Consider the following 125,906-nt stretch of genomic DNA (forward strand, 5'->3'; position numbering starts at 1 on the left):
CATGGGGAGCAGCCCGGGCCCCCGTTCCGGTGCCCCCCGCACGTGGGGCCGCAGCCGGGGCCCGGGGGATGCGGTGACAATGACCCGGCGGGGGGTGGCCGCGTCCCCGCGGGCCGTGACGCACGGCGGGGGCAGCGGTGACGGCCGCTCCGCGCGGTGGCCTTGGCGCCGCCGCTGCTGCCGGAGGGCCGTGTCCCCTGCGGAACCGCGCGGCCAGCGCGGGCGTCCCCATGTCCCCATGTGCCCCCTCGGGGTTCCTCGGTGTCCCCTGCGGTGGCAAGTGCAGCGCGGAGCAGCAGCACCGCGGGCCCGGGTGTCCCCCACCGCGTCCCCGCTGCCACCCGCGCGGGGACATCGCGTCCTCGGCCGCCTCATGCTGCTGCTGCAGCGCTCGAGATGCTGGCAGTGCTGACGCCCCGGGCACCCTGATGGCACCGCGACGCGGGAGGTGGCATCGCTGCTGTCCCCACGGCCCCCAGCGCGTTGGTGCAGCCGCTGGGCGCGGGACGGGGACACCGCGTCCCTGCTGCGCCTCTTGCAGCGCGTCCCGGGGGACGGGGACAGGGCCACATCCGCGCTGGGGACAGCGCGGGGCGCCCCGCCTGCGCGCGCTGCGGTAAAGCCGGGCGTTCCGGAGCGCGGCGGGACCCGGCCCCCCGGGTGTCCCCCCGGGTGTCCCCAAGGCCACCAGGCCGAGGCGCTCGTGCGGCGGCAGCGCTTTATTGCGGCGCCCGCTCGAGGGGCCGCAGCGTGAGCGGCGGCGCCCGCTCGGGCATGAGGATGAAGCCGAACACGGTGGGGATGTCCTCGGTGCAGGCCGTGCCGATCTCGAAGTTGCGCAGCATCTTTCGGGGCACGGGAGGGATGCGGGGGGTCAGGGCGACGCCGCGGGGTCCCCCGTGTCCCCCCCGTGTCCCCGCGGGCTCACGTGCATGAGGAAGAGGAGCATCTCGGCCTCGGCGAGGCGGCGCCCGATGCACTGGCGCGCGCCGAAGCCGAACGCGAGCGCCTTGAAGCCCTGCGCGCCCTGGCGCAGCCACCGCGCCGGCTCGTAGCGCTCGGGGGCGCGGAACACGGCCGGGCTGCGCCCCATGGCGTACAGGGCCACCTGGCACAGCGTCTGCGGGGAGCGCCCCGGCGTCACCGGGAGCCCCGGGGTCCCCCGCGGCCCCTCTGCGGGGGCGGGAGCGCCCCGGCGTCACCGGGAGCCCCGGGCCCCCCCCGCGGCCCCTCTGCGGGGGGACGGTGTCACTGGGACACCCCAGTGTCGCCGGGACCCCCCAGTATTCCCTCGCGTACCCTCTGTGGAGTAAAGTGTCACCTGCAGCGCCCAGCGTCACCGGGAACCGCCGGTATCACCAGTACCGCCCGGCGCCCCCCCCGATGACCCCCGATGTCCCCCCACGTCCCTTTTGCGGGGGAGGCGGCGTCACCGGGACCCGCCGGTGTCCCCCCGCATTCCCCTTGCAGGAGGCGGTGCCACGAGGACTCCCCGGTGTCCCCTCGCGTCCCCTCTGCGGGGAGCGGCGTCACCGGGACCCGCCACTGTCCCCCCCGCCCCGTCCCCTCTGCGGGGTCGCGGTGTCGCCCCGGTGTCCCCCGGCCCGTGTCCCCGCGCCCCCGCGCCGCTCACCCCCGCGGGCACGCGGTAGTCGTGCAGCACCACGTCCTTGGCGGGGTAGCGCTGCACCGTGATGCCCACCGGGTAGAGCCTGCGGGGGCACCGCCACGTGGGCCCCCCCCGGCCCCATCCTCACACAGACCCCCCCCCAGTGCCCCCAATGTCCCCGGACCCCCATAACCTCTGCCAAGCACCCCCCAAGGCCCCCCATATCCCCCAGCCCCCCCATATCCCACTGCCAAGCACCCCTAAGTCCCCATGTCCAGCAGAACCCCCCATCGTCCCCCAATGTCCCCAGCCTCCCATAATCCCCCAGCAAACAGCCCCCCAAGCCTCCTATTGCCCCATGTCCCCCTCACAATGTCCTCAGCATCTCTATGCCCCCATCCCCCCCCATAATGCCCTCCCAAACACTCCCCAAACCCCCAAACCTCCCCATGTCCCCCAGCAGCCCCCAACCCCCTGAGTGTCCTCCCATATCCCCCAACACCCCCAATGTTGCCCCATACCCCAGCACCCCCGAACCCCCAGTGTCCCCAGCCCTATATCCCCCAACACCCCCAAACCCCAGCACCCCCCAAACCTCCCCTATGCCCCAGCACCCTGCAAGGTCCCCCAAGGTCCCCACGTCCCCCGATGCCGCCCTCGCCGCGCGCCGGGGCGCACCTGAGGGTCTCCTTGAGCGCGGCGCGCAGCAGGGGCAGCTCGGCCAGCACGGCGGGCAGCTCGCGCGGGCCGCGCGCGTCGGCAGCGCGCACCTCCGCGCGCAGCGCGCCCTGCACCGCCGGGTTGCGCGCCAGCTCGAACAGCGTGAAGAGCAGCGGCATCGCCGTCTGCGGCGGAGGCAGCGCCGCTGCACCCGGGTGCCTGGGCCCCGACACCCCTCTCTGTCCCCCGCATGCCCTGCACCGCGCGGCAGCAGCATGGGGCTGCCCCGGGCCCCGTCCCCACGCACCGTGTCGACGCCGCCCGCCGTGAACTCGGTCAGGTTGGCCTTGATGGAGTCGAGGGGCAGCTCGGCGTGCAGCAGCAGCTCGGCCATGATGCCCGAGTAGCGGCGCGGCTGCCCGCGGCGGAACTCGCGGTAGATGCTCTGGATGCAGGAGTCGGCTGCGCGCCCGCCCGCCCCGCGTCACCCACTGCCCCCCGAGCCGCCCCCAGCCCCGTGTGGGGCACCGGGAGGCTGCGGGGGCCACCGCGCGCCCAGGACGGGCTCCCCCATGCACCCAGGCTGTGCCCCTTGGTGCACCCAGGCCATGCACATCATGCAGCCCCACTTGCACCCACATGGTGCCCGACAGTGCACGCAGGCTGTGCCCATGATGCAGCCCCGCTTGCACCCACACTGTGTCCCATGGTGCACCCAGGACATGTCCCCATGCACACAGGCTGTGCCCCAAGTTGCACCCAGGCCATGCACATAACGCAGCCCCGCTTGCACCCAGTCTGTGCCCCGCAGTGCACCCAGGTTGTGCCTCACGCTGCACTCAAGCCACGCACATAATGCAGCCCCCATGCACCCAGGCTGTGTCCCACAGTGCCTCCAGACTGTGCCCCCCAATGTAACCCTCCTTGTGGCCCATCATTCACCCCGGTTGTGCCCCCCATGCAGCCTGACCATGCCCCATGGGGCACCCAAACCATGCCCATAACACAGCCCTGCTTGCATCCAGGCTGTTCCCCCCATGCATCCACGCTGCGCCCCACGGTGCAGGCAGACCATGCCCCCATGCAGCCTCCCTGCCCCACAGCGCGCCCAAGCCGTGCCCACGCTGCCGCCCCGGCTGCGCGCCCGCACCGTGCTGGAAGATGACGTCCCAGGCGGCCACGTGCTCGCGCCAGAGGCGGTGGTTGAGGGCGCGCAGCAGGCGCGGCGGCACGAAGAGCAGCGGCAGCGTCGTGCGCAGCATGGTCTCCACGGCGCCGATGAAGCGCGCGGCGTCCGCGCCCGGCGCCTCCTCCAGCAGCCCCAGCCGCTGCCCGTACAGCGCGTAGGTGCTGGCTGCGGGCGCGCGGCGTCAGCACCCGCCGCGCCGCGGCCCCCCGCGGCCCCGCCGCCCCACGCACCCTCCAGGGTGAAGCAGAAGAGGTCGCGGCGCAGGTCGAGGGTGAGCGGGCGCCGCTGCAGCCGGCGGTGCATGGCGGCGGCGAAGTCGCGGGCGACGGCGTCGAGCAGCGGCAGGAACTTGCGGGCGCCCGCGGGGCTGATGACCTCCCGGTTGAGCGCCAGCCGGTCGGAGCGCCACTCCTCGCCGTTGCTGCCGGACGGGCACGGGGGCTCCGCACGGGGACCACGGAGCGCCCGGCTCAGCCCCGGTGCCCCATGGGGTGGGCGGCGTGGCCCCATGGTGCCCCCAGGATGTGCCCCCCCATGCAGCCCCACTTGCACCCAGCCTGTGGTCCCCTTGCAGCCCCACTTGCAGCCAGACTGTGCCCCATGCTGCACCCATGATGTTTCCCCCATGCACCCCTGCTTGCAGCCAGGCTGTGCCCCATGGTGCGCCCAGGCTGTGCGGGTGCTGCAGCCTTCCTTGTGACCCACAGCATGCCCATGCCGTGCCCACAATGCAGCCCTGCCTGCACCCAGGCTGTGCCCATAGCGCATGTCTATTTGCACCCCTGTTGGTGCCCCCCATGCAGCCCCGCTCACAGCCAGGCCCTGCCCCACAGCGCGTCCGGCCTGCGCCCCCCGAGCCCGCCGTGCTCACAGCAGGAAGACGCCGCACTTGTGGTTGCGGAGCTGCCGGTGGGCGCTCCAGGCCTCGATGCCCATGCGGCGCGGGAAGGCGCCCTCGGCCTGGAAGAGCCGCTCCGCGTCCTGCGGCAGCAGCACGTTCACGCAGTCGTAGGTGCCCAGCGTCTCCCTGCGCACAGGGCCGCGCCGTGAGCCGTGGGGCGCCCCACAGCCGTGGGGCAGCCCCCCGGGCGCCGTGGGGGGCACCTGTAGATGGGCCCCAGGCGCTGGAAGTTGCTCTGCATGAGCAGGTGGAAGCGGGGCAGGCCGCCCGCGCGCCACACGCGCAGCAGCTGCAGCCAGCGGTGGCGGCCGCCGCGCGGGATGGCCTCGTAGGGCCGCGCCGCCGCCGCCGCCGCCGCCCCGCTCAGCGCCCGCCGGCCCCACTGCGGCCCCATGCTGCGCCCGCCGCCCCCCGCGCGCCGCCCACGCTTATATCGGCGGCGCCAAGGCCGCGCGGCGTCACCCGCGGCGTCACCCGTGGCGGCGCCCATGGCATTGCCCCGTGGTCCCCCCCGGTGCTGCATGGCGGGGTGTGGAGAGGTGCCCCCCTCCTCCGTGCTGCATCCGTCCCTGCCAGGCTAAGAATAGCCGGGGCAGCCGGACAAGGTCCTGCTATTCCTGGCTACTCCCGGGGGGGCCGCGGATGGGCACAGCACAACCCCTTGCCTGCACCCATTGCATTGCCCCACAGCCTGCAAGCCAGCCCCATAGCGCAGCCCTGCACCCCATGGGGCTGGCCCCGCAGGTGAGGGGCCCCCAGTGAGTGTGAGTGTGCATGTGCATAGGGACCTCCTCTCCCCCATGGGTGCGCATGCATGCACATAGGTGTGCAGGTGTGCATGCACACATGTGTGCACGGGATATCCACACCCCATACGTGTGTGCATGCACACACGTGTGTGTGCAAGGGGCCCCCACCCCCGTCTGTGTGTGCATGCATGCACGTGTGTGTTTGTGGGGGGGATGGGCATGCACACGTGTGTGCATGGGGACCCCCAGGTCCCCATAAGTGTGTGCATGCACACGTGTGTGTGCGGGTGTGCACGCATATGCACGTGCACAGGACCTCCCTGCCCCACATGTGTGTGCATGCATGCACACGTGTGTGCAAGGGGCCGTCCACCCCCATATGTGTGTGCATGCACGCGCATGTGGGTTTGTGGGGAGGATGTGCATGCACGCGCATGTGCCCTGGGATCACCAGCCCTGAAGGACCCACGTGGCCGCGTGTCCTTGCACTCTCCGTCACTCCCCGTCCGTGTCCCCTCCTGTCCCTCTGCTCTCATCTCTCAGGTCCCCGTCCCCCGGTCCTGCTCCTGCACACTAACCCCTTGGTGCTCGTCCCCAGGCCTTGACCATGTCCTCTGCGCCTGGCCCTCGCACGCGTGTCCCCGCCTGTCCCCTCGGCTGCAGCTGGGACCTCCCAGTTGTCCTTGAAGGAGCAGGTGAAGGAGAGCGCCAAGGTCTGGATGATGCCACCCACGGGTTACAGTGTCTGCGGGTCCTGCTGCCCATGGGGACCTGCTCTCCATGGGTCCTGCTGTCCCTATGTCCTGCTGTCCCTGTGTCCTGCTGCCCATGGGAACCTGCTCTCCATGGGTCCTGCTGCCCATGGGGTTTCTCCAGCCCCACATCCCCCCCGCCCCAGCCTGTCCGGGTGCCTCTTTCCCACACTGCTGCCCCCGCCACCTCTGCCCCCCACCTGGCCTTGGAGGTCCCAGAGCACCCCCAGCACCCGCCCCACACCGACCATCCCCAGCCCCATAGCACCCACAGCCCCCAGCCTCACACCAACCGTGCCAGCCCCACAGCACCCATCCCCGCGCCCCTCTCTGCCCCACGCAGACCCCATGGCCGCCCCACGGCCCTGTCCACGCCGCGCGGCGGCGCAAGGAGGCGGCGAGGCTGTGCGCAGGTTTTCCTTTTTATTGTGAAGTGCGGAGCGGCCGGTGCCTTTGTGCTTTTACTGGAACATCGTTCAAATACTGGCTCAAAAAATTCCCAGGGAAAAGTCTCCGGAAACGCGGTAGATTCTTTACAGCTTGTAAAAATTCGTGTAAATCTCCAAACGTATTTACAAGGCTGCTCCAGCGCCGTTCCCGTGCGTGGGCAAGTACAAAACGGAGGTCTAGCTCTACAGTCCTGCTACCTGAATCGTGGGAGGGCGGGGGGCCGGGACCCGCGCGCGGCGCCGGCCGCGTGTCCTGCACGGGCTGCTGGCGGCGTGGGCGCTGCGCGGGCGCGTGCGGGCGTCCCCGCGCGGCGGCCTCCGCGCGTGTCCCCGCTCCTGCTGCGCGCGCGGGGCGGCCGCGGCGCCCGTGCATGCGGCTGCGCGGGGCTGCGCGCGTGCTTGCAGCGTGTGCAATGTGTGCAGCGTGTGCAATGTGTGCAGCGCGCGGCCGGGCTGCAGCGCCCGCAGGCGGCGGGTCCCGGCGGGGACGTCTCTAAGTGGCGGCGGGGCCCTAGCGAGGACAGTGAAGGCGGGCAGTGCATACACCGAGGGGGCTAGCGCTACTCTGGCATCATCCCTGATATTCGTTGCTATTAAGAATATTGGATTAAAATGTACCTGATTCCTCATTAATACTATTTGTCTTAAAAATACCATGCATTACGTTAATTATTGCTCTATAGGTTCAGTACCGGACTCCTACGGAGAAATATTGCCCTCAAATAGACTATCTAAAGTTTGGCAAATAAATAAATAAATCGGCTCCAAAAGCGTCATAAAATTGGCATAGATTTAAATACTTTTTTGCATGCAGAGTCCCCGGGGGCGGCTCGGGTCCTTCTTTCCTTCCTTCCTTTCCTTCCTTCCTTTCCTTCCTTCCTTTCCTTCCTTCCTTCGTTTCCTTCCTTCCTTCCCTTTTTTTTTTTTTTTTTTCTTTTTTTTCCCTTTTTTTCCCTTCTTTCGGTCAAGAAAGTGACAAGACTTTGGCATAGTAACGGGGGGGCCTGGCCGGGGCGGCGCGGCCGGTAAAGGCGCCGGGGCGGCTCGGGAGGCCGGAACCTCCTTGCGCCAGGCTGAGCCGGGCCGAGCCGAGCCGAACCGAGCCGAGCCGAGCCGAACCCGGCCGGACGGGGCCGAGCTGAGCCGAACCCGGCCGAGTCGAGCCGAACCCACCCGAGCCGAGCAGGGCCGAGCCGGGCCGAACGCGGCGGAGCCCCCGGCAGGAACCAGTCCAAAGTCCGTGCGAGGGGAGGGCAGGGCCCGAGCGGGCCGGGGCCGGGGACCGGGGCCGGGACCGGGGCCGGGCTGTGCTCTCTTCGGGGCTGGGGAAAGGCCCCGGCGGGGAGGGGGTGCCCCCGGGGAGGGGGGGGACCGGGCAGCCCTCCCGGGGGAAGGGGGGCTGGGGGGGGGACACCCGGCATGGGGGGAGGGGTGCGGCGCAGAGGGGCCCCACGGGGGGAAACACTCGGGACGGGGGTACCCCCGCATAGGGGTAACCCCAAGATGGGGTAGCCGGGACGGGGGCGGTACCCTGGCGGGGGATATCCCGTGGGGCGGGGGCTCGGGGATGGGGGTACACCCGAGATATGGGGTACCCGGGATGGGGGTACCCGGGATGGGGGTGCCCCGGGGATAGGGCTACCCGGGGTGGTGACACCGCTCAGGACAGGGGTCCCCCCAAGCCGAGGTACCCAGGCAAAGGCGAGGGGGCTGCCCGGGCTGGGGCTGGTGGGGGGACCCCCCTGGGCCAGGTCACCCATGCAGAGGAGCGGGGGGTCCCCGGGCGCAGCAGGGTGGGGGGCACCTGTGCAAGGGCCGGGTCGGGGGGTCCCTGTGCTGAGGAGGGGGGTGCCCGGGCGCAGGGAGCCGTGCGGGGCTTACCTGGGTGGGGGGCACCCGTGCGTGGGCTCCAGGGGGGACCCGGCGCCGAGGTACTGCATTGGCACGGGGGGGGGGCACCGCAGGGACCAGGGCACCGGGTGTCCCGGGTGTTTGGGGTTCAGGACGGGGGGGGTGGGCTGCTGCGTGCGTGTGAGCTGGGGAGGGGGCTGCGCAGGCCGGTCAGGTCTGGAGGGGGCTGAGCGGGGGCCCGGCGCCCTTGAAGCAGGCGGACTCGTAGTGCTTGTTGAGATAGGACTTGAGGGCGAAGGTCTTGTTGCAGCGCTTGCACTTGAAGTGCTTGAAGGCGGAGTGGGTCTGCATGTGGGCGCGCAGGTTGGAGCGGTCGGCGAAGGCCTTGCCGCAGTGCGCGCAGCCGAAGGGCTTCTCGCCCGTGTGCGAGCGCATGTGGCCCTGCAGCAGCCAGGGCCGGCTGAAGGCCTTGCCGCACACGTCGCACTTGTGCTTGAGGTCGTGCGTGAGCAGGTGCATGGCCATAGCGGGCATGGAGACGTAGACCTTGCCGCACGTGGGGCACTTCTTGGCCATCTTGCTGTCCAGGCTGCGGTGCGTCTGCTTGTGGCGGCTCAGGTTGGACGAGGTGGCGTAGGTCTTGCCGCACTCGCCGCACGTGTGCCGCTGCAGGCTGCGCGCGCCGCCCACCACCTTGCGCCGCGAGCGCCCGTCGGTGATGAAGAAGGCGTCCACGGCGTAGCCCTCGCTCACCGCCGCGTCGCCGTTGATGTAGCCCCCCGCCATGCCCGAGTGCGGGCTGTCCGGCGGGTCCGAGTCCGGCGCGCCATAGTCCCCGTGCGAGCCCGGGTAGATGGGGTCCGGAGACGGCACCTTGAGCGCGCCCTCGCCGTCACCCTCGTACGCCGCCGGTGCGATGTAGTCACTGATGTAGCCTGCTGTGGGGCAGGGGACATGGGGGGGACATGCTGTCAGCCACGCGTGGCCGTGGGGGACCCGCGACCCCCTCTCCATGGCCCTGTGTCCCAGCCCCCCGAACCACTTTGGGGCTTGTCCTGCCTGGGCGCTGCCTCCTTCCAGCCTGACTCTGCCCTGGCCATGGCACCGACACTGCCCCTGCCTCCCTGCCGCCCCATTGCCCTATTGCCCCTGCCTCCCCATTGCCCCACTGCCGCTGCTGCCCCATTGGCCCTGCTGCTCCTGCCTCAATGTCTCATTGCCCCTGCCTCCCCACTGCCACTTCTGCCCCATTATCCCTATCCTGCCCCATTGCCCCTGCCCTGCTCCATTGCTCCTATTGTCCCTGTTGTCTCTGCCCCATTGCCCCTGCCTTGGTGCTCCTGGTCCATTGCCCCTATCCTGGCCCATTGCCCCTACCCCAGCTCCCCTGCCCCATTGCTCCTGCTGCCCCATTGCTCCTGTCCTCTTGCCCCTGCTCCTACTGTCTTTACTCTGCTGCTCCTGCAGTTCTGCACCACTGCCCCTATCCTGCCACACTGCCTTTGTACTGATGACCCTGCCCCACTGTTCCTCCCCCATTACCTCCACCCTCCCCCATTGCGCCTACCGTTCCCCACTGCCCTTGTCCCATTGCCCTTACCTTGCCACTCCTGCCTCTTTACCCCTACCGTGCCCCATTGCCCCTACCCCATTGACTCTACCCTGCCACTGCTGCCCCATTGCCCCTACCCTGCCACTCTTGCCCCATTGACTCTACCCTGCCACTCTTGCCCTTGCCCCATTACCCCTACTCTGCCATTCCTGCCCCTTTGCCCTTGCCCCCTTGCCCCTACCCTGCCTCCCCTGCCCCATTACCCCTACCCTGCTCCATTGCCCTTGCCCCCATTGTCCTTTATTGCCACCCCTGCCCCATTGCCCCTACCATGCCCCATTGCCCTTGTCCTATCGCCCTTACCTTACCACTCCTGCCTTGTTACCCCTACCCTGCCTCATTGCCCCTTCCTGCCACTGCTGCCCCACTACCCCTACCCTGCCCTGTTGCCCTTGCCCCATTGTCCCTTCTTGCCACCCCTGCCCCATTACCCCTACCCTGCCCCATTGCCCCTTCCTACCACCCCTGCCCCATTACCCCTACCCTGCTCCTTTGCCCTTGCCCCATTGCCCCTTCCCCGCTCTGCTCCCACCCCTATCCTGCCGCACTCCTCTATCCTCGCCGCTGTCACTGTCCCCGTCACTGTCGCTGTCGCTGTCCCCGTCCCCCTGCCCTCGCCCCCCGCGCGGCCGCCGCAGCCCGGCCCGTTCCCGCAGCCGCCGCGGCCGCTCAAGGTCAGCGCGGCGGGGCCCGGGCGGCGGCCTCGGGCGGGGGACAGCGGCGGGGCCGCGGCCCTCTGCGGCGCTCCCGTTATGCAACCGCCGCAGCCGCAGCCGCACCGGCCGCGGCCGGGCCGCCCGCGGGGCCGCGCTCCGCACAAAGGCCGCGATGCTCCGCGCCGGGCCGGGCCGAACCGCGCTGCGGGGCCGAACGGGCTGCGAGGCCGAACGGCGCTGCGGGGCCGCGGGGGCTCCGCGCCGCTGCGCGCTCGTCCTTGAACTTGTCTCCGCAGACAAAAGGAGCGGCGCAGGAATGCGGGGGGGGCGGGGGGGGGAACCGGGGCGGCGGGGAGGGGGGGACCGGGGAATTGGGGGGGGGTCGCGGCGGCGGGAGGGATCGCGGCGGTTTTTACCCTTGTCGTGCAGCCGGGAGCCGAAGTCCGGCCGGGCTCTGCCGTAGGGCGCGTCGAGGCCGGCGGGGAAGTCATCGATTTTGACCTTCTTGACCAGGAAGGACCTGGGCATGATGCCGCGCGGCGCCCCCCGCCCGGCCCGGCCCGGCCCGGCCCGGCCCGCCCGGCCCGGCGCGGTGCCGCCGAGGGCCCCGGCGCCGCGCTAGGGCTTTGTGCGCCGGGCGCCGCCGCCCAGCGCCCGCCCGGGGCCGCCCGCAGCCGCCGCCGCCGCCGCCGCCGCCGCTGCCTCCGCGCCGCCGCGCCCGGCGGCTCCCGGCGCCCTGCGCAGCGGCGCAGCCCCGCCGCGCTGGGGCATGGACCGGAGCGGCGGCGGCGGCGGCCGCGGCGGCGGCGGCTTCAGCACCGGACAGCTCCGGCGGCGGCGCGGGGGCGGGGGCGCTGCCGCTGCGCAGGGTCCTCGCGCTCTGAGCGCTCCCGCATCAGCTGTTTGCGCTTATAACGGGCCGCCCGGCGGGGGGGGCCGCGCGGCGGCGCCCGACCGCGGGCAGCGGACGGAGCGGGGGGGGGGGCGGCGGGGAAGGGGAGGGGGAAGCGGACCCGGCCGCGGGGCTCAACCCGCCCCCCCTCCGCCCTCCCCCGGCGCGGGGGGAACCTGCCGCGGGGCCGCCCGGCACCGGGGGGGGCACCGGGACCCCCGCTTCGGGAGCCGGGGGGGCGGGGAAGGAGCCGCGGGGACGCGGGGGACACCCCGGCATGGGGGGGCGACACGGGGAGCCCGTGCCAGGGACGGCGGGGACTCCCGGAGATGGAGGTGGGCGGAACGGGGACCCCCACGGCAGGGATGCCGGGGATGGGGGGGGGGTGGCACGGGGAACGAGCCGCAGGGACACCGGGGACATCCGGGACGGCGGGGACACGGGGATCGCCCCCGCCGCAGGGACACCGGGGACACCCGGGCGTGCAGGAGGGGAAACGGGGACCTTCCCCCGGCCGCAGGGACATCGGGGACATGCGGGGACGGGGTGGGGGGGTAAATGTACCTTGTAGCAGTGACACCGGGGACACCTAGGGATGGAGGGGAGGACGGGGACCCCATATCAGGGACAGCGGGGACTCCTGCATATGGGGAGGACACGGGGACCCGCCGTGGCAGGGACACCCGGGCATGGGGGAGGGCACATGGGAACCCCTGCCGCGGGGACGCCGGGGACACTCGGGGACGGGGACACGGGGGGAGCAGCCAGGGGCTCTCCCATGACCTGAGGATGAGGGGGGAGGAAGGGAGGGCCCATCCCTGCGCTTCCTCAAGGGGGGGCAGCGCTGTCACCACCCCCGAATGTCCCCATGGCCGCAGCCGCGGGGGGGGGCACGGTGCCTGCCCCCCCCGGGTGTCCCTGCACCTCTGCCGCAGCGGGGGGGCTCTCATGACCGAGCCCCCCCCGCCACCCGGGGAGATGCCCAAGGCGGGGGGGTGTCTCCGCTGCCCCCCCCGGCCGTGCAGGCGGGGGCTCCCCGGGGACGCGCCCCCCCGGGCGGCGGCGGCTGCAGCTGCAGCGCGGCGCTAACAATGCACCGAGCGGCCTGCGGCGCGGCCCGCGCCCCTGCCGCCGCACATGTGTCCCCAAGTCCCCCCCCGCGCCCATTGTCTGCCGCCAGCGCCGCCACCCCGGCACCCAGCGAGCGCCCGCGGCCTGCGCTGCTGTGCGGAGAGCGCTGCAGGGCGCAGCGGCTGCGCGTGCGAGCGTGAGCGCGGGGAGCTTGCATGGGGGGTGAGAGGGCATGCGTGGTGGAGCAGGCGTGTGTGTGTGTGAGCATGCATGGTGGGGCAAGCACGTGTGTGTATGCATGGTGGTGCATTCATGTGCAAGCATGAAGTGCGTGTGAGCATGCATGGTGGTGCACGCATGTGCGAGCATGCAGTGAGCATGCATGGTGGTGCATGCTTGTGTGAGCATGCAGTGTGTGTGAGAGCATCCATAGTGACGCACATGTGTGCGAGCATGAAGTGTGTGTGCATGTGAGCATGCATGGCGGTGCACACGTGTGCAAGCATGCAGTGTCTCTGTACGTGTGTGAGCATGCATGGTGGTGCACATGTGTGGGAGCATGCAGTTTGTGTGTGTGTGAGCGTGCATGGCAGTGAACATGTGTGTGAACATGCTCTGTGCGTGTGAGCATGCATGGTGGTGCACGTGTGTGTGAGCATGCAGTGTGTGTGTGAGCATGCAGTGTGTGTGTGAGCATGAATGGGCTGTGTGAGCACGTATGGCACTGCACACATGTGTGAGCAGGCAGCATGTGTGAGCATGCATGGTGCTGCATATGTGTGTGCAAGCATGCGGGGTGTGTGCGAGCATGCATGGCAGCGCACATGCATGTGAGCGAGCCTGCATGGCGATGCTTGTGTGTGTGAGCATGCAGTGTGTGTGTACGAGAGAGCATGCATGACAGTGCACCTGTGTGAGAGCATACTGTGTGTGTGTGAATATGCATGGTAGTTCACACATATGCTGTCTGTGTGTGTGCGCACACATGGTAGTGCGTGTGCGTACATGTGTGAGCATGCATGGCAGTGTGTGCACATGTCGGCATGTACCATGTGCATGTGTGAGCATGCATGGTAGTGCACATGCATGAGCAAGCATGTGGTGTGAGCATGCACAGGTACATGAACTTGTGAGCGTGCGTGGGGATGCATGTGTGAGCATGCACAGGTGTGGGCGCATGTGAGAGCATGCATGGTAGCACACAATTGTGTACTAAAATGGGATGAGACCATGTGTAATGTGTGCACGCGTGAGCATGCACTGGGCACATGTTTAAGTGAGCATGCATGCAGGTGTGTGCATGCACAAGTGCGTGCACTTGCACTTTGTGAGTGCAGGCATGCACGAGGATGCATGTATGAGCATACATACAGGGACTGTCAGTGCCTGCAGGAGTGTGACCACGCAATCAGGAGGGGGTATGAGCATGCACGTGGTGCATGAGCAAACAGAGCATCTGTGTGTGTGAGTGTGCACAGGGGCATGAGTGTGCAAAGCCTTGCACACAAGCAAGCAAAGCGTGGGTGAACGTGCAAGGGGTGTGCAGGTGCGTGCGGCTGGGAGGCGAAGCCGAGCGTGACCTCGATACATGCGCGGGCAGCGCGTGGGCGCTGGGGGGGAGCAGCTTGCCGGCCCTTGCCGGGATCTGGCTTCAGACGGGGAATTAATTGAGGTCAGCGCGAACTCCCTGCTCGCTCCTGGCACCGGCACCTGTGCAGCCCCCGGCGCCGGCCTCGGTGCGATGGCAGGAGGAGGGATCTGCTGCCGGAGCATCACCCGGAGCGAGGGGGCAGGAAGCAGGTGCACGCACCTGCACGCACACTTGCAAGCTTGTGCAGCAGCGCATGGCTGCTGGGTGCAACGGGGATGCAGGGCCACCCGGCTGGGTGCCCAGCCGCATGTGCACTTGCCAGTTTGCAGGGCCTGCAGGGGTGTTGTGCACAAAGATGCGCGTGTGCACTTAAACAAGCATGCACATCTGCACTTAAACACATGTGCACAAGCATGCATGCACAAGCTGCTGGTGGTGGCCCTGCTGGGTCCTGAGGTTGCCCGCACCACGTGGCAAGGATGCCCGGTGGGTGCTGGGGTTGCCCTTTGGACGCAGAGGTTGCCCCACCAGATGCGTTGGTGGTCCCGCTGCATGGAGATGTTGCTGTAAGGGGCAGAGGTGGCCCTGCTGGGTGCTGAGGTTGCCCGTGGGACCCAAGCTGCTCTGCTGGGTGCTGAGGTGGCCCTGTCAAATGCTCAGGTGCCCCAGGGTGTGGAGGATAGGGGATAGACCCTGAGGTGGCCCAGTGGGTGCAGAGGTTGCCCCAGGCATCTCTGCCATGAGTGGGAGCTGTCCCACCTGCACAGGGGGAACCCTGGGGACCTTATCAGCAATGCAGGGACTCCAAGGGTGGGTGGCCAGGAGATGGGCCAGGCTCTTCCTGGTGATGGGACTAGAGGCAATGGCACCAACACAAACATGGGAAGTTTCTCCTGGACACGAGGACAAAGGTCCCTGCATTGAGGGTGACAGCACCTAGGAGCAGCGTCTGGAGGAGGGTGGTGTCCCTGTGCTGGAGATGCTCAACCCACCGGAACGTGGTCCTGGACAAGGTGCTCTGGGTAACACGAGGGTCCAGCTCCATCCCTGGGCCCAGCTGCTCTCCCCAGGCCCCAGCCACCCCAGGATGCTGCAATCAAACATGGACACAGAGCTGGGGACACATTTGGAGGTGGCCCATTGGGTGCTGAGTTGGTCCTGGCTACTGGCCCATTTAGAGGTTGCCCACTGGATGCTCAGGTTGCCCCATCAGATGTTGTGGTTCCTCACGAGTGGACTCCAATTGGGGGAAGCCCAGTCAGATGCCCAGGTTGCCCCACTGGATGCTTGGGTTGCCCCTGGGCACTGCTATAGCCCCCATTCAGGGTTGCCACCCAAGGTGGTCAGGTTGCCCAGTTGGATACTGCAGATGCCCCAGTGCCCCCACTTGGAGGTTGCCCTGTTGCGTGTTCAGGTTGACTCGTTGGATGCTGCAGTTGCCTACAGGAGATGCTATAGCCCCTGGTCTGATGTTGCCCTGCTGGATGCTCAGGTTGCCCCATCAGATGCTATTGGTTGCCACCCCCCGCGGTCACCCCAGTAGCCGCTGGGATGCAGCAGTGGCCCAATAGACAGTAAGGGTATAACCCGCCCCCCGCCAAGCCCACACATGCCCCCCGGCACCCATGGGTGCAGCCCGTGGTGGTGCCCAGGGCAGGGCGATGGGCGGAGGGGCCCCGGCGTCCGGGGCTGGCGGCGGGGGAGGCGGCGGGGGGGCTGTGTGCAGACACTGCAGCGCGACCCCCCCGCGTTCCCAGGCCTCTCTGCCCACCCTGCGGCGCCGCGATAAGGCCCGGGGCTCCCCCGGCGCCCCCGGGGACCGCGGGTGACAAACGAGATTAATGTCCCCGCCGCCACCGCCGCCCGGCACAAAGGCCCGGCCGGGGCTCCCGCATGCGGAGCGGGGGGGGCCCGCACTGCGTCGTCCCCCACGGCCCGCGCGGGGACCCCGACGTAGGGACCGGGGCATCGCCCAGGCCGGGGCCGCGGCAGGGGCTCGGGGACACGGGGGACACCCGGATGGGGACAGGGACGGCGCCGCATTAGCATTTTGATGAGCGCGGCGGCCGGGCGAGCGGGGCCGTTCCGGGAGGCTGCACCGCGCGGCGGCAGCATCTGCGCCGGGCCCTGCTCATTAAAACCCCTTAACGAGGCCGGGGCCGCCCGTGCGCGGAGGGGGGGACACGGGGACACTGTCACCCGCACCCAGGCCCTGCCCGGGATGCGGCCCTGCTGCGCGCGGGGCCCACGTGCCCGGACGCCGGGGCCCCTGGCCCGTTCGCGGGCGCCGTGACGGTGGCCGTGGGTGCCGGGCGGGCCGTGCTCGTCCCCGCCACCCCCGCGGCATCATTAGGAGCGGATAAAAATGTAAATCCCGCCCGGCGCTGACAGCGCTTGATAAATGGCCCCGGCGGCCGAGACGCCCCCTCCCCACGGCGCGACCCCCCCAGCACCTGGGCTCCATCGCGGCCCAGCTGCGCCGCGGCCCCGCGAACGGCACCGCCGGGGCTCGCACTGCTGCCACCGAGCCCCTCGATCCGCCACCGAGCCCCTCGATCTGCCACCAAGCCTCCCAAACTGCCACCGAGCCCCTCGATCCGCCACCGAGACCCTTGAACTGCCACCGAGCCCCTCGATCTGCCACGGAGCCCCCCTATGTGCCACTGAGCCCCGTGAAGAGCCCGAGCTACCGGCAATGCCCTTGAACCACTGCCGAGCTCCCCGAACTGTCGCTGAGCCCCCCCGAGTGCCCCCCTGAACTTCCCCCACACCACCGGGGTGTTCTGCACTGGGGGGTTCTGCACCCTCTCTGCGCCCTGTGATGGTGCCAGGCCCCCGCATCACCAAAACCCTGCACTGGGGGGGTCCTGCACCGCCGACAGGGCCCTCACACCGCTGCTGAGCCCCCTGCGTCACTGACACCCCTGCACCACCAAACACCTGCACCACCGACTCCTGCTCCATCACCCCCGTGTGCCACCGAACCCTGTGCACTGCCGAACCCCCTGAAACACCAATCCCTTTGCACCACTGAGTGCCCTGCATCACCACACCCCAAGCACCACCAAGCCTCGTGCACCACAAAATACCCGCACCGCTGCTCCCTGGGCACCACTGAACCTCTGCACCACTAACTCCTGCACCACCGACCTTCTGCACCACCGATCCCTGTGCAACAGCAAGCCCTGTGCACCATCAAACACCCTCATGCACCACGAATCCTTGTGCAACACCCAAGCTCAATCACCACTGACTCCCCTGCATCACCAAAGCCTGTGCACGACCGACCCCATGCACCACTGATCCCTGTGCAACACCCAATCACAATCACCACTGACGCCCTCTGCACCACTGACCCTCTGCACCACCAAAACCTGTGCACCACCGACTCCCTGCACCACCGAACCCCCTGCACCACCAACCCCCTGCACCACCTGCTCCCCACATCACCGAACCCCCTGCACTACTGAACCCCCTGCACCACCAACCCCCTGCACCCCCGAGCTCCGTGCACCACCGACTCCCCGCACCACTGACCCCCCTGCACCCCGCCCCGTGTCCCCCCGCCCCGCCGGGCCGCAGCGTCCCCGGTCCCGGCCAGGCGACAGCAGCGCCCTGAGCGCAGGGGGCTGCGCGGGGCCCCCCCGGGGCGGCTAATTGGGGCGCATGTGGCGGGGCCGCGATGCGGCCGCGCGGGCCGGGCGGGCCGGGCGGGCCGGGCGCCGCGGGCCGGGGCCGCGCGATCCATCACGGCGCGGGCGGCGGGCGCAGATGCGCGCGGTGACAGCCCATCAGGGCCCCGCGCCGGCCGCCGCGGCGCCCACATGCGCCCGCCCGCCTCTAATTAGCCCCCGGCCGCCCCCCGCCTCCCCGGGGGCCCCGGCTGCGCCCAGCTGCCGCCCCGGCCCCCGGCGCCGCCGCGCAGCCCCGCGCAGCCCCGCGGTGCGGGGACAGCCCCCGCGTGCGGCCACGCGCGCCCCGATGTGGCAGCATGTAACCCCGTGCAGCCACGTGCACCGCGTGCAGCCACGTGCACCCCGATGCGGTAACGTGCACCCCGGTGCGGGGACGTGCACCCCTGTGCAGCAACATGCCCCCCCCACACAGCAACATGCACCCCCGCACAACAACAGGCACCTCCATGCAGCAACATGCACCCCCCCGTGCAGCACGTGCACCCCGGTGCGGTGACACGCACCCCAATGTAGCAACATTCACCCCCGTGCAGCCACGTGCACCCCAATGTGGTGATGTGCAGCAACATGCATCGTAATACGGTGCTGTGCACCCCCTTGCAACTACATGTACCCCTGCCCAGCAATGTGCACCCCAATGCAGCTATGTGCACCCCCGTGCAATGCTGTGCACCCCAACGCGGTGACATTCACCACCGTGCGCCCCAACGCAGCACTGTGCAACCCCCCCTCGACAGCACCGTGCACCCCCGTGCAGCACCGTGCATCCCCCTGGGCCACCGCGTGACCCCCTGCAGCCCCATGCACCCCAACACGGCGCCGTGCACTGCCCTGCAGTGCCATGGACCCCAACACGGTGCCATGCACCCCTGTGCAATGCTGTGCACCCCCACGGGGCACTGTGCGACCTTCCCCGTGCAGCACCACGGACCGCAACACGGCACCGTGCACTACCATGCAGTGTTGTGCACCCCGTCCTGGCCCTATGTACCCCCCTTGCAGCGCCGTGCACCCCCACGGGACACGTGTGACCCCACGCAGCGCCGTGCACCCCGTGCAGTGCCATGCACCCCCCCGCAGCGCCGTGCACCCCCACGGGACACGTGTGACCCCCATGCAGCACCGTGCACCCCATGCAGTGCAGGGTGCTCCTGTGCAGCACCCTGTGCTCCCCCCGCAGCCCCGCGTGCCCCAGTGCAGTGCCAGGCAGCCCCCTGGCCATGGCGGGGGGGCTCAGGGACCCACTGCTCCCGCCCCACGTCGGAGTGCGGGGCCGAGGCTGCAGCTGCAGGTTGCTCCAGCCCCATGCGGCCCCATGGCCCCCCACACTGCTCCACGGTGCCTCACAGCCCTCCACAGTGCCCCACGCTGCCCCACGACCCGCGCTGCCCCCCACGGCCCCGCGTGGCCCCACGCTGCCCCACGGCGCGGGCAGCTCGGCCGGTCCCGCACGGCGCTCGCGGCACCTAGCGGGGGAAGGCGGCAGGGCCGGGGCTGCTCCCGCCCCACGGCTGCCCCACGGCGGGACCGGCCCCGTGCACGGCCCCACGGCGGGGGCAGCCAGCCCCATAGCAGCCCGGCCCCACGCAGGGCCAAAGGCAAAGGCCCAGACCCCCAGCAGGAACCCAGCCCCACAGCAGAGGTCCGGCCCCGTGTGGAGCCCCATGGCCGGACCCTGTGGCAAGATCTCATCCCCCTGGCAGGACCCAGCTCCATGGCAGAACCCAGTCCTTCAGGAGGACCCCAGTCCCATGGCAGGACCCCTGCCCCACAGCAGGACCTCAGCCCCATGGCAGGACCCCGTGACAGGATCTCACCCGCACGGCAGGACCCCAGCTCCACAGGGCAGGACCCTATCCCCATGGCAGGATCCCCATGGCAGGATCCCCATCCCTAGGGCAGGACCTCAGCCCCATGGCAGGATCCCCATGCCCATGGCAGGACCCCATCCCTAGGGCAGGACCTCAGCCCCATGGCAGGATCCCCATGCCCATGGCAGGACCCCCATCCCTAGGGCAGGACCCCTGCCCCACAGCAGGACCCTACCCCCATGGCAGGACCCCATGGCAGGATCCCCATGCCCGTGGCAGGACCCCATCCCTAGGGTAGGACCCCAGCCCCATGGCAGGATCCCCATGGCAGGATCCCCATGCCCGTGGCAGGACCCCATCCCTAGGGCAGGACCCCAGCCCCGCAGCACCCAGGCTGCCCCCGCAGGCGACACGGCGGCGGGGGGCACAGAGCAGCGCAGGTGCCACCAGGACAGGACGGGGCCAGCCCCCCTTTACTGGCTGAGGCCAGCGGCGGGCACGGGCAGCGCGAGGGGCGCGGGGTACCCGGCGGGCATGGCGGGCACGGCGGGCAGCGCGGGCGGCAGCGGCGGGGGCCAGTGCCGCACCGTGTGCCGCACCGACACGTCCCGCCAGTCGAAGTAGTTGAGCTCGAGCTGCTGCGCGAGCCGCTGCCCCAGCAGCTCCAGGCACTGCGGGGCCGGGGGCAGCGGGCAGCGGCGGGCCCGAGGCCGCGGGGACGGGCGCCGCCCGCCGCCCCCCGGCGCTCACCTGCCCGTTGCGGGACAGCGTGGCCAGCGGGATGGGCTCCAGGCCGAAGCCGCTGAGCACCAGGCTGTAGTAGGGGACGCCGGAGGCTGCGGGAGGCGGCGGTGGGCGCTGGGGGGGCTGCGGGGGCGCTTGGGGGGCCGGGGGGGGCCGCCTGGCGCTATGGGAGGTGGCTGGGGGGCTAGGGGGTCAGCTGAGGGCCCGGGGGACAGTTGTGGAGTCCGGGGGGCAGTTGGGGGTCCCGGTGCCAGTAGACGATCCCGTGGGGCTGTTGCAGGTCCTGGTGGCAGCTGTGGGTCCCAGGGGGCAGTTGGGGGTCCCGGGGGGCAGTAGGGGGTCCCAGGGAGCCGTTGGGGTCCCCGGGAAGTTGTGGGTCCCGGGGGGCAGCAGGGGGACAGTTGTGGGTCCCCGGGCAGTGGGTCCTGGGGGCAGTGGGGAGGCCCTGGGGGGCAGCTGTGGGTCCCGGGGGCAGTAGGGGATTCCAGGGGGCAGCTGGGGGTCCCAGGGGGCGGCAGTGTGTCGGGCCACATGCAGCGTGTGGCGCACGTAGAGCTGGTGCAGGGGCAGTAGGGGATACTGGGGGGCAGTAGGGGATCCCGGGGGGCTGTGGGGGATCCCCGGGGGCAGGGGGGCATCCCGGGGGGCAGTTGGGGTCCCAGTGGCAGCCGGGGGCCCCAGGCCGCACTGTTCTCCTGCAGCGTGAGGCGCACGTAGAGCTGGTGCAGCGGCTGCTGGCGCCACAGGGTGCCCCGCGCCAGCAGCTGGTAGTGGCCGCCTGGGTGGTCGAGGACCAGGCGCCACTTGTTGAGGGAGCTGAGCACGAACCAGAGCCCCACGACCAGCCCGTAGATGCAGAGCCACGTGAAGAACTGCGACTCCTGCGGGCACGGCGTGGGGCGCGGGGCAGGGTGTGGGGCACAGGGCACGGCGTGGGGCACAGGGTACGGTGTGGGGTATGGCATGGGGTACTGCACCATTGCAGCATGGTGTGGGACACGGTGTGGGGCACAGGGCACGGCGTGGGGCACAGAGCAGGATGCAGGGCATGACACAGGGCACAGAGCTGGCACTGGTGGGGCACCGCATGGGGCAGGGTGCAGGACACAGGACCCTGCATGGGGCATGGCCGGACTGCAGGGCACAGCTGATGTCAGCATGGGGCAGGGCGTGGGGCTGCAGGAGCCCATGGGGGTGCCCCATACCCAGAGCAATGTGTGGGGCTGCCCCATGCCCAAGGTGACGCATGGGGCAGCAGGAGCCCCTCGGGGGCCTGCCCCATGCCTGGCAGGTGCCCCATGCCCAAGGAGTGCTCCATACCCGGGGTGACATGTGGGGCCGCCCCCCACACATGGGGCACCGTGGGTCGCGCGGCCGCCCTACCCGCTCCAGCTCCTGCAGGAAGGTCCAGCTGACAGCGGAGACCACCAGCAGCAGCAGCCCCTTCCAGAGCGAGCGCTTGTAGTACTCGAACACGAAGACTGCGGCGGCAGCGGCGGCGGCGCATGGGCATCGCGCCGGGCCCCGCGCGCCGCCGCCGCCGCCCCCCGTCCCGCTCACCGCGCGGCTGCAGCGGCTGGAAGGGGTGGCAGGGGTTGGCCCGCATGCGGCGCGAGAGCTGCTCCTCGGCGTCGGGCAGCAGCACCCCGCGCAGCAGCGAGGGGCCGCGGCGCAGCGCGCGCCGCAGCGCGGCCAGGGGCTCCGCGCCCCGCGGCACGGCCGGCCCCGCGGGGGGCGCCGGGGAGCGGGGCCGCGGATCCGCCGCGGGGTCCCCCTGCGCCGGCCGGGACATGGGGACGGGTCGCAGTGGGGCAGTCCGGAGCGCGCGGCCACGGCGCAGCGAGCGGAGCACAGTGAGCGGAGCACAGCGCGCGGAACGGCCTTTATTGCAGCGCCGCGGGCTCCGGAAAACATTCCGGATTCTGTGGCTTGGGCGCTGGGGAACGCTCTGGATTCCGGGGCTATGGAAACGCAGCGGGTGCTGGGGAACACTCCGGAACCCAGGGCTACGGAAGCGCGGCAGGTTCCAGTGGATGCTCTGGATTCCAAGGCTCCGGAAACACAGGGGCCTCCAGAAAATTCTCTGGATTTGGGGGCTCCAGAAGTGCAGCAGGCTCTGGAAAACGCTCTGGATTCCGGGGCTCAGGGAGCACGGCGGGCGCCAGAGGACATTCCGCATTCCCGGGCTCGGGAATCGCGTCGGGCTCGGGCTGCAGCTCCTGCAGGCGCTGCAGGCAGCGCTGCACGGCGGCGCCGCCGCGGTGCGCCCGCTTGAGGCCGCGCGGCAGGTCCCGGCACGACGACAGGTTGAGGTAGGTGAGGGCTGGGCAGCCCTGCAGGACGGCGCTGGGGACGGTGCGGGGACAGTGTCAGCGTCCCCAGGGCCCTGCCAGCCCCGTGGGACCGGGGCGCGGGTGCATCCTGGGTGCATGGCGGGTGCACGGTGAATGCATCCCGGGGTGCATGGCGGGTGCATTGTGGCTGCATCCCAGGTGCATGGCGAGAGCATGGCGAATGCAAGGCAAGTGCATGGCAAATGCATTGCGGATGCATCCTGGGTGCACGGCAGGTGCATCTGGGTGCATGGCGGGTGCATCCCAGGTGTATGGCAGGTGTATTGTAGATGCATGGCAGATGCATCCCAGGTGCATGGTGAATGCATCCTGGGTCCATGGCGGGTGAATCCCGGGTGCATGGCGGGTGCATTGCGGATAAGTCCCGGGTGCAGTGCAGATGCAGGGCGGGTGCATGGTGGATGCAGTGCGGATGCACAGAGGGTGCATGGTGGATGCACGGTGGATGCAGTGCGGGTGCATGGTGGATGCAGTGCAGATGCAGGGTGGGTGCATGGTGGATGCACGGTGGATGCAGTGCGGGTGCATGGTGGATGCAGTGCGGATGCACAGAGGGTGCATGGTGGATGCACGGTGGATGCAGTGCGGGTGCATGGCGGATGCAGTGCGGATGCACAGAGGGTGCAGTGCGGGTGCACGGCGCAGCGCTCACCTGAGGGTGCTGGCGGTGACGGCGGTGGCGGCGAGGTTGAGCGCGCGCAGGGCGCCGCGCGCCGGGCCCTGCGCCAGGACGGCCAGCGCCTGCGCCAGGTCGCGCTGCCCGAAGCGCTGCCCGGCCACGTCGAGCTCGCGCAGGCTGTGCCGCCACTTGCGGGCGAGCAGCGCGCAGCCGCGCGCGGGGGGCAGCGCCGCCGCGCCGCAGCCGCCGGGCAGCCCCAGGTGCAGCTGCTCCACGTCTGCGGGAAGAGCCGCGCGGTCACCGCGGCGCAGGGCGGTCGCGGCCGTCATAGCGGCGGTGCCGCGTGCGGCGCTCACCGGGACACGGCAGCGCCTGCAGCCCCTGCGGCGTGACGCGGGCGCAGCCGCGCACGTCCAGCACGCGCAGGCGCGCGGCGCCGCGCAGCAGCCGCTGCAGCTCCGCGTCGCGCAGCGCCGAGCCGGCCGCCGACGCCAGGCAGAGCTCGCGCAGCTCCGCGAAGCCGCGCGGGGCCGCCCGGCCGCTGCCCTTGGCCGACCAGGGGACATTGAGCAGCCGCAGCACCTGGGGACACGCGGGCAGCGCGCTCGGCCCTGCCGCGCGTGTCCCCACTCCGTCCCCGTGTTCCCACCCTGTCCCCGTGTCCCCACATCCCTGTGCTGTCCCTGTGTCCCCACACTGACCCCATGTCCCTGCGCTGTCCCTGTGTCTCCGTGTCCCCACCCTGTGTCCCCTTGCTTTCCCTGCACTGACCCCGTGTCCCCACAGTGTCCCCATGTCCCCACACTGTCCCCATATCTCCGCGCCATCTCTGTGTCCCCATGTTCTCACACCGTCCCCGTGTCCCTTTGCTGTCCCGGTGCTGACCCTGTGTCCCCACTCCATCCCCACATCCCCGCACTGTCCCCATGTCTCCGTGTCCCCACACTGTCCCCACATCCCCGTGTCCCCACACTGTTCCCGTGTCCCCTTGCTTTCCCTGCACTGACCCCGTGTCCCCACAGTGTCCCCATTTCCCCAGTGTCCCTGTGTCTCTGTGTCTCCACACAGTCCCTGTGTCCCCGTGTTCCCACACTGTCCCTGTGTCTCCACACTGTCCCCACACTGTCCGTGTCCCCTTGCTTTTGCTGCACTGACCCCGTGTCCCCACACTGTCCCCATGTCCCCATGCTATCCGTGTCCCCACACTGTCCCCATGTCCCCGCGCTGTCCCTGTATCCCTGTGTCCCCGCACTGTCCCCATGTCCCCACACTGTCCCCGTGTCCCCTTGCTGTCCCCGCGCTGACCCCGTGTCCCCACACGGGGAGCTCGCGCTGGGGCCAAGCGCGTCCCCGTCACCCGCGGTGTCACCTGCAGCTGGGGACAGGCCACCTGCAGCTGCTCCACGGGCAGCGAGAGGTGCAGCGCGCTCTGCTCGATGGCCGCCGTCACCTCGAGGAGCTGCAGCTTGGGGCAGCGGCCGCTCTGCGGGACAAGGATTGGGGACAGTGTTGTGGTGTCCCCAGGTGTCACGCACGGTGTCCCCAAGCGTCACTTACGGCCAGCGCCGTCATGATGGCGCCCGTGCGGGGGCTCTGCGTGAGCCACAGGCGCCGCAGCCGCGCGCCGGCCACCTCCAGGAAGGTCCCCACGGCCGACGGCTCCACCTGGCGCGGGGACAGGGCCACTAGGATGTCACCTCCTTGCGGTGACATCCCCCCTGCTGTAGTGTCCCCTACCTGCGAGTGCTGCAGGTTCAGGCTGTCCAGGAGGGGACAGTGCGTGGCCAGGCCACCGAGGGCCTCCGTGGTGACACCGCTGCAGTGGGACAGCTCGAGGGATGCCAAGAGGGGACAGGAGTCCTGCAGCGCCTGTGAAGGGGACAGCGGGTGGCACAGGGCGCTCGGGGGTGGCACCTTGTCGCCAGTGCCACCCCCTGCGCCTTGGGGACCGCGTGTCACCTTGAGCACGATGGGGACGTGGCTCTTCCAGCCGCGCAGGGCGAAGTCACGGAGCAGCGAGAACCTGGGGGGACAGGGAGGCCAGTGGCATGCGGAGCCGCCACGCGGGGACACGGGGACACGGGGACACCCACCTGGTGGCCGCCAGCCAGCGCACGGCGGCCAGCGCCCGCCCCGGCGCCCGGCGGCCCCGCTCGCCCCAGCAGTGGCCCACGGAGACCTGGCGCCAGAGCAGGGGGCTGGCGGCCGCCCCGCGCCACAGGCGGCACACACGGGCGGCCCTGGGGACATGGGGACAGCGTGGGGACGGCACGTCAGCGGGGACAGTGTGGAGAGGCGGGGACAGTGTGGGGATATGGGGACAGCGTGGGGACAGCACGTCAGCGGGGACAGTGTGGGGATGTGGGGATAGAGGGACAGCATGAGGATGTGGGGACAGTGTGGGGACAGCACGGGGATGGCATGGGGACGAGGGGATAGTGTAGGGACAGCATGTCAGCGGGCACTGTGTGGGGACAGCGTGGGGACATGGGGACAGTGTGGGGATGCAAAGACGCGGGGACAGTGTGGGGACGCGGGGATAGTGTGGGGCATGGGGATGCGGGGATGTGGGGACGCGGGATGTGGGGACACGGGGATGTGGGGACACAGTGACATGGGGACGCGGGGACATGGGGACGTGGTGACAGGCACCTGCAGAGGAAGGGCACGGCGCCGTGGGCAGCCACCCCGTGCTGGAAGACCCGGACCAGCAGCTCCAGGGGCAGCCGCTGTCCCCATGCGCCCGGCACCGTGTCATCGTCCCGCGCCATGTCACCGCCTGGTGCCGTGTCACCGTCCCGTGCGGTGCCACCTCCCGGCGCCGTGTCACCTCCCGGCGCCGTGCCGCCGCCGTCCCCGGGCTCCTCCTTGCGCCGCCGCTTCCTCCCGGTGCCGGTGGCGGTGGCCCTGGCGCGGGGGGCCCGTGCGCGGCGCGGTGCCACGGGGGTGACGAGCAGGACGTCGTCGGGCGCCTCGTGCAGGACGTAGCCGGGCGCCACGCGCGGCCGCCGACGGGGACGGGGACGGGGGGGCGCACGGCCCCCCCCGGCCCCCGGTGCCACCAGGGCGGCTACGCGGGGGGGCCCCCGCGGGACCCTGGGGACGGGGTGAGCGCTGGGGGGGGGACCCTGCCGGGTGCCACCCCCGGGACGGGGTGTCCCCTCCCCGTGGGGACATGGGGCTATGAGGGCGCTGGGGGGGCGCCCAGGTACCGTAGGGGGGTCCCAGCCCCACGGGGTCCCTGTTCTGGGGGGTCCCAGCCCCATGGGGTGTCCCTAATCCCGGGGGGGTCCAAGGTCCGTGCGGGGTCCCATTCCCAAGAGAGGTCCCCATTTCCAGGGTGTTCCCGTTCCCAGGGAAGGATTCCCAGGTCCTCATTCCCAAGGGGATCCCCGTTCCCATGAGAAGTCCCGTTCCCAGTGGGGGGATCCCGTTCCCGGGACGGAGGAGTTCCATTCCCACAACAGGCGGGCTCTGTTCCTGAGGGGTTCCCTTTCCTGGTAGTTCCTGGTCCTGAGTGTGTCTCTGTCCCATGAGGGATCCCGTTCCCAGAGGAGGGTCCCATTCCTGGGGTTCCCGTTCCCGAGGGGGGCGGTTCCCATTCCCGGTGGATATGCCCATTCCCAGGGGGGTTTCCCATCCCCGGGGGTTCCCGTTCCCGAGGGGGGCGGTTCCCATTCCCGGTGGATATGCCCATTCCCAGGGGGGTTTCCCATTCCCGGGGATTCCCATTCTGGGGGAGGGGAGGGGGGTAGTTCCCGATCTCAGGAGGGTTCCCATTCCCAGGGGATCCCGTTCCCATTCCCAGGGGATCCCGTTCCCGGGGGTTTCCCGGTCCCGCGGGCGCAGGAGGTCCCGGGGCGGCCGCTGGGGGCAGGGCCGCGGCCGCGGGCACTTCCGGGCGGCGGCGCAGGGCAGGGGCCAGGGCGGCGGTGAGTGCCGGGACCGGGCCGAACCGAACCGGGCCGGGGGGAACCGGGCTGGAGGGGGCCGAACCGAACCGGGCCGGGCCGGGCCGGGCCGGGCGGGGGGAGGTGGCGCCGCTCACCTGCCGCCCGCGCGCGCGCCGCCATCTTGGACCGGGGCGGGGCGGGGGGCCGGGCCGAACCGGAACGAATCGGGCCGGAGCCGGCGGGAGCGAACCGGGCCGGAGCGAACCGGGCCGGAGCGGGGCGGAACCAATCGGCGCGGAACGGAGCCGACCGGGACGAACCGGAAGGGACCGGACCGGGCCGAGTGGGAACGGACCGGACCGGGCCGGACAACTGAGTGTCCAGAACCGGACTGGAATGAAACACACTGGACCGGACCAGAACGGACTGGACCAGAATGGACTGAACGGGAATGGACAGGACCAGAAGGCACCAGAACAGACCAAACTGGACCGAACCGAACCAGAATGGACCGGACTGGACCAGAACAGATTGTAATGGACTGGAACAGACTTCAACCGGAACGGACCTAATTGGACTGGAATGGACTGGGCTGAAAACAGGACAGAATGGGTCAAATTGGACTGAAATGGAACAGCCCAAAGAGAGCTGGATCGGAATGGACTGGGCTGGACCAGAACAGACTGGAATGGGCTGGAGAGGAACTGGAATGGAACGGAGCAAACTGGACTGAGCTGGACCAGGATGGACCAGAGCGGGTCAGAACAGACTGGAATGGACCGGACCAGACTGATATGGACCAGACTGGACCAGTTCAGAACTGGACCGGAATGAACCAGACCTGACCATAACAGACTGGTATGGACCGGACCGGACTGATAGGGACCAGACCAGAGCCAGAACAGACCGAACCAGACCTGACCATAACAGACTGGTGTGGACTGGACCGGACTGATATGGACCAGACTGGCCCGGAGCCAGAATAGAATACACCAAACTGGACCGGAACAGACTGAACTGGAGCGGAACAGACTGGCATGGACCAGATCAAACCAGAGCCAGAACAGAACAGACTGAACTGGAGCGGAACAGACTGGCATGGACCAGATCAAACCAGAGCCAGAACAGGACAGACTGAACCAGAGCAGAGCAGACTGATACGGAGTAGACTGGACTGGTATGGACCGGGCCAGACTGGAACCAGAACAGGATAGACTGAAGCGGGCCAGAACAGACCAAGTTAGTCCATAACAAACTGGTATGGCCTGGACTGGACCGGAACCAGAACAGGACAGACTGAACTGGTGCAGAACAGATTGGTGTGGACTGGACTGGACTGGAACCAGGAGTGAACAGCCTGAAATGGACCGTAACAGACTGAACTAGTCCGTAACACACTGGTAGAGACTGGACTGGAACCAGAACTGGACCAGAACAGACTGGACTGGCCCGTAACAAACTGCTCCGTCCCGGGGCCGGCGCAGGAGCGGAGCGGCCGGAGCGCGGGCGCGTGCCCGCCGGCCGTGCCCATCCGCGTGTCCCGCGTGTCCCAGGGCGCCGCTCCAGCCCCGCGTGCTGGGCCCGGTGCCGGCGGGGCGGCGCCGCGGCCGCTCCGGATGGGCGTCCCGGCCCGGCCCTCACCGCCGTCCCCGCAGCCCCCGGGGCCGCCCGGCGCCATGGAGGGACAGGGAGGTGACAGGCAGCTGCTGCGCCACGTCCTGGTGGCCGTCTTCGCCATGGGCTCCTGGGTGTCCGTCAACGCGCTCTGGGTCGAGCTGCCCGTCGTGGTCAAGGTGCTGCCCGAAGGTGAGTGCGCGGCGGCGGGGACACTGCAGGACGGGGGACGTGTCACCGCGGCGGACGTGTCCCCGCGGCCAAGGCGCCGTCCCCGCGCCACAAAGGCAGGAAGGACAGACCCTTCCTGCGCCGCGAGGCGCTGGCGCTGCCGGGTCCCCGCTGCCCGTCTCGGCGCCCCGGGGAGCCGAGCGTCCCCTGAGCGCGTCCCCTTGTCCCCAGGCTGGAGCCTGCCCGCCTACCTGACGGTGCTGGTGGCGCTGGGCAACGTGGGGCCGGCGGCGGTGGCGCTGGCGCAGCGGCTGCGCCCCGGCGCGCTGGGCGAGCGGCGCCTCATCGGCGCCATCCTGGCCGTGTCGGCGGTGGCCGCGCTGCTGCTGGCGCTGCTCTGGGACCGGGTGGCGCCGGTGGCCGGGCAGCCGCGCAGCGTGGCCTATCTGGCGCTGGCCTTCGTGCTGGCGGCCGCGTGCTGCACGTCCAACGTCACCTTCCTGCCCTTCCTGAGCCGCTTCCCGCCCGCCTTCGTGCGCACCTTCTTTGTGGGGCAGGGGCTGAGCGCGCTGGTGCCCTGCGCGCTGGCGCTGGCGCAGGGCGTGGGGCAGCCCGAGTGCCGCAACGGCACGCGGCCGCGCCAGCCGCGCGAGCGCTTCCCCGCCACCGCCTTCTTCTGGCTGCTGCTGGCCCTGCTCGCCGCCTCCGCGCTCGCCTTCGCCGCGCTGGCCGCGCCGCCGCCGCCGCCGCGCCGGGGACAGCGCGGGGACGCCAAGGAGGAGCCCGCCGAGGAGGCCTTCCCGCTGCAGGAGGTGGCGGCGGCGCCCACCGGGGACGTTCCCGCCGCGGCGGCGGCGGCGGCATCGCCGCGCTGGCGCACGCCGTACCTGCTGGCGCTGCTGGCGGCGGCGAGCGCGCTGGCCAACGGCGTGCTGCCCGCCGTGCAGAGCTACGCGTGCCTGCCCTACGGCGCGCGCGCCTTCCACCTCGCCGTGGTGCTGGGCAGCGTCGCCAACCCGCTCGCCTGCCTGGCCGCCTCGCTGCTGCTCTGCAGGTGGGCACGGCGCCCGCGCTCCCCGCGCGCTCCGTCCCCGCGCGCTCCGTCCCCACGTGCTCCCCGTGCGCTCCCTCCACGAACACCCTCCGTGCGCTCCCCACGCGCATTCCCCACGCGCTCCCACCACGCTCCCTCCGCGCACTCCTCACCACGCGCTCCCCACGCGGTACTCATCGCACGCTCCCTCCCCGCACTCCCTGCGTGCTCCTTCCCCGCACGCTCCCGCGCATTCCCCGCGTGCTCCCGCGTGCTCCCTCTGCTCCCTCCCTGCGTGTTCCCTGCATATTCCTGCCACACGCTCCCCACGTGCTCCCCACCACGCACTCCCTCCCCGCGTGCTCCCCACATGCTCCCTCTGCTCCCTCCCTGCGCGTTCCCTCCCTGCGTGCTGCCTGCGCGCTCCCCACGTGCTCCCTCCACGCGCTCCCCACGCGCTCCCCGCGTGCTCCCTTCCCGCATGTTCCCTCCCCATGCACTCCCTCCGTGTGCTCCCTCCCCACACGCTCCTCGTGCTCCCCACGCGCTCCCAACACGGGCTCCCTCCCCATGGGCTCCCTCTCCCCACGCTCCCTCCTCGTGCTCCCCACGCGCTCCCTCCCCACGCGCTCCCTCCCCATACACTACCTCCCCGCGTGCTCCCTCTCCGTGTGCTCACCCCTCACGGCCCCGTGCGCAGGTCGGCCGCGGCGCTGGGCGCCGTCGCGGCGCTGGGCGCTGCCCTCGGTGCCTACCTGCTGGTGCTGGCGGCGCTCAGCCCCTGCCCGCCGCTCGTGGGGAGCAGCCTGGGCACCGCGCTCGTGGTGAGACCGCGGGGACGGCGACGGGAGCGGGGACGGGGACGGCGACGGGAGCGGGGACGGGGACGGGGATGGGCTCCCCGGGGAGGGCGCTCGCACAGGGGCCACGGCCCAGGGGTGCTGCCACCGCTGGGTCTTTGGGGGGGCTCAGGGTGACGTCCCGGGGGTGCCACCACCAGTGCCACCATGGGGAGTCAGTCCCAGGGTCCTGTCCTGTGGGTGCCACCACCAGTGCCAGCATGGGGAGGGGTGTTGGGCTTCGGGTGCTGTCCCAGGGGTGCCACCACCGCCGGTGCCACTGGGGAGGTGGGGTTGGTCCTGGGGTGCCATCCCATGGGTGACATTGTTGGTGCTTCCACGGGGAGGGGGGCTGGTCCCAAGGTGCCATCCCGGGGGTGCCACCAGCAGCGCTTCCCTGGGGAGTCGTGGTTGGTGCCGGGGTGCCCGCGCGTGGCGGTGCCACCGCGGCCCCGCTGCCATGTGCCCGCCGCAGGTGCTGGCGTGGACGCTCGTGGCGGGGCTGTTCGGCTACCTGCGCGCGGCGGCGGGCTCGCTGCTGCACGCGGCGGGGCGCGCGGCGCTGCAGCGCTGCGGCGCGGCCATGCAGGCGGGCGCGCTGCTGGGCGCCCTCGCCATCTTCCCCCCGGTCAGCGTCTACCACCTCTTCCGCAGCGGCCGCGGCTGCGGCGACGACTGCGCGGCCTGAGCGGGGGGCGCCGCTGCCGCCCGCCCCCGGGGCCCCCTCCGTGGGGACGCGGCGCGCGCGGGGACGCTGCTGCCGCTGCCACTGCTGCTGCTGCTGCTGCTGCTGCTGCAATAAAGTTTTGTACCGCGTCTGGGCTGCAGTTTGGGGGGACACCCGTGTCACCAGGCTGGGGGCGTTGGGGACACTTGGGGGGGACACCTGTATGTCACCTCCGTGTCACTGGCCTGGGGGGGGTTGGGGACACCCCTGTGTCACCCTCCTGGGGGCAGCTGGGGACACCCATGTGTCACCCGCCTGCGGGAAGGGACAATTCCGTGTCACCAGCCTGGGGAGGGGAGGTTGGGGACACCCCCATGTCACTGACCTGGAGGCACTGGGGACACCCCTGTGTCACTGGCCTGGGGAGGGAAATATCCCTGTGTCACCGGCCTGGAGGTAATGGGGACACTCCTATGTCACCAGGCTGGGAGGGGGAGGGACACCCCTGTGTCACCGTCGGGGAGGCACTGGGGACACCCCATGTCCCCATCCTGGGGGGGGAACAACCCTGTGTCACCATCCTGGGGGCGCTGGGGACGCCCTCGTGTTACCAGGCTGGGAGGCAGGGGACACCCCCGTGTCACCGGCCTGGGAGGGTTGGGGACACCCCCGTGTCCCTGGGCTGGGGGACAGAGAAGGTGGGGGGCAGCTGGGGACACAGCGGGGAGGGGACAGCCCCGTCCCGGGATCCCCGGCCCCGCCCCCGAGCAAGCCCCGCCCCCGAGCCCCGCCCCCCACGTGTTCGCGCGCTCCCGCCCCTCGCTCCGCCCCTCCGCTCAGGGGGGCGTGTCCCTCATGCGCCACGCCCCCTCTGGCCATTCCCGCGAAAGGTCGGAGGCGGCCAACCGGGGCGCGAGGGGCGGGGCGACCCCGCCTCCCGCGCCCGCCCGGGCCAATGGGCGCCGCGCTCCCGGCGGCGGGGCGGCCCGCGCCCCGCCCCCTCCCCGTGGGGGGCGGCCAATGGGCGCGGTTGGCGCGCGCGGCGGGGCGGGGCGGGGCGGCGGGGCGGGCCAATGGGCGCGCGCGGCGGGGCGCGGGGGGGGCCGTCCCGGGCCGGGCCGGGCCGGTCGCGGCAGGTGACAGCGGCCATGGGGCTGCGGCGGACGGTGAGGGGGACTGCGGCGCCGGGACCCCCCCGGGGGCACCCCGGGACCCCCCGGGACCCCCCTGAGCGGCCCCCGGGACTCCCGGGACCCCCCCGACTCCCCCGGGACCCCCCGAGCCCCCTCCGGACCACCCCCGAGTCGAGTCCCTCCCTCGGGATGTCCCTCCCGGACCCTCCCCGGGCACCTTGGACCCCTCCCGGGATATCCCTGGGGAATCGCTCCCGCCGGAGTACCCCGTAACGACCCAGATATCCCGGATAGACCTCCGGGATATCCCTCGTCCCGCCCCCGCCCCGGGATTCCCGTCGGGAATATCCCCATGGATCCCTACGGCTCCCCCGGGATCCCCGCTCTCCCGGTCATGTTTGGGGATTCCCCCGTGCCCCCACCCGGGAATCCCCCGGGATGTCCCTCGGGACACCCCCATGCCCCCCCGCTCCGGGTCTCCCCTGCAGAACCGCCCCCACCCCCCCACAAGGATCCCCCTGTTCCCCGGGATCCCCCCCAGGAATCTCCCCGCACCCCCCCCCGGACCCCCCACCCCGGGAAACGCCCCCCCCACCAGCACATTCCCCCCCCCCCCCGCAATATCCCATGGGAAACCCCGAGGGATTCCCCTTGGGAACCCAAGCCCTGGAATTCCCTTGGGATTCCCTCGGGATCCCCATTTAGGGAACACCGCCCCCCCCCCCCCCCGCACTCCTTGAACACCCCCCCCAGAACCCGCATTTAGGGACACTCCCCCCCATCCCCCCCACCCCGTTGGGGACCCCCTTGGCGACCCCCACCTTGAGCCCCCCCCCCCGGGCCTCGCGCCCCCCCCCCCAGCGCCACCTCCCCCCCAAGGCCACCGGCGCCACCGCATCCTTGGCCACCCCCGCGCGGGGCCCCCCGGCCAAGGCCGTGGAGGGGACCCCCCCCCCGTGTCCCCCCCAGGTCCAGCTGTGCCGCTCCCCCCCGCTGCTGCCACCGCGGAGCCGCCCGCGCGCCGCCCCCGCCGCGGCCCCACGGTGAGTGTCACCCCTCGGGGACGGCGGCAGCGCGGGGGGTCGGTGTCACCCTGACGCCGTGTGTCCCCGCAGGGCGCGGGTGCGCCCGGCGCTGCTGGCGCTGGGGCTGGCGCTGCCCCTGGCCGGCGGCACCTGGTACCTGTGGGCCGAGCGGCAGCAGCGGCGCCGCCTGCGGCTGCTGCTGGACGGCGTGGGGCGCTTCGGCAGGTGGGGACACGGGGACAGCGCTGGGGACACGAGGACAGCGCTGGGGGTGGTGGGGGACCACGGGGCGCTTCGGCAGGTGGGGACACGGGGACAGCGCTGGGGACACGGGGACGGCGCTGGGGGTGGTGGGGGACCATGGGGCGCTTCGGCGGAGGGGACATGGGGACAGCGCTGGGGACACAGGGACAGCGCTGGGGACACGGGGACGGCGCTGGGGATGGGGGGGCACCACGGGGCGCTTCGGCAGGTGGGGACACGGGGACAGCGCTGGGGACACGGGGACGGCGCTGGGGATGGGGGGGCACCACGGGGCGCTTCGGCAGGTGGGGACACGGGGACAGCGCTGGGGACACGGGGACGGCGCTGGGGATGGGGGGGCACCACGGGGCGCTTCGGCAGGTGGGGACACGGGGACAGCGCTGGGGACACGGGGACGGCGCTGGGGATGGGGGGGCACCACGGGGCGCTTCGGCAGGTGGGGACACGGGGACAGCGCTGGGGACACGGGGACGGCGCTGGGGGTGGTAGGGGACCACAGGGCGCTTCGGCAGGTGGGGACAGGGGGACAGCGCTGGGGACACGGGGACAGCACTGGGGGTGGTGGGGGACCATGGGGTGCTTCGGCGGAGGGGACACGGGGACAGTGCTGGGGACATGGGGACAACGCTGGGGACGGGGGGCACCACGGGGCGCTTCGGCAGGTGGGGACACAGGGACAGCGCTGAGGACATGGGGACAACGCTGGGGACGGGGGGCACCACGGGGCGCTTTGGCAGGTGGGGACACAGGGACAGCGCTGAGGACATGGGGACAACGCTGGGGACGGGGGGCACCACGGGGCGCTTTGGCAGAGGGGACACGGGGACAGCACTGGGGACAGGAGGACAGCGCTGGGGATGGGGGGGCACCATGGGGCGCTTCGGCGGAGGGGACATGGGGACAGCGCTGGGGACAGTGCTGGGGACAGGAGGACAAGCGCTGGGGATGGCGAGGCACCACGGGGGCGCTTCGGTGGAGGGGGCACGGGGACAGGGGGGGCACCACGGGGCGCTTTGGCAGGTGGGGACATGGGGACAGCGCTGGGGACATGGGGACAGCGTTGGGGACGGGGGGGGGCCTATGGGACGTTTCAGCAGGTGGGGGCCATTGGTGACAACATTGGGTCTGGAGAGGGGGACACTTTGGCAGGCGGGGACTGCTGGGGACAATGTTGGGGCTGGGGGGTGCCCTGTGGGACACTTTGGCGGGCGGGGGCCACCTGGGGTGACAGTGTTGGGTCCGGGGGTCCCACGGGCCACGCGGGTGGGCGGGGGCCGCCGGGTGACGGTTCCGGTGCCGGGGGACACCGCGTCCCCGCGTCCCCCAGGTCGCTGGCCGTGGGCGTCCACATCTCCCTGGACTACTGGTGGACGGAGCACGTGGCCCTGCGCGGCCTGGACCAGGTGCGCCCGTGTCACCCGCGGCGGTGTCCCCTGTGCCACTGTTACCTGCCCTGCATGTCCCCTGCACCCACGTCACCCGCACTGGTGTCACTCACACTGGTGTCCCCCATGCCTCGTGTCCCCATGCCAGTGCCGCCCGCACTGCATGTCCCTTCCGCTGCATGTCTCCTGCGCCAGTGCCACCCGCGCCGGTGTTCCCGGGGCCAGTGTCCCCTGTGCCCGTGCCCCCGTGTCAGTGTCCCCTCTGCCGGTGTCCCTTGCACTGGTGCCACCCGCGCCACGTGTCCCCGGTGTCCCCTGCACTGTGTGTCCCCCGCGCCGCATGTCCCCTGCACCAGTGTCCCCCACGCCGGTGTCCCCTGCGTCCCCCACAGCCCGGGTGCTGAAAGGACCCCCGCAGCAGTGTCCCCTGCGCCGTGTGTCCCCTGCGCTGCGTGTCCCTCGTGCTGCTGTCCCCGTGTCCCCCGTTGGTGGGTACTGATGAGACACCCGCGTTGGTGTCCCCGCTGTTCCTGGTGTCCCCGCGTCCTTGTGTCCTTGTGGCAGGCGCTGACCCCCGCCTTCCCCCATGCTGGTGTCCCTGCTGTCCCCATGTCCCTGTGGCAGGCGCTGACAGGAGCCCCGTGCTGCTGTCCCCGCTGTCCCCACTGTTCCTGCGTCCCTGTAGATGGGTGCTGACCCCCCCCACCCCGTGCTGCTGTCCCTATGTCCCCACAGTGGGCGCTGACGAGACCCCTGCACCACTGTCCCCGTGTCCCCACTGTCCCCACATCCCCGTAGGTGGGTGCTGACCACCCCCCTCCCCCATGCTAGTGTCCCCATGTCCCTGTGGTGGGCACTGATGAGACCCCCGCGCCGCTGTCCCCGTGTCCCCGCTGCCCCCACGTCCCCGTGGGCGGGCGCTGAGGGGGCCTGTCCCTCCGTGTCCCCACACCCATCCCCGCGTGTCCCCGCATCCCCGCGGCGGGCGCTGACACCCCCCGCACCCCGCGCAGGCCGGCGCCGCGTTCCAGGCGGGAATGTCGCGGTGCCACCAGCGCGCGGCCGAGCGGCTGCTGCGCGGGGCCCTGCGCAACGGCGGCCTCTACATCAAGCTGGGCCAGGGGCTCTGCTCCTTCAACCACCTCCTGCCGCCCGAGTACGTGACCACCCTGCGCCTGCTGGAGGACCGCGCGCTGCAGCGCCGCCACCGCGAGGTGCGCGGGGACACGGGGACACCAGGGGGACACGGGGATGTGCGGGGACACGGGGATGCGCGTGAGGACACTGCAGGGATGGGTGCATAGACACTGGGGACACCAGGGACACACGGGGACATGCGGAGGTGGGTGTGGGGACACCGTGGGGACGGGCAGGGACATGCAGGGATGGGCACGGAGACACAGTGGGGATGGGCACAGGGACATGCAGGGGACAGGCTTGGGACACACAAGGGACGGGCATGGGGACACCATAGGGATGGGCGCAGGGACACTGCAGGGACGCAAGGAGACAGGCGTGAGGACACACAGGGACGGGTGTGAGGACACGCGGGGACGGGCACGGGGACAGCACCGTGCTGGGCATAGGGACAGCGCGATGATGGGCATGGGGACACCATAGCTCCAGTCGTGGGGACACCAACACCCTGAGCTTGGGGACAGCATCACGCTAGGCATGGGGACACCATGGCCCCAGGGACGCCACCACGGTGGGCATAGGGACAACGTGGCACAGGGACGCCACCATGATTGTGGGGACGCCATGGCCCCATGGACAACAGCAGCTTGGGATGGGGACACAACCCTCCTGCATATGGTGACACAATGGTCCCAGATATGGGGTGGGGACACCATCATCCTGGGCATGGGGACACCATGGTCCCAGATATGGGGACACCACCGTCATGGTCATGGGGACACAAGCCTCCCGCATATGGCGACACAATGGTCCCAGATATGGAGGCACTGCTATCCTAGTAATGGGGACACGACCATGCTGGATATGGTGACACCCTGGTCCCAGATATGGGGGTCACCATCCTGGGCATGGGGACACCATGATTCCAGGTACAGGGACACTGCTGTCATGGTCATGGGGACACCATGGTTCCAGATACGGGGACACCGTGGTCCCAGATATGAGATGAGAACACCATGACCCCAGATATGGGGACACTGCCATCCCAGGCACAGAAACACCTGGCCCTAGTCAAAGGCCACCATGACCCCACATACAGCAATGCCACCCCCCCTGGGGACATGGGGCCACAGCGTCCCCCAGCCTGCAGGCGCATGGGAGGACCAGGCCCCCCAATGTGTGCCAGGCCACCTCGTGTCCCTCGGTGTGGCCGGGCCACCTCGTGTCCCCTGTGTCCTGCAGGTGGACGAGCTCTTCCTCGAGGACTTCCAGACGACGGCGGCCGGGCTCTTCCAGGAGTTCGACTACGAGCCCGTGGCGGCCGCCAGCCTGGCGCAGGTGCACCGCGCCACGCTGCACGACGGCACCCCCGTGGCCGTCAAGGTGGGGACACGTGGGGACATGCACGGGGCCCGTGGCCATCAAGGTGGGGACACGTGGGGACACGTGGGGCCAGTGGTCGTGAAGGTGGCCGCCGCGTTGGGAACAGGGACACGCATGGTGCCAGCAGCCATGAAGGTGGGGATGTGCTGGGGACGGGGACACGCGTGGGGGACACGGTGGTGACGCACGGTGCCAGTGGCCATGAAGGTGGTGCCATGTCAGGAATGGAGATGTGTGTGCGGGACATGGCAGGGACACACACAGGGCCGGTGGCCATGAAGGTGGGGATGCGCTGGGGATGGGGACACACGAAGAGGACACAGCGGTGACATGCAGGGGGCTGGCGGCTGTGAAGGTGGGCACCGTGCTGAGGACATGCGCGGTGGCCGCGGCGGTGACGTGCGTGGTCTTGGTGGGTGCTGGGCCGGGATGGGGACGCGTGGTGGCCGCGGCGGTGACGTGCGCGGTGCCGGTGGGCACTGGGGCAGGATAGGGCCATGCGGTGGCCGCGGCGGTGACGCGCTGTCCCCAGGTGCAGTACATCGACCTGCGTGACCGCTTCGCCGGCGACATCCGCACGCTGGAGCTGCTGCTGCGCATCGTGGAGTTCATGCACCCCGGCTTCGCGCTCAGCTGGGTGCTCCAGGTGGCAGCGCCCCCCGGGGACAGCCCGGTGTCCCCCGCGCTGCCACCGTGTGACCCCGGCCCCGTCCCCAGGACCTCAAGGGCACCCTGGCGCAGGAGCTGGACTTCGAGAACGAGGGCCGCAACGCGGAGCGCTGCGCCCGCGACCTGCGCCACTTCCCCTACGTCGTGGTGCCCCGCGTGCACTGGGACAAGTGCAGCAAGGTGGGGACGGGAGGGGACAGAGGGCAGGGACCATAGGGACAGCAGGGACCTGGGCGGCAGGGACCAGCAGGGACACAGCGGGGACCATAGGGACAGCAGGGACTGGGCAGGGATGGCAGGGATGATGGGCACAGCAGGACCCAGGCAACAGGGACGACGGGCACAGTGGGGACCAGGGACGACGGGCAGAGCCAGGATGGCAGCACCACAGGGAGCGCAGGGGCAGGAACCAGGGTGGCAAGGAGTAAGGTAGGGGACAGGGAACGAGGACCTGGGCACAGTGGGATCAGGGTGACAGGGACGAGGAGACCGAGAGCTCAGGGACAGCAGGGGGAGGCGGCAGTGACAGCGGGGACCCTGGGGACAGCGCGAGCTCCCCAGGTCTGACCGTGCGCCCCTCAGCGGGTGCTGACGGCCGATTACTGCGAGGGCTGCAAGATCACCAACGTGGAGGCCATCCGGCAGCAGGGCCTGCGCGTGCAGGACGTGAGTGACAGTGGGGACACGCGGGGACGCGCAGGGGACGCACGGGGACATGCGCTGAGCCGCCCCGTCCCGCAGGCCGGCGACAAGCTGGTGCGCGTCTTCGCCGAGCAGATCTTCTACACGGGCTTTATCCACGCGGATCCGCATCCCGGGAACGGTACCAGTGCCCGGGCGGGCTCTGCGGCGGGCTGGGGCCATCGCGGTGTCCCCTGTGACCCGCGGTGTCCCCCGGCAGTGCTGGTGCGCAGGGGCCCCGACGGCAAGGCGCAGCTCGTGCTGCTCGACCACGGCCTCTACGAGGTCCTCAGCGAGCGGTGAGCGCCGCGGCGGGGGGACACGGCGCGTGGCACCGTCCCCGGGTCACCCCGTCCCCGCGGCGGGGGGACACGGCGGGTGGCACCGTCCCCGGGTCACCCCGTCCCCCTGACGTCCCCGCGGTGGCGCAGGGACCGCAGCGCCCTGTGCCAGCTCTGGAGGGCCATCGTCCTGCGCGATGACGCGGCCATGAAGAGCTGCTCGGCCAAGCTGGGTGTCGAGGGTGAGCGCAGGAGCCGCCAGCCCCTGTCCCCAACTGCGTCCCCAAGGGGCGGCCATGGAGCTCCTTGTCCCCAAGGGGTCCCCCCCAGCCCTCATCATTCAGGCACCCTCTCCCCTTGCAGCCTCCTCCCTTGCGTCCCTGGAGGTGCCGCAGCCCCAGGACCGTCCCCAAGCGTCGCCCTCCTGTGTCCCCGCGCCAGCCCCCTCCTGGCTCTGTGGGGCCCGTGTCCCCATGTCCCCAACAGGATCCCCCCCACTTTGCCCCTCATCATTCCAGGACCTTCTCCCCTTGCCACCCCCGGGGTGCTGCAGCCCTGGGACTGTCCCCAACGCGTCACCCCCCCGCAGCCCCCAGGCCAGCCCCCTCCTCGCTCCACAGGGCCTCATGTGGGTGTCCCCATGTCCCCGTGTGCAGGTGTCCCTGTGTCTGGGTGGCCCCATGTCCCTGTGTGCAGGTGTCGCCGTGTGTATGTGTCCCCATGTCTCCGTGTGTGGGTGTCCCCATATCCCCACATCTCTCTGCCTGGGTGTCCCTGTGCCCAGGTGTCCCCCTGTGTTCCTGCGTGCACATGTCCCCATGCGTGGGTGTTCCTGTGTCCAGGTGTCCCCAAGTCCCTGCATGCAGGTGTCCCCGTGTCTGGATGTCCCTGCGTAGGGGTGGCCCTGTGTGTGGATGTCCCTTTGTCCCTGCGTGTGGGTGTCCCAGCCGGGGGTCTGGGTCCCCCCGCACGCGGGTGTCCCCGTGTCCAGATGTCCCCATGTCTGTGTGTCCCTGCGTGCGGGTGTCCCCATGTCGGGGTGTCCCCGTGTCCAGACGTCCCCATGTCTGTGTCCCTGCATGCGGGTGTCCCCGTGTCCACCCGTCCCCATGTCTGTGTCCCCCCGCAGACTACCTGCTGTTCTGCGAGATGCTGCTGCAGCGGCCGCTGCGCGGGGGGCGGCTGGCGGCGGCGCTCACGCGGGCCGAGCGCGCCTACATGCAGCGCATGGCGGCGCGGCGCTTCGGGCACGTGGCGCAGGTGCTGCGCGCGCTGCCGCGGCCCATGCTGCTGGTGCTGCGCAACATCAACACGGTGCGCAGCACCGCCGCCGCGCTCGGCGCGCCCGTCGACCGCTACCGCCTCATGGCCCGCAGGTGAGCGGGGACGCAGCGGGGCGCCGCGGGGGCCGCGCGGTGCCGCATGTGTCCCCGTGTCGCGTCACACGCGTCCCTGTGTTGCCTGGCAGCGCCGTGCGCAGCCTCAGCCGCCTCCGCGGGGACCGGGCGGCCGGGCTGGGCGGCAGCCGCCTGGGCCGCTGGCTGCGCGTCGCCTGGGACAGCCTCAAGTTCGAGGTGGCCCTCAGGTAACGGCGGGGGGACCCGCGGGGGACGGGGGACACAGCGGGGGTCCCCACAGGGGACGTGGGGACACGGGAGGGTTCCCACAGGGGCCATGGGAATACAGGGGCGTTCTCAGAGGGGGACATGGCGACACGGGGTGGGTCCTCATAGGGGGACAGGAGGATACAGGGGGGGTCCCCACAGGGGACTTGGGGACATAGGGAGGGTCCCCATAGGGGCCAAGGGGGTTCCCACAGGGGACATAGGGACACAGGGGAGTCCCCACAGGGGACATAGGGGAAGGTCCCCACAGGGAGGTGCCCACATGGGCCATGGGGACACAGCGGGTCCCCCCAGGGGCCATGGGGACACAACGGGTGCCCCGTGTCCCCTAGGCTGGAGAGCGTCTCCACGAAGGTGACGGTGGCGGCGCTGCGGCTGCTGGTGGCCTGGGGGCTGCTGGCGCCAGGCGAGTGGCTCCGCGAGCAGCTGCAGGCCGAGGGCACCCAATAAACCGGTGCCAGCGCTGCCACCACGGCTGCTGTCATTGCTGTCACCCGGTGTCACCGCGGGAAGGGGCAGCTTTTTATTGCAACCGCAGCGGGAACAGAGCGACGCGCTCAGAAATGGGCCGTGACGCGGTCGATCTCCAGCAAGTCCTCGAGAATCTGTGGGGGAAAGCAACGTTGCGGGGTGGCGTGTGGGGCAGCGTGGGGTATGTGGGGCAGGGCCGGCCGGCGCATAAAGGTATGGGCACAGTGTGTGGGGCAGGGAGCCTAGGCACACACATCCATGGGGCACAATGCATGGGGCAGGGAGCCTTGGCACATGCATCCATGGGGCACAGGGTGTGGGGCAGGGAGCCCTGGCGTTTGTGTGCGTGGGGCAGGGAGCCAGGCACCCCCGTGCGCAGGACGGGCCCCGCCGTGCCCCCCGGCCGCCCCACTCACGATGTCGGGGGTGGTGCCGATCTTCTTGGCCAGCTCGGCGCGCTCCATGGCGCTCAGGTAGAGGTAGCGGTTGAGCAGCTCCCCGTCCAGGATGTTGCGCACGGCGTTCTGCAGCACGCGCCGCTCCGCGTGCAGCAGCCTGCGCCGGGGCACGTGAGCGCGCCCGGGGGGCTACGTGGGGTCTGGGGGGGCCCTGTGGGTCCTGGGGGGCTCAGTGTGCCCCTGGGGGGCCCTGAGGACTCTGTGGGTCCCAGGGGGCTACGTGGGGCCCGGGGGGCTCTGCTGGGCCAAGGGGGTCCCTGTGGTTCCTGGGGGACTCTCTGGGTCCTGGGGGAGCTCTCTGGGTCCCGGTGGTTCCCTGTGGGTCATGGTGGGGCTCTGTTGGTCCCTGTGGTTCCTGGGGGGCTCCGTGGGCCCCAGGGGGCTATATTGGTCCCTTTGGGTGCCTGTAGTTCCCCATGGTCCTGGTGGGGCTCTGTTGGTCCCCGCGGTTCCCCATGAGTCCCTGTGGTTCCCAGGGTGCTCCGTGGGCCCCAAGGGGTGGTCCTGGTGGGTCCCTGTGGTTCCCCATGGGTCCTGGTGGGGCTCTGTTGGTCCCTGTGGTTCTGTGGTGCCCGGGGGACTCTGTGGGCCCCAGGGGGCTATGTTGGTCCCCGTGTGTCCCGCGGGTACCGGAAGGCGCGGGGGTTGAGGCCGGCGTGCTGCGGCAGCGCGGTGCCCAGCGCGTTCTGCAGCATGAGCAGCCGCCGGTAGGTCTTCTCCTGCATGGGCAGCAGCAGCCCGAGGCCCCCGTCCAGCGTGGCTGCGCGGGGAGGGGGAGCAGCGGTCAGACGGCGCCGGGGGGCGCCCCACGGCGGCCCCATGGCCGCCCCACAGCTGCCCCACGGCCGCACGCACCGAACCAGGTGATGTGCTTGTTCTCCCACACGACGGCCTTCTTGGCGGCCCCGTCGGTGCCGCCGCGGCAGGGCGTGCGCCAGAACGTCTGCACGTGGGCGCCCGCGTGGAAGTCGGCGCGGCGCAGCAGCCGCAGCCCGCCCAGGCTCTCCTTGGCTGCGGGGACGCGGCGGCCTCAGCGCCCGGCGGCCCCGGGAGGGACACGGCAGCCGCAGCGCCCGGGGTGCCCATGGGGGACGCGGTGGCACCGTGCCCTTACCTTCGGGCAGGTACATGTACACCAGCAGGTTGCGGTCGCGGTCGGACACTGCGGGGACACGGGCGTCACCGCGGGCGGCTGACGGCACCCGGTGTCCCCAGGCTGTCCCCGAGCCCCATGGGGACACGGCGGGACGTACCCAGGAAGCCCAGCTGGGTGCTGTCCACCATGAAGTCCACGCTGTAGACCTCGAGCGGCTTCGCGTCCTGCGGAGGGACACGCGCTCGTCACACGCTCCAGGGACACCTGTCCCCACAGCAAAGGGACATTCCCAAAGTGCAGAGACGTCCCCAAGGCGCAGGGCTGTGCCCGAGGCTCAGGGCTGTCTCCAAGGCCCAGGGACATCCTTGCAGGTCCCAGGGCCATGCCGGGTCCCAGGGCCATCCCCACACATCACAGGGTCCCCACACATCCCAGGTCCCAGGGCCGTTCCCAGGTCCCAGGGCCATCCCCACACATCACAGGGCCGTTCCCAGGTCCCAGGGCCGTCCCCGCGTGCCCACCCGGCTGACGAGGGACAGCGTCTTGCTCTCCTCCTGGTAGCGCAGCAGCGAGATGCTCTTCATGACGTCGGCCGCCAGGATGAAGTTCTTGACGCTGATCATGCGGTGGATGTAGAGCTGCGTGTCGATGAAGGCCATGCCCGTCAGCTCGTGGTCCTTGAGGCTCCACAGGAAGATCTGCGGGATGCGGGGGGTGTCAGCGTGTCCCGGCGGGAAGAGCTGGCACTGGGGAGAGCCGGGATGACTCCGGGACCAACCCCGACTCCTCCAGCCCAGCCCGCTGCCCCCGGGGCTCCCCCCGTCCTCCCGTGCCCACCTTCTGGCCGATGGCCGACACGAGGTAGCCGTTGCAGTGGCACAGGGCGGTCACGGGGCCCTTCTGCTCCTTCTCATAGAGCACCTTGAACTTGTTCTTGGTGAGCGGCTGCCCCGGCTCCGGCACCACCTCGATGATGTCCATGATGAGGATCTGCAAGCGGCTCCATAAGCGCCGGCCCCAGGGCCACCCAGACTCGTCCCCCGTGCCTCCCTGTCCCCTGTGTGTCCCCGTCCCCGACTCACCCGGCCGCGGCAGGTCACCTCCTCGCCCTGCATGAGGCAGGTGCCGATGGCAATGTAGCCCTTGAGCCCCGACACCGTCTCCTCGCTCTTCAGCGACACCGTCTTCATGCAGGTGACGTGTTCCCACTCCTCCAGGTCGATCCTGCGGGAATGCCGGGAATGCCGAGGCCGCCTCGGGCAGCTCCTCGCCGTGCACGGGCCGCCCGTGCGGTGCCCACCTGGTGTTGGGGATGGTCTCCCAGCTCACGGGTGAGATGAGCTGGATGGAGAAGGCCTCCTGCTGCGGGTGGATGTAGCGCTCGTCTGCGGGGACATAACAGTGGCACTCGGGGACCCCGCAGCGGCACTCGGGGACCCCGCGGCGCTGGCCCCGCGCGCTCACCCCGCTCAATGCTCTCAAACTCCTTCTCTTCGCCCGTCATGCGCGGGATGCGCGTGCACGGGTTGATGACGCTGGTGGCCACGGCGTAGACCTGCGGGGACGCCGTGGCGGTGTCACGGGGGGGTGACGGCCAGGTGGGCCGTGTCCCCGCGCCGGGGACGCCGCGGTACCTTGGACTCCACGTGGTAGGCCACGTAGTGCGCGGTGCAGCGCAGCGGGATCTTGCGCACGGGCCAGGGCGCGTCGTACGACAGATAGGCGGGCAGCACGCTGATGCGCAGCTCCCCCTGCGGGCACGGGTGACAGTGTGGGGACAACGCGGGGACAACGCAGCCACCATGCGGGGACTATACAGGCACCATGTGGCACCCATGTGGGGGCCACACAGCATCCACACAGGGCCCATGCGGCAACCACAGGGTGCCCATGGTGCCCACACATCACCCACATGGTGACAATGGGATGACCACACGGTGACCATACAGTGACCACATGGCGCCCATGCAGCACCCACGCAGTGGCCACGCGGCGCTGCCCCCACCTGCCGGTTGAAGTAGAGGAAGCCCTTGGGGCAGTTGACGTTGTGGAAGGGCGCGAAGGACTCGACGCTGCCGTCGATGCTCATGGGGTGCAGGCGCAGCGCCCCGCGCGCCGTCACGAGCAGCCAGTGCGGCGACGGGCCGCAGATGAACACCTGGGGGCACCGGTGTCACGGGGGCGCCCGGCGGCACCGCGGAGCCGCCGCGGCCGCCGCGCTCACCCCCGAGTAGCCGTAGATGTCGTCGAAGGGGCGGAAGCGGGCGACGCGGCCGCGCGGGCCGCCCGGCTCCTCGGGCGCCGCGCTCTCGGCCTTCTTCTTGGACACTTTGGGCTTCTTCTCGCGGAAGTTGATGTTGTGGGGCACCTGCGGGCACCACGGCGGGGCTCAGGGGGGGCCCGGGTGGTACCGGGGGGCCCCGGGGGGCCAGCCCCACGCGCTCACCTTCTTGAAGCGCACTTTGAGGTTGCTCTGGCCCAGCTGCGAGTCGTGCCCGAAGGCCTCGTAGATGAGCAGCTCCTGGTCCACGTGCACCTGCGGGGCGGGCATGGAGGAGCCAGCGCTCCCACCCGCCCGCGAGCCCCCACGGACCCCCACGAGCCCCCCATGAGAGCCCCGGACTCCCTGTGAGTTCCATGGACCACCCCACAAGCCCCCTGGATCCTCCGTGAGCCCCATGGGCCCCTCATGAGCTCCACAGGCCCCACGCAGAACCCCCGGAGCCCCCTGTGCCCCCACGGACCCCCAGTGAGCTCTATGGACACTCCATGAGCCCATCGGACCCCCCGTGAGCCCCACGGACTCTCCCAGAACCCCCTGTGAGACCCACAGACCCCACGGCGGCCCCGTGCCCTCACCAGCAGGTAGGGGCGGCTGTGGCGGTTGCCCAGCGCCACCAGCAGCACCTCCTTGACGAGGGGCAGCTCGCCCTGGCGCGTCGCCTCCTCCTTCTTGGCGTCGCCCTGCGCCGCCGGCTGCCCGAAGGAGCTGTCCACCAGCACGCGCTGCCCCACCGGGAAGTTCTTCACCAGGAACACGAGGCGCCACTCGGGCAGCTGGTAGATCTGCGGGCACCGGGGGGTCCCGTGGGCGCCCAGGGGGTCTGGGCACTGCCGTGGGGCAGGGCGCCACGGAGAGGGACAAGGAGCCCCCGTGCGGAGGCGCGGGGCCGGGCCTGGGGGCAGCGGGCGGCCCTCGCCGCCGCCGTGGCGCCCCGCTCACCTCCATGGCGCCGTTGTCGCGCACCAGCAGGCACCAGTGCGTGGGCTCGGCGCGGCAGGGCTGCGGCTCGCGCTCGGCCGCGGGCACGCCGCCGCGCCGCGGCTCCTCCTTGCCGGGGCTGAGCAGCGCCGCCGAGTCCCCGTACAGCATCTCCTCCTCGTCATCCACCGAGTCGCTGTGGGCAGCGCTGCGTCAGGGCGCCGCGGCGCCACCGGCACGCGCTGCCGCCGGCTCGGCTCGGCGCGGCGCCCACCTGATGTCCTGGATGAGGGTCTCGGCCTCGGCGTGGCCGCGCGGCGCCGGCTCGTCGCGGGCGCCAGCGGCGCGGCTCTCCGTGGTGAACATGCCGCTCACGTCGCGGTACACGCACAGCGCCATCACCTTGGGTTGCTGCGGGGGCGCCGCCGCGATGGCACCGGGCGCCCGGCGCGCCGCGGGCATCCCGGCCTGCTGCAGGGATCCCGGCCCCACCACGGGGATCCCATTCCCGATGCAGGGCTCCTGTCCCCACCGTGGGGATCCCGTCCCCACCACGGGGAGATCCCATTTCCAGCATGGGGATGCCATTCCCAGCATGGGGCTCCTATTCCTGACACAAGGGTCCTGTTCCCAGCACGCCGATCCCACCCCTGGCATGGGGCTCCCCTTCCCAGCACGCGGATCCCATCCCCAGCACAGGGATCCCATTCCTAGTGCAGGACTCCCACTCCCAGTATGGGGATCCCCTCCCTGCCGTGGGCGGATCCCATTCCCAGCATCGGGCTCCCATTCCCAGCTCCCATTCCTGGTGCAGGGATCCCATTCCCGGCGCAGGGATCCTGTTCCCAGCTCCTGTTCCCAGCGCAGGGATCTCGTTCCCGGTTCCGTTCCCAAGGCAGAGCTCCCGTTCCCAGCGTGGTGTCGGCGGCCGCATTCCCATTCCCGTTCCCGCTCACGTGGTGCAGCTGCGGCTTGTGCAGCGCCAGGCGGTGCGTGCGGCCGCCGTACGTGTCGCTCTTGAGGACGAAGGTGGTGACGTGGCCCTCGGCGCTCAGGATCACCACGTAGGGGTCGGCCACGGCGCAGTGCACGATCGGCGAGCCCAGGTCCACGGGGATGAAGTGCAGCTGGTTCACTGCGGCGGACGCCACGCGTGTCCCCACGTGTCCCCACACGTGTCACCGCGCGCGTCCCCGCGGCACCCACCTCCTTCGAGCAGCCGGATGCCCAGTGGTGACACCTGCACGATGTAGCGGTCCTCGCCGATGTTGCCCGCGAACACCGTGGGGCCCTGCGTGGCGAAGCCGCTCGTGTCCAGCTCCATGATCTCCTGCCCGGTCTGCAGGATCTGCGGGGTGTCGCCTGTCACACGGCCGCCCCGTGGCCACCGCGGAGCGGGGGGACGGGGAGCGCGCGGCGCCGCGGGCCTCACCATGGTGGAGTCCTCGCGGCTCAGGATGAGGAAGCCGTGTCTCCTGCCGTCGGCCTCCGCCTCGGCCGGCGCCGCCTCCTTCTCCGCGTTGTCCCCCGGCGCCGCCTCCTCCGGCTGCGGGAGCGCCCGTGAGCGTCGCGGGGACACCTCGAGGCGGGGGGACAGGGACGGGGCCGCGGGCCACCCACCTCGTCCTTCTTGGGCGGCGACACCACGGTCCACATGTCGTAGCAGCCGGGCAGCTCGAAGGTCGTCACCACCTGCGGCCGGATGCTCCTCTGCGCGCGGGGGAGACGCAGGGCTGTTGGGGAGAGCCTCCGCGCGCAACAGGCGGCCACGACGGTGGCGTCTGGGTGTGTACAGGCGGCGCGCGCAACAGGCGGCCACAACAGTTGTGTCTACGTGTGTACAGGCAGCGCACATGCGCAACAGGCGGCCGTGCCACTTGTGTCTAGGTGTGCACAGGCAGGACACACAACAGGCGGCCATACTGCTTATGTCTAGGTGTGTACAGGCGGTGTGTGTGTGCAACAGGCGTGTGCCTAGGTGTGTACAGGCGGCGCCGACGGCCTGGCGCAGCCCTGGTTGGCCTAGGGGATGCTGTAGCACCGGTATCTGACCTGCGCCGGACGCTCCTCACCAGCGCAGGCCTTTCACGGTGCACCGGGAGCGCGCGGCTCGCGTCCCCGTCCCCGCGGCGCCCGGACACCCACCTGCAGCACCGAGAGCGCCCCGTTCTTGCCGTAGCCGGAGCAGAGCACGATCTCCAGGTCCGGCTCCGGGCTGTTCTGGAACTGCCGGGGGGACAAGGGCGCGGGTCACAGCCCGGCTGGCCCCGGGGGACACCAGGGGACACCAGGGGACACGGCGGGCACCACGCACCTCCTCGGAGAGGAAGGCCGGCTCCCCCATGGCAGCGTTGGCGCAGGGCCCGATGTTCAGGATGCTGTCGCACACCTGCAGGAGGGGACGGCAGCACTGGGGAGGCAGCACCGGGATGGGGGCAGCGCTGGGATGGGGGCGGCGCCGGGATGGGGGGTCCGCGTTGAGATGCAGGAGGGCAGCGCAGGGATGTGGGACGGCAGCACCGGGACGAGGACAGTGTCAGGATGTGGGAGGGCAGCACCGGGATGCAGGCGGTGTCAGGATGCAGGAAGGCAGCATTTGGATAAAGGAGGGCAGGGATGAGGGCAGCGCCGGGACGCGGGAGCTCCGGGACGGAGCCGAGCGCCGGGTACCTCGAAGGAGTAGGTGGCGAGCTGGGTGCCCGACTGCGCCTCGCTGCCGTACACCTCGATCTCGTCCACCTCGTCCTGCGGGGCCGACTTTCCCGCTGGGAAGAGACCAGGGCACCCGGTGAGAGCAGCGGCCACGTGTGGCCTCTGGCCTCTCACAAACACCCCTTTTCCCGCAGCTCCACAGGAGCATTTAATGTTCCCGGTGTCCCTGTGCCACCGCACTGGGCCCGGCGGTGCCACCTACCAGCCCAGTTTCCCGACGACTCGGAGCGCTTCTTCTTGAGCGGGGGCTCCTCCTGCAAGGACAAGGCACGAAGTCACCGCCGGTGCCCCAGGGACATTCCCCATGTGGAGGGGCTGGTTGGAGTGATTCCCCAAGGGAATCCCCTTTCCCAGGGATCATCCCGGAGCCGCCAGCCCCTTGGAAGGGCCCCACCTGCTTGTCGGCCGGGTCCTTGGCCACGTTCACAGGCGGCTCCTGCAGCTTCTCCGTGTACTTGAGGAGCAGGGAATTGCCCAGGCGGGAGCCCAGGAACAGGTATCCCGGCTCCATGGTGACCATCTGCGGAGGGCGCCGCGGCTTACCGGGGAGAAGCGGCTTCTCCCCCTCCTCTTCCTCGGCTGCGGCGCAACCGCCGGCCGCAGAGAACGGGCCGAGCAGAGACCCTTGTGGGAAGGAGCAGGCGCCGGGACACACGGGAACGCGGCACTGGGCCCTGCGCGCCCGGCACTAGCGGCAGAGCCACCGGCGCTCCCGGGAAAGCGGGATTCGGAATTCCAGGATTCCACGATTCTGTGATTGGGAAGCCTCTTTCCCAAGAAAACGCCGTGCCCGGCGCACCGGCAACTTACGCAGGTGGTGAGGACGCTGGCGGCCGCCTTGTCGAAGTGGAAGGAGCGCACGCTGCGCATGCCGTCCGTGATGAGCGTGAGCACGTAGCTGCGGGAGAGCGCACGGATGCAGGCGGAGCGCGCGCCGGGAGCGCACCGGGACGCGCGCGGCCGCGCGGCACTCACATCTCGCCGCCCTTCAGCGAGATCACCATCTTGTCGTAGGAGATGAAGGCGGCCTGGGCGCAGTCCAGCGTCACCTTGACGCTGTCCTGGAAGCCTGCGGGGAGGCAGGGGGAGGTGAGCGTGAGGGGAGCGCGAGCGCCGTGTGTTGAGCGTGAGCTGAGTGTGAGCACCCCGTGTTGAGTGTGAGCACTGCGAGCTGAGCGTGAGCTGAGCGTGAGCACCCCGTGTTGAGTGTGAGCACTGCGAGCTGAGCGTGAGCAGAGCACGAGCACCGAGTGTTGAGTATGAGCTCAGCACAAGTGCCGCAAGCTGAGTGTGAGCAGAGATGAGCATAAGTACCACAAGCTGAGTGTAAGCTGAGCGCGAGCTGAGCATGAGCTCCACGAGCTGAGTGTCAGTGGAGCTCGAGCAGAGCGCGAGCCCCACAGCGCGCATCCCTGTGCACATCCCGGGGAGCCCTGCAGCGTGCATCCCCGCATGCCTCCCCATGCACATCCCAGCGAGCCCCATGGCACACATCCCGGCGCACATCCCGGCGGCGCTCGGCTTACGCAGCGGGAAGACGGTGGTGCCGGCCGTGAGGCTGTTGAGGGACACGCCGTAGGGCGGCACGCTCTGGTTCAGGTAGAGCAGCGAGTTGACGGCGAAGATCACCACGCCGCCTGCGGCAGAGAGAGCCGGGGGGACAGTCACGGTCACGGCCCCAGAGGGGACCCGCCGCGGTGTCCCCGCGTCCCCCGCGCTCACCGATGGGCTTGGGCACGGCGAGCGCCTGCGTGCAGTCGAAGGGCAGGTTGCTGAGGGACCAGATGACGGGGTGCACCTTCTGCATGATGTTCAGCGAGATGGCCACGATGCTGCACGTGTCCTGGCGCACGGCCACGCGCCTGCGCCACACACAGTGTCACCGCGGGCTCCCCAGTGTCCCCGCGTCCCCCCCGCGCCGGCCCGTACCCCGGCCACGTCTGGTTGGGCTCGAAGAGGATGAGCAGGGTGGGCTCGTAGTAGCCGTAGAGGAACTGCATGTCGATGATGTTGAGCAGCTTCTCATCCAGCTCCCGCACATCGATGACGTAGCTGGGCAGGAAACTGGACTTCTGCCTGCACGGGGCGAGCGGGAGGGCTGGGACGGGCGCCGTGGGGCAGCCGTGCCACCGTTGGGGACGGGGACAGGGACAGGGACGGGGCCGCTCACCCCTCGCCCACGCCGCCCTCGTGCTCGTCGGCCAGCGAGTCGCGGCGGAAGGGCAGCACCACGAGGCGGGTGCCGTAGATGAGCATCACGGCGCAGCGCCCGTCGGGGTCCACGCGCACCTTGGGGATGTGCACGTTCTGCACGAAGCCGTCCTGGGGACACGGGGGGGACGCTCGCACGGGTGGCAGGGCCGGCACCCCGCGCGCCACCGCGTGTGTCACCGCGTGTCACCGCGCGCCCACCCGCAGCTCGGGCTCCTCGAAGTAGTGCAGCGAGAGCGTCTTGAGGTCGTGCGTGCCGGGGTCGTACTCCACCACCGAGAGCTGCAGGGAGGGCGTCAGCGGGGACGGAGGGGACAGCGTGGCCACCTCAGCCACCGCCAGGCACCCCGGCGCCCTCCAGGCACCCCCGATCCCCTCCGGAGCACCCCAGGAACCCCCGGCATCCTGGGCACTCCAGGGACCCCCTGGTCACCCCAGGCCCCCTGGCCATCCCCAGGCACCCCTGGGCACCCCCAGGCACCCCCGGCCAGCCCCTGGGCCACCCCGGTGCTCCTGGTCCCCTGTCACCTTGGCGTCCTTGAAGCTGAGCAGCAGCGCGTCGCGCTTGGCGCCCGCCAGCTGCACGCTGGCCATGGACATGACATTGCCGAAGAAGGAGAAGTTGGCCACGAGCTCCAGCTTCTCCTTGTGCCCTTTGCCTTCTGCGGGATACCAGGATAATGAGGGCAGCTCCGCACGCCGGGAAGAGCCCCCCATCCCGACACCTACCTGTGTTCCTGTCGCCTTTGGCTACCGTCTGCAAAGGGAGCGGAGAGGAGCATCAGCACCGGGAAAGGCTCCGGCTTCCCCACCTTCCCAAAGGGAAGGCCAGGGCAGCCATGCGCAGGGGATTTGGGATCTTTCTCCCACAGGGATGGGCAGCTGCTGCTCCGAGAACATCCCGGGCATCCCTGCCCGCAGCGCTCTTGGAGGCCGCGGGGAGGCCGGGAATAGGATCGGGGGTACCTCGGCGTCGCGGTTGAGCCGGTAGACGTGCAGCTGCGAGGTGCCGGCCACGACGAGGCTGCGCTCGGCGCCGCCGAAGAAGTTGCAGAACAGGGCGAACTCCAGCGCCGTGGGGGGATGCGCCTGCTTGTACACGGCGTACATGGCGGCGGCGGCGGGGGGACCTGCGGGACGGCGGCGTGGGGGGCTGCCCCTCGGCGGTGGGGGGCTGCCCCTCGGCGGTGGGGGGGCTGCCCCTCGGCGGTGCTGCATGCGCAGACAGGAGGGCAGGGGGATAACGTGTGGGGCAGGGGATGCTCCATATGGGACATGACCATGACGAGCAAAGGGGACACAATAATGGGGGGCAGGGGGATAATGTGTGGGGCAGTGGCTGCTCTATAGGCGACAGGGCCATGATGGGCAGAAGGGACGTGGCCATGGCGGGCAGGGGGATAATGTGTGGGGCAGAGGCTGCTCTATAGGCGACAGGGCCATGATGGGCAGAAGGGACGTGGCCATGGCGGGCAGAGGGATAATGTGTGGGGTAGGGGCTGCTCCATGGGGGATATGGCCATGGGGGGCAAAGCGGATCATGTGTGGGGCAGGGGCTGCCCCATGGAGCACGCAGCTGTGGGGGCACGGGGGGATACGCGGGGCAGGGACCCGCCACGTGGGGACATGGCTGGGGGTTGGGATAGGGGCACATGTGGGTCTGCCCCATAGGGGACACAGCTCGGGGTGAGGGGGTGGGGGGACAGGACTAAGGAAGGAGAGGGGGCACATGTGGGGCCGGGCCAGCCCCACGGCGGCCGGGACCGCGTCTAGTGCCTCCCGCAGCCCCACAGCAACCCCATAGGGACCCCCAAGACCCACAGAGACCCCCAGGACCCATAGGAAACTCCCCCCCGGCCCCATAGAGACCTGCAGGCCCCACAGAGATCCCACAGGGCCCCCCGGGCGCCCCCACTCACCCCCGCGCTCCCCACGCGGCCCGGAAGCGCCGCCGCTACCACCGAGACACCGGATATGGCAGGCTGGAGGAGCAGCGGCGGCGGGGACGCGCTGGCCGCCACCATAGAGACGGCGGTCCTCCACGCGGTGGCTCGGCCACGCCCTCCCGCGCTTGACCCCGCCCCCCGCGCGCCGTCGCCCTGACCCCGCCCCTCCCTGGTCTGGCCCCGCCCCTTGGCGCCAGGCCCCGCCCCCGGCGCCCCGGCCCCGCGGTGGGATCGAACCCGGGTCCCCGGCGCGGGCGGCCCCGCCCCCCCGCCCTGTGCCCTATAAGGGAACCTACATCGTATAGGGAGAGCCACATAGGGAAAACCTATACTTTGTAGAGGAACCCCTACCCCATAGCGGGACTCACATCCCCTAGGGGAACCCTCCCGCTATAGCAGGACCTGCATCCCATGGGGGAAGTCATGCCCCATACGGGGATCTATGCCCCATAGGGAAACTTATATCCCCTAGGGGCACCTGCACCCAATATGGGAGTCCTCACCCCATAGAGGGACCCACACCCCATAGCGCACTGGCATCCCCCAGCTTCCCTGCAGCAGCTCCCTGCACCCTATAGGGACCCCACACCTAAAAGTGCCCCCTAGTCCCATCCTGCCCCCACAGGGCCCCTACATTCTATAGGGCCCTACAAGCCCATGCCCCAATGGCATCCCAAGCCCTATAGGGACTACATAACCCTAGGTGTCCTACATATGCAGGCCTTATATGTATATGGAGGCTTTATACTGTATAGGGGCCCTGCACTCCCCAGCCAACACCAGATGGAGACCTACACCTCCCAGTCAGCCCCATATAGGTGTCCCACACTCCATAGGTGCCCTATATGCCTCGACTGCAGAGCCTATAGGGGCCTTAAACCCTATGAGGGCCCTACCCCACTAGGCTATGCCTGATGGAGCCCTATAGCACCCTGCAGCTCTGCACAGGGCCCTACGTCCCCCGGGAGCTGCCCAGCCCCACAGCAGCCATGGGGCTGCCCCCCAGGGGCGCGCGCAGGCGGAGGCTGCAGCGGGGCCGTCGCACTCCTTTATTCGGGCTGCTCTCGTCCCCCCGCCGCAAATAAATAAATAGGGGAGGAAGGGGCGGCCGGCACCGCTGCACGGGGCTGCATCGCAGTGCACGGTGCTGCGTCACGCTGCATGGTGCTGCACGGCAATGCACAGTGCTGCATTGTGGCGCATGGTGCTGTATCGCGCTGCATGGTGCTGCACAGTGCTGCATGATGCTGTATGGTGGTGCACGGTGTTGCACAGTGATGCAGGGCGATGCATGGGGCTGCACGATGCTGCATGGTGGTGCACTGTGATGCACAGCGGTACACCGCGGTGCATGGGGCTGCACAGCAATGCACAGTGGTGCATGGCCCTGCACAGCAATGCACAGCAATGCACGGTGCTGCACGGCTATATATGGCGATGCGCAGCGATGCACAGCAACGCACAGTGGTACACAGTGATGCACGGCAATGCGCGGCGCTGCACGCTGGTACATGGTGATGAACAGCGGTGCACGGCGGTGCACGGCGGTGCACAGCGACGCACGGCGGTGCAGGGTGATGCGCAGCGGTGCATGGCGGTGCATGGCGATGCACGGCGCTGCGCGGGCGCTCACAGCACGATGTTCTCCTCATAGAGCGAGAGCAGCAGCAGCACGGCCCAGCCCGTGAGCAGCCCCACGTTGTGCAGCGCAAAGAGCAGCCAGGGCCGCGGGTCCCGCACGCTCATCATCGCCGGCAGCTGCGGGACGGGCAGGTTGGCACCGCGGGCGCCGCCGGCACCGCGGGCGCCGCGGGCGCCGCACTCACCATGTCACACAGGGCCACGTAGAGGAAGAGGCCGGTGGCCACGGTGAAGATCCAGGCCTCGAACTCGGCGCTGGTGGCCACGGCCAGCGCGATGTAGAGCCCCAGGAAGGCGGTGAGGGCGCTGGCGAAGTTGAGCAGCAGCGCCCGGCGCACGCTCAGCCCCGCGTGCAGCAGCGCCGCGAAGTCCCCTGCAGCAGCAACAGTGTCACCGCGTGCCCTGCGCCTGCACCCTGCAACCCCTGCACCCCCCAGCACCCCGCACCTGCCCTGCACCCGCCCTGCACCCCATACCCTCTGCGCCCACCCTGCACCCTAAAACTCTCCTGCACCTCCCACCCTGCGCTCCCCTCCACGCACCCCAAACCATGCAGCGTGCACCCCCATGCACCCAGCACTGTCTGCGCCCAGGAGCCCCACACCCTGCACCCCACAGCTCTCCTACACCCCACAGCTCCTCTACACCCCACACCCTGCACCCATCCTGCACCCTGTACCCCCTGTACCCTACAACCCCCCAGCGCTCCATACCCTCCTGCACCCCACACCATGCACCCACCCTGCACTGCACACACTGCATGCACTTTGCACTCTGTATCCCCTGCATCCCCCTACACCCCACACCCCCCAAGTGCACCCCACATCCCCTGTGCACCTCCCATGCTGCATCCCATGCATGCAACACCTCCCCTGCTCCCTCTACCCCTGCCCACAGCGCTCACCAGGCACCCCATATCCCCCGCACCGTGCACCCACTGTGCACCCTGCACCCTTTGCACTGTGCACCCGCTGTGCACCCCACACTCCTGCGCCCATCGATGATCACCCCATACCCCCTGCACCCACTGTGCACCCCATAGCCCCTGCACCCACCGCACGCCCCACACCCCTGTCCCCCGGCCCCACGGCTGCCCCGCGCGCACCCAGCTCGTGGGGCAGCTCGTGGCACAGCACGGCCAGCGAGGTGGCCAGGCCCGTGCGCCACGAGGCGGCGAAGGCGGCGCCCATGGCCAGCCCGTCGGCGAAGTTGTGGATGCCGTCGCCGATGGTGATCATGTAGGGCAGGAGGCGCAGCTCTGCGCCGCGCGCGTCACCCGCTGCCCGGGACCCCCTGCCCTGGGACCCGGGCCCTGCACCCACCCTGTGCCCCCGTCCTGGGGGTCCCTGCTTGCCCCCCCACCCCTGGGGGACTCATTGGGGGTCCCCGCTGCCCCTGTCCCCTGGTGGCACTAGAGTGTGTGGGGGGAGTCCCTGCATGAGCCCCCCCACCTCCCTCCCGTCCCCAGCCCCCTGCAGGGGTCGGGGGGGGGTCCCTTCCCCCCGCCCCCCCCACTGCGCTCGGGGGGTCCCCGCCCCCCCCGCCGTTCCCGGGGGTTCCCCCCCCGCCGGTCCCGGTGGGTCCCCTCCCCCCCCGCCGTTCCCGGGGGTTCCCCCCCCCGCCGTTCCCGGGGGTCCCCTCCCCCCCCCGCCGTTCCCGGGGGTTCCCCCCCCGCCGGTCCCGGTGGGTCCCCTCCCCCCCCCGCCGTTCCCGGGGGTTCCCCCCCCCCGCCGGTCCCGGTGGGTCCCCTCGCTCCCCGCCCCCCGCCGCGCGGCTCGAGGGCGGCCGGGCGCAGAGGCGCGCACTGGCCCAGTGGCCTAATGGATAAGGCATCAGCCTCCGGAGCTGGGGATTGTGGGTTCGAGTCCCACCTGGGTCGCGCGGCCGCGGCACCGCCGCCCCGCTCGCTTTTTGCCCCTTCCTCCGCGCACACAAAAAGGGGCCGGGGGAGGGGCCCGGGGTTGCGTTGCGGGGGGGTTTCTTACCCCGGCTCTGCAGCTCCTGCTTGCTCTGGCTGAGGGGGGGGTCCTCTGCCCGCACCTGGGGGGCAGAGATGTGGGGCAATGGACCCCCCCGCAGGGTCCTCTGGGGCTCCCCTGGGCTCCCCCGAGCGCCCCCCAGCGTCCCCTCCCCACGGAGGGGCGGGGCCTACAGCATCCGTGTCCCCCAGTCCCAGGTGACACCCCTGTCCCCCCAGCACCGTCCCCGTGCCCCCCTCCGGTACCAGGTCGTCGCAGGAGGAGCCCTGCAGCTGCTTGCGGCGCCGCATCTCGTCCTCGCAGAGCTGCATGGCCCCCGCGTGGTCGCAGCGCGTGTTCCCCGCCGCCTGCGCAGCCACCATCGCGTCAGAGCCGCCACCGCTGTCACCGGGACCCCCCCCGCCAAAACCCGGCCCCACCTGGGGCTGCTCCTGCACCAGGAGGCCGAAGAGCCGCTCGAGCAGGAAGAAGCCATAGAGCCCCCCCAGCACGGCCAGCAGCTTCCAGGTGGCCGAGGTGGCCCCGGTGTCATCCTCGTAGTGGCTGTGGTCCCCGTCTGCATGCGAGTGCAGGCCCAGGAACTGCGGGGCAATGCAGCACATGTGTGTGCACGCACGTGCAAACACGCACACAGGCGTCCATGCAAACACTTGTATGCACGTGCATGCACGGTGCTGCATGCTGCAACACATGCAGGATGCACATGTGCGTGCACGCTTGCATGAATACCTGTGCACACACATGCGCACAGTCCTGTGCACACTCAGGCTCCTTTCTGCATGCACACGCGGCAACTCGCAGCCACACACGCGCTTGTGCACAAATGCATGCATGCACATATGTGTGCATGGCTACCCCCACAGCATGTTCAGGTGCACACGCGCCCTGCGCCCTTGCATGCAGCAAGGTGGTGCTGCAGCGAGCGCGCCAGGCCCGCAGCGAGCGCAGGAGCTGCAGCGCACGCAGCGGCCGCAGCTCCCACCTGGGGCACGAGGTGCAGCAGCGCGTCGCCGGTGAGCGAGCCCACGGCGAGGCTCACGAAGAGCTGGATGACGTAGCGGTGCGCGCGGGCGCAGGCGCTGCACAGCAGCAGCGTGATGCCGCACAGGGAGCAGAGGCACACGACGAGGGTGGCCAGCGAGCCATACACGTATCCTGGGGGCACACAGGGATTGTCACGTGCGGTGCGGCGCAGTGTGTGGTGCAATGCAACGCATGGTGCAATGTGGTGCATGGTGCACGGTGCTGCATGCTGCACTACAGTGCATGCTGTGATGAGGTGCACGGTGCAACCTGGTGCATGGTGCAACCCTGTGCATTGTGCAATGTGGCGCACGGTGCAGCACTGTGCCCGATGCATGGTGCAGCATGGTGCCCAGTGCACGACACAACACGGTGCATGGTGCATCACAGTGCGAAGTGCATGGTGCATGCTGCAATGTGATGCACAGCGCAATGTGCAACATGGTGCCCCATGCATGGAGCAGCATGGTGCAAGACAGTGCTGCCCTGCAGTGCCCGTCGCAGGGACTCACTCTCGGTGGTGCTGAGCTCGCCGGTGGGGCTCTCCGTGTCGTGCGTGTCGGCGCAGGCGCCGCTGAGCTGCTGCTGCAGCAGCGCGGGGCAGAGCTGGGTGAAGTCGGGCCGGGAGAGCGCGGCGGTGCCGTCCAGCCCGTGCAGCTCCAGCAGCGCCGTGGGGCCCAGGCACACCTGGGCACAAGGTGCTGAGCGTGGGCGCACACGGGGGCCCCGCGGCCGCGTCCCGCCCCAGGCGCCTGCTCACCGTGTCCCATGCAGAGCTGCTGCTGGTGGCCTCGCTGTCCCCGTGCGCGGCCTCGTCCTCGTGCCCGTGCGCGGCCTCGTCCTCGTGCTCGTGCGCGGCCTCGTCCTCGTGCTCGTGGGGCAGCAGCTGCAGCTGCTCCATCAGGGTGCTCAGCCCTGCCAGGCACCCGTCAGACGGGGCTGCAATTGTGCCCCACGGCCCCTTCCCTGCCCCACAGCCCCTGCCCCACTGCTGCCTCCAGTCCCTGGGGTGGGGGGAACCCTGTGCTCCCCATGTCCCAGCTCCTAATGGCTCCAACCTAGCCCGTGCGATGGCCCGGGGACCTCATGCATTCCCAGGCTGCACCCCGATCTGGCACCCTGCACCCTCACCCTGCACAATGCACCCCCAGCACTCTGCACCCCCCCATTCTGCACCCCCATCCTGTGCCCTGCACCTTGACCTTACACCCTGCATCCCCATCCTGCACCATGCACCCCCACTGCAACCCCAACCTGCACTCCCACCTTGCACCCCCCATCCTGCACCCTGCACCTCGACCTTGCACCCTGCACACCCAACCTGCATCCTACACCTTGCACCCTGCACCCCCACTTATCACCCTGCACCCCCATCCTGCACCCCGACCTTGCACCCTTAACCCACACCCTGTCCTGCACCCCGTGCCCACCATGCAGCGACAGGTTGTGGGAGTCGTTGCCGAAGTGCTCGAAGATGTAGTCGAGGAAGAAGGTGGGGGGCGGCAGGGACGTGGCCGCGCGAGGCTGTGCGGGGCACGTCAGTCCTGTGCCCCACAGTGCCCCACGGTGCCCGCCATGAACCCCCACCCACCCGCAGCCCGGTGCACCCAGTGCCCCCCGTAGCCATCGTGCACCCAACAGTGTCTGGTGCCCCACGACATGCGCCTGACACCCCCCATTGCACCCAGCACCCCCGTGCCCCACGGCGCCCACCATGCATCCACCCCCTCCTGTGTGCCCCCATGGGTGCCACCACCCTGTCCGTGCACCCAGCACCCCCATGTGCCCCAATCTGATTGTGCACCCAGCACCCCCCGTGCCCCACGTACCTGCTGTGCACCGAGTGCCCCCATTGCCCGCCGGTCGCCCACGGCGGTGGCAGCGGTGACAGCGGTGGTGACAGGCTCCTCCAGGGCCTTGCCCACTAGTGCGAACGCGTCCTCGGCCGACAGGCACTGCGGGCACAGCGGGCGCGTGGGGACACGAGGGCGCAGGGATGTGAGGGACATGGGGACATAGGGCACGGGGCAGGTGGCAGGGGGGTACGGTGCCATTGGGGGAACAGGGCATAGACGGCTTGGGACATAAGGACTTGAGGCATGGGGATATGGTGCCATGGGGGATATGGTGCCATGGGGGACATGGGGGACATGGCGGGGCACAGGGCATAAAGGACTCAGGACATGGGGACATGGGAATATGGTGGCAATGGGCACATGGGGACATGGTGCAGTAGGGGACATGGGACACAGGGACATGAGGGACATGGGGCATGTGGCAGGGGGATACAGTGCCATTGGGGGCACGGGGCATAGAGGACTTGGGACATAGGGACCTGGGGACACAGGGATATGGTGCCATGGGGGACACGGGGCATAGAGGACTCAGGACATGGGGATATGGTACCTTACGGGACATGGGGTACAGGGACATGGGGACACAAAGGACATGGAGGCATGGACACATGGGGCATGCGGTTCCAGGGGAACAAAGTACCGTGGTGGGGATGGTGCCATGGGGGACATGGGGACATGCAGACATGGTGCCCCTGGGGACATGGTGCAGAGGGGACTTGGGACATGAGACACGTGGCATGGGGTGATATTGTGCCCTTGGGGACATGGGGCACAGAGGACTTAGGACATGGGACACGTGGCACGGGGATACAGTGCCATGAGTGACATGGGGCACAGAGGACTTTGGACATGGGGACATGGGGCGTGGGGGCATGGGGGATATGGGCACAGGGACATAGGAACATGGTACCACAGGGGATATGGGGACACGGGGACACGAGGGATGCGGTTCACCAGGAACATGGTACCATGGTGGGGACGGTGCCATGGGGGGACACGGGGTATGGGGGACATGATGCACAGGGACATGGAACACGTGGCACGGGCATGTGGAGACACTGGAGACATGGAGCATAGAGTACTTGGGACATAGGGACATGGGGAACAGGGATATGGTGCCACTGGGGACATTGGGGATATGGTGCTGTGTGTGACATGGGGCAGAGGGACATGGGGGACATGAGGACACAGGGACATGGAGACATGACGGATGTAATTCTGGAGGAACAGGGTACCATGGTTGGGACAGTGCCATGAGGACATGCAGATATAGTGCCCTTGGGGACATGGGGCACTTGGGGATATAGTGCCATGGGGGACGTGGGACATAGAGGACTCAGGACATGGGGCATGGAGGGTGACATGGGGGACATAGTGCCACAGGGGACATGGGGCACAGGGCCACACGGGATGTGGTTCCACAGGAACATGGTACCATGGTGGGGATGGTGCCATGGGGGACATGGAGATACGGAACGTCTTGGGGACATGTGACACAGAGCACTTGAGACATAGGACACATGACATGGGGATATGGTGCCGTGGGGGACATGGGACATGGACACATGGGGGATATAGGGACATGGGGAACATGGTGTCTTAGGATCCCAGGGGGCCTTGGGCCATGGGGACCTGGGGGCTACAGGGCACGGGGACTACGGGGCCATGGTACCACGGTGGGGATGGTGCCATGAAGGACATGGGGATATGGTGGCATGGGGGGCATGGGGACACAGCACCACAGTGGGGAGGGTGCCATGAGGGACATGGGGACATGGGGCCACAGTGGCTCTGTCCCATGAGGACCATGGGGACATGGCGCATGGGGATATGGTGGCATGGGGGACATGGGGCCACGGCACCACGGTGGCTCTATCCCATGAGGGCCATGGGCCCTGGCAGGTCCGTCCCCAGGGCCCGCAGAGGGGACAGCAGCCGCAGGGCGCGTTGTGTCCCCCAGTCCCCATCCTGCCGCGCATGGGCCGGGTGCAGCGCTGGAGTTTGACCCCGCGGTGGCAGCGGCAGTGGTGGCGGCGGTGACACTTTCCACACGGCGCATGGCGGCCCGGGGGCCTCCTACCTCTCCGCACGGCGCGAGGGAGGCGACGGTGGCGCGCGACAACCCGCCCTCCACGGCCACCCGCGGCGTGTGCAGCGCCTCGGTGTCGCCCACGGTGCCGCCCACGGTGCCACCCGCAGTGTTGCCTGCGGTGTCACCCGCAGTGTCACCCGCGGTGTCACCCGCGGTGGCAGCGATGCGGCGGGGGGTCACGGCCAGGCACAGGGTCAGCAGGGCCAGCAGCAGGGCCATGGTGGTGCTGGTGCCGGTGGTGCCGGTGGCGGCGGTGGCGGCGGTGCCGGTGGCTCTAATCTGCGGCCCGCGGCAGTGATTGGCTTGGGCGGGTTAACCCGGGTTAACCATTCCTCAGGCTCCCGCCACCCGCCCCGGCGGCCCCCGGGGTGCCCGGTGCCCACGGCGCCCGGTGCAGCCGATCGGGTGCTGCCAGCACCGGGATCGCGCCCCGATGGGTGCCTGGTTCACCCTGGGGTGCTCAGCTCAAACATAGGTGCTCAGCTCCCCCCATGGGTGCCTGGCTCATCCCGGGGTGCTCAGCTCACCCCCCCATGGGTGCTCAGCTCAAACATAGGCACCCAGCTCACCCCATGGGTGCTTCACTCACCCCAGGGTGCCAGGTTCACACCTGGGTGCCCAGTTCACCCATGGGTGCTCAGCTCAAATGTAGGTGCTCAGCTCACCCCATAGGTGCCCAGCTCACTCCATGGGTGCCAGGTTCATGCCTGAGCACCAAGTTCATGCCTGGGTGCCCGGCTCGCCCCGGGGTGCTCAGCTCAAATGTAGGTGCCCGACTCATCCCATGGGTGCCCAGCTCATCCCATGGGTGCTGGGCTCACACCTGGGTGCTCGTCCTACCCCAGCTTCACTTCACGTCTGGCTGCTCGTCTTGCCCCTGGGCACTCGCCTCACCCGAGGCGTTGGGCTCTCACCCGGGTGCTCTGCATAGCTCCGCGGGCACTCCCTCACCCCTGGGTGCTGCTTTCACACCCGGGTGCTTTGCATTGCTCTATGGGCACTCCCTCACCCCTGGGTGCTGCTTTCACACCCAGGTGCTGGGGCCTGGGAGCACTGGGTGCTCGGCGCAAGCACCAGGGTGCCCAGCTCAGCCCTGAGCGCTCAGCTCGCCCATGGGTGCTCATGTCACCCCAGGGCGCCAGGCTCACGGGCTCAGCTCGCCCATGGGTGCTCATGTCGCCCCAGGGTGCCAGGTTCACACGTTCAGCTCGCCCATGGGTGCTCATGTGGCCCCAGGGTGCCAGGTTCACACGTTCAGCTCGCCCATGGGTGCTCGTGTCGCCCCAGGGTGCCAGGTTCACACGTTCAGCTCGCCCATGGGTGCTCATGTCGCCCATGGGTGCTCATGTCACCCCAGGGTGCCAACCTCACGGGCTCAGCTCGCCCATGGGTGCTCATGTCGCCCCAGGGTGCCAGGTTCACACGTTCAGCTCGCCCATGGGTGCTCATGTCACTCCAGGGTGCCGGGTTCACACGTTCAGCTCGCCCATGGGTGCTCGTGTCGCCCATGGGTGCTCATGTCGCCCCAGGGTGCCAGCCTCACGGGCTCAGCTCGCCCATGGGTGCTCATGTCGCCCATGGGTGCTCATGTCACCCCAGGGTGCCAACCTCACGGGCCCAGCTCGCCCATGGGTGCTCATGTCGCCCATGGGTGCTCATGTCGCCCCAGGGTGCCAGCCTCACGGGCCCAGCTCGCCCATGGGTGCTCGTGTCGCCCATGGGTGCTCCACTCGCGCCCGGGGTGCCCCGAGCACCCAGCGCTCCCCGGGCACCCCCCGCCCCGGGGTCCCGCGCTCTCCCGGGGCGCAGAGCCACCCCAGCCGCCGCCCGCGCCCCCGGGCGCCCCGTTCCCCCTCCGCGGGGCGCGGGCGCCGCTCACCCTGCACGCTCCGTCCGGGCGCTCCGGTGCCGGCTGCGGTTCCGTCCCGGCCCCCCGCGCTCCTCCCCACCCCGTCAGCGCGGCCCGCCGGGGAAGTGAGTCAGGGGCGGCGGCGCCCGCGGGGGACGCGGAGCCGGCCCGGCCGGTCCCGCTGCCAGGCGGCCCCTCGGGGCGCGGGGACATTGGGTGCCCCATAGGGGGCACGGAGCCGGCCCGGCCGGTCCCGCTGCCAGGCGGCCCCTCGGGGCGCGGGGACGTCGGGTGCCCGCGGGGGACGCGGGGACGTTGGGTGCCCGCGCGTGGCACGACGCGCCCGGGGGGCGCCCATCCCCGCGGCCTCTGGGCTGCCGGGGGGCCAAGGGGCGCGCCGAGGCCGGGCCGAGGGCACCCTTGGGTGCCCCCGCGGCGGGGCCCAGTGGCCTAATGGATAAGGCATCAGCCTCCGGAGCTGGGGACTGTGGGTTCGAGTCCCACCTGGGTCGGGCTGGGGGCTTTTGCCCGTCGCGCGGGGGGACAGCGCTGTCCCCTGCCACCTTGGAATGAGACACACAGAGCGGGAACAGGACAGGAAGGGGTAACAGGACATGAGAGCTGAGCTGGCCTGCGGCCCAGGAAGACTTGCGAGAGCTGGGAAAACCCCTGGTGGATTTTCGTGTTTTTCGCAGGCGGGAGGAGCCGGGCACGGAGCCAGCGATGGCCCCGGGGGCCGCTCGGTGACAGCGGCGGGAGGAGCCGGGCACGGAGCCAGCGCTGCCCCCACTCGGTGACAGGCGGCAGCGTCACTTTTTGACGCACAAAGCGCCACTTTTTGACTCATTTTTCCCCGCCGCGGCCGGGCTCGGCGCGGCGGCGCCACCGGGCGCCCTCGCGGCCGGGTCCCTTGGCAAAGGTCCCCCTCGCCCTTGTCGCGCGGCGGTTGCACAACCCCCGCCGTGACTCATCCTGGCGACACGTTTATGAGCGGCAAAGTCCCCCGCGCCGAGCTCGGGTTGCGGCCGCGCCGTCGTCGCGGGCACCGCGAACCTTCCCGCTTGGCAGCGGCCCCGCCGCAACCGGGGCCTTTCCAGGCAGCCCTTCGGCTCCCGGAGCCGCGCGGGGGGACAAGGAGGGACTTTGTGGCCACTGTCCCCAGTCGGTCTCCCCGGTGTTCCCTGTGCCTCTCTGTCCCCTGGCTCTGCCCAGGTGGCACCGCGAGGTCTGAGGAACACCGAGGTCACCGTCCCGCTCCCTTCCCGCGTCCCCTTTCCCGGCCCTTCCCGAGCGCGGCGGAGCGGAGGGCACCAGAGCTCGTGACCCCGCCGGGCGCCGCGGGGAGAGGGCGGGAACGCGCGGAACTGGAGCCGGGGGCCGCCCCTGCTGCTCCCGCGTCTCCTCCCAGGGGACAACTCGAAGAGCCCTTCCCGAGCCCCCATCCCGCTCCTTCCCTAGGGAACGGGGCCTCTCCGGGCGTTATCGCCGCTCTCGCCCGCGCTGACCCCGCGGCCGCTCCCTGTCGGGGCCGCTCCGGGACGCGGCGCCGCTTTACGGCCCTGTCCCGGCCCCGCCTCGCGCGGGACCTTCGCCCCGCGGAGCCGCCCCGACCTCGGGGGCCCCTCTGTGGCCGCGGGCGGCAGCCGGGGCCGCCTCCCCGCGCGGACCGGCCGCCCCGAGGCCCCTCCGCCGCCGCGTGAGCGGGGATGGCGGGAGCGGCGATGGCGGGAACCACCTCGCGCGCGGCCTGACGGCGCTTCCCGCCAAAATAGCCGCGCTTCCCGCCAAAGCCAGCGGCCGCCCCGGCCCCGCCCCGCGCGCAGGCGGTGCAGTCGAGCGCCCCGCCCCCGCCAGGCCTGGCCAGCCGAGCGCCGAGCGGCCGCCGTTTGGCGGAAGTGCGGCGGGGCCGCGCCGGTAGCGGCGCCGGGCCTGGGACGGAAGCGGAAGCTGCCTGTTGCCTTCCGGTGTTCGCCGGGGCGGCGAGCAGGATGTTCCACGGCATCGCCGGGCCGCCCGGCGGGGGGGGTGAGCGGGGGAGGGGAGGCGCGGGGACACCGGAGACAACGAGGGGGCTCCGGTGACACTGGGGACGGGGTGGGGGGCTCCGGCGACACCGGGGACAACAGGGGGACTCTGGTGACACTGGGGACAACAAGGGGGGGCTCCGGTGTCACCACGGCTGGTGGGGGGCTCTGGTGGCACTGGGGATGGGGGACTCCAGTGACACTGGGGACACCGGGGGGCTCCGGTGCCGCCGGGGAGGGGGCCGCGGTGCCCCCTGTCCCCAGGCCCCGCTGTCCCCGCCGCCGTCACGGCCGCTTCCCGCCCGCAGCGCCCGGGAACAGGCCGGAGCTCTACGAGGTGGGTCCCGACCGGGGCAGGACCCCGGCCCCGGTCCCCATCCCTGCATCCACCCTCCGCCCGTCCATCATCTCCCACCCGTCCATCCGTCCGTCCATCTGTCCGTCCGTGTTAGCCGTTCTGCTGTCCCCCATCCCTCGCTCCGTTCCCCTGACCCCCGATCCACCCGTCTGTCCGTCCCCTCATCCATCCATCCATCCATCCACCCGTTCCCCTGTCCCCCGTCCATCCCCCCGTCCATCCCTCCATCCGTCCCCCCGTCTATCCGCCCGTCCGTGTGTCCCCGCAGGAGGTGAAGCTCTACAAGACTGCGCGGGAGCGAGAGAAGTGAGTTCCCGTTCCCGTCCCCTCCCTGTCCCCCATGGATGCCACCCGCGTCCCCGCTGCCACCCTCGTCCCGCCGCAGGTTTGACAACATGGCCGAGCTCTTCGCGGTGGTGAAAACGCTGCAGGCGCTGGAGAAGGCCTACATCAAGGACTGCGTGTCCCCGAACGAGTGAGCGTGTCCCCATGTCCCCACGCCCCCGTGTCCCCGCGTGCGTCCCCGCGTGTCCCCTCACGTGCCGCCCGCGCAGGTACACGGCCGCCTGCTCCCGCCTGCTGGTGCAGTTCAAGGCGGCGTTCAAGCAGGTGCAGGGCGCCGACGTCACCTCCCTCGACGACTTCTGCCGCAAGTTCCGGGTGAGTGGGGACATGGGGACACACGGGGACGGCCACCGCGACAGCGGGACACGCGGGGACAGCCACTGCCTCGCCTCTGCAGCTCGACTGCCCGCTGGCCATGGAGCGCATCAAGGAGGACCGGCCCATCACCATCAAGGACGACAAGGGCAACCTCAACCGCTGCATCGCCGACATCGTCTCTGTATGTGGCCATGGGGACCCTCGGGGACACTGGGGACCCGTGGGGACCCTTGGGGACACGGCGCGGCGCTCACCGCGCGCCCTCTCCCCCTTGCAGCTCTTCATCACCGTCATGGACAAGCTGCGCCTGGAGATCCGCGCCATGGACGAGGTGGGCGCTGCGCGGGTGCCGCCGGCGCCAGCCCCTCGCCGTGTCCTCTGTGCGTGCCACCACCGCCAGCCCCTCACTGCCATCCGTGTCCCCAGATCCAGCCCGACCTGCGCGAGCTCATGGAGACCATGAACCGCATGAGCCACCTCCCCCCTGACTTCGAGGGCCGCCAGAAGGTGAACCAGTGGTGAGTGCGGCGGCGCCGCGGCGGTGCCGGTGCCGGTGCCGCGCGGCTCACGTCCCCGCGGCGCAGGCTGCAGACGCTCAGCGCCATGTCGGCCGCGGACGAGCTGGACGACGCGCAGGTGCGCCAGATGCTCTTCGACCTCGAGTCGGCCTACAACGCCTTCAACCGCTTCCTGCACGCGTGAGCGCGCCGGCGCCGCCGCGCGCCGCAATAAAGCTCCTCCCGCAGCCGCTGTCCGCTCCCGCGCGCACAAAGCACCAGCCGCTGCATAAATACCCTGTAATGTTCCCAGCGGATAAAACCCGGGCACGCGGAGCGCTCCGGAGCGCGCGGCGCCGGGGCGAGGTGGGCGCCGCGGCTCAGAGGCTGGCGCAGAAGAGCTTGTGCTGGCGCCGGAGGACGCGTGCGGCGGTGCCGGGGGGCGCGCGCCGCTCGCCCATGCGCCGGCTGCAGAGCCGCAGGTCGCGTACGGTGCCTGCGGCGCTCGCCCACGTCGCCGCGTCCAGGTCCTGCATGGCACAGCCTGTGGGAAGGTGCCGCTGTCACCCGTGGTGGTGTCACTGTCTCGGCGTCGTCGCGTTGGCGTCACCGCGCCGGCGCCGTCCCTACCTGCGAGGTTGAGGTGCCGCAGCCCCTCGCGGCGCGGCGCCAGCGCCGCCAGCAGCGCACGCAGCCCCACGGCGCCCACCCCGGGGTTGGCCGACAGGTCGAGCGAGAGCAGCGTGGGGCAGCCGGGCAGGCACCTGCAGTGGGGCAGCCGGTGAGGGAACTCCAGTGTCCCCCTGTGCCAGGGGACCCCGGCCTGTCCCCGCGTCCCCGCTCACCCAGCGAGCTCCCGCACGGCATCGTTGTCCAGGCCGTTCCCGGAGAGCGTCAGCTCGCTCAGCGCGCAGCCCTCCTGCATGGGACGGGTGTCAGTGGCCGCTGCCGATGCCACCCGTGCGTGTCCCCCCCGTCACCGCCGCTCACCTGGCGCAGGTAGGCGCAGACGGCCTCGGCGAGGGCCCGTGCGCCCTCGGCGCGCGTCACGGAGCCGAGCTCCAGGCGGGTGAGCGCCTGGCCGGGCAGGCGTCGCAGCAGCTGCGCCGGCGGCCCCAGCGCGTTGCAGGAGAGCGCGAGCACCTTGAGGTGTGCGGCGCCTGCGGGGGGGACACCTCGTGAGCCCCATGGGGACGCCAACGTCACCGGCGTCACCGCTGCGCCGCGCTCACCTGCGAGCGCCTCGGCGAGGCCGCCGTGCTGCGGGGCGCCCAGGCCGCATGCGCGCAGGCGCAGCACGCCCAGCGCGGGGCAGGCGCGCAGCAGCAGCGCCAGCGGCCCGCAGCCCCCCGGGCCCAGCGGGTTCAGGCTCAGGTCCAGCTCCTCCAGGCTCTGCGGGGGACGGGGCGCCGTGAGCGCGTGCTCGGCCCCTCTCCATGTCCCTTTTCTGTGTCCCCCCTCTCCATGTCCTCTATGTCTCCCCTCCGTGTCCTCCCTCAGTGTCACCGCTTTGTGTCCTCTCCCCGTGTCCCTTCTCTCCATGCCCCCTCCCCATGTCCCCTCTCTGTATCCCGTTTCCATGTCCCTCTCCATATCCCCTCCCCGTGCCCCCCGTCCCCGTGCCCCCGCACCTGGAAGGCGGCCGTCCCCGGCCGCGCGGGCGCCAGCTCCCGCAGCCCGCGGGCGCTCAGGCGGTTGCCCGCCAGGTCGAGCAGCGCGAGGCCGGGCAGGGTGGCGAGCGCGGCGCCCAGCTCCGCGGCGGCGCCGTCGCCCAGCCCCGCGCCCGGCAGCCGCAGCGCCCGCAGCGGCGCTTGCAGCTTCAGCGCCCGCAGCAGCGGCGGCAGCTGCGGCGCCCGCAGCGCCAGTCCCGGCGCGCTCAGCGCCGCGCTCTGCCCCTGCAGCGCCGTCACCTGCAGCAGCAGCCCGTGCGGCTCTGTGGGGACAGTGAGGACGGTGGTGGCTCCCGGCACCGCGTGGTGACGCGGAGGGGACGCAGCAGGGACGCTCCTTACCCACGCCCAGGCTCTCGCAGGCCTTGCGGTAGCGCTCGCCCAGGGGTGGCAGGTCCCAGGATTGCACCTCAGCCAGCACCTGTGTGCGGGGACAGGCATGGGGACGTGTCCTGTGGCGGTGACATGGGGGCCACCCACGGCGGTGACACAGGGACTGCGCATGGGGACAGGGATGGGGACACGTTGTGCGGTGGTGACACAGGGGTGGTGGCATGGGAGCCGCACACGGGGATGGGGATGTGTCCTGCCGTGGTGGTGACACAGGGGCCCCACCTGGGGAAGGGGACTGGTCCCGCAGCAGTGGCACAGGTGTGGTGACACAGGGCCGCATGTGGGGACAGTGATGGGGACGTGTTCCATGGCAGCGGCCCAGGGGTGGTGACACAGGCGCCACACACAGGGATGGAGATGAGTCCCACCGCAGTGGCACAGAGGTGGTGGCACAGGGCTGTGCGTGGGGACGGGGACGGGGATGCGCCCCGTGGCGGTGGCGCCGGGGTGGTGACACAGGGGCGGTGGCGCGGGGCCGCGCGGCTGCAGTCACCTCCTCGTTGCTGCGCAGGACGTCGGCCACCAGGTCCTCGGGGGCCAGCAGGGCGCCCTCCCTGCTCAGCGTGAGCCGCGGCAGCAGCCCCGTGGCCTCGTAGTGCCGCCGCGCCGCCTGCGCCGCCAGCCACGACACGGCGCGGCGCTCGCTGCGCGCAGCGCGTCAGTGCGCGGGGACACGCGGGGACATGTGAGGGACACACATGGGGACACTCAGGGACACACAGGACACATTGGGGGATACACGGGGAACACAGTGACACACGGGGGGCATGTGGGGTGACGTGGGGACAACCAGAAACGTGAGGACATGCAGGGACATGTGGGGGACACACAAGAACACAGGGGGACACACGGGGCACATGTCAGGGGACACGTGGAACACACGCGGGGACACAGGTGGGACGGCGCTCACCTCTGGGGCACTGGCACCAGGAACACGCGCTCCTGCACCCGCACGCGCACCCGCAGGGCGGCCGCCGCGGGCGCTGGCGCCGCTGCCTGCTGGGGGGACAACGGGAGCCTGAACGAGGTCCCGCTGGGTCCTGTCCCCGCTGCTGTCCCCATGGGCCCCCTCTCCCCCTCGGTGTCCCTGCCCTACGTCCTGCGTCCCCCTCGGTGTCCCCATGGGCCCCCTCTCCCCCTCGGTGTCCCCATCCTGCATCCCCCCACGTGTCCCTGTGGCCCCCACGGCCCTCCCACTGTCCCCATCCCATGGCCCACGTCCCCCTCGGTGTCCCCTGTGTGCCCACGTGTCTATCTGTGTCCCCGCGCCGCATCCCATGTCATCCTTGGTGTCCCCGTGTGCCCCCCCGGTGTCCCCTCACCTGCACAGGGCTGCGCGGGGGGCTCCCTGCCGCATCCCTCTGTCCCTCGGCCTCGGCGGGGCCGTCACTCTCGGGGCTGCCACCCTGGGGGCTGCAGCGCCGCTGCACGAAGCGGCCCATGCGGCTCTGGTGGCACCGGCGCCTCCGGGCAGCCCCGGTCCCGCTCCCGGCGCCCACCTCGGCGCCCGGCTCCCAGCGCGGGCGCTTGCGGGCGCCGCGCGCCGCCCCCACGTCGTCCTCCAGCCAGTCGTCCCCCACGTACTCGTGGGCCGGGATGAGGGCGGCGCGCGGCTCCGGCGCGCGCGGGGCCTCGGGAACGGCGCCCGGGAGGCTCCGCGCGCTGCCCAGGCCCCGCAGCGCCGCCTCGAGCTCGGCCTCCGCTCCCGGCAGCCTCGGCCGCTTCTTCAGCCTTGGCGGGGACGTTGAAGCCTCCTCCTCCTCCTCTTCCTCCTGCATCCCCGGAGGCTCCACGATGGCATCCCGAGGGGATGGGGCCATCGCAGGGGGCTCCGGGGACGGGCGCTGTGGGACGAGCGGCTCTGAGAGCTCCGCGTCGAAGAGCTGCGAGTTCGGACAGGGCGCTGACACCGCCGGGGCTGCAGGGGAAACAGCAGAATTCCCAGGTTTCCTTGGGGATTCCCGTCCCTGGAAGCTGGAGGGGGGACGCGCAGGGCCCCGTGGCCGCGTGTCACCTCGTGCCGCCGCCTCCGTGAGCATCCGCTCGGCATCGCGGCAGCGCCGCCGCGTCTCCTCGTCCAGCTCCTTGCCGTAGAGGCTCACCCACTCGGCCAGCGTCCCCAGCGGCGTCAGGCCCTGCGGGGGACACGCGCAGGAGCTGGCAGCCGCCTAGGGGACGCCGGGCGCCCCGTTGGTCCCCCCGGTGCCGCTCACCTTGGCGTTGCGCGCCGTCACCGACGCTCCGCGCTGCAGCAGCAGCTCGGCCACGTCGAAGTGGCCGCAGCTGAGCGCGTCGTGCAGCGGCGTGATGCCCTCGCAGCCCGGCCCGCCCGCGTCGTCGATGGCAGCGCCCCGCTCCAGCAGCAGCCGCACGAGCTCTGCGCGCGGCAGCACCGTCACCACCCGCGGGGGACCCCGGCCCTGTCCCCTGCTGTCCCCTGCGCTCACCCAGGTGCCCGTGGTTGCAGGCCTCGTGCAGCGGCGTCCAGCCACAGTAGTCGCGCGGGTTCAGGGGGTGGCCCTGCAGCACAGGGGCGACACGGAGCGTCAGTCACACCGCGGCGTCAGTCGCACTAGGCCGGCTGTTGTGTGTGCTGCAGAGCGCCCCAGAGACAGCGGTGGCACCTCGGTGGCACCGGCTCCTACCTGTTTCAGCAGCAGCTGCGCGCGCCGCAGGTCGCCCTCGATGCAGGCGCGGTGCAGCGGCGTCTCGCCCCGCTCGTTGCGCCGGTTCCACTGGCGACACAGGCGGAGGCCGTGGGGACCCGGCCCCCGTGCGCAGGGACACGGGGGCCGGGACATGCCGGTCACCGCTCCGCTCACCTTGGGGACACGCCGGCGGCCAGGGACGCTCTTGGGGTAGCCTTCAAGCTCGTCCTCCTCCCCCTCTGCCAGAAACCGCCGCGAGGGGTTGGGGACAGCAGAGTTGGGGACACCACAGGGAGCCGTGAGGGCCCCTTGGGAGTCCCTGTGTCCCCTCATCTCCATGGCCCTGCGTCCCATGGTCCCCTCGCCCCCGTGACCCATGTCCCCTGGTCACAGTGTCCCCATAGTCCCCTCGTGCTCGTGCCGTGCGTCTCGGTGTCCCCTCGTCCCCACTCACCGCTCTCCGACAGCTCCAGGTCGCTCTCGTCGAGGGCGTCGCTGCTCTCCCGTTCTTCCTCCTCCTCCTCCTCCTCCTCATCGCCGGCGCCCGCCAGGCCCTGCAGCCGGGCCATGGTGGCGGGCGCCTCGGCGCTGCCGTCGCGCTGCTGCAGCGCGTGCAGGCGCCGCAGCACCTGCCGCTGCATGGGAGGGGACAGCCAGCTCGCTGCGCGGGGACACGGGGACGCAGCGTCGCGCGCGGGGGCCCGCGGGCCGCGCTCACCTGCAGCCGCGGCTCGCCGGCCGCCTCGGCGCGCTCCAGCGCCGCGCGCAGGCAGCGCTGCAGCTCGCCGCAGGGCTCGCCCGCCTCCTCCTTGGCCAGCGCGATGCTCAGCCACGTCCGGCCCTCCTGCAAGCGGAGGCAGCGCTCGGCCTCGCTCCGGGGAGGCCGCCAGTCCCCGTGACCCCGTCCCAGCGGGGGCCGCCGCGGCGCTCACCTCCAGCGCGTCGCCGCCGTGCAGCGCCAGCTCCGCCTCGTAGTGGTGCAGGGCCCGCACGTAGTCCCGCAGGTCCCCAAAGGTGGTGGCCAGGGACACGTGGATGACGGCCAGCTCGCGCGCCGGCCGCCGCAGCGCCTCGGCGTAGCCCAGCTGCGCCCGCAGCCACCGTGAATGGGGCCGCTGCGTCCCTGTGACCCCACGTCCCCATGGGCCCTCATCCCCATATCCCCGTATCCCCTTGTCCCTGTGCCTCATGTCTCCCCTCATCCCCATGCCCCATGTCTCTGCATCCCTGTGTCCCCTCGTCCCTGTGTCCCCTTGTGCCCATTTCCCCATGCCCCTCATCCCCCTGTCCCCTCATGCCTGTGTCCCCCCGCCCATGTGTCCCCTCATCCCCATGTCCCCATGCCCTGCGTCCCCGTCCCTTCTCCCCCATATCCTCTCGTTCCCATGCCCCTGTGTCCCCTTGTCCCCGTGTCCCTGCATCCCTCTGCCCCACTTCCCCTCATCCCTGTATCCCCTTGTCCCCGTGCCCCCTCACGCCCGTGCTCTGTGTCCCACGTCCCCTCGTCCCTGTGCCCTACATACCTGTCTGCTCAACCTCGTGTCCCCGTGTCCCCATGCCCCATATCCTCTCATCCCTGTGTCCCCATGCCCCGCATCCCTGCGTCCCCGTGCTCCCCGTGTCCCCATGCCCCGCATCCTCATGCCCCATGTCCCATCCCTGTGTCCTTGTGCCTCCTCATCCCCATGTGCCATGTTCCGCATGCCCCTCGTCCCTGTGCCCTGCATCCCCATGTCAACTGCGTGTCCCCATGTCACCATGCCCCGTGTCCCCGCTCACCTGCCTCTCGTAGTAGCGCACGGCCCTGGCGAAGTCGCCCTGTTTGGAGCAGAGGTCTCCCAGCTGCTCGCAGAGCGCCAGGGCGCCCGCCGCGTCGCCGCCCGCCGCCGCCTCCTCCAGCACCTCCTGCAGCCGCGTCACCTTGGTGGCTGCGGCACACGGCGCCGTCAGCGCTCGGGGACGTCCCTGTGCCCATCCCGTCCCCGTCCCCCGCTCACCGTAGCGCAGGCTGCTGCGCACCAGCTGCCGCTGCCAGGGCTGCCGCGAGCCCAGCGCGTGGGCCGTCCGCAGCGCGCGCTTGGCGGCCGCGAAGTCGCCCAGGCTCAGCAGGACCTGCGGGACGTCACCGAACGGGGTGGCTGAGGCTGGCAGGGACCTCTAGGGTCACCCAGCCCAGTCCCCTGCTCCAGCAGGGACACCCAGAGCACGGGGCACAGGGTGGCATCCAGGTGGGTTTGAAGATCTCCAGAGAAGGAGACTCCACAGCCTCTCTGGGCAGCCTGTGCCAGGGCTCTGGCACCCTCACAGGAAAGAAGTTCTTCCTCACACGGAGATGGAACTGCCTGGGTTTCAGCTTGTACCTGTTACCCCTTGTCCTGTCACCAGCCACCACCGAGAAGCGCCTGGCCCCATCCTCCCTACACTCTCCCCTCAGGTACTTGAACATGTTGATCAGATCCCTCTCGGCCTGCTCTTCTCCAGGGTAAACAGGCCCCGCTCGCTCAGTCTCTCCTCACACGATAGATGCTCCAGTCCCTTCATCATCTTCGTGCCCCTACCCTGGACCCTCTCTAGCAGCTCCACGTCCCTCTGGTCCTGGGGAGCCCAGAACTGCCCCCAGTGCTCCAGGTGCCTCCCCAGAGCTGAGCAGAGGGGCAGGATCCCCTCCCTCGCCCTGCTGGCAACGCTCCTCCTGTTGCAGCCAGGAGCCCATTGGCCTTCTTGGCCACAAGGGCACATTGCTGCCTCACAGGTGACTTCTTGTCACGCACAGAGAGGGGACACGCAAGGGGACGGGGCCCCGCGCTCACCTGCGCGGCGCTGCTGCAGCACTCGCTCTCCAGCGGCCGGTCCTGCATGCGGCGGGCGCAGTCGCGGGCGCGCGCCAGGCACCGCAGCGCCTGCGAGTGCTCGCCCGCCCGCAGGTGGATGTTGCCCAGGTTGAAGTAGGCGCGATGCAGGTCCTCGCACAGCTGCGCCTGCCTGCGGGCAGCCAGGGACAGCGTGACGGCCCCGGGTCACCCCCCGGCGCGGTGGCACCCCGGCGCGGTGGCACCCCTTACTCAGCCAGGAAGATGCTCTTCTTGATGTAGTGGCTGCACTTGGCCGCATCCTTGAGGCTGTCGTAGACCAGCCCCAGGTTGAGGTAGAGGCGGCTCCGCATCTCCGTGAGCTCCCGCCGGGAGACGCTCCCTGCGGCACAGCGAGAGCCCGGCTCACGTCCACCGGGATCGTCCCCCTCCGCGGGGACCCCGGCACCCCCCTGACCTTCGAGCTTCTCCTCCACGATGGCCAGGCTGGTGCGGAAGGCGCCCTCGGCCTCGCGCAGCGCCGCCGCCGCCTCCGCGCCGCTCTCGGCCACGAACATGTAGGTGCGGCCGATGGTGGCCCAGGCCCGCTGCTGCTCCGTGTGGTCGCCCAGGGCCCGCGCCAGCTCCAGGTGCTGCCGCTGGTGCTGCGGGGGGACACGGCGGGTGAGCGGCGGCGGCGGGGACGTCCCCGTGTCCCCCCGCCCCGGCGGCACTGTCACCTTCAGGGCCGCCTCGTAGCGCTCGAGCTCGGCCAGGCGCTCGCCGATCTTGCGGTGGGCCACGGCGCGGCCCAGCCGGTCGCCTGCCGCCTCCAGCAGCTGCAGCTCCTGCCGGTGCTCCGCCAGCGCCTCCTCGTAGCGGCCTGCGGGGACACGGGGGATGACAGGGACGGGGGGTGATGGGGACATGGGGGCTGATGGGGACGCATGGCACTCACCATGGCTGGCCAGCGCCTCCCCCAGCTGGTTGCAGGCGGCCGCCTGGGCGCCCAGGTCCCCGCCGCGCTGCGCCTTCTCCTTGGCCTTCTGCAGCTCTGCGCAGGGACGGCGCCGTCGGGAGCGGGGACGGCGCCACCCTCAGCCCCCCTGCGCCCCCCAACCTGCAGGGACCTCCCGACCCCTTCGCGCCCCCCAGCTGCCCCTCGCCCAGCAAAACCCCCCCCATCCTCTGAGGGTCCCCCCAGCCCCATAGACCCGCTCAGGGCCCTCCCAGCCCCATAGCCTCCCACTAGGATTCCCCATAGTGCCTCAGAGTAACCCCCAGCCCCATAGCCCCCCTCTAGGATTCCCCTCCAGCCCCATGGCTGCCCCCCAGGGGCCCTCCAGCCCCTCAGGGTACCCCCCAGCCCCATGGCGCCCCCAGGACCCCCCAGCGCCCCTCCCCCCGCAGAGAGCCCCTCCCCCCACACCCCGCCCCATCGGGTGACGCCGGCATCGGGGGGACTGAGGAAGCGGGGGGAAACGGGAAGAGGAGGGAAACCAGGATCGCGAGGCGCGCGGGGGACCCCAATCCCGACGGGCCGGGCGGGGGAGCCGGGCCCGGTGGGCAGGAGGGGCCCGGCGCGGAGGGGGTCGGGGAGGAGGCCCCGGGGGAGGGGGGGTCCCGGTGGGGGGCGGTTCCCGTGAGGGGGGTCCCGGTGCGGGGGGGAGGGGGTTCCCGGTGGGGGCCCCGGCGCTCACGGCGGATCTCCCGCTCCGCGCTCATCCCCCGCCGCTGCCGCCGCGCCGCCCGCGCGCCGCGCCCATTGGCCAGGCGGCGGGACACGCCCCCCCGGCGCCGCACCAATCCACGCGAGCCGAGCCGCGGGCGGCTGCGCCCATTGGTCGCCCCGCGGGGCACCGCCCCTTTCCCCCGCACAGGGACTACGGCTCCCGGCGGGCCGCGCGGCCGCCGCGAGGGCCGCCGGGACCTACGGCGGCCGCGGGGGAGCAATAGAGGGGGCGGCACCCGCCAGGCCCGGGACCTCCCCGGGCTCGCAGTAACCGCGGGGCCCCCGGAGCACCCCGGGGTCCCGTAACCCCCCCCGAGGTCCCCGGAACCCCCCGGGCCCCCGTATCCCCCCCGCCTCACGTAACCCTCCCCAGGGGTTCCGTGTCCCCCCCCGGGATCTCGTAATTCCCCAGTTAGTCCCCGGAACCTCCTCCCCCGGGGTCTCGTTACCCTCGGGGGTCCCGTAACCCCTCCGGCTTCCGTAGCTACCACCCCCCCACACACACACACTCCCGTTAATCCCTTCCCAGGGATCCCATAACCCCCCGGGGTTCCCGGTTAACCCCCGTCCCGTTTCCATAACGCCCTCCTCCCCCCGCCCCCGCTTCCAATATCCCCGGTGCCCCCCGGCACCAGGGAAAGGTCGTTAGCAGCAGCTGCTCATTAGCATTTAATGAAGGGGGGGGGGGGACACATTAATGAACATCCCCCCACCACCACCTCGGGGCCTCTTTTTACCTCTTTTGGCTACAGGAAGGGGCCAAAACCTCCAGCATGGAATGACCCACCCCCCTGCCCCATCCCAGGACAAGCCACACCATGGGAATGGGGACAGAGGGACGCAGGGACATGGGGGACACGGTGCCACGCAGGGCTGGGGGCTCCGCGGGCACCGGGAGCCGCCCCCACTCCAGCTCCTTGTCCTGGCGAAGGGAATCCCCAGGGAAAGGGGGCTGCAGGGCAGTGAGACGGGTACAGTCATTACAAGTCCCCAGTGGACCCTGCACCAGAGCCCCGTGACAGCCAAGGTGACAGCACAGCCCCAAAATGCCGCAGATTCCCCCAGAACGGGGGTCCGGGTCACAACCCGGATCCCAACTCTGGGTTCCTGGGCACGTTCGAGACCCCCTCCTGCTGCCACAGGTGACAGAAAACACTCCAAATGCCCCAAAACAGTGCCTGGGGGTTATGGTCAACATGTAAAATGGTATCCCGCGCTCCAAGTGCCTCATTCCCAGACTTTCTTCTGCTTCCCAATAAACTGCCAAGCTGCTAAAACGAGAAAGCAGCAGGAGAGGCCCCTGTGTTCCCAGGAATCTGCAGGACTGGGGTCTCTGAGAGGTCCCTCTGGAGCAGGGGAGCCCTGCGGTGGCACCAGCGGTGCCAGGGCCACCTCCTGCCCGCACCGGGGGGGACGGGGACGCTCGGAGCCCGGATCCTTTGAAAATTCCCCCTTGGTTTTATTCCACTAGTAAAACAGCCAGGGACCTGCTGTACAGAACGCGGCGCCGCGTCCCCCTCGTGCCACCCGCCGGGGGACACGGAGAAGCCCCCGGAGCCTCCGTCCCCCTCGCGTCACCCGCGGGGGCCGCGGCGAAGCCCCCGGCTGCCCTCCCGCAGGCGGGGAGGAAGAGCACGGCGGGCGAGGAAGGCTCCGGCGGCCGCGCACACACATGCAGACTCAGTCCCATTCCCGGGGCTTTTTTTTTTGGGAATTCCGGGGCCTCCGGGCGGCCCCGGAGCGGCCGCGCGAGGTCAGTGCGGTGCGGCGGCCCCTTATTTCTGTATCTGAAATATAAAAAGCCGCAGGTTGATGTTCTTGGCCGCCAGCAGTTTGTTACACTCCACCGAGTCCACGATGGGCAGCGGCATGTAGTCGGTCTCGTTGTTCTCGTTGGTGAAGACGAAGTGGTAGATGACGGGGTTGATCTTGACGTCGTCGTAGGGCCCCTCGAGCAGCAGGAAGGAGCACTCCATGGGCGAGTTGATCTTGCTCTTGAGGATGAGCTGGAAGGAGAGCGTGCGCTTGCACGACAGGTTGGGGTTGCGCTCCGAGTCGTTGACGCGCGCCTTGAGCACCCACGTCTGGTTGAGCACCGTGAGCCGCGGCGTCTCGTAGTAGAGGCGCGTGATGAAGTCGTCCGTGCGGTACGGGCGGAACTGCACCTCTGCGGGGGCGACAAGAGGGACGGGGGGGACAAGCGGCGCTGAGCGGCGGCCGGGCTCCTCGGACGCCTCCCGGGATTCCGCCGCCGGCGCCGCCGTGTGGAGTTTCCGCCGGTCGCAGAGCGGGATGGGAAAGAGGGAAGAGAAACAGAGAGATGGTTAATGAAGGTGGCAACACCACGAGGACGCCCTGCACACACCCCAGCATTCCCAGGAAAAGCGGGAGCTCGTCCACGTGTGACAGAGCCTCCGGAATGGGCTCGGTCACTCTGCGCGTGTCTAGGTGTAAGCGGCGCTCCCGATAAAGCCAGGATTCCGGACACAGGGAGGCTCTGGCCCGCAGGCGCGGATCACGCGGCGCCGCAGAACACACACACAGGATACGGTTGGGATAGCATGGCTCACTTTATTGGGATGGCGCGTACAGCCGCGCGGCACCACCGCGCCGGGCAGCCTCCAGGGAGCACCGGCGCACGGAGCATCCCGCGTTCCGGGACAGAGGTGAGCGGGAACACTGGGCACAGAGACTTTTCCCAGGGCCATGTTGCCCAGGCGCCATCGGGATCCGCCGGCAGTGCTGGGGACGCCGCGGGGTCGCTACAGCCGGTGCCGGGTGTAGGCGGCGGCCGCTCCGAGCGCCGGCTACAGCTCCGCTCCTCTCCTTGGCGTCCGCAGCCCAAGATGGGATCAAAGGGGATCCCGGAGGGAGCGACGCAGCCACTGGCACCGCAGGGTACCGCTCCGCCAACACCCGCCATGGCGACCGTCACGCAACAGCCGGATGCCATTCCGAGACGCAGCTGCATGCGGAGCGGGCCAGGACACAACCCAAGCGCCGCGTCAACCAGCCAGACACACCAGGAGCGTCACCTGCGCACGAGTACCCCCAGATCAGCCTCCAGGTGCCCAACGCGGGGTCACCATGGCCACTGCTGTCCCCAGGAACCACCCAGCTCCGCGCTGCAACCGCCAGCCCCTTCCCGCTCGGATGCGGCCGCGGCTCATCCGGAGGCTCCGAGGGCGCCTCGGGAAGCCGGGACACAGCCCTGGGAGCGCAGCGTGATGGACACCAACACGGAGGGGATCTCAGCGTCCCCTCAGGAGGGCATCGGTAGCCGCGCACAGCGGCCACCCCAAATGGGGGTCACCTCCAGGTGACAACGGAGCGACAGTCGCGCGACAACAGCCGAGAGCACCGCGCGGCAGGCACCGCTGAGCCCCGGCCAACTCGTTACCTGTGTAGCCGATCTTCTCAAAGCTGAGCAGGCTGAAGATGCTGTTGTAGAGCTGCATCTCCTTCTTGCGCGTCTGGTCCATCTCGTCCAGGATGTCCATGAGCTCGTTGCCCGTCTTGGTGGGGTGGGTACACTCGGCCTCATGCACCGTCAGCTCATGGTAGGGGCCCTGCCACGGGCACCCGATCCGCTTGTACTTGCACTGCGTCACCCTGAGGGTGGGAAGGGCGGAGGGAGTTGGCGCGGGGATTGAGAATATCCCAGAGCGCTCCGGGCAACACTCAGACAAGCAGTGGCTGTTGCCTGGAGCGCTCCGGCTGTGCCAAAGACAACACCCGGACAACCAGCGGCTGTTGCCTGCGGGTCCCTTCCCGAGCGCTCCGGGCAACACCCGGACAAGCAGTAGCCATTGCCTGTGGCACAGCTGGAGAGTTCCAGGCAACAGCCAGACAACCAGTGGCTGTTGCCTGCAGCACAACCAGAGCACAGCCATCCTGGACAACCAGTGGCTGTTGCCTGTGGCACAACCAGAGCGCCCCAGGCAACACCCGGACAAACAGCGGCTGTTGCCCACAGCACAACCAGAGTACCCTGGGCAACACCTGGACAAGCAGCGGCTGTTGCCCGCAGCACAGTTGGAGCGCAACTCTCCTGGACAACCAGCGGCCATTGTGTGCGGGTCCCTTCCGGAGCGCTCCAGACAACACTCGGACAAGCAGTGGCCGCTGCCTGCAGGTCCCTTCTGGAGCGCTCCGAGCAACACCCAAACAACCAGCGGCCGCTGCCCACAGCGCAACCGGAGCGCAGCCATCCCGGACAACCAGCGGCCGTCGCCTGCAGCCCAGCCGGCTGCGCCAACCTCGGCACGCAGCGCCGCATCCCGGCGGGACGGCGCCGTTCCCGCACGCGGTGCCACCCACCTGTCCTGGCACTCGTCCTTCTGGTGGCGCTCGAGCAGCGAGCGGGGGAACTGGCGGGCGCAGAAGCCGCACTCGGCGGGCAGCTCGCTCACCGCCTTTTCCACGGCCAGGTTGCGGCAGCAGAGGCTCTTGCTGATCTCGCAGCGGCAGTTGGGACACGTCGCCTGCTCCTCCTTGAGCCGCGCGTCCGCCAGCAGGTGGATGAAGCAGCCGGCGCACATGAGGTGCCCGTTGGTGCACTGCGGGGACAGGGACACGCGGGTCACCTTCAAGGGCCGCTTCACGCTTGCAAGCACCCCCATTTGGATAAATAAATTGTGCAAAAAAACACTGCGGCACTGGGTTTCACGGCGCCTCACGGGAGGGATCGGCACAAAATGAGGCGGGTCCTTGGGTTTTACAGACGTCAGATCCATGGGAAGTTGGCCCTTTCCTCTGGGAAGGGGGCAGCTCCATGTGGCTGCGATGGGACAGAGCCTCTGGGAAGCTCCGCATGGAGCGGGATGAGGGTTTCCCGGCTCTGGGCTCTGCAGGGAGCAGAAGAGGCTCCCGCTTCTCCCGTGACCTCCCCACGGGATAACACTTAATCCCAGCCTGGCACTGGGATTAGCGCGGATGCTCCCACGGCAGAAGGGGGGCCGGAGGCTCCCTGCATGTTGGAGCGAGCGGCATCCACATGGGAAGGATGGACAGGGCGCTCTGAGCTGCTTCCTGCCGGAGAGAGCCCTGGGAAGCGGAAAAGTGGGAGACGCAGAGTGGGAAAAGCAGCCCTTGGCCTCCCAGCGCGTGGCCGATCCCAAATCTCTCTCTCTCACCCTGGTTGGGTTTCACCTCATATCCCGAGGCGGAGCCGCATGGAGACCCACTGCACCCACGCGGAAAAGCTCCAAAAAAGGCTGTCCAGCCTCAAATTGCACAGCGGGAGGTCAGGGAAGATGCAAGATCCATGAGGAAAATAACGGCGCTCCGGAAAAGGCCTCAAGTGAGCCCCAAAGGGAGGACATGGGGCAGCCCCCGGGGCACTTCCCAAAGGATCCTCCCCAGGCTCTCACCACGGAAGCAGGCTGGCACTCCGAGCTTCCCGGGAAGGCTTAATCTGGGAAAGGGCTGACCCTGCGGTGAGGATTAGGGATTTACCTGCTCACAAAGGACACGGATTGTTGCCGCTCTGCCGGCCTGGGATTTTCCTGCCGCTGGACGTGGGCCTGGAGGAGGGAGCGCCCGCGTCCCAGTGGGAAAAGTGGGAACCGGCCCGGGCCCCTTCCCGAGCTAAAAATAGCAGCACTCGGAGCAGCTGGAGTTGGGATGTGGTTCCAGAGGGTGGAATTACAGACGGCCGCGGAACCCTCCTCTGGAGCGCTCCGAAGGCACCTGTGGCTCCCACTTCCCTACGGAAGCGCCGGTGCCTGGATTGGTGCTGGGAGCTGCTGGGCAGGTTGTGCAGGCGCCGGAGCAGCGACGCGGCCGCGGGGCAGGGCAGGGCCGGGACGCGAGAGCCGGAGCGCCAGGAAGAGCCCGGGATGCAGCATCCCGAGAGCCGGAGCACCAGGAAGAGCCCGGGATGCAGCATCCTGAGAGCCGGAGCACCAGGAAGAGCCCGGGATGCAGCATCCCGACAGCTGGAGCGCAGGGAAGAGCCCGGGAATAACCTGGGACGTGGCATCCCGAGAGCCGCAGCGCTGGGAAGCTCCTGGGAATAACGCAGGATACGGCATCCCAAGAGCTGGAGCGCCAGGAAAAGCCCGGGAATAACCTGGGATATGGCATCCCGAGGGCCGGAGCGCCAGGAACAGCCTGGGAATAGCCTAGGATGCGGCATCCCCAGAGCGCTGGGAATATCCTGACATCTGGCATCCTGGGAGCTGGAATGCCGGGAATATCCTGAGATCCAGCATCCCCATACCGGAGCGCCGTGAATCTCCAGCTCCCTTCCCAGTGCATCTGGGAGGATCCCAAGAGCGGCACCTCCCGCTCCCGGCTCCGCTCCCACCATAGGCAGCTCTGAGGGAATTCCCGAGCCGCGGAAAAGCTGCAGACTGGTTGAAACCGGCCTTACTCCCCGCCAAAACAACAGCCCCCGGTGATTGGAACAGTGGGAAGCTCCTATGTTTCTCCGAGCAGCCGCCTCCGCTCCCCTTTCCAACGCATTCTGCCCCAAAAAGCCCAATTCCAAATTATTTTATGGAGGAAATTGCTGAGTGCCCGAGAGAAACAGGAGACCCCTGGGTGCCAGCTCGAATCCTGGAGCTTCCCAGGAAGTTTGTTTCCCTGGGAATGATTGTCCCCCTCCGTTGCCAGCTCTATATTAATGCAGACTCCCGCTCCGCTCCCGGATATCCCCGACATCCCCGGAGCGTTGCCGCGGCGACCATCTTTGCGGAGGGTCCCGGAGCCCCTCATCCCTTCCCGGGGCAATCCCAGGAATGCCCTGGGGGGGCGGGGGGGGCGGGATTTCTCCGGCCGCACAAGATAGACGCTGCGGGGCCGGGTGGCGGCGGTGGCAGGAGGGGACGCGGCCGCGCGCGGTTACGTAACCAGAGCGCCGGGACGGCGGCGCTCCCGGCGCCGGGAATGCCGGGGGCGGGGGGGGCTCCGGCTCCAGGGAATTTGCTGGATGGGGAGGGGGGACTGGGAGGAGGGGGAGGGCAGAGCCCCCCCCGGGGGTTGGGGCTGCCGGAGCTGCTGGGGGGCCCCAAGGCAGCAGCTGAAGGGGGGGTGTCAATTTGGGGGGGGGGGGGCAGGCTGGATGCCCCAGGGAGGGCCCGTGGGGGAGGGTGGCCCCAGGAGGCACCGGGGGAAAGGGACGTCCCCTGGGTGGGGGTTAATAGAGGAGACCCCCGGGCGGGGGGTGCAGCTGGGTCCATCCCAGCTTGGAGGGGGGAGACGGGGGGCAGTGACCCAGAGAGGTCCCATGGGAGGGAGGGGTTGTTAGTAACAGGGGTGACAACTCTGAGAAGGGGGTGACAGTGACCAGGGTGTCACAGAGGGGGGGCAAGGGAGGAGGGGCTGGATCCATTTGGGGTGAGAAGGGGGGGGCCTTGGTGGGGAGGGGGCACGTCAGGTAACCGGGGGAAAGGGAGGGACAGTTGGTGGGCACTGTGGGGGGGGGGGCAACTGCCACGGGCGGGGGGTGGCGGTGGCCACCAGGGGGCGGGTGGCAGCTCCCGGGGACCGGAGCAGCCCCGGCGGCGGTGGGAGGCCGCGGCGGTACCTGGTAGACCGAGGCCTTGGGCAGGTCGAGGCAGACGGTGCAGCAGAGCACGGAGTAGAGGCGCTCCTCGAGCTTCACGCTGCCCGCGGCGCCCTCGGGCGCGCCGGGGCCGGCGCCCGCCGCGCGCAGCCGCTTCTTGGGCGGCGCGTCGGGGTCGCCGCCCGCCTCGCCGAGCTGCCGCGCGCCGCCGAGCAGCGCGCCCGCCTCCTCGGCGCCGCCCGCCTCGCCCAGCCCGCCGGGGGACGCCGAGGAGCCCGGCGCGGCCGAGGAGGAGGCGGCGGCGCCGCCGCCATCGCGCTCCTCCGCGCCGGACATCGCGCCCGCCTCACCCCGCCACGGCCGCCGCCGCCGCCATCTTGGCCGGCCCGCCCCCCCCCCCCGCCGCCGCTGCCCTCCGTGCCGTCAGCGCCGCGGCCAATCGCCAAGCGCCGGGGGCGGTACCCGAGCCGCGCGGGCCAATGGGAGGCCGAGGCCCTTCGGCCACGCCCCATTACGGGGCTCCCTGGGCGACACCGCCCCCAGCGCCGCGGCCCCCCCCTGCCCCGCCCCTCCCGACGGCGCTGAGGGGGCGGGGCCGAGCGGAGCGGCGGGGCCGGGCGGGACCTGAGGGTGGCGCGGCCAATGGGCGCGGAGGTCACGTGAGGGGGCGGGGCCTAGGAGGGGGCGGGGAGAGTCACGGGACGGCCCCGCCCACGCCCCCTCCCCCCGAGCACCCCAATGTCACCCCAGGTACCCCCCAATGTCACCCCACGTACCCCCCAATGTCACCCCGAGCGCCCCAATGTCCCCCCAATCCAACCTGGGCTCCCCCCCCCGTGTCCCCAGGTGCCGCCCGCCCCCCCCCCCAACTCGTACCCCCGGGCCCCCTCCCGGGGCCCTGCCCCCCCCAGCCCCCTCGGACCCCCCCACGGCGCCCGCGCTCCCCCCGCCCCAGCCCCGGCGCTAGCGAAGGGGGGGCGAATGAGCACGACCCGCCCCGGGCACGGGGCGACACCAGGTGACACCGGGGCCACCTTTATTCCCCAAACAATCCGCAGCGACGCCGCTTCCATCGAGGGAGCGGAGCGGGGAGTGCTCTGCTCCACCCCCGCGGCGCACCCGGTACCGGAGCTCCTCCCGCCCACGCACCCGCCCCGTGCCCCGTTATACCCAACAGACCCTCCAGACCCGGTCTGTGACCCGCCCCCCGAGGCTCCCCCCTCCCGTGCCGGGTCCCCCCGGCCGCGGTGCCGCCGGCTCCTCCCGGTTGCCGGTACCGGCGCCGCGCGCAGGCCGCGCTTCCGGCAACAAGGCGCCGGCCACAGAGACGCGGGCTAGAGCGGCAGCGCAGGGCGGGCTCGGACCATAGAGGAGCGCGGGCCAGAGCGGAGCGCGCGGGGCGCTCCCTGGCGGCGCGGGGCGGCGCTGCGGGGAGCCGCGCGTGTCCCCTTCGCGCGGCGCGTGCCCCCGTGCGTGCGTGGGTGTGCACGGCCGCTGCACGCCCGCGGAGCGTGCACCCGCGTGTCCTTGTGCATGCATGCCCCTTGCACCCCACGGGGCATGCACCCGCGTGTCCTTGTGCATGCATGCGCCTTGCACCCCCATGGAGCGTGCATCCGTGTGTGCTTGTGCATGCATGCGCCTTGCACCCCACGGGGCATGCACCTGCGTGTCCTTGTGCATGCATGTCCCTTGCACACCCATGGAGCGTGCACCCGCGTGTCCTTGTGCATGCATGCGCCTTGCACCCCACGGGGCATGCAGCCGTGTGTCCTTGTGCATGCATGTCCCTTGCACAACCATGGAGCGTGCACCCGCGTGTCCTTGTGCATGCATGTCCCTTGCACGCCCACGAAGCTTGCATCCCTGTGTCCCATGTGTATGCATGTCCTTTGCACCCTCACAGAGCTTGCACGCCTGTGTCTCGTGTGTGTTAATGCCCCTTGCATCCCCACGGAGCTTGCAGTCCTGCATCCCATGTGCCTGCACGCCCCTTGCACCCCCCTGCCCCTTACACACCCATGGCCCCCTGCATCCCTTGCACACGTGTGCCTCCCCCCCACCCTGGGCAATGCCCCCCCGCACAAGTCCTGCCTGTCTGGCACCTAGGGGACTCCAGGGGACATGGTGGCACCGCTCATCTCTTTGGGGACCCCCTTCCGAGACGGATGGTCGTTGGGGCAGGGGGCAGGTTGCCGGGGACACGTCCCTGTGTCACCCTCCTTTATCAGCAGCTCCTGAGCATGTGCGAGCCCTGGGACATGGGGCACCTGCTGTCCCCAGGACACGGCAGCACCTGGCGTGGGTCCCTGTCCCCAGGGTGCAGCACCCACCTGTCCCCATCCCGGGATGTGACATCCCACCCGGGGTGCCCATCTCCAGGACTCCCAGCGTTGGTCCCCATGGCTGCAGTGTTGGTGACAACAAGTGCCATCCCATCCACAGTCCCCTCCCCAGGACACAGCACGCATCAGGGGTCCCAACCCGGGATGGGGCACTCGCCCATGGTCCCTGTCCCCACCGCGGTCCCTGTCCCTGTCCCTGGGAGAGGGGGGGCTGCAGCTCTCCAGGACATGTGGCCTCATGTGCCACATGTCACATGAGACAGGTGACCTCCCCCTTGGTGGCAGCCCTGGCACCCCAGAATAGGACACCCGGGAACCTGGAATGGGCCCTGGCCCCCAGTTGGAGCCCCCTGAGCTCTGTCCCCAGGAGCAGGAGCCCAACTTGGGAGTGGGACCCCCAGGTCCCTGAGCCCCTGGAGTGGGACTCCCGCCGCAGAGCAGGACCCCCGACACCCCCGATCGGGACCCCCTGCAATGGGTCCTGATCCCAGAGCGGGACTCCTGTCCTCCCCACCTTGGGACGGGACCCCGGCCCCACAGCAGGATCCCGACCCCCAGAGCGGAACCCCAGCCCCATGGCTCTGACCCTATGTGGACCCCCTGCTCCCATGGGACCCCCCCAAGATGGGACTCACAGGCTCTGCCCACCACAGACCAGCCCCCTGCCCCCCATGGCCCCCCATGTCCCCGCGGGCACCTTGGCGAAACAGGGGTTGCAGGAGAGGTTGGGCCCCCCGGTCCCCTCCCAGTGCCACCCAGGGCCGCGCAGTGTCCCCAGCTCTGCACCCGGAGCTCCCAGTGTCCCCTAGTGCCACCAGGGCCGTGTAGTGTCCCCAGCTCTGCAGCCCCGTAGCGGTACGTCTTGGCGCTGCCCCGACGGGGCGCACGCAGCTGCGGACGTGCTGGGGCTGGTGGCGCCCGTGGGGCCCCGTAGCGGTACCGGGGGGTCCCATAGCGGTCCCGGGGGGTCCCGTGCCAGCACAGGGAGGTCTCGGGGGTGCCGGTACCTGGGGAAGCCTGAGGCGACCGGGGCCGATGGGAAGGGCGATGGGCGCCAGGTAGGCGCAGGGGGGCATGGGGTGGCGCCGGTAGCGCTGCCCGCCCGCCCCCTCTCCGCCATGGGGCCCGGTTCGGTTCCGTTCGGCCCGGTTCTTGTCCCCTCCTCCCAGTTGGCTGCTGCCCGGTCCGGCTGCGCCCACCCCCCGCGCGGCGCGAGCGGGTCGGGTCGTTGTCGGCTCGTGCTCGGGTCCGGTCGGTCCGGTCCGGCCCGGCCCCGGCTCCCGCGGGCCGCGACTCGGCGGCGCCGGGAGGGGCGGGCGGCCCTTGGCGCGGGGCCCGGCGCCCCCCGGGGCGGGCGCGACAAGACGCGACGCGACGGGGCAGGCGGGGACAGCCCGGGGGGTCCTGGGGGAGACAGCGGGGGACAGAGCCCGGGGTGGGTCCTGGAGCCCCCAGGCTCGTGGGGGTCCCCGCGGGGAGGGCCAGGGCCAGGGGGGCCAGCGCGTCCCCACTATGGCCAGTGCAGACCCCCCCTCCACCAATGGGGCCAGTTGGGGACGATCTCTGCTGTGACACTGGGGACGGGGGGGGGCCTGGGGGCCAGAGCTCCCCGATGCTCTGCCCCATGGCGAGGGCAAGGGGGCGCCCCCAGCCCCATAGCGCCGGGGGTCGCGGCCCCCGCCCCCAGCCCCACAGCCGCCGCCGCCGCCGCCGCCTTTTGTTGTGCAAAGAGCCGCGGCCGCCAGCGCCGGGGGGCGGCGGGCGGGGGGCAGGGATGCGGTGGGGGCAGGGCGGGAAGGGCGCCAGGATGGGGATTGGGAAGGGACGGAGGGCGCTGCGGGGGGGCAGGGGCAGCAATGGGGCCACGCGGGACCCCCCCCAGCCAGCAGCCCCCATGGGTGTCCGTGATGCAGAGGGGGGGACACATCCCGCCGGCCCCCCGGGAGCGCCCCCGGCCCCAGGCCCTTTCCTGCAGCACCCCCCAAGTGGGTGTCGGAGTCGAGGTCCCCCCGCCCCGTGTCTCCCCCCAGCACCCAGCTCTGCCCCCCCCGCCCCACGGCGCACACACCACAAGCCGGCACTTACTGGGGTGGCCCCGTCACGGCACCGTTTATTGGGGTGGTCCCAGGGGGCACCGTGGGACAAGGGGGTGTCCCCCCCCCCCGAGCAGGCTCTAGAGTTCAAGGGGTGACAAGAACACGGGCACAAGGCGGGGACGGGGTCATGGTGCAAGAGGCCATGGGAACATCTACGTGGGTGCAAGGGGGTGATGGGGGTGTCTGTGCAGGCTGCGTGTGGGGGGCAGGGAAATCTCTGTGGGTGCAAGGGGGGACAGGGACATCTCTGTGGGTGCAGGGGACATTTGTGCAGGTGCAAGGGGTGCCAGGGATCTCCATGCAGGTGCAAGGGACATCCATAGGTGTGCAACGAGTGCAAGGGACATCCATGGGGTTGCAATGCCTGCAAGGGACATCGATAGGTGTGCAATGGGTGCAAGGGACGTTTGTGCAGGTGCAATCAATGCAAGAGATGTTTGTAGGTGCAAGAGATGCCAGGGACATCTGAGGGGGTGCAATGGGTGCAAGGGACATCCATCCATGTGGGTAAATGGGTGCAAGGGACATCCATGCAGGTGCAATGGGTGCAAGGAATGTTTGTGTGTGCAATGAGTGCCAGGGACATCTGTGTGGGTGCAATGGGTGCGAAGACATCTGTGTGGGTGCAATGGGTGCAAGGGACGTCTGTGCAGGAGCAATTGGTGCAAAGGATGTTTGTGGGTGCAAAGGGGGCCAGGGATGTCCATGGGGGGGTGTCACGGACATCTGTGGGGATGCAATGGGTGCCACGGACATCCATGGGGGTGCAATGGGTGCAAGGGATGTCTGTGGGTGCAATGGGTGCCAGGGACACCCGTGGGGCAGAGGGGGCCCTGGGGGACCCTACCCGTAGAGCGCGGGGTGCATGATGTCCCCGGGGTGGCTGAGCCACACGTCGTAGACGCTCTTGTTGGGCGGCATGTCGAGGTCGGCGGCGGCGCCGGGGGGCGGCGGGCGCACCGGGGGGGCGCCGGGGGGCCGCAGCGCCCAGCACGGGGGGGCGCAGGGCGGCCCGTAGGGGCAGCAGGGCAGGGAGAGCAGCGGGGCGGGCGCCCCGGCCGGCGCCACCGCGTTGGGGGCCACCGCGGTGCTGTAGGACGTGGGCAGCTGCCCCCAGCCCGCGGCGGGACGGGGGCTGCGGGGGGCGCCGGGGGGCGCCGCGTCACCGGGGGGACCCCACGTGCCGCCCGCGGGGGCGTCACCGGGCGCCGCAGCAGGGCCGGCGTCAGCGCCGTCGTGGAGCAGCGAGGCGATGGAGAAGGCGCCGGCGCGGCGGGGGGCGGCCGGCGGGGGGCTGGCGGTGCCGGCGCCGGTGCCGGTCCCGGTGCCGGTGCCGGTTCCGGTGCCGTAGGGGCGGCCGCGCAGCACGAAGGGCGCCAGGTCGCGGGCGAAGGCGGCCGCGGGGCCGCGCGCCACCGCCGTGTTCTGCAGCCGCAGGGCGCCCGCCGGGATGCGCCCCACGTCCACCGTCCAGTAGTTGCCCTTGGCCTTGGGCTTCGACGGGTCCTTCAGCACCTGCCGGCAGCCGCACGTGGCACCGGGGGGGACACCAGGGGGACACCCCGCCTGGGTGGCAGCGCCGGCGCCTCGGAATGGGACACCCGGGAACCCGGAATGGGCCCCCTGAGCTCTGTCCCCAGGAGCAGGAGCCCCACTCGGGAGTGGGATTCCCAGGTCCCTGCGCCCCTGGAATGGAACCCCCGCCCCAGAGCAGGACCCTCGACACCCCCAAAGGGGTCCCCCACAAAGTGGGACCCTCTGTTCTCCGCAGCCTCGGAATGGGACCCTGGCCCCATAGTGCGTCCCCTGACCCCAGGAATGGGAGCCCAACTCCAGAGCGGGACCCCCAGGTCCCTGCGCCCCTGGAATGGGACTCCTGCCCCGGAGCAGGACCCCTGACACCTTGGAATGGGACCCCAAGCACCCTGGAATGGGCCCTGATCCCAGAGCGGGACCCTCGTCCACCCCACCTTGGGAATGGGACCCCAGCCCCATAGAGCCCAAATCTGGAGTGGGACCCCCTGGTCCCTGCACTCCTGGAATGGGACCCCCGCCCCAGGGCAGGATCTCTGGCAGCCCCTGACTCCAGACAGGACCCCCCAAATCTCCCTACCCTGGGAATGGGATCCGAGCCCCATAGTGTGTCCCCCACCCCCAGGTCCAGGACCTCAGCCCCATAGCAGGTCTTCAGCTCCCAGCAACAGGACACCAGCCCCACAGCGACACCCCAGGTCCAGGACCCCAGTGCGGGCCCCCCAGCCCCACGGCCCTGACCCCACATGGGACCCCCTGCTCCCATGGGACCCTCCCCGCACGGCCGGGCCCAGCCGTGTCCCCCCACGTCCCCGCGGGCACCTTGGCGAAGCAGGGGTTGGAGGAGAGGTTGTGCCGCACCGAGTCCTTCCAGCCCTGGTAGCCCTCGGAGAAGAACGGGAAGAGGCTGCTCAGCTCCTGCAGGATCTGCGGGGGGGGGGGGGGGGTCAGCCCGGACGCCGGGGCCCCCGGCTGCCCCGCGGGGGGAGGGGAGGCCGGGCCGGACCCCGCGGCGGCCCCGCCGCCGCCCCCCGCGGGGACATTTGCATGAGCGGCCCCGGCGGGGCGGGCGCCGCCCCCACCCCCTCCCGGCCCCCCCGCTCACACCGGGCCCCCCCCGGGGCCCCCCCGCCGCCTCCCGGCCCCCCCGCTCACACCGGTGCCCCCCCCGCCGCCTCCCGGCCCCGCGGGCACCGCGCGCAGCCCCGGCCCCGACGGGGCGGACGGGACGCGGCGGCGCCGGGAGCGCGCGCGGGGCCCCGGGGCGGGACCGGGCGGTTCCGGAGCGGGACCGGGGGGGTGCGGAGCGGGACCGGGAGATCCCTATCGGCACCGGGGGGTCCCGCGGCGGTACCGGGTGGTTCCGGAGCAGTCCCGGGGATTCCCTATCGGTACCGAGGGGTTTCGGGGCTGTACCAGGGAGTCCCGTAGCGGCACCGGGAGGATCCCTATCGGTACCGGGAGTTCCGGAGCGGTACCGGCGGGTGCCGGGGGGGTACCGGGGGGTGCCGGTACCTGGGAGAGCTTGAGGCGGCGGCCGGGGGCGGCGCGGATGACCAGGGCGATGAGCGCCAGGTAGGAGTAGGGGGGCTTGGGGTGGCGCCGGTAGCGCTGCGGGCGGCCCCGCGAGCGGCCCCGCGGGCCCGGAGCCGGTTCCGTGGCCGGTGTCGGTTCCGGGGTCGGGGACGGTGCCGGTGTCGGTTCCGGTGCTGGCCCCGACGGCGGCGCCGCCCGCGCCATGGCCGAGCTGCGGGGCGGGAACCGGCGCGGGGGCTTAAGAGGGAGAGACCCCGGGGGCGGCGACAAGGGGAGGGGAGAGGGATGGGATGGGGTGGGATGGGGTGGGATGGGATGGGATGGGATGGGATGGGATGGGATGGGGTGGGATGGGGTGGGGATGGGGATGGGGATGGGATTGGGGATGGGGATGGGGATGGGGATGGGGATGGGGATGGGGATGGGGATGGGGATGGGGATGAGGATGAGGATGGGGATGGGGATGGAATGTGATGGGATTGGGATTGGGATGGGGATGGGATGCAGATGGGATAGGGATGGGATGGGAATGGGATGCAGATGGGATAGGGATGGGATGGGGATGGCAAGGGGCATGGTGATGGGGATAGAATGGGGATGGGATATGGGATGGGATGGAGATGTGATGAGGATGGGTTTGGGATCGGGGTCAGGATGGGATATGTGATGGGATGGGAGGGGATGGGATGGGGATGGGATGCAGATAGGGATGGGATGTGGATGGAGGTGCAGAAGGGGTGGGATGAGATGAGAATGGGATGGGGATGAGATATGGGAATGGGGATGTGATGAGAATGGGGATGAGATGCAAGAAGGATGGGGTTGGAGATGGGGTTGGGATGGACGTGGGATATGGGATGAGAATGGGATGGGGATGGGTTGGGGTGGGATGGGATGGAGATGGGGATGGGATATAGAATGGGAATGGAATGGTGTTGGGGATGGGGCTGGGTTGGGATGGGATAGGGTGGGTTGGGATGGGATGGAGATGGGGATGGGATAGGGGTGGGGATAGGATGTGGGTGGGAACAGGATAAGGATTGGTAAGGGATGGAGGAGGAGAACTGATAGGATTGAGAAGGCGAAAGGAATGGGCGAGGGGATAGGGAAGGGGACGAGGGGATGTGACTGGGGCCATCGTCTCCTCCCACTGTCCCCAGCCCCATCCCAATCCCTGGGACCGGACTGGGGGGATGGGGCGGTGGGGGAGGGGGGGACAGGAGGGACGGGGGAGGCATCTCCACCCCCACCCCGGTCCCTGGTCCCACTACCAAGGCCAAAGCTGGGACCCCCTGGGACCCATGGCCGGAGGTGGGACCCACTGGGACCCCCTGGGACCCATGGCCAGACCCGGGACCCACTGGGACCCCCTGGGACCCATGGCCGGAGGTGGGACCCACTGGGATCCCCTGGGACCCATGGCCAGACCCGGGACCCACTGTGACCCACAGCTGGAGCTGGGACCCGCTGGGAGGTGGTTCCGGAGGTGGCAGCGCCCGTGTGCCCCCTCCGGCTGCTCCTCCTCCTCCTGCTGCTGCTGAAGCTCCTCCTGTCCCCAGCAGGACAGGGCTCTTGTCCCTTGTCCCCCCCAGCCCTGGCAGCCTCAGGCACCGCCCCCTGCCCCCTGGGGCCACGAGGGACATTGGGGACCTTGGGGACACGGGGGCAGAGCCAGCACCCGGGGGACCCAAATGGCCCTGGGGACCCCTGGGGACACAGAGCCCTACGAGGCGCTGGCCTCAGTGACCCCACAGGTCAGGGGGTCGTGACCCCGGGAGGGGGGCAATGACCTCTCATGACCCCATGACCCCAGGGCAGGGGCCTGTGACCCCATGACCCCCGGCATGGCCGTGACCCCTGTGCAACCCCAGAGCAGGACCATGACCCCTGTGTGACCCCCATGACCCCAGGGCAGGACTGTGACCTCCGTGACCCGCGTGACCCCAGGGCGGGGGGTCGCGACCCCCGTGACCCCCCGCCCCCCTCCGCCCGCAGGGGGCGCGCGCGGCCGCGCTCGCTCCCGGCATGCCCCGGGGGGGGCCCTTCCGCCATGTTGGGTGTGTCGCGCCCGGCCACGCTCCGCATGGCGGCGCTGCCTCTCCCCCCGGCGCCAGCCCCGCCCCTTCCGGCGGCGGAGGCCGGAAGTGTGGCCGGTTGCCATGGCGAGCAGCGCGCGGGCCCCGCCCCGAGCAGGGCCCGATCCCGGGCGGGGAGGCGGCGGCGGCGGCGGCAGCGCAGGTAGCGCCGGGGGGCGGGAGGGCCCCGGTGGCAACGGCCCCTCTATGGGGACCCCCGTGGGTGTCTCCCCCCCGTGGGTGTTTGTTGTCCTCCCCGGTGTTGGGGTCCCTCCCCGTTGTGGGGTACCCCCCATCATAGCAGCCCCCGTGGGGCTCCGTCCTGTGCGAGGCCCCCCCGCCATGGGGCACTGCCCTCACCCCCACTCGTGCTGTGGGGAAGCGCCGTGGGGTGGGGGAGGCTTCACCCGCCTCCATGCGGAGTTTGGGACAGCGGGAATGAGCGGGGATCCCGCGGGACCCCAAACGGGGTCCATTGGGCTCCTGCGCCCGGGATGGGGGGTCCCATCGTGGGGGGTCCGCCCCTCCCCGCGGGTCATTCCCGCCGGGATATGGGGGGATTCCCGCCTCTCCCCCCCGCCCACGGCCTCCGGGGGGTGCCGCGGGTTTGGCCCCCCCGACCCCCGGAGCGGCTCCGGGCCCCGGGAACGCGGCTCCCGGGAGCGGCCGGGCCCGGGCAGAGCTCCCGGGAATCGACACCGCGGGTGAAACCCGAGCGGCTCCCCCGGCCGAGCCGCCGCCTCCGCCAGCGGGAGCGCCGCGTTGCTCCCGCCGGGAATCGCCGCCTCCTCGGCCGCCTCGGGCTTTGGAATTCTGCTTTCGGCGCTTTATTTTTATATATTTGGATATCCGGCGTTTCCGGAGCCTTCGAGCTCCTCGTTTCGTTCCCGCTGCCGCCTGGAAGGCGATTCCGGAGCCGGGAGGCGCGGGGTGAGCGCGGAGCGACTCCAGTGGGATCCGGGACCGGCCGCTCCGGGAATCCCGGCGCTCCCAGGACGGGGATCGGCCGCGGGAAGCGGCTCCGGGAAAGCTCCGGTCCGGCCGCAGGCGCCGCTGACCCCGCTCCCAAATTCCTCAGGGACTTTGCCGGGATTTAGCGCTCGAGCTGCCCCCGGCCTCGGCATTCCCGAGCAGCGGAGCTCGGCAGAGGTTTAGGCCGGGATTAATCCGCTGGAATTTTCGCCCTGGGACTTTGCCCCGCTGGAGCCGTCGCCTCCAGCGCCTGCGGGGCAGGAGCATCAGTGGGAATAGGGATGTCCGAGTGTTCCCTAAGGCTCTTCCTTTTCCACGTGGATCTCGGGCGCATTCGCTGCCTTCCCGGCGCTGCTTCCCAATATCCGTCTCTGCCGCGTCCCGGCTTTCCGCGTGCGGAAGGGACAGCAAGTTGTGAGGGTGGTTGTCGCTCCGGAGCCGGGATGAGCCCCCGGGCAGGCGACATTCCCGCACGGAATTCGCGCTCCCCGGGGAGCCGGCAAGGGGACGGCGCGTGACATTGTCCCCTGCCTTAAATCCTGGTTGTTTTTCCCCGGGGAGCCTCGGGAGCTGCTGGAGGCGGGACTGAGGATCGCGCCGGGAGCATCCCCCGCCGTTCCCGGCGCCCTTCCCTTATCTCCCCCTTATCTCTGCGCACTTCGGCTCCTCGGGAAGGAGGCGAAGGTTTCCCGGGAAGGACGGGGTGTCTCCGGCCCCGCTGCCGACGGATCTAGAGGCCCGAGCGAGGGGGAAGGTGACGTTTGGAGGGATATTTGGGAGATGATAAGGAATGGCGCGGGGCGCAGGGAGCGCGCGGAGCGCCCGGGAATTTGCTCCAACTTTCCTTGTAGGTTAATCCCGGATGAAGCGCTCGGCGCCGGCCCCCCCGCCACATTCCCCCTTGTGATTCCCTCCTCTCCCTCCCCCTTTTCCGCAGGGCTCCGCTCCAGGTGCCCGCGAGCGCGGGAAGCTCCGGAGCCGCCGGCGCCCGCGGGGGAGGAGCCGCCGGCGCCCGGGAGGCCGGAGCGGGCGCTCGCTCCGGAGCGGCGCCGCTTCCGCCCCGCTCCGCTCCGCTCCGCGCGCGGCATTCCCGCCGCCGGGAAGCGCGGCCCGTCGGATGGGCCGCGGGGAGCGGGAGGCGCGCGCGGATCCTGCGCGGCTGCCGGATATTTGATCCGCCCTCCCGCCGGGAATGGGCTCTGCCCGCTCCGGCCTCTCCCGCCCTCCCTGCGGGCAGCGCTAGGAATTCCGGAGCGGCCGCGGGCGCCGTTCGGAGCCGTTCGGAGCGGCCGGGCCCGGCATGGGGGCAGCCGCCGGGCGGGCGCGGGGAGGAAGAGGCTTCCCGGGATAACCGGGAGCGGCCCCGGCAGAACTTCCTCGGCGCCCTGGGAGAGGCGGAGGTGCCGCCCCGCAAACCTGTCCGGCCGCTTCCTGGGATCCGCTCCCGCCGCTTCCCGCTCCTCTCGGAGCCCGCCCCGTGCAGCCCGGCGTCCCCGCGGGAATGGGGCGGGATGCGGCGGGCGGCTGATGTCCCCGCGTCCCCGGGGCCATGGCGGAGCACGCGGAGCTGCTGGCGGAGCTGCCGGCGCTGGCCCGCGTGGGCCCCGCCGAGCGCCTCAAGCTCGCGCGGAGCCGCCGCGCGCAGCAGCTCAAGCGCTGGGCGCAGCGCGAGAAGGAGGCGCCGGCCGGCGGGGAGCGCCGGGAAAGACGCCGGGAACGCGGCGGGGACAAGAGGGTGACGTTCCCGGACAGCGTGCGGCTGCTGGAGGCGGCCGCGCGCAACGACGTCGAGGAAGGTACGAGCGGCACCGGGGCGCGGGGGCTTGGAGAGGGCGGGACGGCTCCCCCGGGCGTTCCCGCGGGATTCGGGCATCGCGGGGGTTGCGTTCGCGGCGTTTCTCTTGAAAACGGGTTTGCAAAAATTCGCGACTTTGCAGTTTGCAACTTTGCGCCCCAAAAGTCGCCGGAGGGGAAACAGGCAACTCGCGACTGGTGTTCGAGAGCACCCGTGCACTCGGGATGTTCCCAGTGCTTAATATCCGGGAATATCTCTGGAATATTTGGGAATATCCCCCGTTCCATGTGCTGTTTGCACGGCTCCTGCAAAAGCCCCTCAAATCCGCCCGCGTTTTCCCTGTTTTTCTGCACCGGGAGGCAGCGGGTGCCAACGAAGCTGAGCTGGTGGCTGCTCTGTCATTATCCCCATGGAAAATACGGATCCGGCTTAAAAATAGAGGTGATGTTCCCAAAAATCCCGAGGCGGCACCTGCGGCTCCGACGCTCCCTCCGGCGTCGTTCCGGGCGCAAAGTCCGGTCTGCGGCTCCTGAGGCGCCGGCCTTTGAGCCAGGCAAGGAAGACTCCGGTGTCACCTTCTCCTGGGAGCCCCTTCCCCACGCTGGGAGCCGCCTCTGGATCCAGGGAGCCACAGGGATCGGGCTCCGCGTTTTGGGGGCAGACTGGCCAAAATTGGGCTCTTAGCTGCGTTCTGGATCCACTTGTGGCTTTAACTCACGTTCAAGGACACAGCTAACGCTCCGGGCCGGAATATCCCGTCTCTCCGCTCCCTTCCCGGGATAGGAGGTTGTGCAGCTCCCTGTGGAGCTGCGGGTCCCGTGTGGAGCAGCTGGAGGCGAAAATTAAGAATCATTTTCTGCAATTTACTGTTTCCTTTCCTTATAGTATCGTGAATCCATCCCCAATAATCACCTTGTCCTAGTTACTTCCCCTGAACCGGACACGCTAGGACCAAAACATGGAAAAAAAAACTATGGAAGAATTTGTGGAATGGGAAAATAGATGGGAACCTTTTAACCAGACATGAAACGTGGAGACGAGAGATCTCTAAAGTCAGGATTTGCAAAGGCAGCAATTTTCTGCCACGCAAGAGCTGAAAAATACTAATTCTCTTTATTAGAGAGCAGAATTTTAGGACTTTCAAATTTTAGAATTTTCAAATTTTAGAATTTTTGAATTCTATAATTTTGGAATTTTAAGTTTTTATTTAGAATTTTGCTCTAAACCAAATGATATTTTTCCCCGCAGCAGAGAGCCAGCCGGGAAGCATTGCTACCCCATGTAAATGATATCCCCAAATTCCCAAAACCCAGTGACAATTAACACCCACTGAGGGGTGTTGCCAACAGGGCTCGACTTGGAGCCGGCGCGTTAGATGATCCGGTTATTTGTGGTTATCTGGTTACTAGATTATCCGGTTATTGATGGTAATCCAGTTATTGACAGTAATCCGGTTATTGATGGTAATCCGGTTACTGATGCTCCGATTATCGACGATCCGGGTGTTGATGATCCAGTTATTCCTGGTTATCCTGTTACTGATGCTCCGGTTTTTGCTCCTTCTCGCAGTTCGTCACTTCCTGCAGAGCGGAGTCAGCCCCGACCTCGCCAACGAGGACGGCCTCACGGCGCTGCACCAGGTAGGCGACCTCCGTGGGCACCTCCACGAGCTCCTCCGTGGGCACCTCCATGGGCGCCTCCACAGGCACTTCCATGGGCATGTCCATAAGCTCCTCCGTGGGCACCTCCATGGGCACCTCCATGGGCGTCTCCATGAGCTCCTCCATGGTCAACTCTGTGGGCTCCTCCTTGGGCTCCTCCACGGGCACCTCCACAAGCTCCTCTGTGGGCACCTCCACGGGCACCTCCACAAGCTCCTCCATGGGCACCTTCATGGGCTCCTCCATGGGCTCCTCCGTGGGCACTTCCATGGGCACCTCCATGGGCTCCTCCATGGGCACCTCCATGGGCTCCTCTGTGGGTTCCTCCATGGGCAACTCTGTGGGCACCTCCATGGGCACCTCCATGGGCTCCCCCACGGACGCCTCCCCCGGTGCCTCCGCGGAGGCCGCGGCAGCAGTGCGGGTGTCCCCGGGCGCTGCCGCAGCCTCCCGCCGTGCCCGCAGTGCTGCATCGATGACCACGACGCGGCGGTGACGCTGCTGCTGGCGGCGGGCGCCGACGTGGACGCGCGCGACACCGAGCTCTGGACGCCGCTGCACGCGGCCGCCACCTGCGGCCACCTGCGCCTCGTGGAGCTGCTCATCCAGCAGTGCGTGGGGACGGGGACGCCGTGGGGACGGGGACCGGGTGGCGGGGGGGGTCCTCACGTGTCCCCCGCAGCGGTGCCGACCTCCTGGCCGTCAACTCGGATGGCAACATGCCCTACGACCTGTGCGAGGACGAGGTGACGCTGGAGCGCATCGAGGCCGCCATGGCCGAGCAGGGTGAGCGCCCGCCCTCGTCCCGCCGGGACGCGGCCGCTCCGTCGGGAAGCTCCGCGCTGAGCGCCGCGGCGCCGCAGGGATCACGCAGGAGCGCATCGAGGCGGCGCGCGGCGCGGGCGAGCGCGCCATGCTGCGCGACATCCGGCAGCTGCTGCGCGACGGCGCCGACCTGGACGCGCCGCGGTGCCACCGCGCCACGCTGGTAGGGACCGGGGACACCCCCCCGCGTCACCCCCCCGCGTCACCCCCCCGCGTCACCCCCCCCGTCACCCCCGCGTCACCCCCCGCGTCCCCAGCTGCACGTGGCCGCGGCGCACGGCTACGCGGAGGCGGCCGAGCTGCTCCTGGAGCACCGCGCCAGCCCCGGCGCCAAGGACGAGGACGGCTGGGAGCCCCTGCACGCCGCCGCGTGCTGGGGACAGGTGGGTGACACGCGCACGGGGGACGCGGTGGCCCCGCGGGCGCTGCCCTCGGCTGCCGTCCCCTCCCCGGCGCAGATGCAGCTGGTGGAGCTGCTGGTGGCCCACGGCGCCGACCTCGACGGGAAGTCCCTGCTGGACGAGACGCCGCTGGGTGAGCGCCCCAGGGCCACCAAGGCCACCAGGGGTGAGGTGGCCCTGGCCCATCTGGGCCATCCACCTCCTGCCTTGGGTCCCCCGCCGGGGTGGCCGTGGCCGGTGTCCCCTGTCCCCCTCGTGTCCCCCGTGGCACGGGGGGTCGCCAGCCGCTCGCGTGTCCCCGTGTCCCCAGACGTGTGCGGTGACGAGGAGGTGCGGGCCAAGCTGCTGGAGCTGCGGCAGCGGCGCGAGGCCGTGCGGAGGGCGCACGAGCGGCACAAGGCGCCGCTGCAGCGACGCACGTCGAGCGCCGGCAGCCGCGGGTGGGACACCGTGCGGGGACACCGTGCGGGGACACCGCGCTGGGGACACCGCGCTGGGGACCTGTGCTGGGGACACCCTGCTGGGCACACTGTGTTGGGGACACCGTGTTGGGGACCACGCTGGGGACACCGTGTTGGGGACCTGAGCTGGGGACGCCGTGTTGGGGACGGCCCTTTAGGGATGCCCACTGGGGATGCATGTTGGGGACAGCCCCTTGGGGGACGCCCGCTGGGGACACCCACTGGGGATACTGCACTGGGGACGTGTTGGAGGCTCGTGTTGGGGACCCTCATTGGGGACACCTATTGGGGACACCTGTTGGGGACACTGTGCTGGGCACTTGTGCTGGGGACACCGCGTTGGGGCACCCTTTGAGGACACCATGTTGGGGACCCCCGTTGGGGCCACGTGTGAGGACATCCCCGTTGGGGACACCCCGTTGGGGACACCCCGTTGGGGACACCGCGCTGGGCCCGCGCTCCCGCAGGAAGGTGGTGCGCAGGGGCAGCGGCGCCGAGCGCAGCCAGCGCTACCGCCGGGAGCAGCAGCGCGAGGCCCTCGTGTGGCAGCGGGGACGGCGCGACAGCGACGGGGACTGCGACGGGGACGGGGACAACGAGCGCGACCGCGACGGTGACGGCGACGGCGAGCGGCGCCCGCCCGTGAGCCCCGCGTCACCGCGACCCCTCGTCACCGCGACCCCCTCGTCACCGTGTCCCCCTCGTCCCCGCATCCCCCTTGTCACTGTGACCCCCTCGTCCCCGCATCCCTCTCTCCACGCCCCTCTCTCCACTGTGTCCCTGTCACCATGTCCCTCCCGCCACCGTGTCCCTTTCCCGTTGTGTCCCCTCTCGTCCCTCTTGCCGTTGCTCCCCTCTCTCCATCCTGTCCCTCTTGCTGTGTCCCCCTCGCCGCTGTGTCCCTCTTGTCACCGTGTCCCTCTCACCAGTGTGTCCCTCTCCCCACCATGTCCCTGTTGTTGTTGTGTCCCTCTCGTCACCATCTCCCTCGTGTCACCGTGTCCCTCTCTCTGTCGTGTCCCTCTTTGTGTGCCCTTCCCTCCATTGTGTCCCTCTTGTCATCGTGTCCCTCTTGTCACCATGTCCCTCTCACTACGTCCCTCTGGTCACTGTGTCCCTCTTACCACCATGTCCCTTTCACCTCTCTTGTCACCATGTCCCTCTTGTCACCACGTCAGTTTCACCTCTCTTGTCACCATGTCCCTCTCACCATGTTCCTCTCGCTTCTTTTGTCACCATGCCCCTCTTGTCCCCGTGTCCGCCTCATGGTGTCCCTCTTGTCACCGTGTCCCTCTTGTCACCGTGTCCCTCTTGTCACCGTGTCCCTCTCACCAGTGTGTCCCTCTCCCCACCATGTCCCTGTTGTTGTCGTGTCCCTCTCGTCACCATCTCCCTCATGTCACCGTGTCCCTCTCTCTGTTGTGTCCCTCTTTGTGTCCCCTTCCCTCCGTTGTGTCCCTCTTGTCATCGTGTCCCTCTTGTCATCGTGTCCCTCTCACTGCGTCCCTCTGTCCATTGTGTCCCTCTCACTGTGTCCCTCTTACTACCATCTCCCTTTCACCTCTCTTGTCACCATGTCCCTCTTGCCACCACGTCAGTTTCACTTCTCTTATCACCATGTCCCTCTCTCCATGTCCCTCTCACTTCTTTTGTCACCGTGCCCCTTTTGTCCCCCTGTCCCCCTCATGGTGCCCCTCTCGTCACCGTGTCCCTCTCACCATGTCCCTGTCATCCCTCTCGTCCCTGTGTCCCTCTCTCCATGTCCCCCGTGTCCCCCTCACCGTGTCCCTCTCTCCCCAGGCCGCGGAGGCCGCGGAGGCTCCGTCGCCGCCGGCGCAGGGCAATGGCGCCGCCGTCCCCGCGGTGCCGCCGTCCCCGTCGCCGCCGCCCGCGCGGCCCCGCGGCCACCACACGCTGGCCGACCTCAAGCGGCAGCGCGCGGCCGCCAAGCTGCAGCGGCCCCAGGTCCCCGACGTCCCCGAGGCCACCGCGGCCACCACCGCGGCCACCACCGCGGGCACCGCGGCGCGCGACCCGCCGCTGCTGCGGCTCACGGCGCCCGCCGAGGAGGCGCCGGCCGACAAGCGCCGCTGCTGCCAGGTGATGTGACACGGGGACCGCCATCAAAGCCACCGTTTTGCACCGGCTCTGTGTCCTGCGGCCACTGTGGGGACAGGGACGGGGACAGGGGACAGGGGCCGCCCGCGCTGGCACCGGCGCCGCTGGCACCGGCGCGCCTGGGGTCCAAGGTCACCTCTGCACCACGCGGTGGCTCCGGGCGGCCGGACACGGCCAGGGCCACCCCGGTGGCACCGCGAGGACCCCGGTGGGTGGCACCGCGAGGACCCCGGTGGGTGACACCGCGGGGACACCGGTGCTGCGGCTATATTTAGCGGGCTGCAGCTGCTGGCAAAGGTCAGGCGGTGGCGGTGGTGGCACCACCCTGGGGCCCTCCCTTGTCACCCGGCGCCGCCTGTGCGGGGACGGGAACCGGGGACAGGGACGCGTCACCTGCGGGGGTGGCAGCCCAGGCCTCGCGCACAGGTGAGAGGCGGCCCCGGGGGCACTCGGTGGTGCCGGGCGGGGGGGTCCCGGCCCCATAAGTTGTGGGGCAGCGCCCCCTCCCCCCCAGTGCTGCTGCTGTGGGGACAGATAAGGACCCGGCGCCGCCCCGAGCTGGGGGGAGGGGACGCGGTGGCTGTGGGGCGCCCTATGGGGAACCGCAGGGTGGCCCCCGTGGGGGGCTGTGGGTCGCCGCATGGTAGGGGTAGGTTATGGGGCACAGGGTTATGCGCAGGCTGAGCTGCTCCACATGGGTGGTCCTGGCTATGGGGCAGACGGGAGGACAGGCTATGGGGCACCGTACAAGTGAGGGGACAGGCTATGGGGCGGCCTGGAGCCAAGGGGGTGGCCTATGGGCACCCCATGGGTGAGGGGCAGGCTGTGGGGCACCCCACAGGCCCAAGGATCAGCTATGGGGCCTCCTGGAGGGGAGGGACAGGCTGTGGGTAACCTACAGGTGAAGGAACAGGCTATGGGGCGCCCCACAGACCAGGGCATGGGGTATGGGGCACCCCCCAGACTAGGGCATGGGCTACGGGGCATCCTGTTGTTGAAGAGACGGGCTATGGGGCACACCACAGAAGAGGGGTCAGGCTGTGGGGCACCCCACAAACGAGGGCATGGGCTATGGGGCACCCCACAGTTGAGAGGACAGGCTATGGGGTGCCCCACAAGCCAGGACATGCGCTATGGGGCACCCCATGGCCCGTGGAGGGGGATGTGGGGCAGGTGCCCCAGGCGCGGAGCACTCGAACCCGCCCCCCTGCCCTGGGTGGGGCAGCAGCAGCCAATCAGCTCCGGGGGGCGGGGCCAGGGACAATGGAGCATGGCCCTGATTGGACGGGCAGAGAGGGCGGGGTCCGGAGGGGCTGGCGGTTCCAGGAGGTAGGGGGCGCTGGGGAGCCCTGGGGGGCAGCGCAGGACAGGGCATGGGGTCGGTGTGGGGCAGGGGGTCGCTATGGGGCAGTGAAAGGGCTCGTTGTGGTGCAGGACAGGACAGGGGGTCTCTGTGGGGCAGGGGTCGCTGTGGAGCAGGGCAGGACCTCTCTGTGGGGCGGGGGTCTCTGTGGGGCAGGACTGGCCAGGGGGTCGCTGTGGGGCGGGGCAGGGGCTCTCTGTGGGGCGGGGGTCGCTGTGGGGCAGGGGTGTGGGACGTGCTGCAGCGCTGGCCCCACGCGGCTTCACGTGCGGGTGGAGCCGGGACGCGCCGGGGCCGCTCCACGCCGGGCCGGGCCGGTACCGGAGCCGGTGCCCGGCGGGGCGGGCGCTGCGGGGCGGAGCCGGAGCCGGTGCCGGTGCCGGAGCCGGTGCCCGGCGGGGCGGCCATGCGGGCGCTGAGGGCGCTGCGGCCCCGCAGGCTCCCGGGCGGGCGCGCGATGGCGGCGGCGGGGCCGGGGCGGCGGCGGGAGCCGGTGCTGAGCGCGGCCACCATGAACCCGGCGCTGCGGCGCGTGGAGTACGCGGTGCGCGGGCCCATCGTGACCCGCGCCCTGGAGCTGGAGCGCGAGCTGAGCCAGGTACCGGCACCGCCCCGCACCGGGACCCGCGCACCGGGACCCCCGCAATGGGACCCCCGCACCGGGACACCCCAAGAGGTCCCCGCACCGGGACCCCTGCGACGGGACTCCCGGGATCCCCACACCGGGACCCCCTCGGCCCCCCTTTCACCGGGACCCCCGCACCGGGACCCTCCGGTGTCTCCCCGGGATCCCCGCACCAGGAGTCCCCGCTCCGGGACTCCCCGGACCCCCACAACGGGACCCCCGCACCGGGACCCCGGGTCCTCCCCCGGGACCCCCCGCACCGGCATTCCCAGCACTCCCGGTGCCATCCCGCAAACTCCCGCTCCGGGACTCCCGGAGCCCCCGCCGGGACCTCCCGCTCCGGGACCCGCAGCCGGTGGCACCGGGACGCGCTGTCGCGGGCGCCGTCACCCCCCGGGCACCGCGTCCCGGGCACCGCGTCCCGCGCCCCCCGCGCTGTCCCCGCGCCGGGGCCCAGCCGGACACGTCCCACGTCCCCGCTGCCACCTGGGCGCTTTCCCAGCGCCGCGCGGGGACACGGGAGGGGACAGGGCGCAGGTTGCGGGGGGCCACGTGGGTGGCACGGCCACATGTCCTGCCCCGTGTCCCCCATGTGCCATGTCCTGTGTGCCCCACTCCTGTTTGTTCCCTGCCCCGTGTGTCCAGTGTCCTGCGTGTCCTGTGTCCCGTGTCCCGCATGTCCCCCGCCCCGTGCGCCCTACAACCCGTGTGTCCCGTGTGTCCTAGATCCCTTTTGTCCCCTGCAGCCCCATGTCCCGGGTACCCCTTGTCCTGTGCACCCCGGGTTCCGTGCACCCCATGTTCCCTGTCCCCTGCACCTCATGTGTCCCCTGCACCCCACGTCCCCTGCGCCCCGTGTCCCCCGCCCCTCGTGTCCCCTGTCCCCCCACACGTGGTGCCCGCGGGCTCCCGGTGTCGCCTCCCGCCTGGCACCGCGGGCGGCCCCGGCGCCGCCCGTCCCCGCCGCCCGCAGGGGACGCGGCGGGTGACACTGCGGGTGACACTGCGGGTGACAGCGGCGCCTGCGCGCCCGCCCGTCCCGACCTGCCCCCGCGGGCGGCACAGGCCGTCCTGAAACCGGAGCCTCCGGCGCTGCCGGGCGGGCGCCGTCCCCGTGCCCGTCCCCGTCCCCGTTCCCGTCCCCGTCCCCGTCCCCGTCCCCGTCCCCGTCCCCGTGCCCGTCCCCGCACGGTCCTGGCCTCCCGCCCGCGCCCGTCCCCGCCGCGTCCGGCCCGGTCCCCGCGGGGCACCCCGGAAACGTCCCCGAGCCGCAGGCGGTGCCCGGTGCGGGGCGGGCAGAGTCCAGCCCGGCGCGGAGCCGTCCAAAGTCCGGGCGCCGCCGGGGACGGTGGCGCTCAGGGCACCTCGGGGACCTCCCTCTGTGCCCGGCTGCGCTCGGGGGCTCCCCCGTCCCCATGTCCTCCTGCCCCAGTTGTCCCCAAGGCTCCCTGGGCCCCAGGCATCCCTGGGTTGTGGTCCCCAGGTGCCATATGGCAGCCTCCCAGTTGTCCCCAAGGTCCCCATACTTCTGCCATGCCACAGTCACTGTCTTTGGGTCCCACATCCTGGATGTCCCCAGTGCCCAGCTGTCCCCAAGGTCCCCATGTCCCAGCCATCCCTGGGTCCCCTGTCCCCCAGCCATCCTTGGCTCACCGTCCCCAGGTCCCCGCTGTCCCTGTCCCCCACCCCTTCCCTTGGCCACCATCCCTGCTCTAGATCCCTATGTCCCAGATGTCCCCTGGGTGCAGGAGTCCCGTGCCGGGGGACCTGCCCTCATGGGGGGTCCCCAGCCCCTCATTGCCCCGTCTTGTGCCCACAGGGCGTCCCCAAGCCCTTCACTGAGGTGATCAAAGCCAACATCGGCGATGCCCACGCCATGGGGCAGAAACCCATCACCTTCCTCCGCCAGGTACTGCCGAGGGAGGGCCCGGGGGGGCGGGAAGGCGGGGAAGGGCCCAGGCGTCCGGGCTGAGCGGTGCCCGCCAGGTGATCGCCCTGTGCCTGTGCCCGGAGCTGCTGGACCAGCCCTGGGCGCCCGCGGACGCCAAGGAGCGCGCGCGGCGCCTGCTCGACGCCTGCGCCGGCCACAGCGCCGGTGAGTGACACCCGCCCCGGTGACACCTCCCGGGACGGACGGACACACGGACAGAGGGACGGCTGTGACCCCCGGCCCCGCCACCAGGTGCCTACAGCGCCAGCCCGGGCATCGAGCTGGTGCGGCGGGACGTGGCGCGGTTCCTCGAGCGCCGCGACGGGGTGCCCGCCCGCCACGACGACGTCTTCCTCTCCACGGGCGCCAGCGACGCCATCGTGGTACCGAGCGGTCCCCGTGTCCCCGTGTCCCGCCCCCCGCCCCGCACCCGCTGCCACCCGCCGCCTTGGCCAGCGCGGCGGCGCCGGCGCCACAAAGGGCCTTTGTGCAGCACCTGGCACCGGCCCCGGGACGGGCAGCACCGAGACGGGCGGCGGGAGGGGGCCACCCCCGCGATGTCCCCAAGCTGTCCCCCCCCCCGCCAGTTCCCACGGCTGCCTCCGTGGCGGTGCCAGCGCTGTCCCTGTGCCCAGTGCTGTCCCTGTGCCCGGCTTGTCCCCGTGCCACCGCTGTGCCCACCCTGCCCCCATGCCCGTGCTGTCCCCATGTCTCCTATCCCCGTGTCCCCCCCATCCCTTTGTCCTCCCAGTGCCAACCCCCTCTATTCCTAGTGGTCCCCCAAGCTCACACTGTCCCCATCCCTGTCCCCATGCCCGTCCTGGCCACAGGCCCCACCTTGTCCCCATGCCCACACTGCCCCCACGCTGTCCCCGGGCACCAGCCACCTCCAAGCCCACACTGTCCCCACGTCCCCATCCCCATGCCATCCTCTATCTATTCTGTCCCTTGCCCTCCCTGTCCTTGTCCCCAGGCCATCCTTGTGCCCACGCTGTCCCTATACCCACGTCATTGCTCTCCCCCGCCCCATGCCCACATAATCCCTGTGCTCATGCTATGCCCATGCTGTCCCCATCCCCATGCTGTCCCCATGCCCATGTCCCAGCCATCCCTGTCCCCACGCTTTCTCCAGGTCCATGCCCATGATGTCCCCATGCCCACCATGCCCCTATGCCCTCACTGTCCCCATGCCCACCTTGCCCCCCTGTCCATCTGGTCCCCATGCCCACATTGTCCCCTTGCCCACCTTGTCCCTATGTCCACCTTGTCCCCATGCCCACTGTGTCCCCACACCCACACTGTCCCCATACCCCCTGGTTCCCCTGCCCCCATGCCCACATTGTCCCCAAGTCCAACCTGTCCCTATGTCCACCTTGTCCCTGTGCCCACACTGTCCCCATGCCCACACGCTCACCCTGTTCCTATGCCCACACTGTCCCCATGCCCACCCTGTCCCTATACCCACCTTGTCCCCCCGTGCCACCCTGTCCCCACATCCCCCGGGTCCCCCTGCCCACATTGTCCCCCTGCCCACCCTGTCCCCTCCCCAGCACGTTGTCCCCGCGCCGCCTTGCCCGTGCCAGCGCCCGCCGTCCCGCAGGGCATCCTGAAGCTGCTGGTGTCGGGCGAGGGCGCCACGCGCACGGGGGTGCTGGTGCCCATCCCGCAGTACCCGCTCTACTCGGCGGCCGTGGCCGAGCTCAGCGCCGTGCAGATCGGCTACTACCTGGACGAGGAGCGCTGCTGGGCGCTGGAGCTGGGCGAGCTGCGGCGCGCGCTGGCCCATGCCCGCCGCCACTGCGCCCCGCGCGTGCTCTGCGTCATCAACCCGGGCAACCCCACGGGTACCGCGGAGCGGGCGGCACGGGGGCACCCGCCGGGGCTGCCGCGGTGCCCGGGTGACGCCGCGCGCGGTCCCCAGGGCAGGTGCAGAGCCGGCAGTGCATCGAGGACATCATCAAGTTGGCCTACGAGGAGCGGCTCTTCCTCATGGCCGACGAGGTGAGCGGGGGGTGGCAGCACCCGCCCGCGGGGCCCTGGTGTCCGGGCGGAGTCCCCGGTGCCACCCCCCACCCAGGTGTACCAGGACAACGTCTACGCCGAGGGCTCGGCCTTCCACTCCTTCAAGAAGGTCCTCTTCGAGCTGGGGTCACCCTACAAGGACGTGGTGGAGCTGGCCTCCTTCCACTCCGTCTCCAAGGGCTTCATGGGCGAGTGAGTGCCCCATAGTGCTCACTCCCGTGGGCTGGGTGGTCACAGTGCCATGGGTTGGGGTGGTGGTGCCAAGGAACCTCGGATACTGGAGCTGGTGGGCCCATGGATACTGGAGGGGGAATGGTGATGCCCTGTCTCCGTGGGGTGCTGGGCTGGGGTGGGTGGCCCCATAGGTCCCTGGGTGAGGATGCTGTTGTTCCAGCCCCATGGGTGCTGGTGTGGGGTTGGTGGTGCCCCAGTCCGATGGTTCCAAGGGTAGCATGGTGCTTGCATGGCCCCATGGATGCTGGAATGGGGTTGGTGGTGCCCTGGCCCCATGGATGCTGGGGTGGGGATGCTGTTGTCACAGCCCCATGGGGGATGGTGGTGCCCCTGGGAGTCCCTACACATGGGGCCCTGTTTTCAGCTTCCTTTCCCATGGCTCTCTATCTGTGGGGCCTTGGTCCCTGTTTCGGGGGGGGGGTCCCTTCCATGGGGTCCTTGTGGGTCCCTTCCATGGGGTCTCCATCCTTGGGCGCCCATCCATGACTTGGTGGCCTCGGCGTGCACATGCCCGGCGGTGCCACCACGGGCCATGCGCGGCCAGGTGCGGGTTCCGCAGCGGCTTTGTGGAGGTGGTGAACATGGACCCCGAGGTGCGGGAGCAGCTCATCAAGATGGTCTCTGTGCGCCTGTGTCCGCCCGTGCCCGGGCAGATCATCCTGGACGCCGTGGTGGCCCCGCCGCAGCCTGGCGAACCCTCCTATGAGCGCTTCATGGCCGTGAGTGTGGGATGGGGGCACAAGCACAGCGATGGGCATGGGATGGACATGGGCAGGGAGACTGGGATGGGAATGGACATGGAGATAAGTCTGGGGATGGACATGGGAATGGGCATAGATATGTGGATGAGCATGGTCATGGTGATGGGCATGATCATGGGCATGGAGATGGACATGGGTATGGAGACTAGGATGAGTAAGGGCATGGGAATGGACACGGAGATAAGTCTGATGTTGGGGATGGTCATGGACATGGGACTGGGCACAGGCATGGTGATGGGCACAGACTTGAGGATGAGCATGGTCATGATCATGGGACATTAGGATAAGGATGGATGGGAATGGGCATGGGGATGAGCGTGATCATGGTGATGGGCATAATCAGGGTCATAGGGATGGGTATGAGGATGGACACTGGGATGAGGCTGGACATGGGACTGAGGATTCATATGGTGATGGGCATAGGCATGGACATGGGCATGGAGACGAGCATGGTCATGGTGATGGACACAATCATGATCATGAGGGTGGGCATGGCCACAGGACAGGACTCAGGATGGGCATGGCCATGGTGATGGGCATGGCCATGGTGATGGGCATGGGGAATGGAGATGGACATGGGAGATGGATGTGGGGCCAGGATTGGCACGGGGACCGATGCAGGACACAAGGGTGGCAGGGAGGAGCCCCCGTGGCACCCTGGGGCCAGCTCAGCGCCCGCCCCTGCTGCTGCAGGAGAAGCAGGAGGTGCTCAGCGCCCTGGCGCACAAGGCCCGGCTCACCCAGGAGATCTTCAACCAGGCGCCCGGCATCCGCTGCAACCCCGTGCAGGGCGCCATGTACTCCTTCCCCCGCATCGAGCTGCCAGCCCGCGCCATCCAGGAGGCCAAGGTAGCATCCGGGACCCGTGCCAGGACCGAGGTCCTCCCTGGCGCCCCATGAGCGGGTCCTGATGTCCCATTCGGGGCTGACGGGTGCCCGGTGGTGCAGGCGCTGGGCCAGGCCCCGGATGCCTTCTTCTGCATGAGGCTGCTGGAGGAGACGGGCATCTGCGTGGTGCCCGGCAGCGGCTTCGGGCAGCGCGAGGGCACCTTCCACTTCCGGTGGGTCCCCGGGGCGTGAAGAGGGGTGATGGGTATGTGAGGATGGGTGCATGGAGCCAGCTGCGTGGGGCTGGGTACATGGAGGGACATCCGTGGAGCTGGGTGCACGGAGGGACACACGCGGGGCTGGGTGCCTGGAGGAGGGTGTTGGGTGCTGGTTGCGGGTTGTGGGGTGCCATGGGGGGAGAGGGGGTGCTGGGTGTCCCGCACCGGTGCCAGCGCCCGCCGTGCCCCAGGATGACCATCCTGCCGCCCACGGAGAAGCTGCGGGAGCTGCTGCAGAAGCTCACGCGGTTCCATGCCAAGTTCACCAAGGAGTTCTCCTAACGCCATCCCCCTCATCCCCATGGGGGTCTCTGTGGTGTCCCCATGGGGCCCCCTGTGTCCCTATCCATCCCCACGTCCTGCAACGCTCCTCACCCCACACCAGGCGCTCATCCCGGTGCCAAGTGCCTCCTGTCCCCAAGTGCCTCCCAGGGGGACACACGGGCACCCTGTGTCCCGGGGCTGGTCCCCACCTCCCTGGTTCCCCTGGACCCCCAAATAAAAGGGTAGTGAGGAGGTGTGTGGGGCCGTGCGTCACTGGGGCTGTCTCGTGCCCCTCTCCTCCGCGGCGTGTGGGGACGGGAGGCCGTTGCTGCGGTGCAACGGGGGCTTTAATGGGGCCGCGTGCGTGGGGGTCGTGCGGGCTGCGGCCGCTCAGGAGAATTCCCGCACGAAGGTGCTGTGGAAACGGGCCAGGGCGCTCAGCACCCGCCGCAGCGTCTCGACGGGCAGCAGCAGCGACAGCCTGAGGGCACCGGCACCCATGGCCGCTCCTGCAGCCCCCCCGGCCTCGGCCACAGCACCCGTCACCCAACCCAGGCCAACCGGCCCTGCTGTCCATCCCAATCAGTCCCCAAACCCAGCCCAAACAACCCCATTGCCCACCCCAATCTCTACTCAACCAACCCCCCCAACACCCACCACCAAAGTCAACCCAACTGGTCCCACTGTCCACCCCAACCTCTACCCAACCAGCCTCCAACACCCATCACCAAACTCAACCCAACCAGCCCTGTGAGTCAACTCAACCTCTGCCCCAACACCCATCACTAAACCCAACCCAACTGGCCCCATTGCCCACCCCAACCAGTCCCCACAGAATCCATCATCAAACCCAACCAGATCCCAGCATCTATCACCTCAACTCTACCCAACCAGCCCGACTACCCAACCCTGCATCTCCTCCCAACAACCCTCTCCCAACACCCATCACCCCAACCCAACTGGTCCCACTGTCCAACCCCAAAAATCTCACCTCAACCACCCACCCCAACCAGCCCCCCACACAAACCCAACCAGTCCCACCACTCAACCAAACCTCTCGCCCCAACACTGAGCCCTCCACCACCCACCCACCCAGCAACCAGTCCCACCACCCAACCTGCCACCCCCCATCCCAACAGCCCCCCACTCAACCCCAACCTCTTGAGCGCCCCCATCCTTCTCATATCCCAACACCTTCACTCCGCCTCCCACCCCATGCCCTGCCCTCCTCGCCACCCCGTTCCCCCTCCCCAGTACCCCACGTGGTAGGTGCCCTCCTGCTGCCCGAACACGCTGCCTGGGGCCAGCACGATGCCCGTTGCCTCCAGTAGCTTCTGGCAGAAGAAGAAGTCGGGCTCCAGGCCCTGCGCCTGCGGATAGGGGGGCAGCAATGGTCACCCCGTGTTCCCATGACCCCCTCCCATCATGTCACAGGGCATCCTGCATCCCCACAGCATCCAACAACCCCAGGTGTCCCCATGTCCCGGGGCATCCTGCATCCCCGCAGCATCCTGCACCCGCAGGTGTCACCCCATGTCATGGGACACCCTGTGTCCCCCAGCAGCCCATGCTCCAGGTGTCCCCACCTCCCCCCATGCCACGGGGCATCCCGCACCCCTGCAGCATCCCGCGCCCCCCGTGTCCCCATGCGCCCGTGTCACCCGGGCCTGGCGCAGGGCGCGCGGCGGCAGCTCCACGCGGGGGAAGACGCGCACGCCGCCCTGCACGGGCTGGCAGCGGATGCCGGGCGCCGGGGCCAGCAGCTCGTGCACCAGCCGGGCCTTGCGGGCCAGCTCGTCCTGCAGCGCCCGCCGCTCCTGCGGGGGACACGGGGGTGATGCGGGTGCCCGCGCGCACCCTGCGCGCTCCCCGTGCGCCCGGCACCCACGGCAGTGAAGGCGGCGTAACAGGGCGCCTCGGGGCCCGGCAGCTGCATGGCCACGTCCAGCAGAACCTGCCCCATGATGGGGGGGTACACAGAGAGCCCCCACGTGTAGAAGCACTTGAGCAGCCCCGGGTCGATGTTGAGCAGCTCGAAGAAGCCGGCGCGGAAACCGGCCCTGCGGGAGCAGAGCAGGCGCTGGCACCGGCGGGTGCCACCGCGGGTGCCCCCGCGGGTGCCACTCACTCCCCGGCGATGCTCTTGGACAGAGAGTAGAAGGAGACGAGCTGCACCGAGGTGGCCAGCGGGGCGCCCATCTCGCTCAGCACCCGCTTGAAGGAGAGGAAGGGGCGGCCGCCGGCGGCCACGCTGTCCTGGTGAACCTGCGGGGGACACCGGGCTGCACGGGGCACCGCGGGCGGCCCCGGCCCAAGCGCGCGCGCACCCACCTCGTCTGCCAGCAGCAGCAGGTTCTCCTCGGCCGCCAGCCGCACGATGGCCTCCATGCTCGCCCGGCTCAGCACGTGGCCTGCAGGGCATGCAGAGAGGTGCAGAATGCATGCAGCATCCGTGCATGGAGCTCCAGGCACGATGCATGCAACTCTGCGGGCGGTGCATGCAGGGAGGTGCAGTGCAAGCAGCGCCACACATGGCACGAGTGCACTGTGCACGGTGCATGCAGAGCCAGGCATGGTGCATATCGTTCTGAGCATGGTGCCTGCAGCTACATGCATTATTGTCATGCACAGCACATGCAACCCTGTACAAGGTGCATGCAATTGCACGCACGTAGAGGCATGCATGGTGCATGGAGGTCTGTGCGTGGGGCAGGTAGAAACATCCCAAGCACATGCAATGCTGTGCATGCTGCATGCAGCACTGTGCATTGCATGTGTGCTGCTTGCTGCATGCAACACTGTGCATGGTGCATGAAGCGTGGTATATGGTGCACGTAGAAGCATGCGTGCTGCATGTGATGCTGTGCATGGTGCATGCAACGGTGTGGATGGTGCATGCCACACATGGTGTATGCAACTCTGTGCATGGCACATGCAGCTCCATGCATGGTACACGCAGCACGGTATATGGTGCATGTCTGCTGTGTGTGATGCTGTGCATGCAACTGTGCGCACGGCGCATGCAACTATGTTCATGGTGCATGGCATGCATGGTGCATGCAACTGCGTGCATGGTGCATGCAACACAAGTCGGGGGCCCGGTGCCGCTCACCCGTGGGGTCCCCGGGGTTGACGACGCAGAGCACCTTGGGCTCGCAGTGCTCGCACGCCCGCCGCAGCGCCCGCCGCACCAGCGCCACGTCCACGTCCCAGCCCCGCTCCTCGGCCAGCGCGTAGGACACGGCGGCCACCCCGGCCAGCGCCGCCGCCGCCGCATGCAGCGGGGGCCCCGGCGCGGGCACCAGCACGGCCGCCCGCCGCGCCGCCCCCGCGTCCGCCACCAGCTCCAGCACGTCCTGCGGGGCAGCCGCGCCGTGGCACAGGGGACACCGCAGCGGGACGGGGACGCGGCGGTGCCGCCCGCGCCGCTCACCACGATGGCGGTCGCGGTGCCGCCGCAGGGCACCACGGTGCCGGGCGCGCAGGCGGCGCCGCCGTCGCGACGCTGCAGGAAGCGGGCGGCCGCGCGGGCCACCGTGTCCGTGACGTACTCCAGGTTGTAGGCGCCTGCGGGGTGGGGGACACCGTGCGGGTCCGGGGTGACACTGCCCGCTTGCCCTGTCCCCAACGTCCCCCCGTGGCGGCGGTACCTGGGCTGGCGCCATGCAGCTGCTGCAGCACCCGCTGGGCCTCCCGCGCCGCCGCCGCCGACACCGCTGCCGTGTCCAGCAGTGCGGGGTAGGCACAGGCGGCCGCCACCTGTGCGGGGACACCCGACCGTGGAGGGGGGACATGTGACAGCCCCACGGGGTGACAGGGAGGGACTCGGGGGGTTGTGGGGGTCCAGGGTGGGGCTGGAGGGCTTGGGAGGCTGGTGAGGGGACCACAAAGATGGGGACAAGGACAGGAACGGCGATGGGGACAGGGATGAGCAGGGGTAGGTGCACAGGGATGGAGGCTGGGACAGGAAGGAGGAGAGGAACAGGGATGGGGACGGAGATTAGAATGGGGACATGCACAGGGATAGGGATTGGGATGAGCATGAAGATAGGGATGGGGATGGGAATTAGAATGGGGACATGCACAGGAATGGGGACAGGAACAGAAATGGGGATGGGATGGGGATAGGGACAGGCATGAGGATGGGGTGGAGGCAGGAATGCAGATGGGGACAGGAATGAGCATGGGGAGGTGCACAGGGATGGAGATTGGGACAGGAACAGGGATGGGGACTAGGACAGGCATGAGGGTGGGATGGGGACAAGGATGGGGATGGGGATTAGAATGAGGACGTGCACAGGGATGGGGACAGTGATGCAGACAGGAATGGAAATGGGAATGGGACGGGGATGTGCACAGGGATGGGGATAGGGGTTGGGACAGGCACGAGGATGGGGTGGGGACAGGGACGGGGACAGGGTGTCCTGCACCTTGTCCCCATGGCGCTGCCCGATTAATGATGAACCGTGCGGGGCGGCCGAGTGCGGCCGTGGGGCCGAAGGGCTGCGGGGTGGCTGGGGACACGGCGGGGGGGGGACAAGGGGACACGTCACCTGCCGCAGGAGGGCCAGGGGCCGGCGCCCGGCAGCGGCCGCGTCCCCCGAGTGGCACCACAGGACCTCGGCGAAGGGTTTCTGCTGGCCCTGGGGACACGGCCACCCTCCTGGTGACACCCGTGTCCCCCCCAAAGCAGGGGGCAGCGCCACGGGCTGGGGCGGGGGAAGACCCCAGAGCACCCTGACGATGGCAGGGACCTGACTGCAGGGACAGTGGAACTGGGGGGACGTGGGACCTGCGGGGAGCAGGGGGATCTTAAGGACCATGGGGGCCCGGGGGACCCTGTGGGGCTGCAGGGACGTGTAGGAAAACAGGGGGGTCCAGCAGGACCGTGGGGCACAGGGGGCTCTGAGGGGCCCTGGGGACTGCAGGGACTCGGAGGGGGGACAGAGAGTCCTGCAGGGCCACGGGGACCCTGGTGGTGTCGGGGACCTGGGGGCAAAGGGGTCCTTAGGGACACGGGGGCCGCGGGGACCTTGGTGGGGCCGGGGGTGGCTGCAGCGTCCCCAGGGCCCGTGTGGGTGTCCCCGTGTCCCCCGTGTCCCCGTGCCACCTGCTCCAGCTCCCGCTGCAGGGTCGCGGCTCGCAGCAGCAGCGGCTCCAGCGCCGGGGCGGCCCCGATCCCGATCCCGGCGCTCGGGGGCGCTCCAGGGGGCTCCGACCCGGCCATGTCCCCGCGGCGGCACCGACGGCACCGGGTCCGGCTCCGGGTCCGGCTCCGGGCCCGCCCTTGACCCGCCCCCGGGCCCGCCCCGGCCCACGGGGCACCCAGCCCCATGGGGCACCCAGCCCCACGGGGTGCCCAGCACCAGCCCCATAGGGCACCCAGCCCCACGGGTTCCTGCCACCCCTGCAGCGCCCCAGGGCAGCCAGGGCCCTTCCCTGCGCAGTGGGGCACAAGATGGGTCAGCAGGAGCAGACGGTCCAGGGACACAGTGGGGACACCTTGGGGGCTCAGGACACCCCATGGCACGAGGGGACACCACGGGGCCGGGGCAGCGGGGGATCCCGGGGACACAGCCCCCTCTCGGCCCTTCCTGGCTTTTCCCCTCTTCCCTGTGCAAGAAGTTGTGGCACCGACGTCTCCGTCTCCAGCGGGGAGAGCGCGGCCACCCCGGCCCCCGCTCACTTTAATGGGGGCCACTCCGGCACGTCCGGAGCCTGGGAAGCGGCTCCAATCCCACGGGATCCGGGGGCAGCTCCGAGTCCGTCTCTCCATCATGGGAAGCATCCCGGGCGTCAGCTCCCGCTGGGAAAGGCGCGGGCGGCGTAGAGGAAGGCGGCGAGCGCCAGCGCCAGGAAGCAGCCGAAGGCGCCGGCGTAGCCGAGGCCCTGGGCGAGGCCGCCGGCCGCCGCGCTCATCGTCAGCTTGCCCAGCAGCTCCAGCGTGGCCAGGAGGCTGCAGTGGGTGGCCTGCGACGGCCATGGGGACACCGATGTCCCCAGGGAGGCGGCAGCGCCGTGCGGGGAGCTGCCGGCTCTGTGATCCGGGCGCCGGCGCCGGGGGAGGCCGAGGGGGACGCGGTACCTGGATGGCCTCGGGGGCGCCCTGCGTGCAGCCCATCATGGCGCCGAAGGTGAGCGAGGTGATGGCGCCGCCGACGAGGTGCTGGGCACAGTCACTGAGCACGGCGGCCACTGCGGGGGACAGGCGTGAGACAGGGCTGGGAAAACACCCTGTTCGCACCCAAAACCACCGCAAGAGGGGTCAAGGATGGGGTGAAACCCAACGTTTTCTATGGGGAGTGACAACACTGTGGTTGGACAACGCCAATAAGGGGGTGGAGGAGCCATCATGGTCCTCACAGGGGACACACGCACGAGGGTTTCCAGCTGTCCCCGTGGCCGCTCACCAGCAAAGGCCACGTTGTCCTCCTTGTAGGTGGCCACGAGCAGGGCCTGGAGGCCCAGGCTGCAGCAGCGGAGCAGCAGGAAGGTCTTGAGCAGAGCCAGGAGCCGCCTGTGTGGAGACACCGTGACAGAGGCTCGGGATGGAGGGACACTGCCACGTGCATGGTGACAACCGCAGTGTCACCCACCTGCGCGCGGCCACCAGCTCCCCGCCCAGCAGGGAGCCGCCGATGGAGCAGGCGGCGGCCACGGTGCCGTTCCAGAAGCCGAGCTGCGGCGCCGAGAAGCCGCGGTCCAGCAGGAAGAGCGGGAAGATGCCGGCGGCGCCCTGCTCCCCTGCGCGCGTGGAGGGAGACAGCGGCGTCACCGAGACGGCGGTGTCACTAAGACGGTGGCGTCATGGAGACAGCGGTGTAACGGAGACAATGGTGTCACCGAGACAGCAGCGTCACCAAGACAACAACGTCACTGAGACAGCAGCGTCATAGACACAGCAGCATCATGGAGACAACAGCGTCACGGAGGCAACAGCATCACCGAGACAACAATGTTATGGAGATGGCAGTCACCAGGATGGCGGCATCACCAAGACAACGACGTCAGGGAGACAACGCGTCCCCGAGACACCCGCGGGCACGCACCGAGCTTGTAGAGCAGCAGGAAGGCGGCGAGGGCGGCGGTGCCGGGCACGCGCAGGAGGGCGCCGAGGCTGCCGGGCGGGCGCTGCGGCGCCGCGGGCGGCACAGGCGGCGCGCGGACGTGGAGCGCGGCGGCGGCACAGGCGGCGGCGGCCAGCAGGGCCGCACAGGCGGCGGCGGCCGGGCGGGCGGGCACGGCGTCGAGCAGCCCCGCGGCGCCGGCGGCGGCGCCCGCCTTGTAGGCCACCACCTGCAGGGCGCCGGCGCGGGCGAGCTGGCGCGGCGGCAGGACGCGCGCGGCGGCCACGTCCAGCGCCGCGTCCTGCAGCGCGGCCGCCGCGTTGAGCAGCAGCAGCAGCGCCGCGATGACGGCGGCGGGCGGCGGCGGCGGCGCCAGCAGCACCAGGGCGCAGGCCGGCGTGGCCAGCGCCAGCGCGGCGCTGCTCAGCGGCAGCCAGGCCCCGCGGCGCGCGGCCCGCGGCGCCCACAGCGGCTTGAGCAGCCAGGGCAGCAGCAGCGCCCGCGGCAGCGCCGCGTGCGCCACGGGCAGCCCCGCCGCGCGCAGCCGCAGCGGCAGCCGCGACGCCTGCAGCCCGTGCGGCAGCCCCTGTGCCGCGTACAGCAGCGCCAGCGCCAGCAGCAGCCGCCCCTCGCTGCGACCCGGGGATGGTGACGGCGCCTGCGGGGGGACGGGGGTTGTGGGTGGCTCATGGTGCCCCCCGCTTCCCCTTCCCTGCCCCATAGGGAGTCCCCGCGCTATAGCGGGGATCTATATAGTATAGTGACCGTCACTATAGCGACCGGCCCTACCGCCACCCCCTAGCAACAGCTCCTTCCCCAGCACCATAGCAACCAGTTACCCTCGTGGCTATAGGGATGGACCACCCTCTCTGTCACTCTTTCATGGGTGACACGATGGATGACATGATGGGCGACAACCCCCTGTCACCACCTCAGCAGAGCAACACTCGCTGGCATAGTGACCATGGTAACACCCCCATCACCGCAGTGACTGACCCCATCACCACGGCATCACCCCTGCACACAGTAATACCCCCCGCCAATACGTAACCCTGGCAACAGCCCAGGCTGCTTCATGGCACCAGGCCCGGCACCGCCATGGCTGTGGGCCTCCCTCTATTGCCATGGCAACACGTTCCGCCTGTGCTAACAGCCCCCTCCCCATTGCCATGGTGATCCCCCCCCCGCGCATAGCGACAGGGCCCGCCCTCCCCCCCCCCGGTTACCATAGCGACCCGAGCAGCGCGCGCGGGGCCCCCGCCGCCGCGGGCCTCCGCGGCCAGCGAGGAGGCCGGAAGGGCGGGCTAGAGGGGCCCCCTTCCCTTCCCCCCTGGGGCCGGCCACGCCCCCCGCGGGCCGCCCCATTGGCCGAGCAGAGGCACTCGGTGCTACGAGGAGGCGGGAGGACAGTTTGGCCGAAGCTACTGTCGTCTCTATGGTCGCGTGGGGGTGCTGGGGCACAAGGGCTGTAGCCCCCAGCGCCACGGTCCTGCCCTGCCCCCAGCCCCACACTTATGGGGCAGCGAGGGGGGCAGCACCTCCCACAGGGGGGGAAGGGCGCAGGTGGGGAATAGATTTGTCGTTTATTGGTTGGTGGTTAAAAGGTGGTGCAACAGGCGGCCTCAGCGGCTGTTGAGGATCTCGTCCACCGCCAGGCGCGCCAATGCATGGAAGTCCACGGCAAGGTGTCTCCTCCAGAAGCGGCGGTCACGACCGTACACCTGTGCCGGGAAGCAGGGGCTGCCTGCGGGAAGAGGACGGCGGTAGCGGGAAGAGGACGGCGGTAGCGGGAAGAGGACGGCGGTAGCGGGAACCCCTGGAGCAGGAGCTTTCCGGCTCCGCGTGCTCACCGATGCCATGGAAGATGCGGGCCACAGCGTGGCCCGTGAAGCGCTCGTCGTGGCGGATGGAGAGGAAGTGCCGGATGTCGGCGCGGATCTGGCTCTCCCAGTCGCGCAGCTGTGAACACAACGGCTGCTCCGGCTGTTCTGCCCTTCCCGGCATGCCCGGAAAAGGCAGCGGGGCTGGGAGCGAGCGGGGATGGGGAGGAATTGGGGTATGGGGGGGAATTGGGGTATGGGGGAAAACGGGGAGGGTGGAGCCATGGTGGGAAAAGGGGGCTGGGGGCAACGTGGCTGCTGCACCCGCTCACCTTGGCGTCCTCGCGCGCCTTCTCCTCGGCGTCATCGTCGTGCTCCGGCGCCGCTCCGGCGGGATCCGCCTCGAAGTAGTCGCGGAGCAGGGCCTTGAGGCGGGAGCTGCGCTCGTCCTGCGCAGACGGGGGCTGCGGGGCGCACGTCTCGGCGGCCACGCTGTCCCCGAGGCGGGTGTCAGCGAGGCTGGGGGCGCGCGGGCCGCCTCGCGTCCACGCACACGCACCTGCGGAACGCGCGGAAGCAGGCGCGGAGCTGGGCCAGCGCCGCGCGCTCGCGGGCCGCCACGCGCCCGTGCAGGAAGTCACACACGGCGTCGAGCTCGCGGGGGACGAGGTCGCCGTAGACGCGCAGGTGGAAGGAGAGGCCGCCGAACTCCACGTGGAGGCCGCCTGCGCGCGGAGCGACGCTGAGCGGTGGCCCCGGGGACACGCGGCCCCGCACGCCTCGAGGCGGGTGCCGGTACCTGGGCGCAGCCGCGGGTCCCACTGGAGCTGCCGCAGGGCCCGTTTCACCAGCGGCGCCTCCCAGCCCATGGAGTCGCTCAGCGCCACCACGTCGAACTCCACGGAGCCATCGGCGCCGCCGGGGTCCCGGCCCGCCAGGCGCTCGCGCGCCAGGGCCGTGGCGAGGGGTGGCGAGCTGCGGGCGCCACCGTCAGCACCCAGGGCAGCGGGTGCCTCTCGGGGCCGCGGCACGGGGTGCGGGGCGGCTCTCACCTCGCGGCGGCGGCGCGGAGCTGCTGGGGGCCGCCGTAGCAGCGCACACGGCACGACGCGTAGGTGAGCGGCAGCAGCTCGAGCCAGCGCCGCGGGTGCAGCTCCAGGTAGCAGAGCAGCGTCTCGATGGCTGCGGGCGAGCGCGGCGGCTGCGGAGCCCGTGCCCATGCGGCGCGGAGCCCCGCGCGCCCCCCGCGGTGCCCTCACCTTCCTCGCGGAGGTCCAGGGCCTCCACGAGCTCCTGGATGGGGAGGGCGCGCTCGTGCTTGTAGCACACGCGCTGCGACGGTGACAAGGGAGCCGCGTCCTCGTCCTGCTCCTCCTCGGCCAGCTCGGCCATCTCAGCGTCTTCCACCTCATCGGCCTGCGGGAACCTCAGTGGTGATGGAGGCAGCCCCCAAAATCCGGGCCTTTTCCGTCATTTTAGGTCACTAAATGACTCGTGGGGCCCTGTCCTCACCCTGGCACTGTCCTCCTGTCTCTGATGAAGCTCCCGGCACTTGCAGGGGGAGAAAACTCTCTGCACCAGCTTCTTGATGGTGAAATAGTCCACGGTGTCGCCGTAGATGTGGCGCCGCAGCTCGTGGAGGTCCCCGCCCTGGAGGGGACAGCAGAGCCAGGGTGACCCCCATGGGGACGTGGGGCTGATCAAGGACTTTTGGCCTCGCCCGCGGGGATATTTGGGCTTTACGGCACCAGCTTTGGAGTCCACTTGGCTCCCGAGCACGTTGGGGAGCTCCCTGGGTCACCTCGGGAGATGGAGCGGGTGCAGCCGGAGGGACTGGGGACTCCAAAGAGCCAGATTGGGGTGAGAACGTGGAATTTCAGGCAAAAGCTCCAGCTCACAAGCCTCACCTCCGGGTCCAGGAAGAGGTGGCAGTGCGCGGGCTGGCCGTCGCGCCCGGCACGGCCGATCTCCTGCACGTAGCTCTCGAAGTTCTTGGGCATGTTGTAGTGCACGACGCCGCGCACGTCGGCCTTGTCCAGCCCCATGCCGAAGGCCACCGTGGCCACCACGACGCGGAGGTGGCCCCGCATGAAGCGGCCCTGCACGCGCCGGCGCTCGGCCGGGGACAGCCCGGCGTGGTAGGCGTCCGCCAGCCACTCCAGCCGGGCGCTCTTCTTTGCTGGGATGAAGCGGGAAAGAGGGGTGAAGGGCACTTCTGATCATCACAAGCACCTCAAAATGCTGCTAATTAAATTAGGGATGAAAAGGAGCAAGAAATACTAGGAAAGAGGCACCCGCAGCCACAGTCTGTGCCCAAAGGAGCTGCCCAAAGAAGCAGGGATGGTCCAAGAGCTCCAGGCTGTTGGTCTTCACCCCAACTCCAGGTGTTTTACTCGCTTCTTGCTGCAGGAATTTGCTAGCTTGAGCCCATGACTGCCTAATTATTACGTGGGCTTTGATTTTTCTCTCTAATTATTATGTGTCCTTAGAGGGGAAAATCCAAGCCCGGCTCTAACACCGTGGAGGGAGCCAAGAGATCAACGCTCTCCCCATCCCACCCTCGGGAATGGCGCTCGGTGGGAAGGAGCAGCCGGGAGCTGCGGTGGATGCTGCCGGAGCCCCCTCTGGATTTCGGGAGCTGGCAGCTCCCTGCGGAACAGCCTCCAGAGCGAGGGTGGCGCTTCCTACCTTTTGCCTTCTTGCCATCGCCAGCGCCTGGCTCCGGAGGCTCCCGGAGCGCCGCTCCGTGCAGGCGGGTGCGGATGAGCGCGGCGACGCGCGCCGTCTCCTCCCGCCGCGTGCAGTACACGATGATGGAGTCGAGGCTCCCGAAACGCTCGCCTTGGAGCAAGGAAATCAGCGCCTGCAAGTGCAGGGGGAGCAGGAGCTGCTTCCTGGGCCTTGGGGTATGGGAAACCCCCCCCAAAAAAAGGGCCCTGTTCCTCTCCTGTTAATTCCTCGCTGCTCCAGAGGAACGACGTGGAGCAGCAAGGAGCTGCTCAGGAGTGGCACCCGGAGCCACTACCTGATCCCGGTCGCTGTCCATGGAGACGGAGAGGCGCAGGTTGGGCGGCACGGCCGCGGAGCGCACGGCGGTGCCGGGGCCCGCGGGGACGCCCAGGTGCTGGCACACGTCCCGCGCCGTGGCCAGCGTGGCCGTGGCCGTGAGGCCCAGGAAGCAGCGCACGCCCAGGCGATCCCGCAGCACCTGCGTGGGGAAAGACACCGGGAACAGCGGGAATGGGCGGCTGCTGTCGAGCGGCACCCAGGGGTGCCCCTCGTTTTCCCCAAGGGAGACGCATCCACGTTGCAAATCCCACAAGATATAGGGACGCCCAGGCTCCCCCGCCACCCCGTTGCCTGCTGATCCGTAGGGATGAATTCCCGGGGCTCCGCCGCACCTTGCAGAGGCGCAGGTAGCAGGGGCGGAAGTTGTGGGACCACTCGGAGACGCAGTGGGCCTCGTCGATGCAGGCGAAGGCCACGGGCGGGAGCTGCTCAGCGCTGGGGAGGCAGCTCGAGCCGCCGCCGCCGCCCGCCAGCGCCTCCGGGGACAGCAGCAGCACGTGCACCGAGCCCTTCCGCACCTGCGGGATGCACGGATTGACCGGGATGAGGCGGGAAGAGCCGCCGGATAACCCCGGCGGGGAGGAAAAGGGGTCCTGAGCAAACACGGGGTTGTTCCCCCCCAAAAAAGCGAGGCAGCGGCCGCTCACCTGCTCCACGGCCGCCTCGCGCTGCGCCCGGCTCATGTTGGAGTGGATGCAGACGGCCCGGAGCGCCGGGGGCAGCCCCGAGACCTGCGAGCGGAGCCCGTCAGCTGCCGAGGGACGCAGCCAGGGATAGGGGGGGACACACGAAGGCCGGTACCTGGTCGTCCATGAGGGACACGAGCGGGGACACGACGAGGGTGACGCATGGGGAGCGCTTGCGGTAGAGGTAGGCGGGGAGCTGGTAGCAGAGCGACTTGCCCATGCCCGTGGGCAGCACCACCAGCGTGGACAGCCCTGCGGAGGCGCGGGTGGCACCGGTGACGCGGTGGCACCGTGGGGACGTCCCAGTGCGCCCCCCTGTCCCGGTTCTCCGCGCGGGGCGGCTCGAGGGGCGCCCAAGGCACCTGTGAGGATCCTCATGATGGCGACCTCCTGGCCCGGGCGGAAGGCGCTGTAGCCCAGCTCCGAGAGCGCCGCAAACACCTCCGCGGGGGTCTCTGCGCGGGGGAGGCCCCGTGAGTCCCCGGGCGCCGCGGGAAGCAGCCGCGGGGCGCGCGGGGACCCTACCTGGCACCTGGCCGCCCGGCCCCGGGCTGTAGAGCGGCTCCATGGGCGGCGGCGGCGCGGGGGGCTCGTACGGCGGGCGCTGCACGGCCAGCGGCGGCGCCTCCTCTGGGCCCTCCTGGCCTCCGCTCGCTGCTGTGGGCACAGGGGGAGGTCACGGGGGCAGCAAGGGGCACAACCCGCCCCCTGGGACGCCGGGTGCTCACGGTGCGGCGTGCGGGTCGCGCGGGCCACCTCCTCCAGCGTGGGCAGCGGAGCCTCCTCCAGCGTGGGCAGCGGAGCCTCCTCCGCGGCCTCCTGCCCGGCCTCCTCCGCGGGCGCCCGCCGCTCCCCGCGGCCCGGGCACGCGGCCGCCCAGTGCCCCGCGGCGCCGCAGCGGAAGCAGGTGTCCGAGCTCCTGTCCCGGCCGCCGCCTCCGAACTGCTCCGCTTTCTTCTGCCACTTCTGCTTCCACAGCTGCGGAGCGAGCGCCGGAGTCAACGCGCTTCCCGCACGCTTGGCCATCCCGGCACCCGAGCGCGGTGGGAAAGCTCTGCTACTCCCTCCAACGCTTCCAATCTCCTTTCCAGAGACGCTGCAGCGGCTTTGCAGCCTATTGAGCCTTTGTTTGGGTGCCTAATTAAACACTTGGGCTAATTAACCCCTGGTGCCACGCTAGCCACAGCTGCGGTGCCTGCAGGGCCCCAGGCCTCTTTGCTGGGATGTTTTAGAGCACCGAGGTCTCCCGCGCTCCCTATAGGAACCATATTTGGCACCTCGGTCATCTTGGTGTTCCGGTGGCTCTGAGGCCACAGAGGAGCCTCCCCAGCTCGCTGGGAGCCCCGGGAAGCAAGGGGGAGGCTCACGACGCGCTACCTGCTTGCGGAGGCGCTTTCCCTTCAGCGCAGGGCCCCTCACGTACGATTTCTTCCTGAGGTTCAGCCGCACGAAGTTGCCCTCCCTCCGCGGCGGTGCCCTGTGACAAGGAGCCGCTGTTGCTGCAGCCGTGGCCCCCAGCTCTGGAAAAACGCAGGAAAACGCGGCGGGCGGCGCCCACCTGGCGGCGAAGGCCTTGCAGGAGGAGCGGGGTCGACCCTCCTCTTCCTCCACCTCTCCCAGGAGGTTCTCTGCGGGTGCCGGCACCTCTGCGGCTGCTTCCTCGCCCTCATCCTCCTCATTGCGCCGTCTCCGCTTGCCGAGGGCGCCGCGGCCTCCTGCCCCGGCCTCACGGAGCCTCTTGCGGGAGGCTCGGGCCTTCCCGGAGCGAGCGGCTCCCTCCGCTGCTTCCGCAAGGGCCTCTTCCCGCTCGGGGGGAGCTGCTCTGGCCTCTTCCCGCTCTCCATCCCGAGAAGGGGCTTGAGGGCTGCGCCAGGATTCGCCTTCGGGTGCCGATCCCGGGCCGTCCTCCAGCGCCTGCGCTGCCTCCTCTCCCTCCCGGCGCTCGTGCCCTGCGGCGCTGGCGCCTGCGAGCTCCGCGTCCAGTCGGGAAGTGTCGGGAAGCCTCTCCCCCCGCAGGCCCCGAGCTCCGGCGCTGCTGCCTGGCTCAGGAGAAGGGTCCCGCCGCGCGGCAGCGCCGGCCTCTCCCCGCTCCGGGGCCTCGCTGTCCTCTCCTGGCTCCCCCTGGCACCTCCGGAGCCAGCCGGGATCCAGGGAGCCCAATCTCCGGGCCAGCGTCTGCTGCAGCTGCTGGAATTTATTCCCCTGGGGCCCGGGCTTGGCCGCGCGGGCTGAGAGGACGACGGGGGCCAGCACCGAGACGGAGGGAGGCAGGGGGAGATCAGGAACGTCCCCCGTGGGGGAACCAGCCCCCGCACAGCCCCGCGGGGCCTCCCCGGGCGCCAGCTTTGGGGACGGGCCCTTGTCGCTGCTTTCCCGGCTCTGCTCCAGCCTGGGGACAGCTGGTGGCCTCGGTGCCAGGGTCCTCCTTGGGGCCGGGGGCCTCTCCTGTAGCGGCAAATAAAAACACGGCCGGTTTTTGGTCCCCTCTTCCTGCAGGTTGCTCCACGCCGGGTGAGACGTGCCCGGAATTTAACGGGAATTCCCGCCCGCCATCCCGCTGCTGCCGGTCCCCGCGATCCCAGACCTTTATGGCGGTGCCGAGGTTGGATTTGAGCTTCATCCCGAAATACTGCGCCGAGGCCTGGAGCGCATCCCGCTCGCGGGTGCTCAGTGCCGGGCCCTTCGGCTGCCGGTTCAGGTGGGCGCCCCAACAGCCAGAGTCCTGGAATAACAGGAACAACAGGAGAAACAGTTCGATCCCAGCAGGAGCCTTCCCGGGAGCGCTTCCCCTCTCGGGAATAACCGGGAAAGGAGGAAGCGGCAAAGGCAGCTCAAAAGGGAGGCTGCAGAAGGGCCTCCCATTTCCCACTGGCCTCCACAGCGCAGTCCTAGATAAAATAAAATAATAATAATAACAACAGGAACCAAAAAAAAGCTTTTAGTGCAAAAACAGGAAAAGCTGCCAAGGACATGGGAAAAGTGGGAAGCTCCTGGCAGGAAAAGGGCTTCTCCAAACCCCGCTTTCGGCTCCCGGGGTGATCCCGGCCGGTGCTACCTGCTCCGAGGGCTCTTCGCGCGGCGGCTCCGCTGGCTCCGCGCTCCGCTTCAGCCTCCGGTACTCCCTGTAGAGCCCTGCGGAGCGGCGAGGCGCGGGTCGGGACGGCAGGGCCGCCCGGGACGGGGACACCCGCGGGCCGGGCCCGGCCTCCCCCCGAGCCGGGACCGGGACCGGGACGGCCCCTCCGTGAACGCGGGGACCCCAAACCGGGGCCCGCACTCACGTCTGGTCTCCTCGGGGGCCTCCTCCACGTCGGCC

The 125,906-nt window shown here is 70.0% G+C and overlaps 18 protein-coding genes and 3 non-coding genes across 21 annotated transcripts in view; 7 read left to right on the forward strand and 14 right to left on the reverse strand.

Annotated features, from left to right (window-relative positions):
- Nucleotides 1-719: 719 nt before the first annotated feature.
- On the reverse strand, nucleotides 720-8,069 carry LOC148591176 (cytochrome P450 11B, mitochondrial-like). Its single transcript, XM_088538040.1, has 11 exons — nucleotides 7,952-8,069; nucleotides 7,763-7,840; nucleotides 4,563-4,716; nucleotides 4,330-4,485; nucleotides 3,689-3,879; nucleotides 3,420-3,623; nucleotides 2,577-2,731; nucleotides 2,288-2,454; nucleotides 1,634-1,712; nucleotides 929-1,120; nucleotides 720-845 (listed from the first exon to the last, which is right to left on the reverse strand). Exons 1-11 carry the CDS (start codon nucleotides 8,067-8,069, stop codon nucleotides 720-722), a joined length of 1,620 nt encoding a protein of 539 aa, XP_088394166.1.
- A 301-nt stretch (nucleotides 8,070-8,370) lies between these two features.
- Nucleotides 8,371-10,956, reverse strand: SCRT1 (scratch family transcriptional repressor 1). The gene is made up of 2 exons (XM_088538065.1): nucleotides 10,845-10,956; nucleotides 8,371-9,098 (listed from the first exon to the last, which is right to left on the reverse strand). Exons 1-2 carry the CDS (start codon nucleotides 10,954-10,956, stop codon nucleotides 8,371-8,373), a joined length of 840 nt encoding a protein of 279 aa, XP_088394191.1.
- Nucleotides 10,957-19,961: 9,005 nt separating this feature from the next.
- CATSPERQ (catsper channel auxiliary subunit theta) lies at nucleotides 19,962-22,024 on the reverse strand. Its single transcript, XM_088538023.1, has 5 exons — nucleotides 21,793-22,024; nucleotides 21,616-21,713; nucleotides 20,921-21,113; nucleotides 20,239-20,324; nucleotides 19,962-20,159 (listed from the first exon to the last, which is right to left on the reverse strand). The coding sequence occupies exons 1-5, from the start codon at nucleotides 22,022-22,024 to the stop codon at nucleotides 19,962-19,964; spliced, it is 807 nt and encodes a 268-aa protein (XP_088394149.1).
- A 214-nt stretch (nucleotides 22,025-22,238) lies between these two features.
- On the reverse strand, nucleotides 22,239-25,976 carry FBXL6 (F-box and leucine rich repeat protein 6). Its single transcript, XM_088538024.1, has 9 exons — nucleotides 25,858-25,976; nucleotides 25,299-25,445; nucleotides 25,165-25,228; nucleotides 24,943-25,074; nucleotides 24,763-24,870; nucleotides 24,575-24,688; nucleotides 23,562-23,787; nucleotides 23,239-23,482; nucleotides 22,239-22,578 (listed from the first exon to the last, which is right to left on the reverse strand). The coding sequence occupies exons 1-9, from the start codon at nucleotides 25,974-25,976 to the stop codon at nucleotides 22,239-22,241; spliced, it is 1,494 nt and encodes a 497-aa protein (XP_088394150.1).
- A 2,779-nt stretch (nucleotides 25,977-28,755) lies between these two features.
- SLC52A2 (solute carrier family 52 member 2) lies at nucleotides 28,756-31,443 on the forward strand. The gene is made up of 4 exons (XM_088538057.1): nucleotides 28,756-28,904; nucleotides 29,115-29,937; nucleotides 30,617-30,740; nucleotides 31,231-31,443. The coding sequence occupies exons 1-4, from the start codon at nucleotides 28,775-28,777 to the stop codon at nucleotides 31,441-31,443; spliced, it is 1,290 nt and encodes a 429-aa protein (XP_088394183.1). The 5' UTR covers nucleotides 28,756-28,774.
- Nucleotides 31,444-32,570: 1,127 nt separating this feature from the next.
- On the forward strand, nucleotides 32,571-41,455 carry ADCK5 (aarF domain containing kinase 5). The gene is made up of 15 exons (XM_088538025.1): nucleotides 32,571-32,588; nucleotides 33,525-33,598; nucleotides 33,629-33,805; nucleotides 35,172-35,247; nucleotides 36,243-36,443; nucleotides 37,609-37,749; nucleotides 38,282-38,395; nucleotides 38,467-38,598; nucleotides 39,001-39,084; nucleotides 39,160-39,241; nucleotides 39,320-39,398; nucleotides 39,531-39,622; nucleotides 40,510-40,756; nucleotides 40,849-40,965; nucleotides 41,338-41,455. The coding sequence occupies exons 1-15, from the start codon at nucleotides 32,571-32,573 to the stop codon at nucleotides 41,453-41,455; spliced, it is 1,752 nt and encodes a 583-aa protein (XP_088394151.1).
- A 98-nt stretch (nucleotides 41,456-41,553) lies between these two features.
- On the reverse strand, nucleotides 41,554-52,272 carry CPSF1 (cleavage and polyadenylation specific factor 1). The gene is made up of 37 exons (XM_088538053.1): nucleotides 52,122-52,272; nucleotides 51,885-51,912; nucleotides 51,684-51,817; nucleotides 51,357-51,437; nucleotides 51,115-51,266; nucleotides 50,874-51,020; nucleotides 50,667-50,806; nucleotides 50,471-50,581; nucleotides 49,920-50,013; nucleotides 49,755-49,842; nucleotides 49,339-49,464; nucleotides 49,147-49,198; nucleotides 48,903-48,997; nucleotides 48,547-48,621; nucleotides 48,378-48,458; nucleotides 47,853-47,942; nucleotides 47,665-47,778; nucleotides 47,439-47,580; nucleotides 47,189-47,367; nucleotides 46,507-46,643; nucleotides 46,254-46,428; nucleotides 45,890-46,096; nucleotides 45,477-45,566; nucleotides 45,255-45,398; nucleotides 45,036-45,188; nucleotides 44,665-44,781; nucleotides 44,495-44,585; nucleotides 44,331-44,415; nucleotides 44,113-44,254; nucleotides 43,868-44,020; nucleotides 43,552-43,728; nucleotides 43,188-43,254; nucleotides 43,049-43,096; nucleotides 42,790-42,945; nucleotides 42,565-42,694; nucleotides 41,893-42,031; nucleotides 41,554-41,610 (listed from the first exon to the last, which is right to left on the reverse strand). The coding sequence occupies exons 1-37, from the start codon at nucleotides 52,263-52,265 to the stop codon at nucleotides 41,563-41,565; spliced, it is 4,332 nt and encodes a 1,443-aa protein (XP_088394179.1). The 5' UTR covers nucleotides 52,266-52,272; the 3' UTR covers nucleotides 41,554-41,562.
- Nucleotides 48,199-48,328, reverse strand: LOC148591181 (small nucleolar RNA SNORA35). Its single transcript, XR_015914106.1, has one exon. It is a non-coding gene; the product is annotated as a small nucleolar RNA SNORA35 (small nucleolar RNA).
- Nucleotides 52,273-54,730: 2,458 nt separating the features above from the next.
- SLC39A4 (solute carrier family 39 member 4) lies at nucleotides 54,731-63,020 on the reverse strand. Its single transcript, XM_088538026.1, has 13 exons — nucleotides 62,841-63,020; nucleotides 61,681-61,971; nucleotides 59,574-59,699; nucleotides 59,175-59,268; nucleotides 58,505-58,659; nucleotides 58,257-58,431; nucleotides 57,704-57,876; nucleotides 57,141-57,302; nucleotides 56,967-57,068; nucleotides 56,728-56,782; nucleotides 55,848-56,000; nucleotides 54,928-55,115; nucleotides 54,731-54,859 (listed from the first exon to the last, which is right to left on the reverse strand). The coding sequence occupies exons 1-13, from the start codon at nucleotides 63,018-63,020 to the stop codon at nucleotides 54,731-54,733; spliced, it is 1,983 nt and encodes a 660-aa protein (XP_088394152.1).
- On the forward strand, nucleotides 56,549-56,621 carry TRNAR-CCG (transfer RNA arginine (anticodon CCG)). Its single transcript has one exon. It is a non-coding gene; the product is annotated as a tRNA-Arg (tRNA).
- A 960-nt stretch (nucleotides 63,021-63,980) lies between the features above and the next one.
- On the forward strand, nucleotides 63,981-64,053 carry TRNAR-CCG (transfer RNA arginine (anticodon CCG)). Its single transcript has one exon. It is a non-coding gene; the product is annotated as a tRNA-Arg (tRNA).
- A 1,425-nt stretch (nucleotides 64,054-65,478) lies between these two features.
- Nucleotides 65,479-67,291, forward strand: VPS28 (VPS28 subunit of ESCRT-I). Its single transcript, XM_088538037.1, has 9 exons — nucleotides 65,479-65,566; nucleotides 65,874-65,902; nucleotides 66,192-66,229; nucleotides 66,309-66,398; nucleotides 66,478-66,583; nucleotides 66,666-66,767; nucleotides 66,864-66,917; nucleotides 67,013-67,104; nucleotides 67,171-67,291. Exons 1-9 carry the CDS (start codon nucleotides 65,530-65,532, stop codon nucleotides 67,286-67,288), a joined length of 666 nt encoding a protein of 221 aa, XP_088394163.1. The 5' UTR covers nucleotides 65,479-65,529; the 3' UTR covers nucleotides 67,289-67,291.
- Nucleotides 67,292-67,463: 172 nt separating this feature from the next.
- Nucleotides 67,464-76,326, reverse strand: TONSL (tonsoku like, DNA repair protein). Its single transcript, XM_088538027.1, has 26 exons — nucleotides 76,284-76,326; nucleotides 75,542-75,637; nucleotides 75,324-75,466; nucleotides 75,062-75,248; nucleotides 74,857-74,986; nucleotides 74,605-74,776; nucleotides 73,792-73,906; nucleotides 73,574-73,722; nucleotides 72,727-72,879; nucleotides 72,513-72,638; nucleotides 72,249-72,429; nucleotides 71,969-72,033; nucleotides 71,792-71,881; nucleotides 71,594-71,666; nucleotides 71,360-71,523; nucleotides 71,161-71,281; nucleotides 70,469-71,064; nucleotides 70,057-70,145; nucleotides 69,640-69,790; nucleotides 69,096-69,174; nucleotides 68,715-69,016; nucleotides 68,316-68,475; nucleotides 68,074-68,243; nucleotides 67,929-68,002; nucleotides 67,714-67,847; nucleotides 67,464-67,627 (listed from the first exon to the last, which is right to left on the reverse strand). Exons 1-26 carry the CDS (start codon nucleotides 76,306-76,308, stop codon nucleotides 67,464-67,466), a joined length of 3,909 nt encoding a protein of 1,302 aa, XP_088394153.1. The 5' UTR covers nucleotides 76,309-76,326.
- Nucleotides 76,327-78,085: 1,759 nt separating this feature from the next.
- ZFTRAF1 (zinc finger TRAF-type and ring finger containing 1) lies at nucleotides 78,086-84,161 on the reverse strand. Its single transcript, XM_088538039.1, has 4 exons — nucleotides 83,847-84,161; nucleotides 80,636-80,874; nucleotides 79,716-79,927; nucleotides 78,086-78,482 (listed from the first exon to the last, which is right to left on the reverse strand). The coding sequence occupies exons 1-4, from the start codon at nucleotides 84,159-84,161 to the stop codon at nucleotides 78,091-78,093; spliced, it is 1,158 nt and encodes a 385-aa protein (XP_088394165.1). The 3' UTR covers nucleotides 78,086-78,090.
- Nucleotides 84,162-89,109: 4,948 nt separating this feature from the next.
- FOXH1 (forkhead box H1) lies at nucleotides 89,110-91,539 on the reverse strand. The gene is made up of 4 exons (XM_088538029.1): nucleotides 91,315-91,539; nucleotides 90,622-90,726; nucleotides 89,601-89,781; nucleotides 89,110-89,213 (listed from the first exon to the last, which is right to left on the reverse strand). Exons 1-4 carry the CDS (start codon nucleotides 91,537-91,539, stop codon nucleotides 89,110-89,112), a joined length of 615 nt encoding a protein of 204 aa, XP_088394155.1.
- Nucleotides 91,540-95,931: 4,392 nt separating this feature from the next.
- PPP1R16A (protein phosphatase 1 regulatory subunit 16A) lies at nucleotides 95,932-101,634 on the forward strand. Its single transcript, XM_088538030.1, has 11 exons — nucleotides 95,932-96,178; nucleotides 97,747-97,817; nucleotides 98,304-98,449; nucleotides 98,521-98,624; nucleotides 98,702-98,826; nucleotides 98,921-99,046; nucleotides 99,122-99,197; nucleotides 99,375-99,504; nucleotides 99,993-100,167; nucleotides 101,326-101,388; nucleotides 101,455-101,634. The coding sequence occupies exons 1-11, from the start codon at nucleotides 95,932-95,934 to the stop codon at nucleotides 101,632-101,634; spliced, it is 1,443 nt and encodes a 480-aa protein (XP_088394156.1).
- A 1,821-nt stretch (nucleotides 101,635-103,455) lies between these two features.
- GPT (glutamic--pyruvic transaminase) lies at nucleotides 103,456-109,976 on the forward strand. The gene is made up of 11 exons (XM_088538038.1): nucleotides 103,456-103,604; nucleotides 105,451-105,540; nucleotides 105,618-105,726; nucleotides 105,814-105,944; nucleotides 107,162-107,405; nucleotides 107,483-107,562; nucleotides 107,639-107,775; nucleotides 108,362-108,536; nucleotides 109,272-109,427; nucleotides 109,527-109,639; nucleotides 109,876-109,976. The coding sequence occupies exons 1-11, from the start codon at nucleotides 103,464-103,466 to the stop codon at nucleotides 109,964-109,966; spliced, it is 1,467 nt and encodes a 488-aa protein (XP_088394164.1). The 5' UTR covers nucleotides 103,456-103,463; the 3' UTR covers nucleotides 109,967-109,976.
- Nucleotides 109,977-110,338: 362 nt separating this feature from the next.
- LOC148591189 (alanine aminotransferase 1-like) lies at nucleotides 110,339-115,175 on the reverse strand. Its single transcript, XM_088538031.1, has 11 exons — nucleotides 115,059-115,175; nucleotides 114,502-114,591; nucleotides 113,599-113,707; nucleotides 113,382-113,515; nucleotides 113,061-113,304; nucleotides 112,280-112,359; nucleotides 112,077-112,213; nucleotides 111,837-112,008; nucleotides 111,610-111,765; nucleotides 111,206-111,318; nucleotides 110,339-110,429 (listed from the first exon to the last, which is right to left on the reverse strand). Exons 1-11 carry the CDS (start codon nucleotides 115,173-115,175, stop codon nucleotides 110,339-110,341), a joined length of 1,443 nt encoding a protein of 480 aa, XP_088394157.1.
- A 569-nt stretch (nucleotides 115,176-115,744) lies between these two features.
- On the reverse strand, nucleotides 115,745-118,115 carry SLC33A2 (solute carrier family 33 member 2). Its single transcript, XM_088538032.1, has 6 exons — nucleotides 118,110-118,115; nucleotides 116,998-117,673; nucleotides 116,545-116,692; nucleotides 116,359-116,417; nucleotides 116,034-116,143; nucleotides 115,745-115,918 (listed from the first exon to the last, which is right to left on the reverse strand). Exons 1-6 carry the CDS (start codon nucleotides 118,113-118,115, stop codon nucleotides 115,745-115,747), a joined length of 1,173 nt encoding a protein of 390 aa, XP_088394158.1.
- Nucleotides 118,116-118,637: 522 nt separating this feature from the next.
- On the reverse strand, nucleotides 118,638-123,240 carry RECQL4 (RecQ like helicase 4). Its single transcript, XM_088538052.1, has 16 exons — nucleotides 123,116-123,240; nucleotides 122,953-123,045; nucleotides 122,706-122,842; nucleotides 122,552-122,635; nucleotides 122,237-122,422; nucleotides 121,861-122,043; nucleotides 121,524-121,698; nucleotides 120,743-121,014; nucleotides 120,348-120,485; nucleotides 120,095-120,251; nucleotides 119,888-120,017; nucleotides 119,623-119,810; nucleotides 119,395-119,560; nucleotides 119,168-119,327; nucleotides 118,866-118,974; nucleotides 118,638-118,759 (listed from the first exon to the last, which is right to left on the reverse strand). Exons 1-16 carry the CDS (start codon nucleotides 123,156-123,158, stop codon nucleotides 118,638-118,640), a joined length of 2,343 nt encoding a protein of 780 aa, XP_088394178.1. The 5' UTR covers nucleotides 123,159-123,240.
- A 26-nt stretch (nucleotides 123,241-123,266) lies between these two features.
- The window catches only part of LOC148591191 (ATP-dependent DNA helicase Q4-like), a 2,850-nt gene continuing 210 nt past the window's right edge, over nucleotides 123,267-125,906 (reverse strand). Inside the window, exons 2-7 of the mRNA XM_088538033.1 lie at nucleotides 125,872-125,905; nucleotides 125,607-125,722; nucleotides 125,175-125,312; nucleotides 123,968-125,035; nucleotides 123,340-123,568; nucleotides 123,267-123,298 (exon numbers count right to left, since the gene is read on the reverse strand). Of these exons, the coding sequence (XP_088394159.1) occupies nucleotides 123,267-123,298; nucleotides 123,340-123,568; nucleotides 123,968-125,035; nucleotides 125,175-125,312; nucleotides 125,607-125,722; nucleotides 125,872-125,905 (1,617 nt within the window). The remainder of the gene's footprint in view (nucleotides 123,299-123,339; nucleotides 123,569-123,967; nucleotides 125,036-125,174; nucleotides 125,313-125,606; nucleotides 125,723-125,871; nucleotide 125,906) is intronic.

This window comes from Tinamus guttatus, unplaced genomic scaffold (genome assembly GCF_059628265.1).
Source record: "Tinamus guttatus ecotype Peru unplaced genomic scaffold, ASM5962826v1 Tinamus_guttatus_pri_ptg000922l, whole genome shotgun sequence".
Classification (NCBI taxonomy): domain Eukaryota; kingdom Metazoa; phylum Chordata; class Aves; order Tinamiformes; family Tinamidae; genus Tinamus; species Tinamus guttatus.

What these genes read in the sequence shown, in the direction of transcription:
- LOC148591176 (XM_088538040.1), bottom strand. Translation starts at nt 8,069, where the DNA reads ATGGGTGACCTGGCCCAGGGGGGTCCCCCCACCAGCCCCAGCCCGGGC. An exon ending in CGCCTGGGGCCCATCTACAG is followed by an intron (nt 4,486 to 4,562) that starts GTGCCCCCCACG and finishes CCCTGTGCGCAG; the next exon opens with GGAGACGCTGGGCACCTACG. An exon ending in GCGCTCAAGGAGACCCTCAG is followed by an intron (nt 1,713 to 2,287) that starts GTGCGCCCCGGC and finishes GTGCCCCCGCAG; the next exon opens with GCTCTACCCGGTGGGCATCA.
- SCRT1 (XM_088538065.1), bottom strand. Translation starts at nt 10,956, where the DNA reads ATGCCCAGGTCCTTCCTGGTCAAGAAGGTCAAAATCGATGACTTCCCC. An exon ending in CTCCCGGCTGCACGACAAGG is followed by an intron (nt 9,099 to 10,844) that starts GTAAAAACCGCC and finishes CCTGCCCCACAG; the next exon opens with CAGGCTACATCAGTGACTAC.
- CATSPERQ (XM_088538023.1), bottom strand. Translation starts at nt 22,024, where the DNA reads ATGTCCCGGCCGGCGCAGGGGGACCCCGCGGCGGATCCGCGGCCCCGC. An exon ending in TCCTGCAGGAGCTGGAGCGG is followed by an intron (nt 21,114 to 21,615) that starts GTAGGGCGGCCG and finishes CCGTGCCCGCAG; the next exon opens with GAGTCGCAGTTCTTCACGTG. An exon ending in CGCTGTCCCGCAACGGGCAG is followed by an intron (nt 20,160 to 20,238) that starts GTGAGCGCCGGG and finishes CCGGCCCCGCAG; the next exon opens with TGCCTGGAGCTGCTGGGGCA.
- FBXL6 (XM_088538024.1), bottom strand. Translation starts at nt 25,976, where the DNA reads ATGGCGCGGGACGATGACACGGTGCCGGGCGCATGGGGACAGCGGCTG. An exon ending in CCATCATGACGGCGCTGGCC is followed by an intron (nt 24,689 to 24,762) that starts GTAAGTGACGCT and finishes CTTGTCCCGCAG; the next exon opens with AGCGGCCGCTGCCCCAAGCT. An exon ending in GTCACCGCCAGCACCCTCAG is followed by an intron (nt 22,579 to 23,238) that starts GTGAGCGCTGCG and finishes CACCGTCCCCAG; the next exon opens with CGCCGTCCTGCAGGGCTGCC.
- SLC52A2 (XM_088538057.1), top strand. Translation starts at nt 28,775, where the DNA reads ATGGAGGGACAGGGAGGTGACAGGCAGCTGCTGCGCCACGTCCTGGTG. An exon ending in GGTCAAGGTGCTGCCCGAAG is followed by an intron (nt 28,905 to 29,114) that starts GTGAGTGCGCGG and finishes CCTTGTCCCCAG; the next exon opens with GCTGGAGCCTGCCCGCCTAC. An exon ending in GCCTCGCTGCTGCTCTGCAG is followed by an intron (nt 29,938 to 30,616) that starts GTGGGCACGGCG and finishes CCCCGTGCGCAG; the next exon opens with GTCGGCCGCGGCGCTGGGCG.
- ADCK5 (XM_088538025.1), top strand. An exon ending in GCACCCCCGTGGCCGTCAAG is followed by an intron (nt 37,750 to 38,281) that starts GTGGGGACACGT and finishes CGCTGTCCCCAG; the next exon opens with GTGCAGTACATCGACCTGCG. An exon ending in ACTGGGACAAGTGCAGCAAG is followed by an intron (nt 38,599 to 39,000) that starts GTGGGGACGGGA and finishes TGCGCCCCTCAG; the next exon opens with CGGGTGCTGACGGCCGATTA.
- CPSF1 (XM_088538053.1), bottom strand. Translation starts at nt 52,265, where the DNA reads ATGTACGCCGTGTACAAGCAGGCGCATCCCCCCACGGCGCTGGAGTTC. An exon ending in CAAAGGCGACAGGAACACAG is followed by an intron (nt 51,818 to 51,884) that starts GTAGGTGTCGGG and finishes GGTATCCCGCAG; the next exon opens with AAGGCAAAGGGCACAAGGAG. An exon ending in AGGACCCGGCCGACAAGCAG is followed by an intron (nt 49,199 to 49,338) that starts GTGGGGCCCTTC and finishes TTGTCCTTGCAG; the next exon opens with GAGGAGCCCCCGCTCAAGAA.
- SLC39A4 (XM_088538026.1), bottom strand. Translation starts at nt 63,020, where the DNA reads ATGAGCACCCATGGGCGAGCTGAACGTGTGAACCTGGCACCCTGGGGC. An exon ending in CCCTCGCGCCGTGCGGAGAG is followed by an intron (nt 59,700 to 61,680) that starts GTAGGAGGCCCC and finishes CTGTGCCCGCAG; the next exon opens with TGCCTGTCGGCCGAGGACGC. An exon ending in GCAGCTCTGCATGGGACACG is followed by an intron (nt 58,432 to 58,504) that starts GTGAGCAGGCGC and finishes CCTTGTGCCCAG; the next exon opens with GTGTGCCTGGGCCCCACGGC.
- VPS28 (XM_088538037.1), top strand. Translation starts at nt 65,530, where the DNA reads ATGTTCCACGGCATCGCCGGGCCGCCCGGCGGGGGGG. An exon ending in ACAGGCCGGAGCTCTACGAG is followed by an intron (nt 65,903 to 66,191) that starts GTGGGTCCCGAC and finishes GTGTCCCCGCAG; the next exon opens with GAGGTGAAGCTCTACAAGAC. An exon ending in GACTGCGTGTCCCCGAACGA is followed by an intron (nt 66,399 to 66,477) that starts GTGAGCGTGTCC and finishes CCGCCCGCGCAG; the next exon opens with GTACACGGCCGCCTGCTCCC.
- TONSL (XM_088538027.1), bottom strand. Translation starts at nt 76,308, where the DNA reads ATGAGCGCGGAGCGGGAGATCCGCC. An exon ending in CACGGAGGCGGCGGCACGAG is followed by an intron (nt 71,065 to 71,160) that starts GTGACACGCGGC and finishes TTTCCCCTGCAG; the next exon opens with CCCCGGCGGTGTCAGCGCCC. An exon ending in TCTGCGCCTACCTGCGCCAG is followed by an intron (nt 68,003 to 68,073) that starts GTGAGCGGCGGT and finishes CGTCCCATGCAG; the next exon opens with GAGGGCTGCGCGCTGAGCGA.
- ZFTRAF1 (XM_088538039.1), bottom strand. Translation starts at nt 84,161, where the DNA reads ATGTCCGGCGCGGAGGAGCGCGATGGCGGCGGCGCCGCCGCCTCCTCC. An exon ending in CCAAGGCCTCGGTCTACCAG is followed by an intron (nt 80,875 to 83,846) that starts GTACCGCCGCGG and finishes CTGTCCCCGCAG; the next exon opens with TGCACCAACGGGCACCTCAT. An exon ending in AAGGACGAGTGCCAGGACAG is followed by an intron (nt 79,928 to 80,635) that starts GTGGGTGGCACC and finishes TCCCACCCTCAG; the next exon opens with GGTGACGCAGTGCAAGTACA.
- FOXH1 (XM_088538029.1), bottom strand. Translation starts at nt 91,539, where the DNA reads ATGGCGCGGGCGGCGCCGCCGTCGGGGCCAGCACCGGAACCGACACCG. An exon ending in CCAACCCCTGCTTCGCCAAG is followed by an intron (nt 89,782 to 90,621) that starts GTGCCCGCGGGG and finishes GGCTGCCGGCAG; the next exon opens with GTGCTGAAGGACCCGTCGAA. An exon ending in CCCCTACGGCACCGGAACCG is followed by an intron (nt 89,214 to 89,600) that starts GCACCGGCACCG and finishes TGCGCCCGCCGC; the next exon opens with CCCCCGGCGCCGCCGCCGAC.
- PPP1R16A (XM_088538030.1), top strand. Translation starts at nt 95,932, where the DNA reads ATGGCGGAGCACGCGGAGCTGCTGGCGGAGCTGCCGGCGCTGGCCCGC. An exon ending in GCGCAACGACGTCGAGGAAG is followed by an intron (nt 96,179 to 97,746) that starts GTACGAGCGGCA and finishes TCCTTCTCGCAG; the next exon opens with TTCGTCACTTCCTGCAGAGC. An exon ending in GGTGCCACCGCGCCACGCTG is followed by an intron (nt 98,827 to 98,920) that starts GTAGGGACCGGG and finishes CCGCGTCCCCAG; the next exon opens with CTGCACGTGGCCGCGGCGCA.
- GPT (XM_088538038.1), top strand. Translation starts at nt 103,464, where the DNA reads ATGGCGGCGGCGGGGCCGGGGCGGCGGCGGGAGCCGGTGCTGAGCGCG. An exon ending in CCATCACCTTCCTCCGCCAG is followed by an intron (nt 105,541 to 105,617) that starts GTACTGCCGAGG and finishes GGTGCCCGCCAG; the next exon opens with GTGATCGCCCTGTGCCTGTG. An exon ending in CCTATGAGCGCTTCATGGCC is followed by an intron (nt 108,537 to 109,271) that starts GTGAGTGTGGGA and finishes CTGCTGCTGCAG; the next exon opens with GAGAAGCAGGAGGTGCTCAG.
- LOC148591189 (XM_088538031.1), bottom strand. Translation starts at nt 115,175, where the DNA reads ATGGCCGGGTCGGAGCCCCCTGGAGCGCCCCCGAGCGCCGGGATCGGG. An exon ending in CCCTGGCCCTCCTGCGGCAG is followed by an intron (nt 113,708 to 114,501) that starts GTGACGTGTCCC and finishes GTCCCCGCACAG; the next exon opens with GTGGCGGCCGCCTGTGCCTA. An exon ending in GTTACGCCGCCTTCACTGCC is followed by an intron (nt 111,766 to 111,836) that starts GTGGGTGCCGGG and finishes TGTCCCCCGCAG; the next exon opens with GAGCGGCGGGCGCTGCAGGA.
- SLC33A2 (XM_088538032.1), bottom strand. An exon ending in CCTGCTGCTCTACAAGCTCG is followed by an intron (nt 116,693 to 116,997) that starts GTGCGTGCCCGC and finishes CCACGCGCGCAG; the next exon opens with GGGAGCAGGGCGCCGCCGGC. An exon ending in GCGCCCCCGAGGCCATCCAG is followed by an intron (nt 115,919 to 116,033) that starts GTACCGCGTCCC and finishes TGGCCGTCGCAG; the next exon opens with GCCACCCACTGCAGCCTCCT.
- RECQL4 (XM_088538052.1), bottom strand. Translation starts at nt 123,158, where the DNA reads ATGGAGCCGCTCTACAGCCCGGGGCCGGGCGGCCAGGTGCCAG. An exon ending in GCGAGGCGGCCGTGGAGCAG is followed by an intron (nt 122,423 to 122,551) that starts GTGAGCGGCCGC and finishes TGCATCCCGCAG; the next exon opens with GTGCGGAAGGGCTCGGTGCA. An exon ending in ACCTCTTCCTGGACCCGGAG is followed by an intron (nt 120,486 to 120,742) that starts GTGAGGCTTGTG and finishes TGTCCCCTCCAG; the next exon opens with GGCGGGGACCTCCACGAGCT.